Source organism: Schistocerca gregaria, chromosome 7 (genome assembly GCF_023897955.1).
Source record: "Schistocerca gregaria isolate iqSchGreg1 chromosome 7, iqSchGreg1.2, whole genome shotgun sequence".
Taxonomy (NCBI): domain Eukaryota; kingdom Metazoa; phylum Arthropoda; class Insecta; order Orthoptera; family Acrididae; genus Schistocerca; species Schistocerca gregaria.
Genome location: NC_064926.1, coordinates 81,342,801 through 81,486,979, shown reverse-complemented (window position 1 = coordinate 81,486,979; position 144,179 = coordinate 81,342,801).

Sequence of the window (144,179 nt, the reverse complement as noted above, 5' to 3'; positions counted from 1 at the left end):
GCCACAGCTCGTAACACATCTGAAATGTAACGTCCACTGTTCAAAGTCCCGTCAATGCCAACGAGAGGTGACCGAGACTGTAACCAATGGCACCCCATACCATCACGCCGGGTGATACGCCAGTATGGCGATGACGAACACACGCTTCCACTGTGCGTTCACCGCGATGTCGCCAAAGAGGGATGCGTCCATTATGATGCTGTAAACAGAACCTGCATTCATCCATTCGTGCACCCAGGTTCGTCGCTGAGTACACGAACGCAGGCGATCCTGTCTATGATGCAGCGTCAAGGGTAATCGCAGCCACGGTCTCCGAGCTGATAGTCCATGCCGCTGCAAACGTCGTCGATGGTTGTTGTGTTACTAACGTGCCCATCTGTTAACTCAGGGATCGAGACGTGGCTGCACGATCCGTTACAGCCATGCGGTTAAGATGCCTGTCATCTGGACTGCTAGTTTTTTTTCTTTTTTTTGTCCAGATTGTATACCGTTTAGGTTCCTTTCAGATTACGCTGATACAATAGCTCCCTACTTAGCACTCATATACAACCGCTCGCTCACCGATAGATTTGTACCTATAGAGTGGAAAATTGCACAGGTAGCACCAGTGTTTAAGAAGGGTAGTAGGAGTAATCCATCTAACCACAGACCTATATCATTGACGTCGGTTTGCAGTAGGGTTTTGGAGCATATACTGTATTCAAACATTATAAAGCACCTCGAAGGAAACGACCTATTGATACGCCGTCAGCATGGTTTCAGAAAACATCGCTCTTGTGCAACGCAGCTAGCTCTTTATTCGCACGAAGTAATGGCCGTTATCGACAAGGGATCTCAAATTGATTCCGTATTTCTAAATTTCCGGAAAGCTTTTGACAGCGTTCCTCACAAGCGACTTCTAATCAAGCTGCGGGGCTATGGGGTATCTTCTCAGTTGTGCGACTGGATTCGTGATTTCCTGTCGGGAAGGTCGCAGTTCGTAGAGTTTTTTTTTTTACTGACTGGTTTGATGCGGCCCGCCACTAATTCATTTCCTGTGCTAACCTCTTCATCTCAGAGTAGCACTTGCAACCTACGTCCTCAATTATTTGCTTGACGTATTCCAATCTGTCTTCCTCTACAGTTTTTTCCCTCTACAGCTCCCTGTAGTACCATGGAAGTCATTCCCTCATGTCTTAGCAGATGTCCTATCTTCCTGTCCCTTCTCCTTATCAGTGTTTTCCACATATTCCTTTCCTCTCCGATTCTGCGTAGAACCTCCTCATTCCTTACCTTATCAGTACACCCAATTTTCAACATTCGTCTATAGCACCACATCGCAAATGCTTCGATTCTCTTCTGTTCCGATTTTCCCACAGTCCATGTTTTACTACCTCCTCAGAAATTTCTTCCTCAAATTAAGGCCGGTGTTTGATATTACTAGACTTCTCTTGGCCAGAAATGCCTTTTTGCCATAGTGAGTCTGCTTTTGATGTCCTCCTTGCTCCGTCCGTCATTGGTTATTTTACTGCCTAGGTAGCAGAATTCCTTAACTTCATTGACTTCGTGACCATCAATCCTGATGTTAAGTTTCTCGCTGTTCTTATTTCTACTACTTCTCATTACCTTCGTCTCCGATTTACTCTCAAACCATACTGTGTACTCATTAGACTGTTCATTCCGTTCAGCAGATCATTTAATTCTTCTTCACTTTCACTCAGGATAGCAATGTCATCAGCGAATCGTATCATCGATATCCTTTCACCTTGTATTTTAATTCCACTCCTGAACCTTTCTTTTATTTCCATCATTGCTTCCTCGATGTACAGATTGAAGAGTAGGGGCGAAACGCGACAGCCTTCTCTTACACCCTTCTTAATACGAGCACTTCGTTCTTGATCGTCCACTCTTATTATTCCTTCTTGGTTGTTGTACATATTGAATATGACCCGTCTCTCCCTGTAGCTTATCCTTACTTTTTTCAGAATCTTGAACAGCTTGCACCATTTTATATTGTCGAACGCTTTTTCCAGGTCGACAAATCCTATGAACGTGTCTTGATTTTTCTTTAGCCTTGCTTCCATTATTAGCCGTAACGTCAGAATTGCCTCTCTTGTGCCTTTACTTTTCCTAAAGCCAAACTAGTCATCACCTAGCGCATTCTCAGTTTTCTTTTCCATTCTTCTGTCTATTATTCTTGTAAGCAGCTTCAATGCATGCGATGTTAAGCTGATTGTGCGATAAATATCGCACTTGTCAGCTCTTGCCCTCTTCGGAATTGTGTGGATGATGCTTTTCCGAAAGTCAGATGGTATGTCGCCAGACTCATATATTCTACACACCAACGTGAACAGTCGTTTTGTTAACACTTCCCCTAATGATTTTAGAATTTCTGATGGAATGTTATCTATCCCTTTTGCCTTATTTGACCGTAAGTCCTCCAAAGCTCTTTTAAATTCCGATTCCAATACTGGATCTTCTATCTCTTCTAAATCGACTCCTGTTTCTTCTTCTATCACATCAGACAAATCTTCACTCTCATAGAGGCTTTCAATGTATTCTTTCCACCTATCTGCTCTCTCCTCTGCATTTAACAGTGGAATTCCCGTTGCACTCTTAATGTTACCACCGTTGCTTTTAATGTGACCAAAGGTTGTTTTGACTTTCCTGTATACTGAATCTGTCCTTCTGACAATCATATCTTTTTCGATGTCTTCACATTTTTCCTGCAACCATTTCGCCTTAGCTTCCCTGCACTTCCTATTTATTTCATTCCTCAGCGACTTGTATTTCTGTATTCCTGATTTTCCCGGAACATGTTTGTACTTCCTCCTTTCATCAATGAACTGAAGTATTTCTTCTGTTACCCATGGTTTCTTCGCAGCTACCTTCTTTGTACCTATGTTTTCCTTCCCAACTTCTGTGATGGACCTTTTTAGAAACGTCCATTCCTCTTCAACTGTGTTGCCTACTGCGCTATTCCTTATTGCTGTATCTATAGTGCTAGAGAACTTCAAACGTATCTCGTCACTCCTTAGAACTTCCGTATCCCACTTCTTAGCGTATTGATTCTTCCTGACCAATGTCTTGAACTTCAGCCTACTCTTCATCACTACTATATTGTGATCTGAGTCTATATCTGATCCTGGGTACGCCTTACAGTCCAGTATCTGATTTCGGAATCTCTGTCTGACCATGATGTTATCTAATTGAAATCTTCCCGTGTCTCCCGACCTTTTCCAAGTATACCTCCTCCACTTGTGATTCTTGAACAGGGTATTCGCTATTACTAGCTGAAACTTGTCACAGAACTCAATTAGTCTTTCTCCTCTTTCATTCCTTGTCACAAGCCCATATTCTCCTGTAATCTTTTCTTCTGCTCCTTCCCTACAACTGCATTCCAGTCGCCCATGACTATTAGATTTTCGTCCCCCTTTCAATATCCTCATACACTTTCTCTATCTGTTCATCTTCAGCTTGCGACGTCCTCATGTATACCTGAACTGTCGTTGTCGGTGATGGTCTGCTGTCGATTCTGATTAGAACAACCCGGTCACTGAACTGTTCACAGTAACACACCCTCTGCCCTACCTTCCTATTCATAACGAATCCTACACCTGTTATACCATTTTCTGCTGCTGTTGATACTACCCGATACTCATCTGACCAGAAATCCTTGTCTGCCTTCCACTTCACTTCACTGAGCCCTACTATATCTAGATTGAGAATTTGCATTTCTCTTTTCAGGTTTTCTAGTTTCCCTACCACGTTCCAGCTTCTGACATTCCACGCCCCGACTCGTAGAACATTATCCTTTCGTTGATTATTCAATCTTATCTGCTAGTTATACGAGGCCATTGGGATCCAGCAAGGCGTTCCGCAGTACCCTACTGAACCCACCGATTCCAAATTCTGCTAACAGTCATTGGATCTTGACCAACGCGAGCAGCAATGTGACGATACGATGAACCGCAATCGTGATAGGCTACAATCTGACCTTTATCAAAGTCGGAAACGTGATGATACGCATTTCTCCTCCTTACACGAGGCTTAGCAACAACGTTTCACCAGGCGACTCCGGTCAACTGCTGTTTGTGTATGAGAAATCGGTTGGAAACTATCCTCATGACAGCACGTTGTAGAGGTCGCCACCGTCGCCAATCTTGTGTGAATGCTCTGAAAAGCTAATCAATTGCATATCACAGCATCTTTTTCCTGTCGGTTAAATTTCGCGTCTGTAGCACGTCATCTTCGTGGTGTAGCAAATTTAATGGCCAGTAGCGTAGAATCAGGAAAGAGAAACCTAAGTTTATAGCGGTTGTAGACTTAGCGAAAGCTTATGACCATGTTGAACGGAACACCTTTCAAATTGTACAGGTGACAGCAGTAAAATACAGGGAGAAAAAGTCTATTTACAATTTGTACAGAAACCAGATGTCAGTTGTAAGAACTGAGAGGCAAGAAAGGGATGCAGTAGTTGCGAAGGAAGTGAGACAGGGTTGTTGCGTGTCCCTGATGTTATTCAGTCTGGATATTGAACAAGCAGTAAAGAAAACAAAACAAAAATTGTAAGAAATAGAGTCCAGGGAGTCGAAACAAAATCTTTGAGGTTTGCCAATGACACTAATTCTGTCAGAGACAGCAAAGGACTTGGAAGAGCAGTTGAACGGAATAACCAGTGTCTTGAAAGCAGGATATAAGATGGAATAAGATGGATATAAGATGGAATGTAGTCGAATTAGATGATGCTGAGGGAACTGTGTTAGGAAATGAGAGAGCTAAAGTAGTAAATGAGTTCTGCTATTTGAGAAGCAAAGTAGCTGATGATGGTCGAAGTAGGGAAGATATAAAATTTAGACTGACAATGGAAAGAAAAGTATTTATGAAGAAGAGAAAGTTATTAACATCGAGTATAGATTTAAGTGTCAGGAAGTCCTTGGTAAAAGTATATGTATGGAATCTAGCCACGTATGGAAGTGAAACATGGACGATAAACGGTTTAGACGAGAAGCGAATAGAAGATTTTTAAATGTAGTGCTACAGAATAATGCTGAAGATTAGCTGGGTGGATTACGTAATTAATGAGGAGGTACTGAATAGAATGGTGGCGAATAGAAATTTGTGGTACAGCCTGAGTAAAAGAAGAGATCGATTGGTAGGACACATTCTGAGGCATCAAGGGATCACCAATTTAGTACTGCTGGTTAGAGGGGCGGGGGGGGGGGGGGATAAATTGTAGGCGAAGACCAAGAGATGAATACACCAAGCAGCGCCCTCATCCACGTACTGCTTCCCGCGGAGTGCATCCTTCTTTGCATCAAACAGATGAAGGTAGGAAGGTGCGAAATCCGGGCTCTAGGGTGGATGAGGAAGAACAGTCCAATAAATATTGGAGAGCTCCTATCGGGTACCAGACTTGTTTGAGTCCTTTTGGTGCAATTCAGATCGACGCTTAAACGTAGTTACATTTTTTAACAATTGTCGTTAGTAGTCTTCATTTTTCAATCATTAGCAAGTTACAATTGCAAGTGGTTAGCAAAAACAGTTAAACTTTAAATTCGCGTTTTATTAACAGACGCACATGGAAACTCAAAACGTTAACAGTTAAAATGACAGGTGTAACAAAGCAGAACTTCCTTACTGAATCTTTGACAATACAAAATAGTGGTTGAGGTTCAAGGTGCTACTTGACACTCAAGCAGCTCCTCAGTTGTCACTAGGCTGACTGGACCCCGTTGCCGTCCACCCATCAAGGAAAACTCCCTGGCAGTACAGGGAACCGCTCTCACGTCCTCCGCATATAATCAGGTGCTCTCATCACTCAACTACTTAGCCGTACCAATTCCGTCATTTATATACTGCTGCTGATTAGAATAAATTATGTAGATCATTCACTTCGATCATACGGTCGTACTCTATCTTATACTGCCCACAAAAATTCGTGTGTGTGTGTGTTTAGTATCTTCCTTGAACAGCTTTGCAAACTGAGATTTTAAATTCCCTTACAGACTTATTACTTGCTGCAGTTTGGCGTTGTTAATGTCAGTTTGTGCACCTGTCGATGACGTCATCCAGCTTCATTCCCGTAAGTTTTTGGAGATTGTATAGACCGGTAGAAAGTAGTTTCTGACTTTTTTTTTACTTCTACGTGGAAGGAATGCATGGTTGCTTGCGGAGTGTGGATAAACTCTGCTGCAGTAGAACAGGACTGCAGTGGGCTTTGTCCTTTTTCTTGACGTTCCCTGATCGAATAACTGTTTCGACGTTTGCGAAAGTTGTGCATCATATTAATTCTCTTGCCGCCAGTATTGTCAAACAACGTTCTGGCCTAGCTCACGTTCATGAAAGCATTTTATAACACCCATCTACTGTTAGACTTTATTTCCAAGTAATTGTTTCTGCTTCATTTAATGATTGCATGAAAAATTCAAAAATTTCGGCTTTTCTTGCGATTGGTTGAACGGTGCTTTATAGTCACTGTCTGACAGGTTTACATTCTGTAACTGCATGGCATATGGTGAACTTTGAACTTTCCCGTGACTCGTTGTCTAATACTGAATCTCGACGTTCTGTGATAAAGCTCATCGCGAAAGCTTCTCATGGTGCAGCCATGTCCGTGCAATGGAAAGGTTTAAAATTTTCATCCACTCTCAAGTGTTAGTCAGTTCAAAAACAGCCGGTTCAAGAGAACAAATAAAATCAGTCACTACCTACTGATGCTGCAGAGGTTAGGAGAGAGTCATGTTGTGCGTTGACTGGAGCACCTTAGCGTTGATAGTGTTTCGGTTACTCCATCCGCGGACAAGGGCAACGTCATAGTTGTTCTGGGCAAGCAGGATTACATTCAAAAGTGTAGCGTATCGCAGAATCGGTGCTGACTCCACGCAAGTGTTGAGAGAAAGACTGAAAAAAAAGGTTCTTTTCGCGGGAGGCAACCAAAAGCCTTAATTCTTATTGTGCTGTTTCCCATAGGCCTCTCGAAGAACCACAAGTAAAGAGTCCCTCTTAGGATGATTACGAGTAACGCGCACTGTGATGCTTCATAAAGCAAAACGTCTTGCTGCTCTGTAGTAGCCACTCCTCAGTGTGAGCATTACATTAAGAACTCGATGGATCTCTTACGTCGATCAGAGCCAACGCGTTCCAAAGATGTTATAGTAAGTTTCGATGTGGTCTCTCTCTCCATTGGCGTTCCCCTTCTGTTTCGTTTCGATTAATTGAAGATAGGTTTAGCATTGAATTAATGAACCTATTTCTACATGTTTTCTTACTGTTTATTCAGTGAACAGAACTTCAAGATAGCAGATGGAGCTGCGATGCGAAACACGTTGTCAACTATTATTGCCAGTTTGTTCATGGAAGACTTCGAAGAAGGCTGACCCGTGGTAAAAATTGCTGTTTTGAAGAGCGCGCCGCAGAGCGTAGTGTGAAGCAGTCGCCCTCCGTTACTGGCGGGGGCGCCGCTGTGGCAATCGCAGCTTTGGTGTCTCCCTCTGCTCGGAAAGGTGAAAGGTTGCCCGTTCACGTGCATTTAAGGCAGAGTGCGATTTGCAAGGGGGGAGATTCCCTCCCCCTCCCCCCCTCCTCTGCATCAGTCCATCCTCTCCTCTGGTTTTAGTTTATGCATCCCAATCTGGGATGTTTATTTCCCACGCACTGGAGTAAAACTTAACAAATAATTTAAATTTGTGGACCAGAACACTGAAAGTTGTTAATACAGTCTTACTATTAATACTATTAATATGTTTGCTTATTAATTTTGAAAACGTGTTATGTCGTAGGTAAGCATTTCAAAACATTTAGAACTGAACGACAAGACGTCGCACACCACATTTCCGTAGCATGCCACAATGTTGCAAGACGTCCCCCCCCCCCATCCCCCCCCTCTCCCCCACCAGCGTAAACGAGGCTTTAGAGCCAGGTCTGTATTGTATGGTGGATGTGATCTGTTGCGTACGAAACTAAAACCTGCAATCAGATCCAAGCGTCGTGCATAGCTGTGAAGAGGTGTCATCCTGCAGCAAGATAACGCTCACCCACATTCCGCCAAACGGACAGCCGACGCAATAAAGGAGTTCAGATTCGAGGTGCTGGAACATCCACCATACAGTCCAGACCTGGCTCCAAGCGATTTTCACATGTTTGCACCCTTAACGGAAGCAGTACAGTGAAGAAGATTTGAAAGTGATGATGACGTCATTACTGCGGTGCAAAATTGCTTACAGATGCAACCAATAAACGTATTTTCTGATGAAATAAAAGAAACTCGTAAAACTTCGGGAAAACTGCACTTAAGTCCAGGGAGGTTACGCAGAAAAAAAACCATGTTTCAGTTTTCTATCATCAGATTAAGTACAGCTTTTCAGAAATGTGCCTTTACTGTTTGAATTCCCCTCGTATACCTGTATGTAGATGATTTTGTAAATAAGCTTTACCTATAATGTACTTTTAAAGATATAACAAGGGGTGGCTTTCCTGATAGTGCTTACGCATGAATAGTGAGTTTCGGCATTAACATATATTTGTAAATAAATGTTTAACCATGGGTAACGCCACGGTCCAAGGTAGTAACATATATAATTATACTAACCCCCTAAGACATCCCCTCTCCCCCCCCCCCCCCCCTGGTAAAATCACAAATCGAACACTGATTTAAAGGGCGCTATGAGCTCGCCACTCGGTCAGTCTGCGTCTGTTTCTCTTCTGCATTTCTTAGGCATTTAATGCCTGTCTGTCGTTCGGAGTGCTAGTATGTCTGTCGTTCGGATCAACCTTTAAAGCCGGCAAAATTAGAGTCAAGAGAACTTAGCGAGTCGTCGGCCGGTCGGGGCTTAATTCCTATATTTGAGTCTGCTCGAGTTTGCTCAGCCAGTGGTCATTGGCGGTTGGATCGATCGGTTGGTCGGTCGCGCACTGAGACACAAGATGACTTGTCCGTCTTGAGCGTCGGCGCATGTGAGGTCGCCATGTGAGTCCAGTGGGCCGCGCCGTATAGTGAGGGGTAGTGACTTCGCGGTCGACACGAGAGCAACAGGAGTCAACCACGACATCAGTCCGGCCGGTGCGAGCTGTGACGCCATGAGACTGGAGATGGGCGCGCCTTCCTGTGTCCGTTGAAGCGGCTGGCAGCGGACGGTTCGGGAGAGAGATTTGGGGGTGCTGCGCCAGGTCTTCTCGAGAAAACGCAGTTTATTAGAAAAGTGATTGGTTCAAAAATGGCTCGGAGCACTATGGGACTTAACATCTATGGTCATCAGTCCTCTGTAACTTAGAACTACTTAAACCCAACTAACCTAAGGACAGCACAAAACACCCAGTCATCACGAGGCAGAGAAAATCCCTGACCCCGCCGGGAATCGAATCCGGGAAACCGGGCGCGGGAAGCGAGAACGCTACCGCGCGACCACGAGCTGCAGACAAAAGTGATTGGTGATATATTGTTTGATTTACTCTTGTTAAATTCTACTTGCAGTCTTGGTGAGGTCACCGGCCGCTTTGTTTTGGGGTCGTCCCACCATTCTTCTCCGTTTGCCCATCCGCGGGAACGCAGTTGTTTATAAATTCGGTGGTCCGTATTTCCCTTGTGGAGTAGAGGCGGGTTAGAGCAACCTGCGGGTTGTTCGGTAATCTCCCTATCAATCTACCGTACGTTAGTAGCTGCCTCTGTCACGTTTGTCGGAATTGGTGTGTTAACGAATTTATTGCTTGGAGTGTAACGGCCTAATAACTGAAATATGTTTTGATCTTCGGAAACTTTGCTATTATTGCCTATGATCTTGAGAGGCGGTATATGTGTAGTGTTGAGCATCTTAACTATTGGTTGGCCCACCTTGTAGAATTTTATACAAGATTGCATTTCATGGGCTTTAATTTAAATTATCATTTTAGTATATAACGTTGCCACACTTTCACCATAAGGCTTTTCTTAGTAGTTAAAATCAAGTTGCAGCTTTGGTGGTAAGGTTAATATTTTAATTGAAAACTAGCATGATTGTCTTAATGGGATTTCCGCGATCGTTTTTTAAATAAAAAATATGGCATTTAAAAAAAAAAGTGATCGAAGACTGAAATGCCATATTTTTAATATTATACCATTTCCATCCCCCCTTCGGGGGTGCATAGTTTGTGTGCTTGTGTAAATTGTTAAAACTCTTCTTTTGAAGTTATCTGGTGTGTTCCAAATTTGCACCAGTGTTATCTTTCAAAGGCTGTTGTGAGAGGTTGTAACTACGACATTGTCAGAAGGGAGCGGCAAGGTTCTCTTCCCGAAAGCACATACAGTCAAAACTTGTTTCTTTTTGCCTCTGAATAATTTGTAACTTTGATATTTAGAGGGTGCTTTCTGATTATAATTTTAAATCTGTTTCTTTTTAAAAAAAAGCTTTTAGGCCCTATTAAAGTGAATAAAATTCCCATCTGTGTAATGGAATTTGATTTCATCAGTTAACCCCTGGCAACTCCTTCCATGCTTACATAGTGTGATTAAATGTGTTAATGTTCTTGATGAATCGCTAGTAAATAAAATAAATTCTTAAGAATATTCTTTGAGAATAAATCACGGTTCAAAGGGGCCTTGGAGTCGGTGGGTTTCCTACGCCTTTCTTTCAAGTATTTAGACAGTAATAATGTTGTCTGGCCACACGTCATTTAGAATTTGAACGATTCTTTAGAACACATGAATTCAATCGACCCCAATATTCGTTTCACGATGGAGGTGGAAAAGGATGGCTGTCTTACCTTCCTTGGTGTATGATCAGGGGCAAGGTTGTTGGTACGTTGGCATGTCCCGCTTATATGAAGCCTACTCATACGGATTCGTATCTACAGGCTGATAGGTGTCAACATCTAGCTTGTCGTCAAGGGGTACTTCCTACCTTGGTTCACAGGGCTCATGTCATCTCAGACTCTGGGAGTTCGTCTGCTGAGTTAGTTCATCATCAGGTCAACTCTCGTGAAAGAAAATGGTTCAAATGGCTCTGAGCACTATGGGACTTCTCATCTGAGGTCATCAAACTCTTGAACTTCGAACTGTTTAAACCTAACTAACCTAAGGACATCACACACATCTATTCCCGAGGCAGGATTCGAACCTGCGACCGTCACAGTCGCGCGGTTCCAGACTGTAGCGTCTAGAGCTGCTCGGACACACCGGCCGGCGTGAAAGAAAGATCAGACGTGTGTTGCGCTTTTGACTAATCTTGTGCAGGAAACATTTCCGGCAGGATTGATCGTAGTTTGCGGATATGTGATGCGTCTTTTTTCTATCACCATCCTAGATTATGATCCTTTTACGTTGCGTAGAGGACGATGATGGTTTGCGTAAGGTGGGTGTCTATCGCGACGGCAACTTCAGTATCCTGATGGACCTCTTCTCTTCCCACTGACACTGTCTTGAATCGTGCTGTTAGACTACTTTCGAAGCTATCGTTGGTCATTTCATCTTCAAGGTTCTGCATGTGTACTGTCTTTTGGCGTCTTCACAACTATTTCCCTTGGGATGTCGGTTACAATCACTAAAGCCCTCTCAGGATGACTACATTATCCGCCCACTTCATAAGGAGTTTCTTTGGTGTGGTTTATTAAGATCGTTGGTTATTGTTCCACTGCTTTTTCCTCTTAATTTTCACTACTGGCCATTAAAATTGCTGCACCACAAAGATGACGTGCTACAGACACTAAACGTGACCTACAGGAAGAAGATGCTGTGATGCGCAAATGATTAGCTTTTCAGAGCATTCACACAAGGTTGAGACCGGGGACGGCACCTACAACGTGCTGACATGAGGAAAGTTTGCAACCGATTTCTCATACACAAACAACAGTTGACCGGCGTTGGCTGGTGAAACGTTGTTGTGATGCCTCGTGTAACGAGGAGAAATGCGTACCATCACGTTTCCGGTCGGATTTTAGCCTATGGTGATTGCGGTTTATAGTATCACGACATTGCTGCTCGCCTTGGTCGAGACCCAAAGACTGTTAGCAGAATATGGAATCGGTGGGTTGATGGAGGTAATACGGAACGCCGTGCTGAATCCCAACGGCCTCGTAACACTAGCAGTCCAGATGACAGGCATCTTCTCCGCATGGCTGCAACGGATCGTGCAGCCATGTCTTGATCCCTGAGTCAACTGATGGGGACGTTTGCAACATAAAAACCATCTGCACGAACAGTTCGACGACGTTTGGAACGGCATGGACTATCAGCTCGGAGACCGTGGCTGCTGATACCCTTGACGATGCATGACAGACAGGAGCGCCTGCGATGGTGTACTCAACGACGAGTGCACGAATGGCAAAACGTCAATTTTTCGGATGAATCCAGGTTCTGTTTACAGCATCATGATGGTCGCATCCGTGTCTGGCGACATCGCGGTGAACGCACATTGGAAGCGTGTATTCGTCATCGCCATACTGGCGTATCACCAGGCGTGATGGTATGGGGTGCCATTGCTTACATGTCTCTGTCACATCTTGTTCGTATTGACAGTGGACGTTACATTTCAGATGTGTTACGACCCGTGGGTCTACCCTTCATTCGATCCCTGCGAAACCCTACATTTCAGCAGGATAATGCACGCCGCATGTTGCAAGTCCCGTACGGGCCTTTCTGGATACAGAAAATGATGGACTGCTGCCCTGGCCAGCACACTCTCCAGATCTCTCACCAATTGAAAACGTCTGGTTAGTGGTGGCTGAGCAATTGGCTCGTCACAACACGCCAGTCACTACTCTTGATGAACTGTGGTATTGTGTTGAAGCTGCATGGGCAGCTGTACCTGTACACGCCATCCATGCTCTGACTTCGTGCCCAGGCGTATGAAGGCCGTTATTACGGCCAGAGGTGGTTGTTATAGGTACTGATTTCTCAGGATCTATGCACGAAAATTGCGCGAAAATGTAATCACGTGTCAGTCCTAGTATAATATATTTATCCAATGAGTAGCCGTTTCTCATCTGCATTTGTTCTTGGTGCAGCAATTTTAATGGGCAGCAGTGTAGTCTTGACTTTATGAACAGAGTATTAGCAGTGCTGCAATTTTAGCATCAGGACCTGTTTTCTGTTGTGGCTGCATCTGTACTAGGTGGCACCGTTACCACTGCACTTGTTTATGTTTTCTTTGAGTGTTCTTAATTTTCTCTGAACCTGTCTTCTTTTTGTTGTTGTTCGGACGTGCCACATAATAACTCCTGCTCTGTCACCCATTGTGACATTCTCTCCTGTATTTCCAACCCTAATTTACTTACCCTTGCTCGTGTCAGCTTTTGCCCTGAAAAATCATTCTCAGTACATGCAATAAAGACTTGCGTAGCACTGTTGTATGTTCACCGTTACTCTAATTGCTGCTGTTTTCTCTCTCGTATTATCATTTGAATCAGCCGTAACCTTTCCGGGTAGCCATGCTGACTACATCTGTTCGCCCACCTGATGCAGAACACGCTGCAGTGCCACACCTGTCCACGGGCGCCGCTGACTCAGTCGCTCTCCGCCGAGTCGCCAGATGCACTGCAGTGTGTGGCTCGCCTCGAGCCGGCCGGCGAGTCTCATGCGCAGCTGACGTAGTGCTGACGTGCGCTCTGCATCGGTGGGAGAGTGACGATCTCTCCATGCTGGTGAAGAATCGATCGCATTTAAAAATTTAAATACTCGCCCTGCCTTATACAGGGTGTTACAAAAAGGTACGCCCAACTTTCAGGAAATATTCCTCACACAAAAATAAAGAAAAGATGTCATGTGGACATCTGTCCGGAAACGCTTACTTTACATGTTATTTTATTACTACTCTTCAAATCACATTAATCATGGAATGGAAACACACAGCAACAGAACGTACCAGCGTGACTTCAAACAATTTGTTACAGGTAATGTTCAAAATGTCCTCCGTTAGAGAGGATACATGCATCCACCCTCCGTCGCATGGAATCCCTGATGCGCTGATGCAGCCCTGGAGAATGGCGTATTGTGTCACAGCCGTCCACAGTACGACCACGAAGAGTCTTTACATTTGGTACCGGGGTTGCGTAGACAAGAGCTTTCAAATGCCCCCATAAATGAAAGTCAAGACCGTTGAGGTCAGGAGAGCGTGGAGGCCATGGAATTGGTCCGCCTCTACCAATCCATCGGTCACCGAATCTGTTGTTGAGAAGCGTACGAACACTTCGACTGAAATGTGCAGCAGCTCCATCGTGCATGAACCACATGTGTCGTACTTGTAGATGCACATGTTCTAGCAGCACAATTAGAGTATTCCGTATGAAATCATGATAACGTGCTCCATTGAGCGTAGGTGGAAGAACGAAACTAAAATGATCTCTAACATGGAAATTAAGCGTGTCCGGACACATATCCACATAATATCTTTATTTGTGTGTGAGGAATGTTTCCTAAAAGTTTGGACGTACCTTTCTGTTACACCCTGTATATGGCGCTCTAAAGACTGTTCTGAGTCCTTCCATTGCACCGTTAATTGATTCTTTAATATTTATCGTCATGCTGCGTACGATTCTGTTAGGATTCCCCTCTGGCGGCGTGTCTGGTTTTATCGATCTTCGAGTCGTTGCTTCCTATTAGCCTTGTGTAAGGGAATAAGATCTTTGGGGGGATGGCCGGTTGGATGTCTAGCGGTGACGAGTCGGTCGGTCGGTCGGTTTTTAAAATCGGGAAAGAGAGAATGTCGTGGCATGAGACTGCGGCGTGGAGTGGTGGTGGAGAGTTGGCTGTTGTTCCGAGAAGCCGCGTCGTCTATCCTGGCGGTGCGAGATGAATGGGACAAGTTGACGGGACAAGGCTGTAAGCTCTTGCTGTGAGCACCCGGGGGCCACGGCTGTTGTTCCGAGTCACTACATGGTGGGAGCGGCAATGATGGACTAGTAACTCGCCTAACCTGAGGAGTGGGATTTCGCCGCCGTGGGTGCAGAGAAGACGAGGGCTCCAGTGACAAGCGCGTGGTTGCGGGTTGTACCCAGTTGAGTACGCATCGGAGTTCACCTGCTGTTTCTCTAATAAACTGCAAGTTAAACTGGTTAAAGGTTTAGATGTTAAGTTTGGTTTGTACTACCAGCGTCTTTTCTGCCTTGTGGCCTCCTGCGTTCGGGTTTCCTGTCACTGTCGCCGGTTTATTTATAGACAGTGATCTTTTGACTTCTTTTTAGTACTGCCCGGTAGGAAGAGTGTTTTTGGGCAGTGGTTATTGTTCTAGATTGCATTTTTTTCTGCCCTGTGGTCTCCTGCGTTCGGATTTCCTGTCCCTGTCGCCGGTGTAATTATAGACTGTGATCTTTTGACTTCTTATTAGTACTGCCTAGTAGGAAATGTATTTTTTGGGCAGCGATTATGGTTCCTGATTTGATTCTTCTTCCTTCCCTGGCCTCGCGTGAGATCGATGTGATTGCTGAATGTGAGGCGTTGTGGGTCTGTTAGTCTGCTTCTAGCCTGAGCATCCTTCTGGAGACAATTGTGGCCGCCCTTACACCTGGTCGGTTAATTATTTCTATCCCAGTACATTTTGGTGACAGGACATGGTATTAAAGTTGTTAATTATTGTAAAATGTTAAATGGTTCTATTTTACTCTGTTTTTGGCCACTGTTTAAAAAGGTTAAGTTTGCCTGTCATTGGTAGGTTTTTAAAATTACGTTGTTTTAAAAATGTTAGTTACTGTTAAAGGTGAATGACTGTATCTTTACTTTGATTGTTTCAATCTACTTGGCAACCTTTGAAAATGCTAGTTCTGCCTCCCTGTTAGCGAGCCCTTGTAATTTAATATCTTGTTGTGCCGGAGTTTAAAAGAAGTTGGCTCTCTACATGTTCGGTAGCGAAATTATATGCAAATTAGTGGTTTTTGTTTCATTACTTGGAAAGTTTTAATTTTGTTATTAAATGCTTTATCAAAGTCTGTTTGAAGTAAAATGGCTTGGTTATTAACGGTAAGGTAAAGTTTTTAATTTCATTACTTGGAAAATTTTGATTTGTTATCTAATGTTTTATCAAAGTCGGTTTTAAGTAAAATGGCTTGGCCGTTAACTGTAAAGTAAATTGTTTGGAAAAGGCACTCATGCCTACTAGCTTTTTGGGATCTGTTCCTGGTCAAGCGATAAAGAAATGACTTTTAATGGTTGAAGTAATCAATACAGAAACTGAAAATTGCAAGTCGACAGTAGCCAACTAATTTTGGCCCCGTTTCCCAACTGGGGGTTGTCCTTGATTAACCGTAACACCCTTCTTAGAGCCGAAGCACTACCGAACGGAAGCCAGCGAAACTTAAACAATCCAAGGTGGGTGCTGATCACAAAATAGCGCTGTGCCTGTTCGTCGAGCGGCATCTGAAACTAGGCGTCCCACAAGTCATCGTGGAAAAGAATTTTCCCGCACCAAGCTTGTCACAAATGCCTCCAGGACACGGTAAGGAAAACGTAGCTGCCACTGTCTGGGTATTTGTAGTAGACTTAAAGTCAGCACAAATACGGAGACGACCGTTTGGTTTCTTCACACACACTATAGGCGAAGCCCATGGCGATGCAGAAACAGGTTCATTGACACCACTGTCTTACAAATGCGTAAGTTCAGCAGCCTCGGCTTCGCGCAGTGTGTGCGGTACCGGACGTGCGCGACAGAAAATAAGCATGGCTTGTCTTTAACATACATTATGTGCTGCAAAGTCTGTGGCACAACAAAGGCCATCAGAAAAGAGTTTAGCAAAATCATCGCATAGTGCTGCAACACTGTCTGCATGGTCTCTAGTGTTAATGCAGAGTACATTGTCCCTAATTGCGTGGCCAAAATGTTCAAATGCGTTCGTTTCAAAAATGTTCATAGCGTCACTAGATCGCAGCACATGGAAAGGCACTGCACGGGTCGTTGTACCATACGTGGCTTGCAAACTACACACGCCGAGCACTGAGATTTCCTGTCCAGTAAACGCAGTCAGTGTGGAATGTGAACGACGAAGATGGGGCGATCCAAGCAAGTCATGCACTGATTTGTTCAATAAAGAAACTGACGAATCAGTGTCCAGCTGCAGGCGAAAGGAACGTCCACAAATGTTCAAAGTAACAAAAAGTTTCCTCGCATCGCTCTGAATGCGAGAGGAAGTGTCTGGCAAAACTTGATTCACACGGCAAGCTATAGAACCACGTCAAACAGAACGCTTTGAATAAATGGTATTAACGTCCATAGTCTGATGTGAATCATGATCATGGCGGCTGCCGTTGTGGTCACGCGTGAGTCACGCGAATGGGAGACAAAGGTCTCTGTTGGATTCCTTTCATGTTAATTTCTTAAATATGTTGCCATTTACGGCATAAATTCCTCTTCTAAATTTACTGTGGTGTTTCTGACTATCTGGAAGGGGACTGAGCAGTGGAACGTGTTACTTTTACACATAAACAGGAAGGATGTGTCATACTACTACACTTTAAAACACAGTTTATATGTAATTCATGTCACACAGTCTCATACAGAACCTACATCCGCTTTCTTTTATATACTGTTTATGATAAGATACTGTCATCCCCCTTCCCTTCTGTGTGAAAGGATGAATGAGCCAGTGTATTTCTAGTTGCATGATTGATGGTAGCAGACAAGCTTTTCGGAACAGGTAGCTACTCTTTCTAAAAGCAAAGAGGTTACTATTCTTGGTATGGTCCTGTCTGCCCCTTGTCATGTTGCTTTAGGAAGCTGCCTCTCTGGTCACTTCTGTTTGTATCTGTGAAGCACCCTCGGTAGGGGCCCAGGGCACTCGGTCTGCAGCGAGCGTCTGAAGTGGTAAGATCTCTGGCTAAGCGCGTCTCTACTGAGTCTGTAGCACAATAGATTTCTTAAGTTCAACCTTTATTTCTGGTTTAGATCAAAAATGTCTTATGTGATCTTAAACTGCAACGCAGTGTAATTCGAGTTTGAAGTTCAGAATATCTTCCAGTAGTTGCTTAGTCACTACTTTGTGAGCGAAGTGGAACCACATGTTGACGATCCGTAACTCTAACTAAGATCATCAATCTTAAATGCGAATGTGCGCGCGATTATTATAACGTCTCGTTTTGCAATATTTTTCAATATAGCAACTGTTATTTATTTTCAACCCACGTGGGGTGTACTTTGTGAGACCAGTACCACCTGCTTTTACAATTGTGTGACCCATCAGGTGAATAGTAAGACGATAGTAACCAGTTCGACGTTTTTCTTTTGTAAATTGCGTTTCGATGTAATTTATTTTAATTATCAAGATTATTGTGGAGTTACACACTTTGTGTAAATCAAGTTGACCACGTGAAGCATGTGGTGTAATCATCAAAGTAGTCCTCAGCTATTCTTTTTGGGAAGATTTCACAGAGAGTTAGTATGAATTTAGTATACCAATGTGTGGTAATTTGATGACGGACAGGATTGCGCTACGAACGTAATTTCTTTGGGTGAAAATTGAATGGGTTGGTTGTGGTTAATTTCCTCTTGCATATGTTTCAACGTTATTCGTGTGTTATTGTTATGAATGCGGTGTTGTATGCAGTCTCCCAATCTTGGCTCCATATTTGAAGTGTTCCGTAAGATTACAAACTCACATTTTCACACTCCTAAATAAGGCACCAGTTTAGTTATGAATCAAGTTTAATTTGCTGAAATTTTAACGGGACAGTGATCAATGTTAAAATAAATGTACAAATATAAACTGATTTACTTCTTTTTATTAAAATTTTATTTTTCTATACAGGATGAGTCACCTAACGTTACCGCTGGATATATTTCGTAAACCACATCAAATACTGACGAATCGATTGCACAGACCGAACGTGAGGAGAGGGGCTAGTGTAATTGGTTAACACAAACCAAAAAAAATGCACGGAAGTACGTTTTTTAACACAAACCTACGTTTTTTTTACATAGAACCCCGTTAGTTTTGTTAGCACATTTGAACATATAAACAAATACGTACTCAGTGCCTTTTGTTGCATTGTAAAATGTTAATTACATCCGGAGATATTGTAACCTAAAGTTGACGCTTGAATACCACTCTTCCGCTGTTCGATCGTGTGTATATGAGAGCATCGAATTACGTAGGGATCCAAAGGGAACGGTGATGGACCTTAGGTACAGAAGAGACTGGAACAGCACATTACGTCCACATGCTAACAATTTTTTATTGGTCTTTTTCACTGACGCACATGTACATTACCATGAGGGGTGAGGTCACGTACACACGTGGTTTCCGTTTTCAATTACGGAGTGGAATAGAGTGTGTCCCGACATGTCAGGCCAATAGACGTTCAATGTGGTGGCCATGATTTGCTGCACACAGTTGCAATCTCTGGCGTAATGAATGTCGTACACGCCGCAGTTCATCTGGTGTAATGTCGCCGCAGGCTGCCACAATACGTTGTTTCATATCCTTTGGGGTTGTAGGCACATCACGGTACACCTTCTCCTTTAACGTACCCCACAGAAAGAAGTCCAGAGGTGTAAGATCAGGAGAACGGGCTGGCCAATTTATGCGTCCTCCACGTCCTATGAAACGCCCGTCGAACGTGTTCCTCACCCCTCATAGTAATGTACATGTGCGTCAGTGAAAAAGACCAATAAAAAGGTGTTAGCATGTGGACGTAATGTGCTGCTCCAGTCTCTTCTGTACCTAAGGTCCATCACCGTTCCCTTTGGATCCCTACGTAATTCGGTGCTCTCTGATACACACGATCGAGCAGCGGAGGAGTGGTACTCAAGCGTCAACTTTAGGTTACAATATCTCCGGATGTAATTAACATTTTACAATGCAACAAACGGCACTGATTACGTATTTGTTTATATGCTCAGATGTGCTAACAAAACTAAGGGGGTTTTTATGGTTTGCATTAACCAATTACACTAGCTCCTCTCCTCACGTTCGTCTGTGGAATCTATTTGTCAGTATTTGATGTGGTTTACGAAATACACCCAGCGGTAATAGGTGACTCACCCTGTATATACATTCCTGGAAATGGAAAAAAGAACACATTGACACCGGTGTGTCAGACCCACCATACTTGCTCCGGACACTGCGAGAGGGTTGTACAAGCAATGATCACACGCACGGCACAGCGGACACACCAGGAACCGCGGTGTTGGCCGTCGAATGGCGCTAGCTGCGCAGGATTTGTGCACCGCCGCCGTCAGTGTCAGCCAGTTTGCCGTGGCATACGGAGCTCCATCGCAGTCTTTAACACTGGTAGCATGCCGCGACAGCGTGGACGTGAACCGTATGTGCAGTTGACGGACTTTGAGCGAGGGCGTATAGTGGGCATGCGGGAGGCCGGGTGGACGTACCGCCGAATTGCTCAACACGTGGGGCGTGAGGTCTCCACAGTACATCGATGTTGTCGCCAGTGGTCGGCTGAAGGTGCACGTGCCCGTCGACCTGGGACCGGACCGCAACGACGCACGGATGCACGCCAAGACCGTAGGATCCTACGCAGTGCCGTAGGGGACCGCACCGCCACTTCCCAGCAAATTAGGGACACTGTTGCTCCTGGGGTATCGGCGAGGACCATTCGCAACCGTCTCCATGAAGCTGGGCTCCGATCCCGCACACCGTTAGACCGTCTTCCGCTCACGCCCCAACATCGTGCAGCCCGCCTCCAGTGGTGTCGCGACAGGCGTGAATGGAGGGACGAATGGAGACGTGTCGTCTTCAGCGATGAGAGTCACTTCTGCTTTGGTGCCAATGATGGTCGTATGCGTGTTTGGCGCCGTGCAGGTGAACGCCACAATCAGGACTGCATACGACCGAGGCACACAGGGCCAACACCCGGCATCATGGTGTGGGGAGCGATCTCCTATACTGGCCGTACACCTCTGGCGATCGTCGAGGGGACACTGAGTAGTGCACAGTACATCCAAACCGTCATCGAACCCATCGTTCTATCATTCCGAGACCGGCAAGGGAACTTGCTGTTCCAACAGGACAATGCACGTCCGCATGCATCCCGTGCCACCCAACGTGCTCTAGAAGGTGTAAGTCAACTACCCTGGCCAGCAAGATCTCCGGATCTGTCCCCCATTGAGTATGTTTGGAACTGGATTAAGCGTCGTCTCACGCGGTCTGCACGTCCAGCACGAACGCTGGTCAAACTGAGGCGCCAGGTGGAAATGGCATGGCAAGCCGTTCCACAGGACTACATCCAGCATCTCTACGATCGTCTCCATGGGAGAATAGCAGCTTGCATTGCTGCGAAAGGTGGATATACACTGTACTAGTGCCGACATTGTACTAGTTCTGTTGCCTGTGTCTATGTGCCTGTGGTTCTGTCAGTGTGATCATATGATGTATCTGACCCCAGGAATGTGTCAATAAAGTTTCTCCTTCCTTGGACAATGAATTCACGGTGTTCTTATTTCAATTTCCAGGAGTGTATAACCGGTTGTCGTAAGATGACTGTTAAAAGATTATAATGAATGTTAGTCTGGTTGGGAATCTGGTAAGCTAGACAGGATACCTGATGAAACAGTTGCTCAGTAATGCAAGGTTAACTTCCCCAGATATCTCACAGCTTTTAACCCTCTTTTATTGTCTTTAATGTCAGCACCGCTTCCAGAACAACTTAATGCATCAACATTACAACTGTGCTTCACGGGATGGGGAACTGTCCCGTGGGTGGGCACGAAAGCCGTTCGGACATATTTCAGTGTCTGAGTAGGTGCCTGGCGTGAAAGCTGTGCGTGCGAGCATCGCGGCATGGCTGGCTGTGCTAGCGGGCGGGAGGACACGTGTTGTGCCGCAGTAGCAGTACACACACCCGGGGTCACGTCGAACGTGGAAGCAGCCATGTCTTGAGTATCTTGTCTGTCTAGCAAGTCCGCTACTTCTCGCAAAGACGGGTCCTTAAATTTGAGGATTTGCTCGCGGATGCGGGGATGCGCCACATTCTGCGCTATAGCGTCTCTTTTCATTATATCCATTATGAACGTCCACATGAGCAATTAAAATCACATTCAGAAGTTAGTCCCTGAAGGTCCGCTAACCAAGATTTATTGGACTGAGTAGGGCTGCGCCCGAGGCAAAAGAATTTGTAGCGTGCAGCTACGACATTTACACTGTCACGGAAAAGGAAGTTCAATCAATCACTTCGCCGTAAGTTTTAGTTTCTGGTCGGGTGGTGGGAAACAACTTGACGGGCACACGCTGTAACACCACGCGAGCGTTGGCAATGAATAAGGCAGGCCGCTCTGTGGCAAGTACCTTGTATGCTGCGAAGTGTGCCTCGAGCTGGGCGATGTGTTCTGGCCAGCGTTCAATGTCAGGATTGAAGGAACGAAATGGCGGCGCCATCGGCGACGTCGTCGGTACAAGCGGTGGTGTCGGAGGTGCTTCTTCAATTGCCTGTGCACTGCCTTTGCGACGAGGATATCGTCGCCATTGGCGACCCAGTGCTCCTTTGTATAAGTCATTGAGAGCAATAGATATCGACTTGGCTGGATAATTCAATAAGAAACAGCTTATGGGTGGACTGAATGTTTTTCATGGACTACGAATGTAGTTCACGTGTGACGTCGAAGCTGTGTTTGGAGGCAGTACATGGCTGACCTTGGCTGCAGTGTGGGGGAACCATGCAGACTATGGTGGCCTTGAAGCATTCCCCGATGCAAACATCTTGGCTTGGAAGACATGTAGCCGAGAGTACAGGACTGCTTGCTAAGGTTCCTTATGGTACTCTGGTGCCACACAAGCCGTTTGATTTGTCTACAAGAAGAAAGAAGAAGCTGTATTCCGAAGAGTATCTCTTTATATGAGCGAAAGTAGGGAATAACAATTGTGAAATTGTAGGGAATTACAAGATGATCTACAGAGAATTTCTGTATGGTGCGAAAAGTGGCAATTGGCACTTAACAAAGAAAAGTTCGAGGTCATCCACATTGCTTCCGAAAGAAATCTGATAAATTTTGGGTATACGATAAATCGCACAAATTTAAGGGCTCTCAATTCGACTGAATACCTAGGAATTACAATTACAAGCAACTTAAATTGGGAAAACCACATGGATAAAATTGTGGGGAAGGCGAAACAAAGACTACGCTTTGTTGGCAGGACGCTTAGAACATGCGACAAACCCACTAAAGAGACAGCCTACATTACACTAGTCCGTCCTCTGCTGGACTATTGCTGCACAGTGTGGGATACTCACCAGGTAGGAATGACGGAGGACATCGAAAAAGTGCAAAGAAGGACAGCTCGTTTCGTGTTATCGCGCAATAGGGGTGAGAGTGTCACTGATATGATGAGCGAGTTGGAGTGGCAGTCTCTGAAACAAAGGCGGCTTTCTTTACGGCGAGATTTATTTCCGAAAGTTCAATAACCAACTTTCTCTTCCAAATGCGAAAATATTTTGTTGACACCCACGTGCGTAGCGACAAATGATCATCATAATAAAATAAGAGAAATCAGAGCTCGAACGGAAAGATTTAGGAGTTCCTTTTTCACACGCTCTATTCAAGAGTGGAATGACAGAAGTAGTATGAAAATGGTTCGATGAACCCTCTGCTAGGCACTTAAGAGTGAATTGAAGAGTAATCATGTAGGTGTAGATGCATAAATATCTTCATTTTAATGTAGTGCATGTTCAAGGCTCTTCTTCATTTATATTACCTGCGATTTCAGAGTGACAGAAACGTTCGGTTATAATCAGTAATCTTGAAATCTACTGGTAAAAAAATTGATTTATTCACGACATCAGCATATGAAATCTTACATGTAGCAACTCCACACATGATTTTATAAAAGCAATGTAATATATGTACTCATGAAATATTAAGAAACAGCAAAAGGTAAAATAATCACAATGTGTTGCGTGCGGATTAGAGGATGAAAATAGGAATCAGAGTGTGTGCACATTTGAATCTGCCATATAATAACGCATCATTCGAATCTAGCTGGCTAAATGACTGCCAAGACCTGCAGTACGCTGGAGAATGCCAGATGCCTAAGTACACTCAACGATCACCAACACATTCAAAAGCACAAAACATAAAAATCATTAAATGACAAAAATGTTCCACAGACATACATAACCATCTTATTTACTCTGGAATAAATCTAACAGACTGTTTGTATGGTATCTCAGTACTTTCTGTGTTTACAACACGTGGTTGGCTGAAACTGTTAAATAACTGTTAAATAAATAGAAAATACACACATATGGGTATACTGCTTCGACTCAGAAAATTGATGTATCACATAAGCGTAGCCCAGGGTGATGATCTCGAACTGAGAAGCCTGTGGTTGCCTGCCGGACAGAATTCAGTCATCTTTCATATATTCACCATCTTCAAAATAATAAGAAAAGCACACTAGTGGGGGTACTCAGTAGACTCAGAAGGTGGTCGAGCACCTAAAATATTGTTTTGCAACTGTGGGCAACATAAAACTTATTTGAATTTACTCCTCGCTAGCAAAAAATCTGTGCTTGTGGCTGTTCGTTTAAAAGTGTAGTATGTATATAAGTACCCTATGGAGAAGCAGCCACGAGTAGGGGCATATACGTATATTGATATGCATGTATACAGTGAAAGGGCTAAAAGGTTTCTGTGCATGTACGAGGATTGTTCGGAAAGTAAGATAGAGTCGATCGCGGAATGGATACTACAGTGAACACCCGATGAGGTTTCGCACCGATGTGTTGCGCAGTGTGTCTGGTACGCCCGTCGATTGCGTGACTTCGCTGTTTACAGTTCTGAGCGGACGTCAGCAAATGAAGGTGCCTAGAAAACAGTGTCTCCCTTCAAGTCCAAGTGCCTGTGAAAAATTTCGCCTGATTCGTTTGACGAACAGGTTTCGGGCGTTATCTGTGGCTGACGATGTCTCTGAGCCGGATGCAGTCGTCCACCCTGTTCCAGAGGAAGCTTCTCGGCCTGCAAGGTCTGAGCATTCACAGAGAGTGGGTTTGCTGGTAGTTGCGAGCGGGTAATGGGCCCCTTAGGAACATGGCTGCCAAGGGGGGGGGGGGGGGGGAAGGAAGCCAGTGTGCATTCCGGGGGGAGTCATTCCGGATGTGGAAAGGGTGCTTCCGGATTCCATGAAGAGTACAGGGTGCAGCCAACTGCAGGTGGTGGCTTATATCGGTACCAATGACGTGTGTCGCTTTGGATCGGAGTAGATTCTGTCTGGTTTCGGGCGGCCAGCGGAAATGGTAAAGACTGCTTGTCTTGCTTCCGAGATTAAGGCGGAGCTCACCATTTGTAGCATCGCCGATAGAACCGACTGTGGTCTTTTGGTGCAGAGCCGAGTGGAGGGTCTGAATCAGACTCAGGTGGTTCTGTGACCGAGAAGGCTGCAGATTCCTTAACTTGCGACATCGCATGGGGGGGGGGGGGGGTTTCCGAGTTCCGCTTAATAGGTTAGGAGTCCACTACACACACACAGGAGGCGGCAGCACGGGTAGCGGGAGCTGTGTGGAAGAGTCTGGGAAGTTTTTTGGGTTAGAGGGTCTCAGTGGACCACAGAAGGGAGGGGGGGGGGGGGTCCGTCTATAAGTGGGCAGGTAAAACACAGTAAGGTAGTTGTAGATACGATTGGTATTGTAGTTATAAATTGTCGAAGCTGTGTTGGCAAAGAACCAGAGTTCCAAGCCCTAATAGAAAGCAGCGAAGCTCAAATATTTGTGAGTACAGAGAGCTGGCTAAAGTCGTAATTTTTTCAAACGTTGTAATAGTGTTCAGAAAGGATAAATACAAAGGGTTGTGGATTATTCATTGCTGTCAGAGGTACTTTGCCTTGTATCGAAATTGAAGTAGACAGTTCATGTGAAATAGTATGCGTAGAGGTTATACCTGATAATCGGACTACACTATTAATTGCATCGTTTTACCTACCCCCGACTCAGAAGATGTGGTTGCTGAACAGTTCAAAGAAAAATTGAGTCTCGTTTCAAACCTACCCCACTCATACAATTATAGTCGGTTTTGACTTCAATACCCTCCTTATGCTGGAAAAATTATATGTTTTAAGCTGGCGGCAGGTATAAAATGTCATCCGAAATTGTACTGAATACTTTCTAAGAAAATTATTTTGAATAATTGCAAAAGTTCGTGGTCTCCTGACCTTCATTTCTTACGTATTCCGCCCTCACAATCATATTCCGCACATCAAGGCGCTTCATTCGAACCCAAAATCGATAAAATAAAGTCAATGTTGTATGAATTAATGTAAACGATATGCAAATAACTAATACATCGCAAGGCCGCACCGTGGTTGAAATACTCGAGGCTGGCGTACACACACACACATTCAAGACATGACGGTCACAAAAGATTTTAGTTCGGCAGAGCAACCACACACCAGGAGGCCGGTCCCAACCTATCTACATTGGCCGGTGACGACCCGTAGAGCAGACAGCGTGTGCCCAAGTGAAAGAGGGAACAACACCGTGTTCGGCTTAAAAGCAAATTTCTCTACATTGTGTGGGAGGGCCCAACCTCTTCATTCTTTACAAATATAGTACCCGGTTTCAGAGATTATCACAGGGTGACAGCAAAGGCCAAACGCCGATGCTACATATTTCTAGATTGGTCACCTTAAATGAAACGTCATTCTCCCGTTTCAGAAGAGCAATGCTGATTGGCAGACGATATTTCTGACACCTTGAGCTGAAGGAGTAATGGAAGAGACCGAATGATATACCCCTTCACGTCTGGCGTGCAGAGGGGCCGTTCCGTTGTCGCTCTTGGAGCGAGAACACGTAATGAGAGTGTGCGCCCTCATACGTGTACTGAAAGAGCAAGTAACAAGTCTCTCCTCAGTACTTCACTGGGAGAGCACCTCTGTCGAGAGCGAATCGGAGTGCGACTCTATACTGAGTATTTGCGATTAAGCATTGTTCACTGTGTTGGCCGCCACACTTAGTGTGGCCTGCAAGCGAATTTTCAAGTGGCATCGTGGTGGACTTGTTATCTGACCCGTGTACCACGCCAATAGACTAGGGGCGAATAGGAATCCTTGACTTCATCAAGGCATAGGGAGAGTTTGATTGGCGAAGGTCAATCCAGATAGAATGAGAGTTATCTTATTTATCAACAGTGAGCGGCACAGACAGCAGTCATCGAAGTTTACGGTATTGTGCGCTACAGCTCTTGGGGGCCCCATATTTCCTTCTCAACAATACACATCACTGCTTTTCACATGCGACAGCCTCGACCTTACCTAGCAACATTCTAATGGATAATTATTCAAGTTGAGTCGGCATGGCTCTCAGCCATTCTGCCAAGTTAATAACAGTCTTAAACTTTTACAGAAATTTCATTAGCGAATCATATCCTTGAGAGGTAACTTCACATTCCGAAAAGAACGCTGGATATAATGTATTCAGTTCATAACTAAAAGTGCCATTGTGATTTATCAGAATTTTTGCAAAATAAATAAAAATTTTCGTTAGTTTCATGTTTTTCTTACACTAACTAGCACTACTCCAGTACCCAAGTATCCAACTAATTATGTAAGAAATTTTGTGAATTTTTGTGAATTTTTGTGTCATTTCCTGACAGCGGACGACTCCAAAAGATATTTATTGCTGAAAGTTTTTCAGGCATTTCTCTTTAGAACGTTAGGAGCGTCTGTCTGACTTCTGTAGTAGTGTGGGGGTGGAAATTGCATCTTGCAGGAGCCACAAGATAAAGGATACATCTGAGATTAATCCGTTGCACAGAATGATAGAACAGCAAACCCACGCTCTCAGAAAATGGCGATCCTCCCAGGATAGGGAAAATAGGTAAGCTACCAAGATAGGTAAGTGTCAGGATAGTTAGGTACAGAACGTCGCAGCAGTAGCACTTTGAAGAACTTTCTTTCATGTATTAAACAGCTATTTTTGAAGATTGAGATCAGAATAAATACAGGTAGTGAAGAATTGTAGGGAAAAGGGCTAGTGTTACTTTGATGGAATTTTTTTTTGCGATTTTTGTGTAGCTTTTAGGGCATAGGCTTTTCAGGTGATAGGCACAGATGCAGAGTGACGCTGAGACGCAGCATCAATAAGTTAGGTTTAATAAATAACATTTTTCTCATTTTGCAAGCGCACAGGTGGAGATTAGAGACTGTAGCAGAGCAGACAGAACATAAGCGAGAAGTCGCGACCTTGTTGTTGTTGTTGTTGTTGGTTCAACCAACTGGTAAGTGGTCGTGCAGTTTTGTAGATAGGCTTGTGGTGTGTTGAAAGAATTTCCATGTTAACGAGAACAGAAGCCAAAAGGTTACGTGAGAGGCAGCAAGTAGACAAGATTGAGGAGAATCAACCAGATAGACAGCAAGTAATCGAGCTTATTGAGAATAGGACAGAAGGTGAACCTAAAAGTAGGACACACGGTGAATCAGAGAATAGGACAGTCGGGAAGCTGCAGAATCAGTAGGCTCAGTTATACTGGGATAAAATTGAGACAGATCAGATAGATGGGAATCGAAGGGACGAGAACATCGAATTTCCAGAATATGAAATTCCAGGTAGAGCACGTTCTGAGCCAGAAATAGACAGCCCACGTAGGAAATGGCAAAGATTAGAAGCGAAACGAGCACAGGAAACGCGTTTTTTTGCCGCATATTCATGGACAGAATACGTGTCAATACAGTCAATGAACCGGCAGTTAGCTAACGTTCAAAGGCAAGTAGCCAGTGAGGAAGAGGGGGAACATTTAGAATACGTCGAACCTATCGTACACATTCTACATATGCCCAAACAACAGACAAAGAATTTTGCCGAGTTACGAGCGCCACGAAGAGGTTCCGTAACAGACGCAGCTGTACCCTCAAACACAAGATATACACTACAGAAAGGGCAGAATCCGGAGTTGTTTGTGCCACGTAATGGTTCAATGACAAACGCAATTAGTCCTAAACACAGAAAGTATGGGTTATTGCAGTTGTCAAACTTAAAAACGCCACAGCGTATCCCAGTAAACAACGTAACTGACCTAGTAGAAAACAATAGATCGAGAATACATAGTTCAGCAGAAGGTAGTGTTACAGGACAGGAAGCGATCATGGAGATGTTGCAGAAAATGAACGCTAGTTTGACGAAACAGAATCAGGAATTGAAACAGTATAATCAGAACTTGAGACAAGAGATTAAGACACAGATCCAACAGGTTAAAATCCAGATGGAAGAAGGGATCGCCAGAAGTGATAGTCAGATCACACAGCGAAACAAAGACGCGAAAGAATCTAGAGAAAAGATTCAGGTACTAAAACAAGGTCAGCAGCAATTACGCACTGATGTGGACAAGGTCCAATTGGACACCGTAAACGTTGACTAAAAGGTGGAACGTTTTACGAAAGAAGCCACTCGAACAGCAATACAAATTTCGGAAGAATAAGCAATTCAAAGCAAGGTCACAAAAATTGCACTGAAAAAAAAAAGATCAGCTGATCAATAAAATAGAACTTAAAAACAAAGATCAGTTTGAAAAGCTTCGAACAGAATTGATACAAACTATCGAAGAAAAGATCGAGACCGATTACACCTGTAGCGAAACAACTGACACGTCAAGTACTAATTCAGTACACGAACACGCGCTGTCTAAGGAAGTTCAAGTAGAACCAAGGCTAGACGTAGCACTCGCGCAGAAATCAAAACAGAAAACCCCGATTAAAGTAATACATGACATGCCACAGGACGAGGGATAGTATCTAGAAAAAACGCAACACATACATTCAGCCGATACCAATCGAAAGACAGGCAACTGAACCAGTAAATCCAATGACACAACATAATAGCAGCACAGGTACTATTCCACGAACGACTAGAGTAGAAACACACGAACAACACTTTTGCTCACCAATGATACGATATGACGCGGATATGACTCAGGAAATTGATAATAGGCAGACAGGCAGTAGATTACCAGAGAATAAAAACACGACGACATAAGCAGTGGCAGATTATTTGTGTCCATGACTCAGCCACAAACCGGATTTATGAGTAGATGTGATACAGACCACTTCTTCACAGTTAGAAAATTTTAACATTGCATGCACGCACATTCATCGATCAGTTTCAAGTAGGCTTACCGTACCACTGGAGAGTAGCTCACAAACTTGACTTCATTTGTGCACACATCTCAGGGACAGTAGCAGAGGTGATGCAAAAGATCGCGGCTACCTGTACGTCTTACCTACAGTTCAGAAAAGCATTTCTCGAAAGATATTGGTCTAAGGAGGCGCAAAACAAAATTAAATACGTGTTACCTCAGATGACACCATATGAAAACTCAGGAGAAAAAAAGCGTGGTAAAATTCTTTGATACAATGGACAAAAAGAATCAATGCCTAGACAAACCATACAGTAATGGAGAGCTGATACGTCTGTTTAGAATGATATTACCGGTAAAGTATCAACAGGCGACAGTGGGAAAAAATGAAAATACCAAAGAATTCAAAGAGGTTTTAAGGGAACTTGAATTTATGTTTAAAGAAGATGAGGTGAAAGAAAGAAGAAAGGAAAGGGAACAACAAAAGGAGAGGACTAGGAACGAATATTCCAATAATAATAATCGTAATCCAAACACCAATAATTTCAGGCAATATAACAGACAAGGACAGTGGCACATTGGAGACAATTGGCATAGAAACGATAACCAGAACAATTGGTACCGAAATAGGAACGGTAATGGACACTCATACAGTTGCGGATATGGGTTTAGGAATCAAAATTCCAGCGGTCATGGATACTTTGAAAGAGGTCACGAAGTTAGAAATAGCAACTGGCGAGACCAGGGCGCGAATAATTACCGAGGAAATTATGGTCCACAGAGACAAGAACAACACAGCAAAGAGAAACCAGATGTAGAAATTAGGCCACCAAATACTGCAAAACGTAAGAATTGAATTGGAAAAAGCGGAAGATGTTAGGCAAACTAACGTCCACCCTATATTATACTAACCACTAAATCAAAAAATAAATTAAGAATCAACAAAATAACACAATTAAAAGAAAAAGAGACAACAGACACTAACAATCTCTTGTAGTATCAAGTACAGTACAACATGCACACAAACAATAAATGGTACACAACAATTAAAAGAATGAAGAAGTGGTAGGACATAATTAGAATAAAGAAAAGAAATCATATATACACGATAATTTTTGCCACTATCAGAAAATTTATGCATTATATAAAACCAGAGTTTTTTTAAATAAATAGATGTAAAACAAAAATTGTTAATATTTCTACGCATCAGAGGGACATCGCCGCCAACGCCAATCACCAGCTCCCTTAACACCAGATGCTTCGAGATAGCGACGGAGAGGGTACAAACATGTTGAGAAAGCACTTACGGCAATAACAACAACATGAAGACCAACACCACACTGGAAATGCAGGTTGCAACCAGGCTGGACTTCAGGAGGACAATGCACAGCACGGACATTTCATATGTCACGACACTGCTACACAATGGAAGAGCGTGGGGAGAATCATAATACAATGAGACGACAAAGAAAGTACAAAAAAAATTAATAAGATCTACAAGCTCATCAAGTAACATATGGAAAGGCAGTCAGATCCTACAAATCCTATATCACTCCTATACTAAAATTCACATATTCCTAGCCCAAGAAGAACATAAGAATGCAAGAAAGAAGAGAAGAACAGAAGTTGCAATATGAAGAAGGGCAGAAGACAGCAAGATCCTTCCTCTCCTATCCTATAAAACAAATTGCTACAAACGTCTTTCCATGAACTTTAAGGCATGGCAACTACTACAACCACCTCAAAAAATAAACCTTGAATTGTCAAACAAATACAAGCAAACGGAAAATGGAATATTTACTACCAACCAACATTATCTTGAAACAGATTCAGCAAAATGAACAGTATTCTCCCTACCACATCGTCAAATTGCCATACCTAACCATGTGTGAAGTACCAAGACAATATTGGGGTGACGGACTTCGGTAGCCAACTACAAGCATCGAACTGCCATACCGTCCCAGGTGTGACAGCAAAGGAGTACCAAGATATCACTGTTTATGCAGTGAACCACAGTCATCATCATCGATTAAAAGTACCACTCCATGATGATAATGTCAACAAGTAAGACATGACATCGCATGCTAGAGTGCTTCTCTCATGATTTATGACACTCAAACAAATGAGTTGACGCCTTCCAGTATTTCAGTAAGGATCGTCGATCACGGAAACTGACGCAGCACAAAACGAAAAAACAGATAAAAATACAAATGTAGAGTTAAGAAAATGATATGTTTGTAAAAATATTTTTCCTTTTTTGTAAAAGTAATTATTTTATCATATATGTAAAGCCCATAATGTGATAGATGGTTCAAATGGCTCTGAGCACTATGGGAACTGCTGTGGTCATCAGTCCCCTAGAACTTAGAACTACTTAAACCTAGCTAACCTAAGGACATCACACACATCCATGCCCTAGGCAGGATTCGAACCTGCGACCATAGCAGTCGCACGGTTCCGGACCACGCGCCTAGAACCGCGAGACCACCGCGGCCGGCAATGTGATAGAGACCTTAAAATACTATGTAAAAGAAATTAATTAGTATAAGTAGATTATCTCAAAAATTCCTGTAAAGTTAGTTTTTTATATAAAAAGGTTTTGATTGATAATAGGTTCAAAGAGGATAGAATAAAGAAAAAACATTTCTTCACTCTTAAAACACTGACACAAGTAATTCTTAAATAAATAAAACAAAGTCACACAACAGAGCTTTTGCGAACATTCACGTGAAGCTTATCTAAAAAAAAATATAACCACACTAAAACATGATACACTGTACACTAACGAGTTTAGAAAAATTAATATTGTAAAAACAAATTTTGGAAATGAAAACGAAAAACAGAGACACATACTGGCAACGACAAAGAATAACAACCTTTGTAAAGTCTATATTTCCCTAACAACAAAACAAAATTTGTAGAATTAAAAAATAGAAACAATAGCTATAAGAAATCATTAGAATATTTTTTAAGAATAGCTGAGGAAAGTTTATTGGGAAATCAAAAAGAATAATTTTTGCCTGACTTTGTCAGTGTTTTCCTCGGCATTGACAAACGCCAGACAAAAATATTGTCAGAAGGAGGGAGGTAAGTAAGACCCCATCGTCTCCTGACCTTCATTGCTTACATATTCAGCCCTCACAATCATATTCCACACATCTAGACGCATCATTTGAACCCAAACTCGATAAGGTAAAGTCAATGTTGTATGAATTCATGTAAGCGGTATGCAAATAACTAATAAATCGCAAGTGCACACCGTGGTTGAAATACTCAAGGCTGGCGTACACACACACACACACACACACACACACACACACACACACATTCAATACATGATGGTCACAAAAGCTTTAAGTTCTGGAGAGCAACTGCACGCCAGGAGGCCGGACCCAACCAATCTACGTCGGCCGGTGACCACCTGTAGAGCAGACAGCATGTGCCCGAGTGAAAACGGGAACGACCCCGTGTTCAGCTTAAAAGCAAATACCGGTACATTGTGTGGGAGCGCCCAACCTACGCATTCTTTACAAATATAGTACCCAGTTTCAGAGAATATCACAGGGTGACAGCAAATGCCAAACGCCAATGCTACATATTTCCGGATTGGTCACCTTAAATGAAACGTCATTCTCCCATTTTAGAAGAGCAGTGCTGATTGGCAGACAATATTTCTGACTCCTTGAGCTGAAGGAGTAATGGAAGAGGCCGAATGATATACCCCTTCACGTCTGGCGCGGAGAGGGGCCGTTTCGTTGTCGCTCTTGGAGCGAGAACACGTAACAAGAACGAGTGCTCTCGTATGTGTACTCCAAGAGCGAGGAACAAGTCTCTCCTCAGTACTTCACTGGGAGAGCACCTCTGCCAAGAGCGAATCGAAGTGCGACTCTATACTGAGTACTTGCGATTAAGTGTTGTTCACTGTGTTGGCCACCACACTTAATTGTGCGGTGTGAACGGATAGAGTAATAGTTAAACGCCAGGATGCGAATTTTTTAGTGGCATCGCGGTGGAGTTGTTATCTGACCGGTGTACCACGCCAATAGTTAGACTAGGGGCGAATAGGAGTCCTTGACTTCATCAAGGCATAGGGAGAGTGCCTGGCGAAGGTCAATCCAGATTGAATGAGAATTGTCTATTTGTCAACTGCGAGTGGCGCAGACAGCAGTCATCGCAGCTTACGGTATTGTGCGCTACAGCTCTTGCGAGCCCCATATTTCCTCCACAACAGTACACTTCACTGCTTTTCGCATGCGACAGCCTCGACCGTATCTAGCAACATTCTAACGGATAATTATTCAAGTTGAGTAGGTGCGGCTCTCAGGCATTCTGCCAAGTCAATAACAATCTTAAACTTTGTACAGAAAGTTCATTAGCGAATCATATCCTTGAGAGGTAACTTCATATTCCGAAACGAACCCTGGATATAACGTATTCAGTTCATAACTAAAAGTGCCATTGTGATTTATCAGAATTTTTTCAAAATAAATAATAATTTTCATTAGTTTCATGATTTTCTTACACTAACTAGCACTACTCCAGTACCCAAGTATCCCACTGGTTACGTAAGAAATTTTGTGAACTTTTGTGTCATTTCCTTACAGCGGACGACTCCAAAAGGTATTTATTGCTGAGAGTTTTTCAGGCATTTCTCTTTAGAACGTTAGGAGCGTCTGTCTGACATCTGCAGATGTGTGGGGGTGGAAATTGCATCTTGCAGGAGCCACGGGGTAAAGAGTACATCCGAGATTAATCCGTTGCGCAGAATGACAGTGTTGCAACCCCGCGCTCACACAATTAGTTCATGAGCCTACCCGAAGCGTAAATGGTTGCGAAAGCATACTCCACCTTTCAGCAACAAATAATAGGGGACCAATAGTGAGTGTTGTGAAAAATACAGGGATTAGCGACCACGAGGCAGTTGCTGCTAGGCTGAATACCGTAACACCTACAACCATCAAAAAGAAACGTAAAGCATATCTACTTAAAAAATGCTGATAAGTTGCTCTTAACGCCTTTTTAAGGGACAGTCTTCACTCCTTCCTATCTGATCATGTAACTGTAGAAAAGTTGGAGTGTTTTCAAAGAGATAGTATCGACGTCAACTGAGAGATATATACCACATAAATTAATAAGTGATGGTACTGATTCCCCATGGTACACAGAACGGGCTAGATCGTTGTTGCAGAAGCAACGAAAAAGCATGTCAAATTTAAATGCAAAATCCCCCAGATTGCCAAAGTTTTACAGAAGTTCGGAATATAGCACATACTTCAAAGCGAGATGATTTTAACAATTTCGACAGCGAAATGCTGTCTCGAAATCTGGCGGGAAACCCAAAGAGATTCTGGTCATACGTAAAGCACACCAATGAGAGACGCAATCAATGCCTTCACTGCGCAATAACAACGGTGAAGTCACTGATGACAGTGCCACTGAAGCAGAGTTATTAAACACGGTTTACCGAAGCTCCTTCACCAAAGAAGATAAAGTAAATTTCCTGAATTCCAAACACGAACAACTGCCAAATTTAATATAGAAGTAGATATCCTCAGTGTAACAAATCAGCTTTAATCACTTAATAAAGGCAAGGCGTCAGGTCCAGATTGTATATCAGACAGGTTGCTCTCCGAGTATGCTGATAAAATAGCTCCATATTTAACAGTTATACAGGGTGTTACAAAAAGGAACGGCCAAACTTTCAGGAAACATTCCTCACACACAAAGAAAGATAATACGTTATGTGGACACGTCTCCGGAAACGTTTACTTTCCATGTTAGAGCTCATTTTATTACTTCTCTTCAAATCACATTAATCATGGAACGGAAACACACAGCAACAGAAGGTACCAGCGTGACTTCAAACACTTTGTTACAGGAAATGTTCAAAATGTCCTCCGTTAGCGAGGATACAAGCATCCACCCTCCGTCGCATGGAATCGCTGATGCGTTGATGCAGCCCTGGAGAATGGCGTATTGTATCATAGCAGTCCACAGTACGAGCACGAAGAGTCTCTACATTTGGTATCGGGGTTGCTTAGACAAGAGCTTTCAAATGCCCCCATAAATGAAAGTCAAGAGGGTTGAGGTCAGGAGAGCGTGTATGTCATGGAATTGGTCCGCCTCTACCAATCCACCGGTCACCGAATCTGTTGTTGAGAAGCGTACGAACCCTTCGACTGAAATGTGCAGGAGCTCCATCGTGCATGAACCATACGTTGTGTCGTACTTGTAAAGGCACATATTCTAGCAGCACAGGTAGAGTATCCCATATGAAATCATGGCGGTGAATCGAGGAAGTACAGTACATACTGACGAAACTAAAATGACCTCTAACATGGAAATTAAGTGCTTCCGGACACATGTCAACATCTTTTCTTTATTTGTGTGTGAGGAATAAGTTTGGCCGTACCTTTTTGTAACACCCTGTATACAACCACTAGCTCACAGAAAGATCCGTACCTAAAGATTGGAAAATTGCTCAAGCCACACCAATACCCAAAAACGGAAGTAGGATTAATCCGCTGAATTACAGAGCTAAGTCACTAACGTCGATTTGCAGTAGGGTTTTGGAACATATACTGTATTTGAGCAGTACGAAATACCTCGAAGAAAAAGCTTTATATACACACAGCACGGATTCAGAAAAATCGTTCTTGTGAAACACAACTAGCTCTTTATAGTCATGAAGTAATGAATGGTATCGACAGGGGAAGTCAAATTGATTCCATATTTTTAGATTTCCAGAAGGCTTTCGACACCGTTACTCACAAGCATGTTCTAACCAAACTACCTGCCTACAGAGTATCGCCTCAGTTGTGGGACTGGATTCGTGATTTCCTGTCAGAAAGGCCACAGATCGTAGTAACAGACGGAAAGTCATCGAGTAAAACAGAAGTAATATCCAGCGTTCCCCAAGGAAGTGTTATAGGTCCTCTATTGTTCCTCATCTATATTAACGACATAGGAGACAATCTGAGTAACCGTCTTAAATTGTCTGCAGATAATGCTGTCATTTATCGTCTTGTAAAGTCATCAGATGATCAAAACGACTTGCAAAATGATTTAGATAATGTAATTGACCCTGAATAAAGGAAAGTGTGAAGTTATTCACATGAGTACTAAAAGAAATCAGCTAAATTTCGATTACGCGATAAGTCACAAATCTGAAGGCTGTAAATTCAGCTACATACTTAGTGATTACAATTACAAATAAACTAAATTGGAACGATCACGTAGATAATATTGTGGGTAGAGCAAACCAAAGATTACGATTCATTGGCAGAACACTTAGAAGGTGCAATAAGTCTACTAAAGAGACTGCTTACACTACGCTTGTTCACCCTGTTCTAGAGTATTGCTGTGCGGTGTGGGGTCTGCATCAGGTGAGACTGGCGGATGACATCGAAAAAGTACAAAGAACAGCAGTTCGTTTTGTATTATCGCGAAATAGGGGAGATAGTGTCACAGACATGATACGTGCATTGGAGTGGCAATCATGAAAAACAAAGGCGTTTTTTGTTGCGACGGCATCTTCTCATGAAATTTCAATCACCAGTTTTCTTCTCCGATTGCGAAAACATTCTGTTGGCACCCACCTACATAGGGAGGAATGATCATCCCGATAAATAAGAGAAATCAGGGCTCGCACAGAAAACTTTAAGTACTTGTTTTTCCCGCGTGCCGTTCGAGAGTGGAACGGTAGAGAGACAGCTTGAAGGTGGTACATTGAATCTTCTCCCAAGCACTTTATTATGAATAGCAGAGTAATCACGTAAATGTAGATGTAGATTTAGAGCATCCCACACAATGTAACTGTCATGCATTCCCTTGTTCACGAGAATTTTCGTCCGCACACTGCAAGTGCAATGATGACACTTCAGCAGCGTTTACGTTGCGAAGTTTTGATCACCCATCGTCCAGCCTGGACTTGGCTTCTTCTGATTCTCGTTTCTCTTCCCATGAATCCCTGGCTATCAAGACAACGCTTTCGCACAGACAACAAACTGAAGGTCAGAGTAGAGAACTGGCAGACAGCACAGGCTGCCTTCTATGTGGACGGTATTGGGAAGTTTGTGCATTGGTACGACAAATCTCAGTCGTAGCCGGAATATGTAGATCAATCTTGCAAATAAAAACTTTTATTTTCACTTTGGATTGCACTGAACGTCATTTGTTGGCAAGTAAAAGGAATTGTTATGTGTTAAGTGAATAATTTCAATAATACATGGGTGGTAGTTTTGATCTGATTATAATATAAAAGCACTGTCTTCAGACCACAAGTGACCCATCGGGACCATCCGACCGCCGTGTCATCCTCAGATGAGGATGCGGATAGGACGGGCGTGTGATCAGCACACCTCACTCCCGATCGTTACGATGGTTTTCTTTGACCGGAACCGCTACTATTCAGGTCGAGTAGCTCCTCAGTTGGCAACGGCGCATGGCGGCTCGGATGGTCATCCATCCAAGTGCCGGCCACGCCCGACAGTGCTGAACTTCGGTGATCTGACAGGTACCGGTGTACCCACTGCAGAAAGGCCGTTGCACATTTTAATATAGCCAGCACAATAATTAGTGGATTCTTGTAAGGAACGATAAAGTGTGAAAATGTACATAGTCGTCATTAAAACATGAAATATTATTCTAGATAATATGGACGTAGAAACGGCTGTCGTAAAACACGAATTACGGCTACATACGATTTATATTCATAAATTAGCATCAAAGATAAATTAGCTGCCCTGGAGGTACGTGAGGATAGCTGTTTCAGCGTGAGTGACAAAGATATCGCCGGGATTCAGTCGGGGTGGTGACAGACGACGTGCTTTGATGTTTTCCCACCCCACCAGTAACAGCAGCACTATGATATCTGTTTGGGCATGTAGCCTCACGTTCAAGAGTTATGAACGTAGCTCTGAGCCTCGAGTCAGAACACTATTTTCCATTTTAACATGAGAATAATTTCCTCAGAGGCCACTTTGAGGTATCTTCAATTACTTTACCTCACGCAATAGAAACCACGATATCGAGTGGCCAAAACTATTTTAGCTAGGTGAATAAATTTGTTTAAACGGATTTTCTAAATAAATTTTAATAGCAATACCTTAAGCAATATAACCACAGTGCAAAATAAAATATTTTATTGTCGCTCTAAGTAAAATTTCCGTTGTGAACTCTCAGATAACAGTCACACAACGGAGAACGACCACGGTCGGCGAAATTACAACATTGCGCACTATGTTCCGGTATGTTAGTAATAGTACTGTGTGGTTCCATAGAAACTGACTTTCTATGTATCCCTCAAAATGTTTCACCATAGCTGTAACGTCGCAGCAAATCTCGGTAAACGGTAAAAATAAGTTGAACGACAATATTATTTCCAAGATGGCGTGTTGTATAGGGCATAACAAGTCACCCTCATTTTGCCAACGATGTTGTGAGAGAGGGCGGAGGAGCTGACAGAGGTTCAAGACACTTGTCCTTGGGGTGGGAAACTACCCCTAAAGGCGGAAGAATGAGCAATGATCAAAGACATGAGGATGTAGAAGTCAATGGAAACCACTGCATTAAAGACATATAACGTGTGTCCACAGGACATGTGGCCAGTAATAGAAAAAGTGTCATGATAATCTTTCCATTGACATAAGATTCCGGAATAGTCCCCGACTCGGACGTCCGAGGGGGGGGGGGGGGACTGCCAAGGTGGACCAACGAAAGGATAACGTTCTACTACGAATCGATGCGTGGAATGTCAGAAAATGGCATATCGGGAATAGGATTTATCAAGAACAGGAACGTAGGTCAGAGAGTGTGTTACTGTGGACAGTTCAGTTATAGGGCTGTTCTTATCAGAATCTCCAGTAAGCCAACACTGACAACGACCTTTCAAGTATACATCCCGACGTCTCAAGTTGAACAGATAGAGAAAGTGTATGAGGATACCGGTAAGGTAATACAGTACGTAAAGGGAGATGAAAATCTAATAGTCATGGGAGACTGGTATGCAGCTGTAAGGTAAGAGATAGAGGAAAAGATTACAGGAGAATATGGGTTTAGGAGAAGGAATGAGAGATGAAGACTAATTGAATTCTGTAATAAATTGCAGCTCGTAATTGCGAATACTCTGTTCAAGAATAACAAGAGGAGAAGGTATACTTCGAAAAGGCTAGGTGATACGGGAACATCATGGTGAGACAGATTTCGAAACCAGATATTGGATTAAAGGCGTATCCAGGTGTAGATCACAACGTAGTAATGCAGAGTAGGCTGAAGATTAAGAGATTAGTCAGAAAATCAATACACAAAGAAGTAAATAGGGAAGTACTAAGGAATCACGACATGCGCTTGAAGTTCTCTAAAGCTATAGATACAGCAATAAGGAACAGTTCAGTAGACAGTACAGTTGAAGAGGAATCAGTAACTCTAAGAAGGGCAATTGCAAAAGTTGGAAACCTGAACATAGACACAAACAAGGTAATTACGAAGGAATCGTGGGTAATAGAAGAATTTCTTTAGTTGATCGATGAAAGTAGGAAGTCAAAAGTGCTTAAGGAAATTCAGGAATACAGAAATACAAGTCGCTGAGGAACGAAATAAATAGGAAGTGCAGGGAAGCTAACACGAAATGGCTGCATGAAAAATGTGAAGAAATCGAGAAAGAAATGATTGTCGGAAGGACGGATTCAGCTTACAGGAGTCAAAACAACCTTCGGCGACGTAAGTGTGGTAACATTAAGCATGCAACGGGAATTCCACTGTTAAATGCAGAGGAGAGAGCAGATAGGTGGAAAGAATACATTGAAAGCCTCTATGAGGGTGAAGGTTTGTCTGATGTGATAGAAGAAGAAACAAGAGTCGATTTAGAAGAAGTAGAAAATCCAGAAAAGAAAAAAAGCATCAGAATGTAAGAGAGCTTTGAAGGACATAATAAGGCAGAAGGGATAGGTAACATTCCATCAGAATTTCTAAAATCATAGGGGACGTGACAAAAAATATGATATTCACTTTGGTGTAGAGAATGTATGAGTCTGGAGCCATACACCCCGACTTTCGGGGAAATATCATCCACACAATTTCGAAGACAGTAAGAGCTGACAAGTGCGAGAGTTGTCGGACAATCAGCTTAACAGTTCTTGCATTCAGGTTGCTGACTATGATAATATACAGAAGAATGGAAAAAAATTGAGGATCAGTTTGGCTTTAGGAAAGGTGAAGGCTCTAGAGATGCAGGTCTGACGTTGCGAATGATAATGGAAGCAAGACTAAAGAAAACTCAAGACACGTTGACAGGATTTCTCGGCCTGGAAAAAGCGTTCAACAATGTAAAATATTGCAACATGTTCGAAATACTGAGAAAAAAAGGGGTAAGCTATGGGGAGAGACGGGCAATATACGATATGTACCAGAAGGGAATAGTGAGAGTGGACGAGCAAGACAGAAGCGCTCGAGTTAAAAAGGGTATAAGACAGGGATATAGTATTTCCTCCTACTGTTCAATCTGTACATCGAAGAAGCAATGATGGAAATAGGTTCAGGAGTAGAATTAAAATTCAAGGTGAAAGGATATCAATGATACGATTCGCTGATGGCTTTGCTATCCCGTGTGAAAGGAAAGAAGAATTACATGATCTTTTGAACGGCATGAACAGTCGAATGAGTATAGAATATAGATTGAGAATAAGTCGAAGAAGGACGAGAAGTGATGAGAAGTACACTGTCTGATCAAAAGTATCCGGACACCTGGCTGAAAATGACTTACATGTTCGTGACGTCCTCCATCGGTAATGCTGGAATTCGATATGGTGTTGGGCAATCCTTAATACTTGATGAGAGCTTCCACTCTCGCAGGCATATGTTCAGTGAGGTGCTAGAAGGTTTCTTGGGGAATGGCAACCCTTTTTTCACGTAGTGTTGCACTGAGGAGAGGTATCGATGTGGTCGGTGAGGCCAGGCATGAATACGGCGTTCCAAAACATCCCAAACATGTTCTAGGATTCATGTCAGGACTCTGTACAGGCCAGTCCATTACAGGGATGTTATTCTCGTGTAAACACCCCTGCACAGGATGTGCATTATGAACCGGTGCTCGATCGTGTTGAACGATGCAATCGCCATCCCCGAATTGCTCTTCAACTGTGGGAAGCAAGAAGGTACTTAAAACATAAATATAGACCTGTGCTGTGATAGAGCCACGCAAAACAAGGGGTGTAAGCCTCCTTCATGAAAATCACTACCACACAGTAACATAACCGCTTCCGAATTTTATTGTTACTCTACACAAGCTGGCAGATGACATTTACCGGGCATACGCCATAACCATAGCCATAGGATCGCCACATTGTGTGCCGTGATTCGTCACTCCAGACACCGTTTTTCAATTGTCCAGTGTTTACGATCCTAACAACAAGCAATGCGTCTTTTGGCATTTACCGGCGTGATGTGTGGCTAATGAGCAGCAGCTCGACCATGAAATATAAGTTTTCTCACCTCCTAAATGTCATAGTACTTGCAGTGGAACCTGATGCAGTTTGCAATTCTTGTGTGATGGTATGGATAGATTTCAGCCTACTAAACGTTACGACCCCCTTCAACTGTCGGTGGTCTCTGTCAGTCAACAGACGGGGTCGGCCTGTACGCTATTGTGCTGTACGTGTCCTTTCACGTTTCCAATTCACTAGGACATCGGAAACAGTGCACCTTGGGATGTATGACACAAGTGATATCCAATCACGTGACCACGTTCGAAATCCGTGAGTTCCGTAGAGCGCCCCAAAATGGCTCTGAGCACTACGGGACTTAACATCTGATGTTATGAGACCCCTAGAACGTACACCTACTTGAACCTAACTAACCTAAGGACATCTCACACATCCATGCCCGAGGCAGGATTCGAACCTGCGAGCGTAGCAGTCACGCGGTTGAGGGCTGTAGCACCTAGAACCGCTTGGCCGCCACGGTCTAATGACTACTGACGTCGCTGATATGGAGTATCTGGCAGTATATGGCACCACAATGCACCTAATAAGAAAAACGTATGTTTCTAGGGGTGGACGGATACTTTTGATCACATGGTGTAGCAAAAATGAGAACAGCGAGAAACTTAACCTCAAGATTAATGGTAATGAAGTAGAGGATGTTAAGGGATTCTGCTACCTAGGCAGCGAAATAACCAACGACGGACGGGGCAAGGAGGACATTGAAAGCAGACTAGCACCGACAAAAAGGGCATTCCCTAGAATGTTAGTTTGCATCGCAGTACTGTATCATAGTGAAACATTGACTGTGGTCAAACGGTACAGAAGAGAATCAAAGGATGTGAGATGTAGTGCTAAGATACGGAATGAAGAGTTTGTGTATATAATCGGAGAGGAAAGGAATACGTGGGAAACGCTCACAAGAAGAAGGGACAGGGTAGTAGGACATCTATTAAGACATCAGCGAATAATTTCCATTGTACTAGAGGGAGCTGTAGAGTGTAAAACTGTAGAGGAAGACAGAGATTAGAATACATCCAGCAAATAATTGAGGGCTTTGGTTGCAAGTTTCTACTATAAGATGAGTTTCGCAGGACAGGACAGGAATTTGTGGCGGGCCGCATCAAACCAGTCAGAAGACTGATGACTCAAAAAGAAAAAAAGAAAAAGGTGATCCTCTTACGCACGGAGTAGACTAAAAGACGTAGCATAGAGACTTAAACGATATGACGCTAAATTGTCTTTAAAGCATCATTTGTTATAAATTATGTATAGAGCATTATAGAGCCCACCAACGTCCTCGGCGAGGACTGGCGTCAGACCGCTTTCGCAACCATATTTGCATGCATGCATGCATATTCGGGCTAACGATCTTGTCCAAGTACCTGCCTCTCGCTCACAAAATTACACGCTGTCACACACTGGCTGACAGACGACCATACTCACACATCAGCCGCTATCTGGCGAGTTGCACCTCAGTGCCGACACATTTTCGAGCTCGCTTCCTACGCCACAGTTGACGCTGAGCCAACTCGTGCGAGGTTAACGATCTCTAACCGCAGGCTAATCTTGCTGTGGTTCATTTTACGGTGAGGGTTTTACCTCTGAAACAAAAACGGCTGTTTCCTTGGTATACTTTTGTGGTGTGCGTACTGTAAGACCTTCGGTACACACGCCATCACATTATTTGACTTGTCGCTCTAACGAACTAGGCGAGTGTCTGCAATATGTCTCGTGGTCTTATCGTGGCGTGTTTATCTTCTGCCGTTAGGTCAGACGATAGAAATGCCACTTGCACGCTTAGAGTAGCAGATTGACGGTGACCAACTTTAAACAGACTTGATTAATTTTCAAACACATATTTATTAAAATAATAACAAGCATAAACATTACGTAACTTGATTCTGGATGCTATTTACACTTGACAATCTGTTCCTTTGGTCGTGGTACGTTAATCTTATTCTCACATACCTCTGATACTTCAAAATGGTTCAAATGGCTCTGAGCACTATGGGACTCAACTGCTATGGTCATCAGTCCCCTAGAACTTAGAACTACTTAAACCTAACTAACCTAAGGACATCACACAAATACATGCCCGAGGCAGGATTCGAACCTGCGACCGTAGCAATCGCACGGTTCCGGACTGCGCGCCTAGAACCGTGAGACCACCGCGGCCGGCCCTCTGATATTTGACAAAGTGTCTATACGTTAATCTTCATGGCTATGTACAGGAATATGATAATCTTCTTAGGTGCAGACTGGTGCAGACAAATGCAGACAACTGCAGACTGGTGCAGACAAATGCAGACTGACTAATCGGAGGTCTGTACTCTCGTTATAAAACCTCGCACGTTCAGGTATCACTGCGCGAGTGTGATCCGCGAGGAGAAAAGGTTCTACATTAGCAGCAATCTCATTGGCTGCGTGACATTAATACACGGATCGGCGCAAGCAGAATTTGGTCCGTCTCAGACAGCGCCATCTCGTAGAGCGAAGACGGACGGCGCTGCGCCTGCGCTGTTGTGCTTAGCGGGGCGCGCTCTAGTGGGAAGTTGTGTACACGCTGACTACGCGGAACTATGTACACAACCATTTTTTTAAATAGCCGAAAACTTTTTCATCTGTAATGACGGTACTGTCCACCGGGCGGCGAGAACAGCGCAACATACACTCCTGGAAATGGAAAAAAGAACACATTGACACCGGTGTGTCAGACCCACCATACTTGCTCCGGACACTGCGAGCAGGCTGTACAAGCAATGATCACACGCACAGCACAGCGGACACACCAGGAACCGCGGTGTTGGCCGTCGAATGGCGCTAGCTGCGCAGCATTTGTGCACCGCCGCCGTCAGTGTCAGCCAGTTTGCTGTGGCATACGGAGCTCCATCGCAGTCTTTAACGCTGGTAGCATGCCGCGACAGCGTGGACGTGAACCGTATGTGCAGTTGACCGACTTTGAGCGCGACGTATAGTGGGCATGCGGGAGGCCGGGTGGACGTACCGCCGAATTGCTCAACACGTGGGGCGTGAGGTCTCCACAGTACATCGATGTTGTCGCCAGTGGTCGGCGGAAGGTGCACGTGCCCGTCCACCTGGGACAGGACCGTAGCGACGCACGGATGCACGCCAAGACCGTAGGATCCTACGCAGTGCCGTAGGGGACCGCACCGCCACTTCCCAGCAAATTAGGGACACTGTTGCTCCTGGGGTATCGGCGAGGACCATTCGCAACCGTCTCCATGAAGCTGGGCTACGATCCCGCACACGGTTAGGCCGTCTTCCGCTCACGCCCCAACATCGTGCAGCCCGCCTCCAGTGGTGTCGCGACAGGCGTGAATGGAGGGACGAATGGAGACGTGTCCTCTTCAGCGATGAGAGTCGCTTCTGCGTTGGTGCCAATGATGGTCGTATGCGTGTTTGGCGCCGTGCAGGTGAGCGCCACATTCAGGACTGCATACGACCGAGGCTCACAGGGCCAACACCCGGCATCATGGTGTGGAGAGCGATCTCCTACACTGGCCGTACACCTCTGGTGATCGTCGAGGGGACACTGAGTAGTGCACGGTACATCCAAACCGTCATCGAACCCATCGTTCTACCATTCCTAGACCGGCAAGGGAACTTGCTGTTCCAACAGGACAATTCACGTCCGCATGTATCCCGTGCCACCCAACGTGCTCTAGAAGGTGTAAGTCAACTACCCTGGCCAGCGAGATCTCCGGATCTGTCCCCCATTGAGCATGTTTGGGACTGGATGAAGCGTCGTCTCACGCGGTCTGCACGTCCAGCACGAACGCTGGTCCAACTGAGGAGCCAGGTGGAAATGGCATGGCAGGCCGTTCCACAGGACTACATGCAGCATCTGTACGATCGTCTCCATGGGAGAATAGCAGCCTGCATTGCTGCGAAAGGTGGATATACACTGTACTAGTGCCGACATTGTGCATGCTCTGTTGCCTGTGTCTATGTGCCTGTGGTTCTGTCAGTGTGATCATGTGATGTATCTGACCCCAGGAATGTGTCAATAAAGTTTCCCCTTCCTGGGACAATGAATTCAGGGTGTTCTTATTTCAATTTCCAGGAGTGTATGTACCAATCATGAAAAACAAAATAAAAAATAACAGACAAGTGCAAGCACGGCTCGTGCTCTTAGGGATATGTACACAATTACATGTTGACAATAGGTCAACCATCCAGAGAACAGAGAATCTCGACGATTTTTCCCTTGTATCGATATCGATACTGCCAAGATATCTGTCCGGACCATTCCTGGATTCCTGCAATGTATTAATTTTGAGTTCTAAATTTAAATCTTTTGTGTGGTTTTACCTCCGCTATTATAACTTTTCATTTATTTTATTGATTTTGTATTTGTTTTAACATGCTTTGCTACTTGTCAGTTGCAAATGCTTTGACTTAGTCTGCTCTCGTCCCTTTTGCGATTGCTGGTAGGATTTGAGGGTAGTCGCCAGGGAAGAAAACGGTACAGCCGGCAGTAGAGCTAGTGTTACTAAGCAAACGCCGAATTGTTGTGTCGAACACATCAACGGGTGTTTTATGGGATACTGGAACCATATTCAAAACAATGGAATTACAATCGTGTTTCTCTTGAAATGTTACAGATGTTTTACTTGTCGTAACCATACACTGACGCCGGCTGTTGTGGCCGAGCGGTTTAAGGCGCTTCAGTGCGTACCCGCGCGACCGTTGCGCTCGCAGGTTCGAATCCTGCATCGGGCATGGATGTGCGTGATGTCCTTAGGTTAGTTAGGTTTATGTAGTTCTAAGTTCTGATGACTATGGATGTTAAGTCCCATAGTGCTCAGAGCCATTTTTTGTTAAAATTACGAACAACTTCAGTTGGAAAGACCACATAGATAATATTGTGGGGAAGGCCAACCAAAGGTTGCCTTTCATTGGCAGGACACTTAGAAGGGGCAACAAGTCCACTAAAGAGGCAGCTTACACTACACTCGTTCGGTGTGCGATCCTTAGCAGGTGGGATTGACGAGGGACATCGAAAGGGTGCAAAAAAAAGGCAGCTCGTTTTGTATTATCACGTAATAGGGGAGAGAGTATGGCAGATATGATACGCGACTTGGGATGGAAGTCATTAAAACAAAGACGTTTTTCTTTGCTGCGAGATCTATTTACGAAATTTCAGTCACCAACTTTCTCTTCCGAATGCGAAAATATTTTGTTGAGTCCAACCTACGTAGGTAGGAATGATCATCGAAATAAAATAAGAGAAATCAGAGCCCGAACAGAAAGGTTTAGGTGTTCGTTTTTCCCGCGCAGTGTTCGGGAGTGGGATGGTAGAGAGATAATATGATTGTGGTTCGATGAACCCTCTACCAAGCACTTAAGTGTGAATTGCAGAGTAATCATGGAGATGTAGATGTAGATACAAACTCACAATTTACTGTGAAACCTAGCTTCTTTGCGTATTTCGTTATTATAGGTCAACGGGAAGTACTCTATAGTTTTTTTATGGGTGAGTTTGCGAGTATCAAAAAATGCCGTATCATTTTATTGCATTGACGTAGAGGATTAAATATACTCCACCGCCAAGGGACCTGTAGACCTTAGTATGAGACAAAATTTCAGCTTGAAGCCTCCGACAGTTCCTGTAAAAAATCGATCTTAGCCGTCGGACAAACAAACAGGCAGACGGACGGATGGCTCCTTTTTACCGACTGTGGTACGGAAACGTAAAAACTGTAATTTTGTGGTGGAATCTGCTACGCGAATAGAACACATGTTTTTCAGATTCTTTTTAATTTTTGTTTTTATTTTTATTGTTTGCCACTTGTTCCCGGCGCCCAGTGGACAGTAATCCCTGTCAAGTTCTAAGCACTTATGCTGCCACTGTATGAGCTTCTCAGTTCCACGTGCAAAGAATTCTTGAGTGCGTGTGCGTAATCAGCAATTCACTGCTACCTGAACGTCATCATTATCAGCGAAGCACCTGGAGAAAGCTATGGCCTAAACTGGTCAAAGAAGCCGAGATAGAAGGCGATGCAAATGATCGATGTGAAATTGTACGAGTGATACATTCTGTATCCATTAATGAACTGAGGGCGTTTCCGGCAGAAGTTGACGAATGGATCCACACTGACAAATCTAGCTATCCAAGAAAGGCTGACTGACTGTGTAATATTGCTAAGGGTTTTCAACCTACCCGTAAAACCAGAAACCGAAACCGAGAAACCGAAACGCCCACAGCTTACACATTTTGGGTTGAGGCTTTATAAGCCTTAAACATTTTTGTAAAATTCGCTAAGAGCAACCAACAACACAACGCATCCGAAATTATGAATTTCAGCATCACAAAAAATATTTTTCTGTTGTATCTGTGAGGATCCACGGCCTCTAAATACTTTATACATGAAATTGTGGCCCGTTGTAGGTTGTAACTTAAACATTCGTTATTTAAATAAACAGCATTTCCATTAAAGCCTAAACCCACCAAGGTAGCCGAGAGCTCTAATGCGCTACTTCATGGACTAGGATATGCGCGCCGGCCCCAGATCGAATCTGTCAGGCAGATTAACGATGAGGGCCGGTATGCTGGCCAGCCTGGATGTGGGTTTTAGGCCGTTTTCCACATCCCGCTAGGTGAATACCGTGCTAGTCCCCACGTCAGTTACACAGCTCGCATATATTTGGAAAAAGTTCGCACTATTTCTTGGCTTACACTGGTTGGAGAGAGCTGGGGTACATTAAATCCGTCAGCGTGGGTGGGGGGAGGGGGGTGGGGGGGTTGGGGGGGAGGGGTTGAAATGGCAGCAGGAAGGGCATCCGGCCTCCCTCTGCAGCTAACACAGCCAAATCAATAGTAACACGGCCGATCCCGCGTCGAAGCGGGACAAAGATCCTAAGAAAGAAAAATTTTCATTAAAGCCTAAAACAAGCAATGCTTTCTTTTATAAAATAATTTTTCTCCAAAGGACTCCAGCACGAAAAATAATTTAGCATTTCAGCAATGACACAGAGGGCTAAGAAGAAAAGTTTCAGCTAAACTACCAGTGGTAGATACCAGTTCGAATATTTCTCACCGTCTGTGCAATTTCTAAGGACACTGATTCCAATTAAACTTCACAAAATTCTTGCTAATAATTTTTAGTTAGTTTGCTCTTGATCTTTCGAGATCAGTAATGCTTATTTTATTTATTAATTAGCCCACAAATAATTATTCATGTATGTCGAATTTTCCTAATACTTTGAACCTCAAACTGATTTTGTACAGCAGTACATATCCGACTTTTAATTCAATTTTATTTTTACAAAACGTAATAGAGACTTATTTTATATATATTAATCTTCCCTGTTATGTTTAACAACTAACAAATACCTGTTTCTGTACGTTACAAGTGTAGGTTTCGCTTACGTCCCCTTCTCTAAACTATATCACTAATAATGTCCTTGATAGTCCGGTATGTTTGATAATTCAGAATTGACAGATCCCAAGCATGACAGATTGTCAAGGTCTTACAGTACTACATCAACTGTTTCGCTCTCTGTAGGCACAAACACTACAGTCCGTTTAAAATTACACGATAGCTGACGTCTGTCACTTGCTGCTACGATATTGCCACATTCGCCGCAGCCAACCACTTGATTGTAGGTAACACAGAAACAAAGCATCTCACTTCACAAATGCTGTCACGTGTAACTCGGATCAACGTTGACATTAGCCGCCGCAAGGTACGACGGAAATGCGAAATCGTCTGTGGACAGCCGATTTTAAGTAACCAATTACTAAACTGTGATAGACGACGCGTTTTGCAGTCCTGAATGTAAACTCATGTACTAAGTTAACCACAGCGTCGTGATCTTTAAGGTATCCCAAAAAGCGGTGGTCAACAGTCTGCGCCAGAATGGAAATCACGATCGCCTTCTTCACGGCTATCAAAGCTAATCTCTACGAGCAAACTCAGGATAAAAAGTTCAGTTTCAGAGGTGAAAGCTAACTAATTTCCTACTGTCAGTGGTAACCTGAAACTAACCTGTCCCTGGCTACGCCAACTGCAGCGTTGCCAACCAATGAGCATTCCCCGTTGGAATTAGGTTGCTGATTTTAGGCGGCACGAAAAAATAACAGCGAATAAAAAAGTGAATACGTCGATTAATATGATGTGGAAAAGAATTAGAAATTACATTTAAACCAATTAACTGAATAAAAATTAAACTCTTGATTAGATTTAGAAATAAATAGCAGTGGTGGTAGACGAGAATCGAACCTACGGCCTACACCATAGAAGCTCAATACGCTACGTACCGCACTGATGTGTGGCTTGGAATTAGTCAACTCTTACAGATGGATATGTGAAATGGAAGGATCGCTGAGCCTCAGTTTTAAGTAAATCAGGTTTATTAGTAGAATTTTGTGGAAATGTAAAAAGTCTGTAAAGAAAGTTGCTCACGAAACACACATCTTACAACGCTGTTCACGCTTGTACGATACATACTAAATAAGATTAACAAAGAATACTGAAAGTACACGAAAAAGTACAGCATCAATGTCAGATGTTTATTTGACTTCCAGGAAAGCGTGGCGGAAATTCTGAAGAAACTGAAACTGCACAGGCGGCCGGAGTGGCCGTGCGGTTCTAGGCGCTAGAGTCTGAAGCCGAGCGACCGCTACGGTCACAGGTTCGAATCCTGCCTCGGGCATGGATGTGTGTGATGTCCTTAGGTTAGTTAGGTTTAATTAGTTCTAAATTCTAGGCGACTGATGACCTCAGAAGTTAAGTCGCATAGTGCTCAGAGCCAGCCACAGATCTAAGAAATTGCTCTGAGCACTAAGGGACTTAACATCTGCGGTCATCAGTCCCCTAAAACGTAGAACTACTTAAGCCTAACTAACCTAAGGACATCACACATATCCATGCCCGAGGCAGGATTCGAACCTGCGACCGTAGCAGCAGCTCGGTTACGGACTGAAGCGCCCAAAACCCCTCGGCCACAGCGGCCGGCCACACCTGCTTTCAACCGACCGATAATCAGCTCCTTTGCAATTCCGGAAAGACAGTAAGGTAGTGTAACGTAGCCAGGATAGTGTGCCACGTAAATACATGGGAATTGTGCCTTTTCTGCTTTGAAAGGCAGGAGGCACAGCAACAGTATGCTTTTTTCTGACTCGTTGGAAAAAGAAAACGAAAATTAGTGTACCTCAGATAGATTCCTGAAAAGTATGGGTGCTTGTATGCTTATTCACTACAATATGTGTGTTAAAAACGATATTAATTCGCGTTACTCATCAATCTTAAATAGCTACATATATCTGTGAAAACATTCCAATTACGCATTTCCTGAATTGAGCAACTAATGAAACTTACTGGAAGATTATTTTTGAAATTTATCTACTGTATTTGGTCGTAGCGGACGTCACATGAGAACTGTCGAAGTTCGTTGTTGATCCCTGCACTCAGTTTTTTTTATTACAGAGACCAGTCAGGTCTCTGACCGAACACGCTGAACTACCGTGCTGGCAAGGTAACGAAACTATATTCAAACTCAGGACATGTGCCTTTCGCGGGCAAGTGCTCTAGCACCTCAGCTACTCAAGCACGACTCACGCCCCGTCCTCATCACTTTACTTCCGCCAGTACCTCGTCTCCTACCTACTCGGTCGGGCACATAGTTATATCCGCTGCAGAGTGAAAATTTCATTCTGGAAGCATCCCCAAGGCTGCGGCTAAGCAAGGTCTCCGCAATGTCCTTTCTTCCGGGAGTGCTAGTTCTTCAAGTTTCGCAAGAGATCTTCTGTGAGGTTTGGAAGGTATGGCGGAAGTGAAGCTGTGTGGACGGGTTCCAAGTCGTGTTTCGGTAATTCAGGTTGTTACGGGTCCCGTAACTCAGCGCGTCCGGTCCAAGGCTTGTCCTCTGTAATAAAAAAATCTGAGTGCGTGGATCAAAAATAAACTTGAAAGGGTTTCATGGGAGTCCGCCCCCCCCCTCCACATACAACGAGCAGTAAGGAAGATATTGAGATTTTATTAAAAAGAAAAGAAAAAAAGCTGGTAGAGCACTTGCACGCCAAAGGAAAAGGTCCTGAGTTCGAGTCTCAGGTCGGCACAGAGTTTTAATCTGCCAGGAAGTTTCATATCAGCTCACACTCCACTGCAGAGTGAAAATTTCATTCTATGAGCAATTACTGTTAGTTACAAAAAGGAAAATATAGCTGTGGTAAGATAGCTTTATTTTTTTAACAAATCTACTTATCTTCATAAATTAATATTTGGGGAATGCTTCACAGACATAAAAATAAAGAAGAAACATTTCAGTTAATATAATATCGATTATTAGGATACAGTTGTTCAATATGACTAATCGATTATTTAAATAGGCCAATAGGTTTATTATGACTCTTACAAGCACCCATAACTGTCAATTCCCTAGCCAAACTCTGCGATATTATTCTCCACATAGCGCTGGAGATGGTTCAAATGGCTCTGAGCACTATGGGACTTAACTGCTGTGGTCATCAGTCCCCAAGAACTTAGAACTACTTAAACCTAACTAACCTAAGGACATCACACAACACCATGTCATCACGAAGCAGAGAAAAGCCCTGACCCCGCCGGGAATCGAACACGGGAACCCGGGCGCGGGAAGCGAGAACGCTAACGCACGACCACGAGCTGCGGACTGCTAAGGGTTAAAATAGATGTTAGAAATGTTGACCATGCGTCTGAATGCACCACTGAACTCGTCTCTGAAATCAGTTGCGAATTCTCTCAGGCAGCCCCGTGGAATTCTGTAAATGCTGGTAGGTTACTTCAATCCGCAGGCGTAATTCCTAAAGAGGGTTGACAAGACCCCTGCCAGGTACTCCATATCAGCGATATCACTAGTCATTGGATATCGTGAGACAGCAGAATGGGGCGCTTCGCAGAACTCATGGACTTCGAACGTGGGCAGGTGATTGGGTGTCACTTGCGTCATCCGTCTGTACGCGAGATTTCCATACTCCTTAACACCCCTTGGTCTACTGTTAGTGAAGTGGAAACGTGAAGGAAGACGTACAGCACAAAAGCGTACAGGTCGATCTCGTTTGTTGACTGACAGAGACGGCCGACAGTGGAAGAGGGTCGCAATGTGTAATAGGTAGACATCTATCCAGACCATCACACAGGAATTCCAAACTGCATCAGGATCCACTTCAAGTACTATGACAGTTAGGCGGGAGGTGAGTAAACTTGGATTTCATGGTCGAGCGGCTGCTCATAAGCCACACATCACGCTAGTAATTGCCAAAAGACGCCTCGCTTGTTGTAAGTAACGTAGTAAACATTGGAGGATTGAACAGCGGAAAAACGTTGTGTGGAGTAACGAACCACGGTACACAATGTGCCGATCTGATGGCAGAATGTGGGTATGGCGAATGCCAGGTGATTGTCATCTGCCAGCGTGTGTAGTGCGAACAGTAAGATTCGGAGGTGGTGGTGTTACGGAGTAATCGTGTTTTTCATGGAGGGGGCCTGCACACGTTGTTGGTTTGTGTGGCACTGTCAGATCACGGGCCTACTTTGATGTTTTAAGTAGCTCCTTGCTTCCCAGTGTTGAAGAACAATTCGCGAATGGGGATTGCATCGTTCAGCACGGTCGAGCACCGGTTCATAATGCACGCCCTGTGCCGGAATTGTTACACGACAATAACATTCTTGTAATGGACTGGCCTGTACAGAGTCCTGACCCGAATCCTATAGAACACCTCTGGGATGTTTTGGAACGCCGAATTCGTACCAGGCCTCACCGACCGACATCGATACCCCTCCTCAGTGCAACACTCTGTGAAGAATGGGCTGCCATTCCCCAAGAAATCTTCTAGCACCTGGTTAAACGTATGCTTGCAAGAGTGGAAGCTGTCATCAAGGCTAAGGGAGGGTGTCTCGAAGTAAACCACTGTCAGCCAGGTGTCCGGATACTTTAGTGTACATACAAAGCGCCTTGTTCCATTTCTTCAAGCTTCTTAATTATACTTCTGGATATTAATCGAGGAGCCAAGTCCGGTACGGTTTTACTGAAAAGGTTTTCTTATGGATTCTGCCCTATAAAAATCGATTAGCGCATAGAACTGTTTAGACAATATTGTTTGTCAGGTCATTCTTTCTGGCTGCCTGGTAACTATTGTCCGGTGACCCGGGTTTAAATGAGTTGTAAGTTCGGCAGTCGTTGCAAAATTTATGCTTGTCTCCAAAATAATGGAGGAGGAAACTTATTTCGTCTAAGACACGAATCACAGTTACTTTGATAAATTTCTATAAAATTAGTAACGAAACAGATGACAAACAATGTCAACAATAAAATAAGAAGGCCTTGGCAATCTGAAGTAGGAATCAGAAGAAAATATAGTAATAATTTCACAGGTCAATCAATTGCAATCGCAAAATGCCCAGTGATTGTCGTGATGTTAGTTGGAAACAGATAGTACCACAGAACTGCAATCACACCAGTGATTGCAATTGAAAACAAACTGTTTATTGTTTAGAAATTCAAGTCTTTCAAATTGAAGCTTGAAGTGATCGAAATTTTTTAAAATGAATTTATTTTCTCTATTTATTGCCTCATGCTTGTGGCTCAATCTCAGCACAGTGTTGTAAGTGGAAATTGAAGTCGCTGTAAAATCAGTCATTGGAGGCACCAACAACGTCACCAACGGCAAAGTGGAAATCGGCTCGAAGTCTCTCGAGTGCCTCAGTACATGAGCTCTGGAGGGAGGCCCAGGTGAAGTTGACGATCAAGAAGAAGATGTGATTTCTGATCGAACCTTGTACTGCCGCATTTACTCGTTTATTACTGAATTCAGATTATCTGGGCTCCAGATATTCCAAGAGACGATCGATAAAATTTTCGATAAAACAAGCTAGCTTCCTTATCTCTCTCTCCTCAGTTTGATTAGTCTATAACGTTCGACATACGATCTTACACAGGAATCAGTCTCTTGACCCCCCCCCCTCTCTCTTTCTCTTTCACTTCTCTCTCTCTCTCTCTCTCTCTCTCACTCTCTCTCTCTCTCTCTCTCTCCCTCTCTGCCTCTCTCTCTCTCCCCCCCCCCCCCTCTCTCTCTCTCTCTGCCGCGTGGGATTAGCCGAACGGTCTCGGGCGGTGCAGTCATGGACTGTGCGGCTGGTGCAGGCGGACGTTCGAGTCCTCCCTCGGGCATGGGTGTATGTGTTTGTCCTTAGGATGTGTGTTTGTTCTTAGGATAACTTAGGTTTTCTCTCTCTGCACACAGTACTGCGCGCGCGTTCGTGTGTGTGTGTGTGTGTGTGTGTGAGTGTGTGATCAAGGATGTGATCTTTGTCATGACACCTGAACTTCTCTGTCTAAAATGTAGTTTATTTAAGTGAGAAAAACCCTGCAATTCTTGTATCAAGTAAACATTTATTTTTGTGGACAAGACTTGTAGCGGTGTCTTACGCCTTCAAAGGCCCAAAGCTATGGGCTGGAATTCAATTATCAAGATGTTTATATGTGGCGTCCGGTGATGTTAAGGGAAACTGGTGCTTTCTGTTAAAACATTTCTCTCTTTCTGGGTTTTAAAATGTTGATAGTGGGATCTCTCGTTAAAGAGGTTCTATCCATGTATATACGCAGCTTTAGACATCCCAAAACAGTGTCACAAAGAACTGCCTGGGCGTGCGCCATGCCATGACTCTCACATCGCCCTCAGAAGGCCTTCTGCTAAATGGCTTTAAGGTTAGTGTCGAATTTTACTGTTCTTGCACAGTCCAGAGTGCTTTCAATGTTCTATCAGTCCTACAGGACATACAAATCCGAAACAAGAAATAAAGAGAAAGATTACATTAGTCAGTTGGCGACAGTCACTGGTATACTGTCTATCGAATTTGACACCGAGAAATTTTTAAATATTACGATCAAATGGGTCTCTTATTTTGAATTTGCATGTTTTACGCGACTTTTTCAGAACAAACGGGCACGTAACACCACCTTAATTGAGACACTGTTGGGGACATGAATATTACCAACATAACATGTTTAATATTTTATAATTTCAATCCTACTTAACCCCTCATACCATCCATCATTAATCCATAACTTTCGGGTGAACTGAACTTATACTTCACATTATTTCACCAGTTACTACTCATTCATGGTTCAAAGATGGCTCTGAGCACTATAGGAGGTCACCAGTCCCCTAGAACTACTTAAACCAACCTAACCTAAGGACATCACACACATCCATGCCTGAGGCAGGATTCGAACCTGCGACCGTAGAGGTAACACGGTTCCAGACTGAAGCGCCTAGAACCGCTCGGCCACACCGGCCGGCCTACTCATTCCTGCTTTTTCAAAATGTGTGTTAGAACTGGTCCTCGGTTAACCCAAATTCATATCAAAAGATTTTATAAACCGTATGACTCATGTTGTCTCCTCATTCACACATCGATGGATTGAAACACAAACTGATTGATTCGATACAATTAAACATTTACACTTCAAACAGTATGATATTTACTTCGTTCGTACTACCACGAAAAATATAATATCTGATACTATGATGGATAATGGAATATAGTCGAATTAAATCGGGTGATGCTGCGGGAATTAGAAGCTTAAACTAGTAAATGAGTTTTGCTGTTTGATGAGCAATATAACTATTGAGTTTTGCTGCTTGATGAGCAAAATAACTATTGATGGTGGAAGTAGAAAGGGTATAAAATGTAGACGGGCAATGGCAAGGAAAGCGTTTCTGAAAAAGAGAAATTTGTTATCACCGATTACAGATTTAAGAGTCAGGAAGACGTTTCTGTAAGAATATGTATGGAGTGTAGCCATGCATGGAAGTGAAACGTGGACGATAAATAGTTTGGACAAGAAGAGAATAGAAGCTTTCGAAATGTGGTGCTACAAAGAATGTTGAAGATTAGATGGGTAGATCGCATAACTAGTGAGGAGGTATTGAATAGCATTGGGGAGGAGTTTGTGGCACAACTTGACTAGAAGAAGGGATTGGTTGGTGGGGCATATTCTGAGGCATGAAGGGATCACCAATTTAGTATTGGAGGACAGCGTGGAGGGTAAAAAACGTAGAGGGAGACCAAGAGACGAATACACTAAGCAAATTCAGAAGGATGTAGGCTGCAGTAGGTACTGGGAAATGAAGAAGCCTCCACAGGATAGAGTAGCTTGGAGAGCTGCATCAAACCAGTCTCCGGACTGAAGACCACAACAACAACCATGATGGCCCTTAACACTTTATCACATAGCATAAGATAACATGTAGACAAGATAAGACTGGCGGTTCAAAGTTTCTAAAGCTTTAAGCATAAATCATCACAAAAAATGATTATGTTAAACAGGCAAATGAGAGAATATTTAAACACAGTAAAATCTCCATAGAACAGGAATGTCGTGAAAAATAATGTCTGTTCACCATAACAGTCAAATCGTGACTGTAAATGCAGAAACCTTATGTCACTGAGAATGAATTAATGCACAAATCTGTAAATAAGATTTCATTCCGTATTTATATATTTCTCTTATTGTTTGATTGAGGTAAACATACCTATGAAGCAGTTATTTAAAGAAAAATCGTAACTATCAACAAAAAAATTATAACACAAAAAATCATTACTGATATTGGTTTGTAAGACCTACAAGTCAGTCTGCTCCAACTAAATTCTATATGACATCTTCAAAATAAGAGCTTCATCCCTGGAAAATCGTCACACCAAAAGGAAAAACTAACTCTAATTCGTGGCATAATTAGCCTGACATATCAGAAGCATAATGTTGCAGTATGGCTACGAAAGATACACGCTTAAGGTCAGTGATCCCTGTTCATTGCAAGTCTATTCACTTTATTTTTGCATTTGTCTGTTTGAAATAAGGCAATCTGGTTTCGGTACATGATAATCCACAGTGTAACGTTTTTCCTTAGTTTGTTATTAGTCGAAATTAATTACTCATTGTGTTTGTGATCTTCATTTGGTTACGTAAGTTGAAGTCTATGGTCAGATCACAGCTGGATGCATTGAATTTTGCAGTTGCAGGCGCAAAGTGAATTAGATAAAGTCTTTTAATTTTGGAGGACTGCATTGACGTTACGGGCTGTGACCAGAGCTCATACAAAAAAGCGGTCAGCCATGGGCTCTCACGCAGCAGCAGTTTATGAGTTCACTGGTGTGACATTATAAAGAGCTGTATAGTTCTTCACCGTGAAATATAGACGCCCGCTAAACCCGGAGCTCAGAACAGGTGATTAGGATTGTGAAAAGGGCCAAATAAGGTCTGGGTCACGTTCACTCAGAATTGTAATTTATTATAGTTTAATAGCACCTTCAAACCAAAACGGCACATAGCCAAACATTTAGAGCTACGAGTTTCAAAAGGCAATTATTTCACGGCTGAGGGCCTCCAAAAAGAAATCTTAAAAGTCAACAAAATAAAAATGCAGTTAAAATAGCAATAAAGTAATATACTCCTGGAAATTGAAATAAGAACACCGTGAATTCATTGTCCCAGGAAGGGGAAACTTTATTGACACATTCCTGGGGTCAGATACATCACATGACACACTGACAGAACCACAGCCACATAGACACAGGCAACAGAGCATGCACAATGTCGGCACTAGTACAGTGTATATCCATCTTTCGCAGCAATGCAGGCTGCTATTCTCCCATGGAGACGATCGTAGAGATGCTGGATGTAGTCCTGTGGAACGGCATGCCATGCCATTTCCACCTGGCGCCTCAGTTGGACCAGCGTTCCTGCTGGACGTGCAGACCGCGTGAGACGACGCTTCATCCAGTCCCAAACATGCTCAATGGGGGACAGATCCGGAGATCTTGCTGGCCAGGGTAGTTGACTTACACCTTCTAGAGCACGTTGGGTGGGACGGGATACATGCGGACGTGCATTGGAACAGCAAGTTCCCTTGCCGGTCTAGGAATGATAGAACGATGGATTCGATGACGGTTTGGATGTACCGTGCACTATTCAGTGTGCCCTCAACGATCACCAGAGGTGTACGGCCAGTGTAGGAGATCGATCCCCACACCATGATGCCAGGTGTTGGCCCTGTGTGCCTCGGTCGTATGCAGTCCTGATTGTGGCGTTCACCTGCACGGCGACAAACACGCATACGACCATCATTGGCACCAAGGCGGAAGCCACTCTCATCGCTGAAGACGACACGTCTCCATTCGACCCTCCATTCACGCCTGTCGCGACACCACTGGAGGCGGGCTGCACGATGTTGGGGCGTGAGCGGAAGACGGCCTAACGGTGTGCGGGACCGTAGCCCAGCTTCATGGAGACGGTTGCGAATGGTCCTCGCCGATACCCCAGGAGCAACAGTGTCCTTAATTTGCTGGGAAGGGGCGGTGCAGTCCCCTACGGCACTGCGTAGGATCCTACGGTCTTGGCGTGCATCCGTGCGACGCTGCGGTCCGGTCCCAGGTCGACGGGCACGTGCACCTTCCGCCGACCACTGGCGACAACATCGATGTACTGTGGAGACCTGACGCCCCACGTGTTGAGCAATTCGGCGGTACGTCCACCCGGCGTCCCGCATGCTCACTACACGCCCTCGCTCAAAGTCCATCAACTGCACATACGGTTCACGTCCACGCTGTCGCGGCATGCTACCAGTGTTAAAGACTGCGATGGAGCTCCGTATGCCACAGCAAACTGGCTGACACTGACGGCGGCGGTGCATAAATGCTGCGCAGCTAGCGCCATTCGACGACCAACACTGCGGTTCCTGGTGTGTCCGCTGTGCCGTGCGTGTGATCATTGCTTGTACAGCCCTCTCGCTGTGTTCGGAGCAAGTATGGTGGGTCTGACACACCAGTGTCAATGTGTTCTTTTTTCCAGTGTATATATATATATATATATATATATATATATATATATATATATATATATATATATATATATATATGCTGTCAAGCTAGGCTGGAAAGCCTCAAGGCAAATGTAGATAGAATAAACATATACAAGGTGCAATACAAGCGACTGAGGGCCACAAAAAAATTTTAAAATTTTAAAATATATTACCTTAATCATTTAAGGCAGAAGGCCGCAATGTTTTTGGTTAATGGGTAATTTCAAGAATAAGGTTTTAAGCGACTTAAGGCCCACAATTGATTTTCCAAAATTCAAAAATACATAAAATCCAGTAATAAAATTAATTTTTGAATCATTGGGTATGATAAATTACACTCCTGGAAATGGAAAAAAGAACACATTGACACCGGTGTGTCAGACCCACCATACTTGCTCCGGACATTGCGAGAGGGCTGTCCAAGCAGTGATCACACGCACGGCACAGCGGACACACCAGGAACCGCGGTGTTGGCCGTTGAATGGCGCTAGCTGCGCAGCATTTGTGCACCGCCGCCGTCAGTGTCAGCCAGTTTGCCGTGGCATACGGAGCTTCATCGCAGTCTTTAACACTGGTAGCATGCCGCGACAGCATGGACGTGAACCGTATGTGCAGTTGACGGACTTTGAGCGAGGGCATATAGTGGGCATGCGGGAGGCCGGGTGGACGTACCGCTGAATTGCTCAACACGTGGGGCGTGAGGTCTCCACAGTACATCGATGTTGTCGCCAGTGGTCGGCGGAAGGTGCACGTGCTAGTCGACCTGGGACCGGACCGCAGCGACGCACGGATGCACGCCAAGACCGTAGGATCCTACGCAGTGCCGTAGGGGACCGCACCGCCACTTCCCAGCAAATTAGGGACACTGTTGCTCCTGGGGTATCGGCGAGGATCATTCGCAACCGTCTCCATGAAGCTGGGCTACGGTCCCGCACACCGTTAGGCCGTCTTCCGCTCACGCCCCAACATCGTGCAGCCCGCCTCCAGTGGTGTCGCGACAGGCGTGAATGGAGGGACGAATGGAGACATGTCGTCTTCAGCGATGAGAGTCGCTTCTGCCTTGGTGCCAATGATGGTCGTATGTGTGTTTGGCGCCGTTCAGGTGAGCGCCACAATCAGGACTGCATACGACCGAGGCACACAGGGCCAACACCTGGCATCATGGTGTAGGGAGCGATCTCCTACACTGGCTGTACACCTCTGGTGATCGTCGAGGGGACACTGAATAGTGCACGGTACATCCAAACCGTCATCAAACCCATCGTTCTACCATTCCTAGACCGGCAAGGGAACTTGCTGTTCCAACAGGACAATGCACGTCCGCATGTATCCCGTGCCACCCAACGTGCTCTAGAAGGTGTAAGTCAACTACTCTGGCCAGCAAGATCTCCGGATCTGTCCCCCATTGAGCATGTTTGGGACTGGATGAAGCGTCGTCTCACGCGGTCTGCACGTCCAGCACGAACGCTGGTCCAACTGAGGCACCAGGTGGAAATGGCATGGCAAGCCGTTCCACAGGACTACATCCAGCATCTCTACGATCGTCTCCATGGGAGAATAGCAGCCTGCATTGCTGCGAAAGGTGGATATACACTGTACTAGTGCCGACATTGTGCATGCTCTGTTGCCTGTGTCTATGTGCCTGTGGTTCTGTCAGTGTGATCATGTGATGTATCTGACCCCAGGAATGTGTCAATAAAGTTTCCCCTTCCTGGAACAATGAATTCACGGTGTTCTTATTTCAATTTCCAGGAGTGTATAAACAGACACTTAAACATTGGTCAGAAGAGCTATAAAGAAAAAGGCACTCAGCGGCTTCCAGTGAGATCGGTCTGCGCTCGTTCACTTAGATGGTGAGCCCATCTACACTTGATCCGTCGGAACACAACCAGGGACAGCCACAGACCGCTCGACAAACGACTTGATTGCCACCAATCGGTACATGAGAAATCAAACACAAAAAGTACTAACGTGATTAACCACAATGAAATATGTATTAGCTGTCAAAACTACACACCATGTTGGATGGCGACAACAGGTGAGCAAAGGACGCTGCCTGAAATTACGTTAGGGCAGGTAACCAGAACACTATTTGCCACAAGGCAGAAAATTCCGCTGGTGGACTTGAATTATAGTCAACCAGTATAGTTAATTGCACCGCATGCCGGCTAAATTTTAGCGATAGAAACACTCGGTGTTGCTCACAGGAGAACCTCTCCAACAGCGAACCACCGAAACGAACCATGCAACATGAATGGACGAGGCTTGGGTAGTTGAAACCACTACACAACTTTGATGACCTGGTTCGGTGAACCACCAAGCTCGTAGGGATCGGACAGCTCCACAAACGCTCCGACACTGCGCACGGACCGCCAGCGGACCCAGCCGACTGCACCGTGCGGAGATAACTTGCCTGGTCCGCAGCAACCGACGGACTGCCCTCAGAATGCCGACAACATCTAAAATAGTCGTGAGTGGAAAAAACGCCAACTACACGCACAACCTGACAAACACTTGCACGAAGACCTGAACGATACCCAACAGTAACTAAACACGCACGAAGGTAAATCGGGAATCGATGAAGACGCACACAGCCGACTCATGAACGATCGGCGAGCCAAAACGCGTCGTCCGGTAGGACGACCGACCGACGATCCACCAAGACCAGCTCAAGTGATGCGTGGCGGTAATGGTCGGGCGAGCGATGTGGTTCAGATCTCACTGCTCCATCCTGACTGCACTAGTGCCACATTGCAACTCTCCGACTGACAGGTCCGGACTGCACTCCAGACACGTTCCAACTGACTGGCAGCCCAAACTCGAACCCTAAACTGCCTTACGACAGACAACGACCGGGAAGTAAAAGCAGTCGAGCAAAGATTCTACGAGAGGGGATATATCGATACGCGCTGCTAGCGCCGGTCACAGTCAGGCAAAGCAGCAACTCAGTGACAGTAGTAATTTAAATTAACGTAGTGAGGTGGAAGTACGTCAAAAACAGGGTGTAGAATACATGATGTAGGGAACACGAGCCACGCAAGGCTGAACTTAGCCTGGGCAGCATTCAGTAGGTGGTTAACAGGCTACCTTAAGTGTCCCTTGGCATTGCAAAAAGTGCGTCTGTGAATGACACTACCGTAGCTACTAGCCAGCTCGTCTGTGTGGAGGCGAAGCCGCAAGGCTCCCGACGTCACCGACAGCAGGTGAGGGGCTCCTCCAGGCGACTCGCACCAGCCCAGCGGTCAGCATCCCAAGCCTCTCCATCCACCGTACTCGACCTGATCAATTGGCACACAGGTCTCCCTTGGGTAGCGGGTCCGAGTGACAAACTGCAGCCGCATGCCACATGCGTGCGGCATACTGACCCAGTTTTGGTGTGAGCTGCACGCGCCTGCTGCCGGTTCAACTCCCATCCAGTAATCTGTGCCATCGCCTGTCTGTGTTTCTTCTCGTACCTCTGGCTCTCGTGCGGTTTGAGAAATCATAGAACAACTTTACAAGGCAATCATCGTTGACACAGTTTGCATAGATACATATACATATAGATATACAATTCTCTCTCATGAACATTCACAATTAATATCAGCGTGATCAGATTGTTAATTTACCTTTTCCTCAGGTTACATTAAGAACCAATCATAATTACTCAAACTGCTACTCTCTTTTTTCTTCACATACGTTTAGATTAAATCACATTTATTCAAACTATTACTCTTGTGTCAAGATTGTTTCCAATGAAATGAAGGTAACTAATTATTCAATTAAAATTCAATTACATAACATCACATAATTATTTGTTCAGGTTCTTTCATTACTTAGTTCTTCCGAATAACAACTTTATTTTGAGTTTTTCTTTATATCTTGTTTACAGTATATCATAGGCCGGCCGGAGTGGCCGTGCGGTTCTAGGCGCTACAGTCTGGAACCCAGCGATCGCTACGGTCACAGGTTCGAATCCTGCCTCGTGCATGGATGTGTGTGATGTCCTTAGGTTAGTTACGTTTAATTAGTTCTAAGTTTTAGGCGACAGATGACCTCAAAAGTTAAGTCGCTTAGAGCCCAGAGACATTTGAACCAATATATCATGGTTTTCATAAAAGTTTTCAAACACAGTGTAGGATTCAGTTGGTTGGGAACTCGGAGAAGGTCATGTTAATGCTTCAGTTCTTCATGCAGTTATCTTTTGCTTTCGCACATTACGTTATAAAAGGGAAATCCACGAATATTTAACAGTTCGCTCCCAATTATCTGCTTTTATTCTTCAACTCTAAACAACTGTGGCCACAAAATGCTTTTACCTGACTTTACCCATTTCGGTCGACTCAGTCTTTCATTTCTCATTTCGTCTATAAAATTCAGATCGTTGCATCGTACTCTCATTATCTGATAGAATATTCATCTAAATCATTGTACAGAACTTACATACATTTACATACCTCATTTATGGTACATAAAATCTCCCGCAGATGACAGCGTCGCTCTGCCTCTACGAAAACTCTCTCTGACTGTGCAACGTCCCATGGCGTGTGTCGAAACCTAACTGCGCAACGTCTCTTCGCGTCTGCTGACAACTCATCAACTGCCACGGCTTCTGCTCACCGGTGTGGGATCCGTACCAGATAGTGTAGATAGAAGAGATAGAGAAAATCCAACGGAGAGCAGCGCGCTTCTTTACAGGATCATTTAGTAATCGCGAAAGCGTTACGGAGATGATAGATAAACTCCAACGGAAGACTCTGCAAGAGAGACGCTTAGTAGCTCGGTACGGGCTTTTGTTGATGTTTAGAGAACATACATTCACCGAGGAGTCAAGCATTATATTGTTCCCTGTTACGTATATCTCGCGAAGAGACCATGAGGACAATATCAGAGAGATCAGAACCCACACAGAGGCATACCGACAATCTTTCTTTCCACGATTAATACGAGATTGGAATAGAAGGGAGAACCTATACAGGTACTCAATGTACCCTCCACCACACACTGTCTGGTGGCTTGCGGAGTATGTATGTAGATGTAGATGTAGAAATTAAGCTTCAATACCCTTCTTTGCATCAGGACAACTATGGTCAACGATCTGTCCAGTGTACCTCTTCTTTGTATCTTCTCCACCATCTTCTTGATCCTTTCTGTCAGCAGTCTTTCTTATGCCATATAAAACTTCTCCTTCAACTGTATGTTTACTTTGCTTCATAGCATTATCTCACGTTAAAACTATGGCTTCTTAGTTATAACTGACTGGAGACTAAATATTACGTCTCGGTTCTATTTTCTGTTACTTTTTATTCGTTAAACATTTTAATGTGCAAAATATGATATTTTCCTATTGTTTTATGACTCTGTAATATCCTAGTTCCCCGATGTTATAGTGGACAATCTTTTGTACTCGGTAAGATCTGCAAATTGTATAGAATAATTTCCTATTCAAATACTAGGTCATCTCTGATCTTTTCCTGCAACTCAGTAGACCTTTATCTAAACGTCATATGGCACGATGATTTTCTCTTTTCTGTGTAACGACGGAACATTGTTCTTCTCTTACATTACAGGAAATCTTAATTAGCGCGACCGTGCTACACTCACCATGTTCCTGATTTTCCCAACGCACATCCTTCCTTTAGTTCTTCTTTCATAAGCTATGTTTTTTCTTGTCTTTGTTCTGCACTAGCGAGAGCACAAAAGCTACTTGATGTATGATTCAGACTGGGTGACAATGAGTGCCATGCTGTGGAAAAAAGTTTTATTCTATCGTACTAGAGGAAAAAGCGTAACACATTTTTCTATTCAAGAAAACGATTTCATAAAGATGTTCAAAGCGACGAAATGAAAATACAGACCAACTTATGCAAGCTGTTTATTGATGTTTCTATGAAAGAGAGGATAGCTGACTCGGATTTAACGTCCTGTCTAAGACGAGATAAGAAGAGACGCGGCATAAGCTCGAACTGGTGAAGGAAATCGGCGGTGTCCTTTCCAAAGGAAACATTCCGCCATCTGTGTTACTTATCTTCGATGGAGAGCCATCGTTACATTTACAAGTAAATTCAGCGAGAAACAGGGAAGACTGTTGGGGCATTTATTTTTCGTGTTGTATATTAATTTCATGCCAGACAATTTTATTAGCAGACTCAGACCAAGGGGACATTTATCTATAATCATCCACAATATGAAAAAAATCTGCATAAATATCCGGTGAGGCATTGAGAGTAGATGAAAGCAGTGTAATTACTGACAACTTCCAAAAAGATTTAGAAATATGAACTTCTGCACTTCACAAGAGGCAAATAGTAGTAGCCTATGAGTATCACACCGATAAGTAACAACTGGAATTACTCAACGAAAACCAATGGCTATGTGTAACAAGCTGTGAGGATATGAAATAGAACGCTCGTACGAACTCAGTCGCATTTACAGTATCAGAAAATTGCAGCCAAACTACACTCCTGGAAATGGAAAAAAGAACACATTGACACCGGTGTGTCAGACACGCCATACTTGCTCCAGACACTGCGAGAGGGCTGTACAAGCAATGATCACACGCACGGCACAGCGGACACACCAGGAACCGCGGTGTTGGCCGTCGAATGGCGCTAGCTGCGCAGCATTCGTGCACCGCCGCCGTCAGTGTCAGCCAGTTTGCCGTGGCATACGGAGCTCCATCGCAGTCTTTAACACTGGTAGCATGCCGCGACAGCGTGGACGTGAACCGTATGTGCAGCTGACGGACTTTGAGCGAGGCCGTATAGTGGGCATGCGGGAGGCCGGGTGGACGTACCGCCGAATTGCTCAACACGTGGGGCGTCAGGTCTCCACAGTACATCGATGTTGTCGCCAGTGGTCGGCGGAAGGTGCACGTGCCCGTCGACCTGGGACCGGACCGCAGCGACGCACGGATGCACGCCAAGACCGTAGGATCCTACGCAGTGCCGTAGGGGACCGCACCGCCACTTCCCAGCAAATTAGGGACACTGTTGCTCCTGGGGTATCGGCGAGGACCATTCTCAACCATCTCCATGAATCTGGGCTACGGTCCCGCACACCGTTAGGCCGTCTTCCACTCACGCCCCCAACATCGTGCAGCCCGCCTCCAGTGGTGTCGCGACAGGCGTGAATGGAGGGACGAATGGAGACGTGTCGTCTTCAGCGATGAGAGTCGCTTCTGCCTTGGTGCCAATGATGGTCGTATGCGTGTTTGGCGCCGTGCAGGTGAGCGCCACAATCAGGACTGCATACGACCGAGGCACACAGGGCCAACACCCGGCATCATGGTGTGGGGAGCGATCTCCTACACTGGCCATACACCTCTGGTGATCGTTGAGGGCACACTGAATAGTGCACGATACATCCAAACCGTCATCGAACCCATCGTTCTACCATTCCTAGACCGGCAAGGGAACTTGCTGTTCCAACAGGACAATGCACGTCCGTATGTATCCCGTGCCACCCAACGTGCTCTAGAAGGTGTAAGTCAACTACCCTGGCCAGCAAGATCTCCGGATCTGTCCCCCATTGAGCATGTTTGGGACTGGATGAAGCGTCGTCTCACGCGGTCTACACGTCCAGCAGGAACGCTGGTCCAACTGAGGCGCCAGGTGGAAATGGCATGGCAAGCCGTTCGACAGAACTACATCCAGCATCTCTACGATCGTCTCCATGGGAGAATAGCAGCCTGCATTGCATCGAAAGGTGGATATACACTGTACTAGTGCCGACATTGTGCATTCTCTGTTGCCTGTGTCTATGTGCCTGTGGTTCTATCAGTGTGATCATGTGATGTATCTGACCCCAGGAATGTGTCAATAAAGTTTCCCCTTATTGGGACAATGAATTTACGGTGTTCTTATTTCAATTTCCAGGAGTGTAGAAAGGAGATTACTTACAAACCACCATAGATCCTATAACAATGCTCGAATGTGCGGGATCCGCACCAAAAAGGACTAACTGGGAATACTGAATGTATACAAAGTAGGTCGTCACGACTGTTCACAGGTTTATTTCAGTCGCGGGAGAGTGCCACAAAAATGCTGAAAAACCAGAATGGGTGGACACTTGAAAATGAACATTAAATATCCCGCGAAAGCGGACTTAGATCGTTTGAGTAGCGAGTGTTGAGGGCGAAATCGTGGAATGTACTGGGTGATCAAAAAGTCAGCATAAATTTGAAAATCTAATAAACCTCGGAATAATGTAGATAGAGAGGTAAAAATTGACACACGTGCTTGGAATGACATGGAGTTTTATTAGGACGGGGCTCCACCCCATATTACTGGACGCGTGAAAGATCTCTTGCACGCGTCGTTTGGTGATGATCGTGTGCTCAGCCGATACTTTCGTCATGCTTGACCTCCCAGGCTCCCAGACCTCAGTCCGTGCGATTATTGGCTTTGGGGTTACCTGAAGTCGCAAGTGTACCGTGATCGACCGACATCTCTAGGGATGCTGAAAAACGGCTTCCGACGCCAATGCCTCACCATAACTCTGGACATGATATACAGTGCTGTTCACAACATTATTCCTCGACTACAGCTATGGCTGAGGAATGATGGTGGACATATTGAGCATTTCCTGTAAAGAACAACATCTTTGCTTTGTCTTACTTTGTAATGCTAATTATTGCTATTTAGATCAGATGATGCGCCATCTGTCGGGCATTCTTTGCACTTTTGTATTTTTTTGGTTCTAATAAAACCCCATGTCATTCCAAGAATATGTGTCAATTTGTACCTCTCTATCTACATTATTCCGTGATTTATTCAGTTTTCAAATTTATACTGACTTTTTGATCACTCGGCACTACAACTCCAGTAGGGTCTGGAGGTACTACGTCAGACGAATTACTAGTTTTTAGAGGTGTCTGAAAATTTGACCCCTTCAGTGGTCTGATCTTCTAGACTCGAACAACCTAAGGTTTAAATTTTCTCTCTATTATGACACTTTAAGATGGATCAACATCATACTCCGCAAGTCAACTAACGGAGCGTGGCGGATAGTACTTCTGGCCCACTAAATCATACCTCCTTTCCTGTTCCACCCGCGAATCGCGCGTTGGAGGAATGACTGTCGGTAAGTCTCTGTATTAGTTGTAATATCTCGAATTTTCTTGTGGTGGTCATTTTGCGAGATGTATTTGGGAAGAAGTAATACGTTGTCCGACGCTTTCTGGGAAGTGCTCGCTCGAAATTTCAGTGGTACGCCAATCCCTTATGCACAGCTCTGGCGATTTGGTTACTCGTTCGGGTCCCTTTTCCCTCTGTGAATCTGTTTTCCTACGTTGTTTTTAATGGATATTTTGATTCAGTTTTAGATGTTATGTAAAGCTGAATGGGTCTAGCTCTAGCCTATGAATTAATTTTCTGGTAGTGCCTCAGATACTGCTCGTGGTACCAATTTGTGCCATTTCGCAGGTCCGATGTTCCGAACCTACTGTGGCTATCTGTTCATATCTTGAATAGTATCCGCTTGGCTGCTCTTGTAAGAAATTTGTTTAACGACCGGTTTCGTAGCTGAAAATCCACATCAACATGTTAGGTACATTAAAACATGAGACATGGACGGGACAGAACATTCCTTGTCTATGAACGAATGATGCAACTACCTATTCGTCAGAGTAATTGTCATTTGTTAATATACAAAGAATATTCACCCCTTTCAGGTAGGGGCTTTATTGGTTCAGGCGAGACATTTACTGAAGTGCTTGTAGACGCTTTATATTTTAAGGCATTTTAATCCCTAGTCACAAATGTTGAAATCAGGCTTGACGAACTTCTAAATTGGCAGAAGAACAAATACGAAAAATTTAAACATTGGAAAGCAAATTGAACCTCGTGAGACTCATGAAATACAGAACATATGCAGATCATCAACCAGTGTCAAAAAATAAATACATAAAGAAAACACTTAAATTGCACACTGGCTTTGTTCGGGTGTACTTTTGCCCTTACTTAAAAAGAATGGATCAAGTGCTCCAACTACTTTCATCGTTTACCTCCTTTTTCCTTCAGTGTGGAGAGTCTAGATCAAAGCTATCCCTAAGTATTTCACTGAGTTATTCCATCTTGCGCATTATTGGTCTCCTCCTTGAGTAATTTCATTGTTATTTAGTTTTCCGACTAATTACATTGCACACAGAGGCATTTCGGCTGTATTCCTCCATCGATCCGTTCGCGGATGGTACTGTAAGAACACTAATATGTAATATATCACCCTGGGGCGGTAGCTCAGCGTATTTGGTGTTCGGTCGAAGGGTTGGCTGCCCCCTGTAGTTAAAAAAAAATAGAAACCTGAGTGAATGGATCAAAGATGAACTCGGACGGGTGTCATGGGACTTCCTCCCCGAACAATAATGAGCAAAATGAGATTCCAAAAAGTTACTAATACATGTTTGTGCAGTGGCGTTCGACCTGGGGTAAGCCGGTTCGAATCCTGGTTGTGCACAAAATTGTCACCACCGGTGTTTGGTCGGCAAGGAAAGGAGAGGTGGTGGCATGAAGTTTCTGGTCAGCAGACTTCGCGCCAGTGTCCGGGTCTAAATACCAAACCTCTCTGCAGTGGCTCACGTTATGTAAGGGCACGTCACACTATTGATGGTGACCCTTGCGTCAGGTGGGGACGTTAAGCCTGGCGGCCCCCTTCGCAGTATTCGCGTGCAGCAGGCCGAGTGTTGGCACCGGGTTTCAGCCTCTCCCTTCTCTCGTCATCATCATTATCACGATCAGCATCGACATCACCATACAACACAAACCCTACACTACATTCCACACACAGAGACACAGTACATAATTTAATATTACAAATACTGTAATGGAGCATGTTATAAATAAATAAACAAAAAATGTGTAGTACAACGAGAAGTGTCGTTGACACACGCATCACAGTGGATTGCTGATGGATGTAGAGGGAAACCACAGGAAAAGTAAATCAGGATGGCCAGATGGGCAATTGAACCTCACCCCCTGTCCACACCCACCATCCTCCTCTGAATGCGATCTGGGGCCCTATTCTGTATCGTTCATACCGATCGGTGTAGTAGGTTAGTCTCGGTAGTGACGTCATTGTCGGTTCTTTATCGAAATATCCTATCCAGTAAGCTTCTGAGACTTGTTACCGAACGGTCCTTCCACCGATTATTCAATAATTGTAACGATAGGTTTTGGATTTCTGCCTGGCCCTGTCGATCGGTGAGCAGTGGTTTATGTACACCTGTTATTTGTTATTTTGAACATATTTAGCGGTTTTAGCTTTGGATTTAGTATTTGTGTTTCTAAAGAATCACCAGAGGACGCATCCGGTTGGAAAGTGAGTTCATAATAGACTATTTTGCTTTGTTAGAAATATGGTTAGGTTAGGTTGTTACTGTGAATGATGACATAAAAAAAGACTTTTCGGTCAATATTCTCTCAAAATACGTGTTATCTTTATGCAAATAATAGTTTACAGATCATTAAATATCAAGACATCAGCTCTGCTTACGTATATTACACGAGTGTGACCTGACGTTCTTAGTGACTTTGTCTACTTTTTCCACAAATAGGTTAGTTAGTAATTATCGAAAAGTGTTTAGAACTTCAAGTAACAATAGGAAGCAGTTATGTGAAGCCTGATTTTGGAAACCTTCCAAACTATCACACATTTATGACCTTCGCCGCACCGTTTGGCAACCAAGTCAGCCTACGTTCCTCTATACAATAACTGAGTGAACGGACCAACAAAGCACCTGAATGGATGTCATCGGACGTCCGCCCCGAATAGTTAAAGGAACAATATGGAACAAAATGAGATTTTTAAGAAAAAAGGGCAAGGGTTCGCGCATGGGTGGAAGGAATTTTTTTTTTCCATTTCATATATGCAACACGTTCTGAGACATTGTTATTCGTGTAAGTTAAGATTTTTCTGCAATATTCGTTATTACTTACATGTAAGAGCGCACTTCCTCAGTAATGATTTCGTGATTTCTGCGTGTTTAAAGTATGAAATATGAAATTGTTGGAGACGAAATTGCTGCGAGTGAAACAACCGACAGTGATTTTTATATTTTTTCCGAATATGTAGCGATTTCCGAGCATGCGTTTACACAGGAATCTGAGAACACAAATTAAATTACTGGGAATGTAACTATCAGCAGTCGTCTTCATAATCTTGCTTGTCACAAGTTTCTATCTGCGATCGAATCCTCAGCCATAGTAGACAGAGATGAAAGATATCTGCCCTAACACTTTTAGACTGTAGCACCGTATAGGAAACATTTTCGTTCATGAGATGTATGTTATAAACAGGACCTCTCGCAAATGTGTTTATTTTTTTCAAATTTTGTTTTTAAGATCCAAATCGTTGACGTGTCATGTAGGGAAGTGGGCTACTTAATCATTTGGATCTCTAGGAGCGAGTTATAATCACATTCTGTTTACCTTCTAATTCTTTCAAACTCTCACAATCAATTTTTCGAGTGTTTTTATAGATGTATTAGTACAATGTTGTACTATACACTATTCCTAACTAATTTTCCGAAACGTAAAATCCAAAACACGATTTCAGTGTGAACGAGAATGACATAATGCTGCATTTACGACAATCTGCTGAATACAGTCAAATACGCTATCGTTATTATGCTTGCATGGAAACATGTGGTCAAAAAATGGTTCAAATGGCTCTGAGCACTATGGGACTTAACATCTGAGGTCATCAGTCCCCTAGAACTTAGAACTACTTAAACCTAACTAAGCTAAGGACATCACACACATCCATGCCCGAGGCAGGATTCGAACTTGCGACCGTAGCAGTCGCGCGGTTCCGGACTGAGCGCCTAGAACCGCGAGACCACCGCGGCCGGCAAACATGTGGTCAGAGGAACTGTAATAATTCTTATGCATTTCAGCTGAGAATCATGGAAATGGATATACAGCGACTGATACTGCTAAGGAGGAGGCAAGGGCGATGATGGCGGGCACGTCGGCTCGATGGAATGCGGCGTCATGCGTTATGGCAACGTAAACTCAATTTTCGGTAGCGCCCCTGTGTCGCCTGCTAGCCACTTTGTGTTGGTGGCACTGTGCGCGCTGCAGAGCGCATGCGCGGATCTACAGCCGCTTGCTTCTGATTGGCTTGCGCGACACGAACCGACAAATGCTCTTCGGTTCTGTGCACCCGAACGGTATCGCTACCGAAATGCATATTGAATAACGCAGGGACTCTAATTCGAGTACTAGACCGTGCGGTGCTCCTGAGTAGCGAAACGATCGGCGCAAAGGCGGAAAGATACAGAATAGGCCCCATGAGCTCTGCGTCACCTCGCTCCATGTTTGAATGCCAAGCACGCGCTAACGCCGATCCCAGCAGACTTGCGAAGAGACGCAGATAAGCTGGTCAGCGGCCACTGGGCGGGCGACGGGGTGCCGGGGACTTTTCGCCACCCGGCCGGCACCTGGTAACTGCTCGTGCGACACGGCGGCCAGCAGCACAATGCGTGCGTGAGCGACGTGCTGCGATTCCAGGGACACCGGTCCACTGGGCGCTGCCAAAGCGGCTAACGGTGCCCGCCAAGAACAATACGGCTCCTGGAAGATGGGCGCCGCCCACACAATGAGTGCGCCGTTCGGAATGTGATGTGACAACAGTCCCCCGTCTCGCGATCTCAGCGCGTGGCTAGCGCCGTCTGACGGCGTGAGAACGGCGGGCGAGGTCCATGCGCTTCCCCTCTGTTCCCCTGCGTCCCGCCGTACAGTAGAGAAATCTCACGTTTGAAACACCTCAGTGTGATGCCTCGATGAGTCGGTACTTGAGTTATCCAGACACGACTCAATGACACGCCGCTAAAGCTACACCTCTACCGCTGATTTCTTGATAGTGAGCTCCACTTGGTACGTTATCAGTGAGGTTATACTAAAATGGTAAGGTGCGTGCTATACGACTAAGCTACATAATTTATGTCTCAACTGTGGACTAGAGAAAACATTAATACACCGAAATGGGAGCAAGAGTTCACAGCATAATCTGGAACGATACACACGGCGATTCAATTAGGCTATTCACCTCAGACATTTCCGGACCGTTTAAAATATCGTAATTCTGTTTTCTTCTGGATGAAATGTGAGAAAGTTCTCACTAAACTAAGTATACTCTCTTTGCAATTCAGCGATGTAGATATCAGCTTCTTCAATTGGAACCATAGTAATTTCTGCTGCCAGCGTCCTACTTCTAAAAGAGACGAATTCACGAATTCACTCTTCAGAATCAGATTGAGAAGGATGTAGTATGCAATAGTTATTCGAAAATGAAGAGGGTCATACGGAACAGAGTAACATGGAGAGCTGCATCAAACCAGTTCGGACTGAAGATAACAACAGACAATGCACTCGTGTTACAGTTTCACGTTGAACTATTCGTACATAAAACGGGCGCTGAAAACACGATTTACATTTTAAGGTCGATACATACAGAACTGCCGCCAAAGAGCTCTCTCAAAAACGGACTTAAATTTCTTACAAAACGTTAATACTCAAGACTGAAATGTAAATGTTTTACGGTGTGCAAAATTAATAAAAGGAATTCATTCCTTTTACTGTCAGGTGATTGGGTAAATACTGGAGTTACTGAATAAAATGAAGCAAAGATCCAAAGATCTGTGGTTCGATCTCTGGTCAGGTTTAGGGTTTTTATCTGCTGTTAGTTAATTTTTTCATGTCTGTCAATGTAATGTTGATAATGCGAAATATAGAGGCCTGCACCGTGTTTTGGGGTCCACGTTGAAAGATAGGTCCCCATGTAATTGGTTGGTTAATTTAGTTTAAAGAGTGGAGGGAGGCAAAGGGGGTATAGCTTCCAATAGGAACCTACATAGTAAACCACCTAAGCTAATGTGGCTTTTAAATCAGTTCTCTTTTAGTGACAACGCTACCTTTCTGGTGTGTCATCTTACCACTTGCACTTATGTTAATCTGGCCTACACTATGTCTTTGAAGGTGCTGTATTTGACTCGAAATACATCCTCATTACTCTAAAATGCGGAAAGAAATATTGTCGTATGTGTAGTTGAAGGCACTGGGAATGTAGAAAATGGGCGGAAATCACGCTATTAAATACTTAACATTTATTATATGAGCTTTGAAAGTAGTATGGCGTGACGCAAAATGAGCCGCAGTGGCCACAACAAAAACGAAACAACCCAAGTAGTTATAGAGCAGTTTTCCAAAAAGCCACCACATATGATTTTTCAGAAACAGGAGCCAAATAAGAGACAATCATAATATGTGAAGTCCTGTTCGTGTGTTGCATTATCAAGTACATTCAGCTGCGTATTGCGAGGTGTCAGGCGTTGGCTAGAGTCCTAATTATCTGTTGAGCTGGATACAGAGAGTTGTTAGGCGTCGAGAAGAGCTTCTGTCGACCCCAGGACTGTTCCTTGCTGCATGTTGCAGCACAGCAATCGAGACACACAAGGTTGCAATGGTCGCCAAGATATAGTGTCATTCCTTTCTGGAGCCGTCGAGGTAGATTTATTACTGGAAGAAATGTACTTCGAATTGCGAATACTATTAGACTGCTGCTGCACAGTTTATTAGTGAAAAATGAAAATTTGTGACCAAGCGGAACTCGAACCCGGATACCCTACTTTTCGCGAGCGGTCGCCTTAGCAGATGCCGCTATCCGAGTACCCCTCCAGGGCCGACCCCGATCTCCAAATGTCGCTGAGTGTCTACGTCCCGCACTCACAAAGTTACTGTCATATCCTCACAGGGAGACACTTCATTACCACTGTCGTGGCCTCTTTAGGCACGTAATACTAGGGTAAAGTTGCGGTAATCATACCACAGCCTAAGTTGTACTTCAGTAATATCTGGTCCAACATTTATAAAATGCGACATCTTGCGGAGTAAAATTGATCTCAATAGTCGTGCCAGTAAGCAAAACAAGTGAACCGAGCGCTGGCTGTCGTGACAGAAAAGTAAGTTCGGTTGACTGTTTGTTATTACACTCATTTGTAATGAATTTGAGAGAAGAATGTTATGATAAAGTAATTAGTTTGTATCATGTCCTTTTTCTTGGAACAGTCATTTAAGCATAATCAAACGGTAGAAAATGTTGAGGTTATGCCTGCAGATCTGGTTGGAAACGGTAGAGATCTCAGTGCCCAGGTCGTACGTGTAGGAAAGTCATCAACCGTACAGATACAACTTGGGCGGTTACGGAAATTACATATCAACTAAACATTTTTAGAATGAGATTTTCACTGCGCAGCGGAGTGTGCGCTGATATGAAACTTCCTGGCAGATTAAAACTGTGTGTTGGACCGAGACTCGAACTCGGGACCTTTTCTTTCGCGGGCAAGTGCTCTACCAACTGAGCTACCCAAGCACCACTCGCGCTCGCTCCTCACAGCTTTTTATCTGCCAGTACCTCGTCTCCTACCTTCCAAACTTTACAGAAGCTCTCCTGCAAACCTTGTTTCAGCTGATCATTACAACGGAGTGAGTTAAGAATAAGTGGAAGGACGATATGGACGAAGCTTTATTGAAACATCGGGATGGTGAAACTGGAATTAATGAAGCTTGAAGATACAATATACCAAACCCGACACTGCGTGGTCATTTGAAGGGTTCAAATAAAACTTCAGAATTTGAAAGACCAAATTAAATGACAGCGGAGATGGAAGACGAATTAGCACAGCATATCATTAATTTAGAGTCTAGTTTTTTCAGCGTAACTATTACTGAATTACGGAAACCTGCCTACCAACTAGCTGAGAAATATCACGTGCCGCATCGCTTCAATCAAGAAAGATATCCGATAAAAATGATATTACAGGTTTCTTGACAGATCATTTGACTTGGTCCTTGTGAGTTCCCGAAGCAGAATCGATAGCACGAAGGAACGGTTTTAATGAAGAGCGTGTTAATGAGGTTTTTTTTTTACTTGAGGAAATACTAGATAAATGTAAGTTAACATGGATGAAATGGCATTATCCACAGTTCAAAAACCATCTAAAATAATTGCCCAACAAGGCTAACAGTAAGTGAAGCAATAAAGGAGAAAGGAGTCTTACAATGACGTGTGCATGTGCAATGAATGCAGCTACCGAATTCATACTTCAGATGTTAATATTTAAGCGCAGCAGAATGAATGGTCTTAACAAGAGGAGCCCCACCAAACATAGCTTTTGGATGCTAGATTAATGCATGGATAACATCAGAACTATTTGTCCGATGACTAGAACATTTCATACAAAAGTAGAAGGGGAGGCCAAAAACCAAGTTTGCTTTTACTGGATGGACGTAGCACAAACACCAATCATTTAGAGGCAATTCAGCGGACTCATGATTATGGTACAATCACGATATCATTTCCTGCTCACTCGACTCATCTACTGCAGCCATTGGATAAATCATTCTTCAAACGCTAAGACACAGCTACAGTGAAGTGGAATCTTGTGGCTACATTCAAATCAAGGTAGGTCATAAAAAATCTAACACTGCAGAGCTGAATAATGCATACACAAGATCCTTTTGTATGGACGTAGCACTAAATGGTTTGTAGCCTCCCAACAGATAAAATTCCGAAACCTCCCTACAGCAAAAATATAGTTATTTATATCATTAACATTCAGCGTAACCTCCTAATAAATAAATTCCGTAACCTACCAATAATACAATATGACTAACCGCCTAATAAAAAAATCTGACTCATATACAACCTTTCAATTATTGACTGACTGTGAATCTAATCTGATAAATTTTAACGTCAGCAGTGCTGCGTCATCGCCCTGAAAGATCATACTGAATAAATTGAAAATTCTTACTTCAATTAAGTCGCCGGATAACGCATATATATCCTCTCCTGCATGAAAGTAAACTTTTCTGGCACAGCCCTGTGCAAAGCTGGCCGATAGATTTGTCATGTACTCGTATAAAAAGAAGCAACTGATTTTTCTTTACAATAATCAGGATAACCATGGATTGGAGAAATTAGTAAGTTCTTTAAATTGAGAAGAATAATTGTCAAAAGACATTTTTTGTGAGTAAGATTATTATTAAGAGATTTTTTTAAACATTTTACATGGGACCTGATATAACAATAGTACATATGCTGCTTTTACCTTCTACTATAACGCTCAGACTCCGCCATCGCTCCCCACGAGCGGCCCAGCCAACTCCAAACACACGACTGCTCGCCACTAATACTCCTACTACTACAGACACTGCTCTTACTATATGAAAAACTGCTCTCTGGTCTGAGATTATCCTACAGCTTACTTATCGCAGGCAGCGCATGAGCACTCCAGCGGAATTACATCTGATCGAGTGCGCTAGCAACAAATTCCTTAATCATGGACCTCTTACATAACCCTACACTGGGGGGGTTTAAAACTTAGCAGTGATGGTGAGTCAATTGGACTTCCATAAGCAACAAATTTTTCTATAATCTATTTAGTTTATTAAGTCTACAGTCAGAGAATATATGTATATAACATTACTGATAAATAATATAAGTACAGAACATATTAAGAAATGAAATAGAGTGCACATGCTCTAAGTACAAAATATATTAACAAATTACATAAAGTGCACATGCACTGTATAAGTCTTTACTATTTTACAAGAATTTAAACATATTGAGAAATGAAATAAAGTGCACATGCACTGGAAAATTCTATCAAATTTTACAAGAATTTAAACGCACTGTCTAAGTCTTTACCATTTTACAAGAACTAGGAAAGGAATGGGAAGGATAGTATCATGGTTGTAGCACAGTGAGTTGCACGTAGCTGTGCTGAAAGTCCATATCTTTCTACAGAAGCACAACACCAAGTGAGACAACCGGAATTTCTCTTCCCTGAAGTGTTTAATAGCGTAGCCAAGACACTGAAATATTTTATTAATACTGTAGTATCATTTTCATAGACAATTACGTACACTAAACGGTAGGACCATTATTATATCTCCATCGTTCAAGTTGGTGGACAGCTTGATATATCAATACCACATTCTTGTAGAATTTATACTCTTACATCAACGTAGAATTAGTGCAAAAAACAAATATAGTGCTCCATGACAATGAGGATGGACAGGAGATACAGATATTGCAGTAATTGCTGGTAGTTAGGTCAGAAAGTGAAGGACATTAAGTCTCATGTTAGTCATCATTCAGAATTACACTAGTGTATCAACCGATTTGAATAATTATTGGCACTCATTGGCCATTGGAGTATTACAGAACATTATTCATAAGTCATCTTATTACAGTATTTATAGGCATCGCATTGATGCATAACTCATCTCATTACAGTTATCATTGGTATAGCATTTCTGTATAAGTCATCTCATTACAGTAATTATTGGCAAAGCATTTACACATAAGTCATCTCATTACAGTAGTTATTGGTATAACATTTATGCATAAGTCATCTCATTATAATAATCATTAGCATACCATTTATGCAAGATTACAAAACATCATTCATAACTCATCTCATTACAGTAATTATTGGCATCATGTTATCTCATTACAGTAATCATTGGCATTCAGTTATGCATAAGTTATCTCATTACATCAGTATTATTGAGAAGTCATCATTCAAAACATGAGTTATTGGGTGTAGCATCAAGCTGCTAGTGTTTATATATGCTATCATGGAAGTGACATAAGACATAATTAAAATGTAACACATTGTAACTGTTACTCAAGGTCTGTAGTCCCATAATATATAGACATAAGGGAATCAATACATCTGATAAATTTTCATTATACTTAGGACACGAAATATATCTTAAACTGGTAGTATTATTTAGTTGTATACCGGTAATAGTTGGGACTGATAATAAAAAAAAAGTGCTAGCAATGCATTGCGTTGGGGTCGATAATTAAAGGCTGGGGCATGAAAATATTTGCTTTTGACTTATTGCAGGAACTAAGGATTAATAACATCATTCGGCATGAGTCAGCTGTAGCAAGGCTATGAAACAAGGACAGTATATGTGATCACATTCATAAATGATACACACAACTGGGTAAAAAAATGCAAGTATTAGAACAGTTTTCATAATTAGTTGCTTTTAGCATAATAATACCATGAAAAGCTTCTCCTTGAAAAAATACAAAATAGATTATTGACCTGAAACAAGAAATGTATATTGTGCTGAAAAGTAGTAAACTTCGAATTAACAGGTAATGAAACGTATACTTAATATTTATGTACTCTAGCTGTTTTTCCCAAAACATTCAGTCATTATACAATGTGACATACAGTCAAAAAGAACTGCAACAAAAATGTATATAACTACATAGCATTTCTTAACTAACAGAAAATATATAAACTTCATCTCTGCAAAGAAAAACGATATTATTAATATTACCACATTCTTCATATGACTATTCATCACCACTTATTATCATCTGCAAAGAAAAACTTCATTATTCATATTACCATACTCTTCATATAACTATTCATCATCATTTATTATCATCTGCAAAAAAACAGACACTTCATTATTCATATTCATATTACTATTTACTTCATACTACTAGTCATTATCATTCATTATTTCATATAGTATAGAGTTTCTTACTTCTAGCATATTTCAACACTAAAATTAACATGTGTAGTTCTGTCTGACAGCCTGCAATAATTGCCTCGTATTCTGAAAGAAAAATAATTAGTCAAGACTGCTATCATAGGATGTGTATAGGATATTCTTGTTAATGCTTGTTAATTCTGATCCATTTACTCGTCATGACAAGTTATTGCATTTTCTTTCGTTCATTCCGAAGGTGAAATTCCCATTTCATAGTAAACCACTGTGGTTTGTTTAATTTATTTCTTTCACATGGTATTGCTTTCTGAAAACGCTGAATATGGTTTGATACCTTGCATTTAAATCACATACCCATTAAATGAAAACTTGTTTCTAGTGATATAACTAAGCGTACAGTATAGTATGACAGAAAACGTATTAGGTCAAAAACATTGACAATTTCCAAGTGCATAATGTACACACAGTATCATAATGTAGTAGCAAAAAATGTAGAATAGTCAAGATATTGAAGTATCATAAGGAAAAAAGTCAAAGTTAACTGGTGTTTGTTATATCTTAAAGATTTCATAGTGCATACAGACAAAATTCTACTTTCGTTAGGAAAACAATCATACATACCAAAAAATGGAAAATGTGCACGGTCTGATGTATAACGACAAGAAAAGCGACCTACTAACCTTACCTCACAGGGCACTTGCCAACAAAAAATATGTTCATCATCAGTAAGTGGTCATATCAATATCTGGAAATGGCATTACAGTGTGATAAATCATGAAGTATGTTCATTCAATAAATGGTTTAATATTGGAAATATGGTGAGTGCCCTTGCTTTTTCTTGTTCTCAAAGTTTCGACGTGTACCACATTGGGGTGAGGAATGCTGCGAATTCTATATGGACCTGCGTAGAGAAGCTCAAATTTACTGCTTCTACTGTGTTGGATAAATAATGTGTGCCTACTAATATCTTCTGTCCAATGTGAAAGTCACGGCGTGTACAAACCTGCTTTTGCTGTCTTCTGCGGCGCTCTGCGGCACGTTTGATGCTGTTGAGCGCAATGTCAATTATTTCATGATGGCGTAGTCAACGAGATGTAGGAAAAGATACTAATTCTTTAATTTTGTTGGGTGGTTCAACATTTTTCAATACGATAGTTGGAGACAGCATAGTAGATTCATTTGGTATGGAGTTAATAACAACCTGGAATGAGAGTATGTGTGTATCCCAATCAATATGTTTTTTATGACAGTATATTCTACATAGTTTACCGATTTCTTTCATTAGTCGTTCACAAGGGTTCGAAGAAGTGTGATACTTGGATATATAAATCGGAGAAATGTTTCTAGCTCGTAACATACGTGTCCATATTACAGATCGAAATTGTGGTCCATTGTCGGAAATTACTTTCAATACATGTCTTACATGAAATAAAAAATGTTTTACAAATGCATTCGAAATAGATTAAGCAGTAGCTTTGCGTAGCGGAGTGAAGGTAACAAATTTCGAAGTGAGTTCAACAGCGACAAAGATGCAACAAAAACCTCTATTAGTTCTGGGAATTGGACCAAAAATATCTACAGCGGCCATGTGTCTCAATTTAACGGGTACAATGGGATGTAACGGAGGAATATGTGAAGTCGTGTCTGATTTAGCTTTCTGGCAGATTTTACATGACGCTGAAACTCGTCGAATATGTTTCTCCACGTTGGCAAAATAACAGTTCTATCTCAGTACAAGAAAACATTTTCTGGCTCCATGATCTGCGTAACTTAAATGAGTATACCAAATTAATTTGTTAACAAGTTCGTCTGGAATACAAAACAGCCAACTGTTGCTGTCAGGGTGAGAGCGGCGAAACAGAATGTTCTTGTGTACAGTATAATAGTTTCTAACGGTAACGTTATTCCTATCTTGCCAAAGGCGTTTAATTTCTTTACATACGTTGTATTTGCTCTGCTCTTGTGTCGTGTCTCGTAATGACAACGAAATGAAATTTTCAAATGCAACTTGTTGAATATCCATGACGCTAGAATTTGCTTGGCAGAGATTGGTTGCGATGTCTTCCTGATTGTTGCGTCTGCTACAATATTTTGTGTACGGATATTCGGAATAGGATAATGTTTAGCTTTAAATGTGTCGTGATGTTTAAGTTGAAATTCATACACAAAACCGGCCATAGTTCCAGGGATGTTGTCAAATAATGGAGCTTGCTGTAAAAGAATTTTGCGTTGTTGCGTACGTTCGTCGCCTCTATTTGCACTGCTTCGTTTTACTTTAACAGAAATCATTTGCATAACGTCATAGTCGGCTTTGTCTGGTGTATTATAGTTGCGTACGTACGTATCTGTGAACAATGTGGAATTACAGTCCGTGTTACGCGATGTAGAATAGACCTCTGTTCGATTAATGGCCTGTTCATCTGCAGATAAAGAGTGCTGAAATTCTAATTCCAGTTGTACATTTTCATCCTTTAACATTAAATAGGAAATTTGAAAGTCAATAATTGAGTCGTGTTGTACCAAAAAATTCGTACCTAAAATAACGTCTGTTGTCAATAAGGGAACACCCAAAAATTTGAGTGGAACGTCTGACCTGCAATACAAAATGATAAGGGTGTCTGTAATTTTACATCTACGCCTTTACCAGATACAGCTCCTTTTACTTCAGTTTTGTCTAATGGTAACGTAGGATAGGTGTTCTCTTTGTTACATTCGTTGAAAGTTTCTTCATGTATAACTGACGCAGGTAATCCAGAATCGATTACTGCTGTAAATGTGGATGCTCTAATCTTTGCTTCAATTACACGGTGGGAAAAGGTTTTTTCGTATAATTGGTTTTTCATCCTAAAGCGTGTCACGGATGTCGTCAAAAGTAATAGCATTTTCGTGAACAAGATATTGTGTGTCAAAAGTATTGCTTACGTTGCTGGAAAATGCAACCTGTACTGTATCTAGTCAAATTCTTTCTGACGTACTGTTATTTGCGGGAGGATGCTGTGGCATTTCGACTATTTGTACTGTTTATTTATTTATTTATTGCTCCGTGGGAGCAAATGGTCATGGAACGAGTCAATAAATGAAATTATAACACGATATTAGAAACAGATAAAATGAAATATAAAATAACATATCCAGGTGTCGAAGTGTCACTTATTTCAGATACTGTTCTAATGGTAAATAAACAACATTTAGTTTCTGAACAAGATCCTAAACATGGGATTTCCACAACAGCTTACTATCTATCCGAACGCCTAGGAACTTGAACTGTTCCATCTCGCTTATAATATGCCCATTCTGTTTGATTAAAATATCAGTTCTTGTTGAATTGTGAGTTAGAAACTGTAAAAACTGAGTCTTACTGTAATTTAGCATCAAAATATTTTCCATGAGCCACAAACTTATTTCATGAACTACATTATTTGATAATGTTTCAGTATTACACACAAGATCCTTCACTATTCCACGAAATGCACATTCGTGTTGCCAGTCTGAGAGGATACCTTTCCCAGATCACGATCTATGTCATGCTCCCCATCCCTATCAATACTATTACCAGCCCCACCCACAATCACCATCTGATCCTCTTAAGTAAAATCCCTACATAACCCCCCTATGTTAACAGTCTCCTGAGCCAATCCTGCATTAGGCTTCACAATGCTAGTGACCTGGTACTCACTCCCCAACACTTCCTGCAACTGCTGGCCTACACCTCTGCCATGAGAACTACGTAACAGCAGAACCTTCTTCTTCCCCTTCGACTCTGCAACTGTTCTAGCCACCGTAACTACTGAGATCTGCTGCATATTTCCTACATCTACAGCTACTAGAGATTCCTCCCCACTAGACTCTGACAGTTGGTCATATCTATTGTAAACACAAATAGTAAAACTATCTGAAAATCTTCTTCTCCTAGCAGATCTCTTGCCAAAAGCCAGCTGCCATTCCCTAACCCCCTGCTCCTTCCTCATCCTATCTAGCTCCTCCTGTGCGTTTTTCAACTGCACCTGAAGGGCACAGACCTTACGCTCCTGCTCCTCTATCAACTTACTCTTGCTACATAACCTGCAATTCCAGGAGAGGATCTCACCAGAATGCCCAATGGCTTCCCCAGTGCATTGCCCCCAGTGAAAATACTTCGAACAAGTCTCAAACTGCAATCCACTACTCACGAAACTACGGCAAAGCACACGCTTCTCACTCATGGTAAAATTTTGCTTTTATTAAGTTCTGCTACTACACTGAGAAGATGTTAAAAACCTGACTACAATAATCACAAACTTACTCTACAAGGGAAATAACTACTATTATTAACAGTATTAATAAACAATAAATGTGAATATAAGAAAAGACTAATACAGACAGAGAATCAAACGTCTAATGGTACAGTAACGAAGCTTAAAACAGTTCCTAAAAGGTTCTTCTGAAATTATGTCACCACAAAACACAAAAAACTCCGGTTGACGACTGATAAAGTTCCTAAATAAACCACTATACACAAACAATTAATTAGTACTTAGCTTTCGATGCGGCGCTACAGCTGCAACTGGTCAGCGCGGAATGTAACCACAGGTAAGAGGTTACGTTGCTCGATACGAAACACTCACAAATATCAGGTCACAACACAAGAAAGGCAGAGGTGTATGACGAAACCACTAATAAGTCACTTATATAGTAAATATTATCACAAAAACCGTTAAAATATGTATCTGAAACCTAAAAATATATAAAAACATGGAAAGCGATCTCACACGCAGTCACTCGCTTATGACGTCACACCAAAGACACCATGATAATCTGTTGTGGTTGACTCTGCTGCTTGTAAGACCTACTGTTATTAAACGTACACTGAAAAGTGTGCTCTTTACTTTTACGTCTGTCATAATAATCGTTGCTATACGGCGCATTGCGATAGGAGTTCAAATGATGTGTCTTCTGTACGTAGTAATTTCCTTGTGGCGGTGCGTTACTGTTTGGTGGAGCCGACGCTATACGTGAAGGCGGCGAAACATTACAGCTTGGTTGACCTTGCAGACTACATTCTTGGTTAGGTATGCTAACCGACCGGTTTTATTGCTGATGTGGGGAAAAACCTCTATTGTTACCAAAATGAGTTTGTGATTGCTGAATATTTTGTACAAACAGATGATTAAAATTTTGTCTGTTATTAAAGTTCTGGTGGTTGTCATTTCTGGAGCGTATGATGAAAGCTTTCACTTTCGGTAAAACTTGTCATATCAGGTTTTCTTTACTCATTTCTAATCCTAGGTAGGTCGACAGTTGAAGAGTTGTTTTGATAGATGTAAAGGATAGTAAAAGAGTAGACAGCAGTGCAGAAAACTAAAGATGAAATAGCACTCTACGGCTCGGGGCCCTGTGCACGCTACGGAACGCTACGCGCTGCAAATAAATTTTAGTTTCTGCATTACAGGCCAAGCCGGTAGAAATGCGAAAACCAATTGTTGTATCCATTCCAAAGGGTGAATCTGTGTTCAGTCATTATTAAGTACCTTTAATTTCCTAACGGATAGAAAGTGCTTATAATCAAAATTACCGCCTCTGAATGTCTGAACTGGTTCAGGATTGTATGATAATCAGTTTGTCTGTGTCTGTTCGGAATCTAAGTCACGTACTCTCTGTAAATTACCTAAATTATACTGGCTGTGTGAGTGTGAGACATGTTCGGAATGTGGCGTATGCTGTGTCGTGTTAGAGGCTGAAACATTTTTCATCTCCGTCACTTCGTGCTGTAAAGATGACAATTTTCTACGTAATATATTATTGGACTAACCTATCTCACTAATTGTCTGCTGTAAATTTTGGAATTCGGTGTTTGATTAAACGAAACTGCTGACGCATCGTCTGATTTGGTGTCATTGTTATTTTCGATAACGTCAATACGACTGGCCAATTCATCATATTTTCCAGTCAGTGCTTTTACCTGATCGTCAGTTTTAGCGTCACAAGCATTAATTTGTTTTTGCATTTTACGCGTGGTTTTGTTTAATTTCTTCACGTCTGCTTTAATGACATCAGGATCTAGTATTAAATCTAATTGTTCAAGTCTGTTGGTCATTGTTTGAGAGTCTACTGTGTGTGTGTCTGTTTTTTTTATTATTTTTAAGATCGGAGATTTCATCATGCATTTCGGTATTAAACTGTTTGATCTCGTCTGGTATCGTAGCAATGTTGTTGTCTACGTATGTTTTTGCTTTCATAAACGATTTACTCTTATCTTCCTGTCTCTGTGCAGTAATTGTTTCCATGATTTGTTTCTTTACTTTGTTTTGTTCCTGTATGAATTTATGGTAACATGTTTCACTGTTTTGTAGGTGGTGATTAAAACGTTCCTCAATTTGGCAGTTCTGTTCGTCAAATTTCTTGTCTACTTTCGCATCCAGTGTGCGTGAAAGTTCAGCTGACGACATTAATTTAAACTCCCTGCATAACTGTGTTGCTTTTTCTGAACATTGTTTAGCAACTGCACTAATTTCATCTCTAAGTAATTTTGTTGTAGCTGCATGTGTATTACATATTTCTTGTGCAACGGATCTAATTTCTTCACTACTATTCCTAGCACTAGCCTTAATTTCCTCACGTAACTGGTTTTCAGTTTCGTTACATTGCTCGGCAATGGCTGTAATCTGGTCAATAAGTTGTTCAGTACAGGTGTCCAGTTTTTCATTAATCTGTTTGAGATTTTCATTAAGTTGTCTATAATCGTTGTCTTGTATTTCATTAAGTTATTTGAAATTGTTGTCTCGTTTTTCATTTGACTTTTGAGACTTGCATTAAGTTGTTGTTTGAGATTTTCATTAAGTTGTAGCAAAAATGCCATAACTTCATCCACGCCAAAATTAGCTGCTGTATCCTCTGTGCTGTGTGATGGTGTCTTTACGTTTGGCACGTTCTATGTAACCATTTGGTCATTCTTTGATTCTTGAAAAGGTTTGCCAGTTGGATATGCACTGTTGGTCACTACACCGAAATCAACTAAAACTGAAGCAATTTGCTACATTGTTCACCTTCGTTAGAAACATTTATCTGTTCGCTATATAAATTATGCAAATCAGGCATGTCAAACTGGACAGTGTTCACTGACGAAACGTGCCGCCTCATCAATTGTTAAATTTACTGTAGACATAATTGAATTTGTTTCTCATCATTTAGATTAGAATCATTACTGGTGGTCGGTACGCACTGATTATCTGTAATTGGAGAGAGTCGTTAGTATTATCTGTCAAATTATTGAATTCCTCTTTTTCACTCACTGTGCACCGCGATGTACTGTTAGCAGTTTTTCCAGGAATTTTTACAAGTCGAAGGTAAGCACAAAATCAAACAAAGACAGACCAAAAATTTAACAAATACAATAACAACAAAGAGAAACAAATTGCTGCTGATCTGTGAAAGAAAGAGTGACAAATTAGTAAATGTGTTGCGCCAGATGCAAACTGCACTTAACAATAGTGTAAATAAGAGCAGATATATGACTACTTCTCAGAAATTCACAATAATACGATCCTGGCCGGTTGTCGACAAGTGTAACCTCCCAACAGATAAAATTCCGAAACCTCCCTACACTATAAATATAATTATTTATATCATTCACATTCAGCGTAACCTCCCAATAAATAAATTCGTAACCTACCAATAATACAATGTGACTAACACCCTAATAAAAAAAATCTTACTTATATACAACCTTTCAATTATTGACTGACTGTGAGTCTAAACTGGTAAATTTTAACGTCAGCAGTGCTGCGTCATGGCCCTGAAAGATCATGCTGAATAAATTCTTACTTCAATTAAGTCGCCGGATAGCGCATATATATCCTCTCATGTATGAAACTAAACTTTTCTGGCACAGCCCTGTGCAATGCTGGCCGATAGATTTGTCCTGTATAAAAAGAAACAACTGATTTTTCTTTACAATAACCAGGATAACCATGGATTGGAGAAATTAGTAAATTCTTTTAATTGAGATGAATAATTGTCAAAAGTTAATTTTTTATGATAAAGATTATTATTAAGAGTTTCTTAAAACATTTTACATGGGACCTGATATAGCAATAGCACATATGCGTGAGGCTGCCTTTACCTTATACTACAATGCTCAGGCTCCACCATCGCTCCCCACGAGCTTCCCAGCCAACTCCAAACACACGACTGCTAGCCACTACTACTCCTACTACTGCAGATACTGCTTTTTCTACATACAACACTGCTCTCTGGTCTGAGATTCTGTTATAGCTTACTTATCGCAGGCAGCGCGTGAGCAATGCGTCGAAATTACATCTGCTCGAGAACGCTAGCAACAAATTCTTTAATCATGGACCTCTTACACGTTTTAATGCAACAGGCTCCTGCCCATGGTATAGAAATGCCCCAAAGAAGAGGGCATTGTAGCTACTAGTGAACATTTTATAGATTAATAAAATCAAAAAAACGGCAGATGGATCTATAGTAACAACGAGAAAACGTGGAAGGTCGCCTAACGTTCTAACAGCATTCAATGATCAGTCTGGTCAGTCTATAATGTGTCAAGGACGCGAACCCGAAAACAATATTGATTCCGTTGCCGATATTGACAGTCAACAAATAAAGTCTTACTTGAACGCTTTATATATCCTGTGTTTAATAAGAGTTACAAGGGAAATACAAATCGACCTAAGTAACATCACTTCCTTACAGAAAGGAAATGGAAGCCAAGCATAAAACAAATAAAAAGCATGCGCACAAGCCTATGAAAAAGAGAAAGACAGGCCAAAACTTCAAATAAGAACAAAAAACGAATTGATGAAGTTAACCTGTTAGTTAACTGTGTAAGGAAGATCGAAAAGGAGAGATGATTCAGTGTATGGAATGTAAATGTTAAGTACATGACCTTTGCTGTGGTGTGGCAAAAGTAAACTTAAGAAATACTTCTATGATATCTGTGTTCAAACCAACTGAGTTTCAATTTTCCAATTTAAGCAACTCAGTTCATTTAAATAACTATGGAAATAACGTTACGTTTATAGTTTGTAACTTTTTGTTAGGATGTTTCATTATTAGATGGATTCATTATGTCGTCGTTAGTTTCTTTCCTAAGTACGACTATAGGCGATACGGCTTAGGAAACCATGCGCCTTAATCATACTGAGGGTGCAGATTTGAAAAAGGATAAAAATTCAATCTGAAGAACGATTTTTGTATTTGTGTTGAAGCTAGTCGATAGCTTAACAAAAAAACAAAAAGAAACTCTGCGTATGCAAAACAAAAAAATGCAGTCTTTCTCCAATAAGGGATAAGAACTGAGCAACCTTACCCAATTTGCAATGTGTGTATTTAACTATGTACATTGCACAGCACTTCGTTAAACACAGAAACTTCAAATAGTTTATGAGAAATTAAATTAAGAGTGTGAGCGGTGTTGTTCAGCATAAACCCTTGAGTTCATGTTGAAATTAAAGAATTTAGACTCTTTCGCCTGGTCAAGGTATTCAAGCCCGAGAAACACTATATTAGATCTAGAGGTCACAACAAAGTTGGAATACAGTGCGGAACCTTGTCTCACCCTCTCAGTTACCAGAATGTGGGTAAAAAGCTGTATAAAAGAGCGTGAGGAGGTTTACCTCCGAATGCAAGTTCATTTGAAATTAAACAGCATTTCACACACAAATACAACGGAGAGCCAAAGAAACTGGTACACCTGGCTAGTATCGTGTTTGACCCCCTCTCGAGCACGAACTGCGCAACACGGCGTGGCATGGAGTCGGCTAATGTCTGACGTAGAGCTGGAGGTATCTGACTAAATGAATCTTGCAGGATTGTCCATAAATCCGTAAGAGTACAAGGGAGTGGAGATCCCCTTTGAACAGCACGTTGCTCTATAATTTGTCCGGCGTGTTTGGTAGCCAGCGGAAATGTTTAGTCTCAGAATAGTGTTCCTGGAGTCACTCTGTAGCAGTTCTGAACATGTGGGGTGTCGCATTGTCCTGCTGGAATTTCCCAAGTCCGTCGGAATGGACATGAATGGATTCAGGTGGTCAGGCAGAATGCTTAGGCGCGTGTCACTTGTCAGAGTCGTATCTAGACGTATCAGGGGTCACACATCACTGCAACAGTATACGCACCCCACCATTACAGAGTCTCCTCCATGATTACATGCAGGTTCCATGGATTCATGAGGTTTTCTCCACACCCCTACACGTCCATCCGCTCAATACAGTGTGAAACAAGACTCGTCCGACCATACAACATGTTTCCAGTCATGAAAAGTCCAATATCAGTGACGACGGGCCCAGGCGAGGCGTAAAGTTTTGTGTCGTGCAGTCATCAAGAGTACACGAGTTGGCCTTCGGCTCCGAAAGCCCATATCGATGATGTTTCATTGAATGGTTTGCACGCTGACATTTGTTGATGGCCCAGCACTGAAATCTGGAACAATTTGTGGATGGGTTGCACTTCTGTCACGCTGAATGATTCTCTTCAGTCGTCGTTGGTCCTGTTCTTGCAGGATCTTCTTCCAGCCTCAGCGATGTCGGAGATTTGATGTCTTACCGGATTCTGATATTCAGGGTACATTCGTGAAATGGTCGTACGGGAAAATCCCCGCTTCAGCACTGCCTCGGAGATCCTGTGTCCCATCGGTAGTGCACCGACTGTAACACTACGTTCAAACTCACATAACCTGTCATTGTAGCAGCAGTAAGCGATGTAACAACTAAGCCAGACACTTGTTGTCCTATATAGTAGTCGCGGACCGCAGTGACTTATTCTGCCTGTTTACGTATCTCTGTGTTTCAATACGCATGCCTACACTAGCATCTTTGCGCTTCAGTGTATTTTATTCCTAACACGTTCCTAGAACACTTTTACTGAAGAGAAGCTAAAGATTTTTACTGTATTAAGCCAGGCATGGAAAGAAAGCAATTTGTGTCTTACTACGAATACCGAGTGAGGTGGTGCAGTGGTTAGCACATTGGACTCGCATTCGGGAAGACTATGGTTCAATCCCGCGTCCGGCCATCCTGATTTTGGTTTTCCGTGGTTTCTCTGAATCGCACCAGGCAAAAGCGAGATGGTTCTTTGAAAGGGCACGGCCAACTTACTTCCCCTTCCTCCCCTAATCCGATAAGACCGGTGACCTAACTGTTTGATATCTTCCCCCAAATAACCCAACCCACTTCCAACCACTATTACTACGAATAAAAACCTTCGCAGTATTTAGAAAAAATAAAAAGTAAACTGAATTTCTCTCGTCATAGTAGGTGAAACAGCATAAAAATATTATTTATTAGGTACATTTAATCACACAGTATATACTTCAGCAGAACTGTCAGGTCACCGAATGGAATGCCTCTTAAGTGTACTGTTTTAGGGAAAGACGAGTCCAGCACTTTCTCTCAATTCTACCTCAAAACCGTCTGGATACCATCGTGGGGCAATGAGAAATCATTATTTCAATTTAACCATCACATTGGCTTGCATTTGTTGTACTAAGTTTTTGATTATTTATAGTTTCACATTTAACACTGGTTATTTTATCTTTCATACTAACACCCTGCCTGTCAAGAAAAGTGAAGAATTCAGAAGACTTAGCCGGATTTCAATGTAACTTCGTTCACGTGCACACTATTGGCAGCTACCGTTAACACCACAGCACAAACTGCTGCTTTTGGACATGCGTGGTGACCGGCAAGCATGGACTGCTTCAACCGTAAAATTACTACAGCTTCACCAAAGGTCATTAATCTCAAGCAATACACAAAATGTAAAGTGGAAGTAGGTGCCAAGGAATAACTGATGAAGTTACACATGGTGCAAGACTTTATGATATTTTTTAAAAAAAGACAAACAGTCTAACAAATAAGTCACAATTTACGATAGGAAAAGACTTTAAAATTATTAAATTATTATAAAGAATTTCACGCCAGTAAAAGGCAAGTACAGACAAGCAATTAACGTATATAACGCGAAGCTCTATAATATTTCAAGCTCAGCTAAAATACAGGTGAATTTCACTCCATTCATTAAATGGCGCAGAATCTAACTTGTCTGCAACATATAAAGGCAATTCTGTTTACAAAAGTTCTCAAAACAGAAAAACCAAAACGCATGAGTCATGCACACGGGGGACATTCACAGTTAATAACATTAACATTTCCAAAATATATTTAAAAAATGTTACAAATTTCTTCCATTGAACTTACGGCAGACACTCACGCTCGCCAGGTAGGACTTGCGAACTTTTACAATATTCTCCTTTCAAGGCAAAAATTTCTACCCATAATGAAATGGCAAAGTTTTGCATGGCAAGGAAACACACTGATAACCACCTACATGTATAAAACACATAAGCACAGTCAGTAAAAGCCTTAAAAGGTATTGAATTGGGAAACACACAACAGTTTTTTGGCGACTAGAAACAATATTTAAAAAATCCACTATGGCGTACAATAACAACCTTGCTTATTATAGCAAAATATACATAAACACAAATTTACGTAAGTTACCGCTTCCAGATGAGCAGGAATTCGTTATGCAATTGACTAGTTCTTACCACGAAGCAAAAGGAATTTTTCTTCTTTCTTAGAGTACCTTTTACACGTGAATCTAGTAATACTAGTTATGGAAGGCGAGAGAATGGATCAGGTCTTGGTGCCTTGCATTTTAAACAGTACAGTCATTGGCGCCTTATACTTTCACAGACATGGCAGAGGCTAACAGTCGAATAAACCCGTAGGTTAGCTGGGAGGGGAAAGAAGCAATCCGAACCACAGATTTACTGATTTCCCCCCCCCCCCCCCTATCGTCCTCAAAAGGGGACAAACGGACCACCCTTTCTAATATTACCACCTTTCCGCGGGTGCGCACAGGAGAATGAATGGTGGGAAACCACCAAAAAATACGGCTGGTATAATTAACAAGTAAACTTAATTCAATTTAACTTCATAAAATCTGTTAACAATCAATTTTCAACTTCTGGTGCGTTACGACTCCCAGGACTGAACCAGCCCAGCACCTCCATATGCTCTGCCGAGCCGCCCGCTGCCAGCCGTTTCAACGGACGCAGGAAGACGCGCCGATTTTCAGAACCTCCTCGCCGGTCGACAGCATACGTCCGAACTGAAAATTAGGCCCCTCGCTAACCCACGCTCAGGGAGACTCCTTTCGTGACGAGCAGTTAATGCCCCACACCACGGAGCCGCTGCTCGCGTCGCTTACGCTGATGCCGCGGTCTGCGTGCTGTCCCTCCAGCACCGGCAGTGAAGTAGCTTCTTGGTGCCCCGACTGCCCCCTCTCCAAGAGAGCCCATGCAGCCACTTCTTAAACCCACGCGAACAGCCCACTTTTTCCCTTTCAGGCTAGAGGGAGACACCGGAGCCTTCAATTGCGACAACGGCACCACCGCCAGAAAACGGAGGGCGACTGCTTCACGCGCTGGGCGCATTTTTCAAAGCTAACTTTACTACCGCTCATTTGCAGATGACAGGCGCTGCACCACCGCGGGTGACCATCACCGTCAGGTACGGCGGTCACCTGGGAAGAGGTGTCACTCTCCAAACTTTCTGGAGAGGCACAGCGGTGTTACTCCTCCCACCACGGTATTGGGTACCGTCAGGTGTGACTTCCGGTCACGGCTGGCAGTGATAGAGGCAACTCCGATAGTACAGATGTACACAAAAGACGTCCCGCGTCCTCATGTGTTTCCTACTATACAACACCATCGTGGTGCTATTTTTCAACTCGATTGCTTGCTCTATGTTGAGATTCTTCTGTGGCCAGGAGGATCCCCAGATCTGTCCTCAGTAGAGCTTGTGTGATCATCTCTGACGTCAGTTCCGTCCCAGTGTCAGTACCGAAGCTGTCAACGTCCAGTTACGGCAAATGTTGGACAGCTTGCTTCGAGAGACAAATCAACGGTTTTATGACACCCTTCCAGCAGAAGCAGTGGGCAGAGGGGATGAAATATCAAACTCACAAGTGAGCTCATATTGCCAAGTTATTTGTAAATTTTACTAGATATTGAAATCACTGTATTAATATTAAATGCCTTCTCAAACCACCAAGTTTCATTTTGCTGCCCCATATCCTTCTAAGTGCTTGATTCCTTTCTTAGGTATTGCGATATGTTAATTCTTTGTCAAAATAACTCTATCTATAGCATTTGGCGTCGGAGAAAGTCTTGTATGCACGAAGAACATCAGTTTCTAATGAAATATAATTAATGTAAGTAACTTTGTCTAAACGATGACGATTTCGTGGGTGGGTGGTTAAGCAGTATGAACTCGGTATGAAACGCTCAAACCACTTATCTTTCATAAAATAAAGTCCAATGTTCTACGACAAATCACCATAAATGGAAGAATGAAATGTATATTTCTGTAAATGTACCTTCCAGTAAGATATTTAATAAAATTTCTGTCTCTGCACTAGGTTTTCCGATACTTCCACAAATTTTATAAGTTCAAAAATACGTGACAGTCATAAATCCAATAATTACGCCTAATTTGGCACCCAAAATAGAATAAGACAATCGACACAAAATAACGAACAGGAAATACAAAGTGAAAATTGAAACTTTCATAGAGTACAGATCGCTCCACGAAATTTCGGGAGAACTGACGGATAGTTGCAACTTCCTGCCACTGTATTTCGGCAGAGAGTCTTCTGGCCATCTTCAGGTAACTATTGTCGAAAATGCTCTGAGCTCTCGCATTTAAGACCCCGTCGGCAAATGCAGTGTTTATTCAGCTGGCGTTGCGCATACGCTGCTTGCGCGCATTCGTTTCTGCTGCATGTCTGTGCGCTGCGCCATACATCCTCCGTGGAGGAAGCTAGCAGCATCGACATCAATTCCCAGAACAATGCTGGCTACCGCAGAGAACTAAGATTTCCCAATCCATTATTACATGGTTTACAGGACGTGAGTCGTAGAGTTGCACAAGGCAGGTATTTATAGGATTCCGTGAGAGTACGCCAAATATTATATACAGCAAAGACCTGCGCTATACAGAATCGCACTGTAGAACAGCAAAGGGCATACTCGCCTCGTACAAGCTAATTAGTCCGATATCGCCGAACATTGTATTTACACTGATTATTTGATGAAATATAATGAAAAAATATTATGGATTGTGCTAAAGCTTTTGGAGCTCCACCATCAATGGGGCAATGGAATTACGACTGATTGAGTCCCTTATTAATCGAGACTGCCGTCTCCAGTTAAATTTTCCTTGGAATCCTGTCCTAGAACTAATTCGTGATCTTCGTAGCCGGCGACGTTCTACGGTTTTATCGTGCGAAGACAGTCGAACTGATATCGAAGCAGCTAGCTTTCACCACCGAGGGCGTGCGACGCGGCTCACAAACTCGTAGAACGCCAGCTGTCTACTCAACGCATGTGCCGCTGGGTCGCTGGGTCGCTGATCTCAGAGCATTTACGTCAGTACTCATCTGAACATAGCGGGAAGTTGTGGACATCTGACAGTTCTCCTGAAATATTACGGAACACGACATTACGCAATTAGGAATGCGTTTTTAAATAATGCCGCTACAGGATATGCGATTAATAGCTTGAGTTTTTATTTTTACGTTTGTGCGTCTGTTTCAGGTAGGGGAAAGCCTCGTCTATTATATCACATTTACTTTTACAGATAAATCATGATCGATCACACAAAACCATTGACCACAACCGTTCTGCCCCATGTATTAAAAAAACCGCAATTACATAACATGACAGACACCAACTTTATCCCATCCACAACCAGGGAAAAAGTGAATAATTTAAGCCTCTTCCTCTACATATAATTACCGAGCGAGGTGGCGCAGTGGTTAGCACACTGGACTCGCATTCGGGAGGACGACGGTTCAATCCCGTCTCCGGCCTTCCTGATTTAGGTTTTCCGTGATTTCCCTAAATCGTTTCAGGCAAATGCCGGGATGGTTCCTTTGAAAGGGCACGGCCGATTTCCTTCCCTAACCCGAGCTTGCGCGCCGTCTCTAATGACCTCGTTGTCGACGGGACGTTAAACACTAACCATCACCACCACCTCTACATATAATTATATAAATAATTCTATAACTGACTTCTAAATATAGTTGTAGGTGTCAGCTTTCAAAACAATATGCATCAGATACATTCTAGATGTATTATTTTTTGTATTTTATGGAAATAACAAATTTTAACTGTGCTCGCCTTTCTTATAGCATAATTCCATCTAGTGATTAATGTCGCATTGTGGTTCATTCATCCTGTCTGTTTTAGGAGTCTCTCTCTCGTCACTTACAAAAAATCATAAGCTAATGATGCCATTTATTTTCTCATAAAAAGAAAGACTATAGTACTGTGAACATAGTAAGCAAATGTGTTAATACTGTCTTATTAACAACTGCGTGCGTCCTAAAAATGTCATAATAGTGCAGAAAGATGTTAATATGTATTCATTCGAATGCATTCACCTAAACTCGAAAAACAAAGATGTGAATATTTAATGGATCATAAAAAATAAATACATACTGCAATGAAAATGTTTAAGAAAATGATAAAAATATTACCAAGCTACGGGGAAAAAGTCCGCTTATATACCAGGCTGGTTCATTACAATCGCTTAAGTGAAACACGTTAGATAGGTGTGCAGTAACTTCATTACTTCTGAACATTAGGCAAGTGTTGCTGTTTTAAGCTAAAAATAAAATTAAAAATACGCGGAAGGCAATAACAATAATTATTGCCGTTAATTAAATTAATTGAATTACCCGTCAATGGTTGTCAAGACATGACACAAATATTAATTAGGAAACATTTTTCTAATCTTCTGGTAAATGTTGTTTATTTGGTCAAGAAATAGTTTTCGGTTTCTAAAGTTATCGTCATGTGTTACTATCCTCCTACAGTACTTGGGCACAAAATGCCACTCATTGGGACAGATAGTGCGTGCCTTTCTTCCACTAATTGCTGTCGTAAGATATGTGGTTCACTTACAGGTTACATCCATTAACAACATCACGATTTTTATAATTGATTATATGGCAGCTTAATAATTTTAAGCCAAAGTCTATTAATTCAATGAAAAAATACATGCAATCTGATGTTAGTATATGACCTACTAAGTAGTAAATGAATGGCAGGACTTGTTAATTCCACTGATTACGGAATAGATCAAGTGCACCTAATGCAGCGAATACTCATGTACTTCGTCTTATAACTTGTACTGGGACACCAGTTTCTAACATAACCTTCTTTTATAGAACTTGCCAAAACCAGGATTAATATCGAACCTGGTATAGGTGAACATTCTCGGCTGTTTCACTGAGAATTTCATTTGATTTTTACATCTATTAAATTTCAGACTAAAATGTATAAAAAGATATTAACATTTTACACTGTGAATGTGCGGTTAAAATTATTCTTCTTTTAAAAATATTTGAAATTAAGGAATATCTGTCATACTTGAAATTTATATTATTAATTGCACAATATAAAGCAAATTATTAAATTTACTTCTGGATTCTTTTATAAAAGAATGTTGATTCTTGGTGATGATTCTTCTTTTCTCAAGGAAGACTGTAAAGTTGTTCGCTTTGTAAGCTCTCTGGAATGCAGCTAGTACCGCAGAAAGAAGAGTGTAGTGGGCTTGTCTGTGATGGAAACACAAGTGTTTTTTAACTTTGTCTACAACAGTGCATTTGATGGTTCTATGAATACGAAGATTGTGAAGTCAATGTGATATAGAAGAATGGAAAGCAAGTTGTAGCAACAGAAATAAATTCATCAGTTATTCAGTTCAATCGGAACCCACAACGTTATAAAAATTACAGCCTCAATAATGTACCCTTAGACGCAAGAACTGCAGCCAACAACAACGAGATAATGAAGATTAATAAAAAGTTTTTCTTTTGTATATCTTACGCCTTTCGGAGCGTTCAAAACTTGTGCAGAGACAGAGAACTTTAATATTGATGTGAAGCAGGATAAGATTAAAAACTCAAATAACTGTTTGCACCACATATATTTAATTGTACACTCAAACTTCTCCTCTTCTTGAAGATACATCAAACGTAATAACGAATACTGGGACGATGCCTAACAGCGATCAATATACCGTCAAATATTATTTGATTATTGCCCCAGTCAGCCTGGCGTTAAATTATATCTTGGTATACTGTATTATCTTTCCCAATTACTATTAGGACTTTTTGCAGATATTCTCTTCAGAATAAAGAAAATTTCCCGGAACTTTATACGACACCAATCGGTGGGAGAAGGCACGTACTATCTGTCCTAATGAGTAACATTATACGCAGGAGAATTTTAGGAGGATAGTTACAAATGTTGGGGACGTTAGAAGTCAAAAGCTAGTTCTTTCTGTATCTGGCTGCAACATTTTGATTATTAATGATAACTCTCGTAGCCAAACACTGGGAGTATTTTGTATAATCGTTGACCTTCGTCGTTTCCCTATGGAAAAGTGATTTGCTGTAAACTTGCTCTTCTATAAAGTGAGGGGCAAGATTTGGTGGGTGGAGAAGGGGGGGGGGGGGGGTAGCCATCGTCAGATTACTCGTATTTAATCCTGGATATAAGAAACAGACCTAACGGAGGAAAGGGCAGAGACCTTAATTAGGAAGTATTTGAGATAGTTATAGATACGTTAGCTGATAAGTAGATATTTCATAATAATTAGGTAATTAACTACAGGCATATTTATCTGAAAATAGTTATTGAGTAAAATTAGAGAATAATATTTATTATAAATAAATGAGAAGCTATGCCTGTTTTAGTTTACTGGTAAGAGTCCTATATGTATACCAGCAGTAAATAAATAGCTAAAAGTCGGATGGTAAAGATGGAACAAATTCTGACTTACTCATAGTATGTAACATGGTATAAGTTGGATGGGCATCCAAGATATGAGAGCTGTTTCTAATTGTTGTTCCCTGCATAATCAATCCATAGTTTCCCAACGGCGTGCTCAAGACTCAACGAACATCATGATGGAATCGGGGTAGGAAAGTATTATGTTAATACATGAGGCAGACACTTTATGGCTGCCGCATGCGACAATCTGGCTTCAGGTGCGTTTCCAGTAATTATCGGTTCCATGAGAAAAAGGAACCTGGGATGTGAAATTGCGTGATCGTACAGAATACATTTTTTAGTTTATCGTTGTAATAGTAATTCTTACTGCGTTGTAAACTCAATTGTAAAAGGGGTATACAAACGTTCTGAATAGAGATAACCAATCCTAATTGATTACAGTAATAAACTAAACGTGAACATTCCGTAGACAAGTGTTATAACACCATAAACAGCAAAAGATAAACAAAATCTTAAACCTTGGAATTGGAAACATCAAAGCCGTGTAATAGTATGATCTTCAGAATACGTTATAAATCGTAGGATAGCTCAGATATTAAGAATGCCTGCAGAAGTGGTCGCTTGGGCTATAAATTTAATTTCAAATACCGTCACGTTTCTGCTATTCGAAGGCAAAACAACCTTTGATGAGTATCATTTTACTACGGACGGCGACGGGTTTAGTTAAATAACGACCGTTGGATTATCGTTTGAATAATCAGAATTTAATTTCGAAGCGGCGCTTTGAGCGTCGACGTCCACATTTTCTTCTGGGAATTTCACTAAAACATAATGATCCTTGCTGTCGGACGGGTGGCTATTGAGCGCTAACTTACGCTAGTACTTAAAGTTGGAAGTGCTCATCATATATTTAATTATTTTATTCGTTTTAAACATCCAGCCGTCTTTAGATTACTTTCAAACTGTGTTTCTGGTTTGCACTAGTATTTTAGTCTCTATAATCCTGAAGTGTCCCACGCGTTCAGCAACGTGCAAGGCATACTATAATCATTCTCTTCACCTACAGTTTTTTGGTCCTCATTTACTATCGTCATTGCCAGTGAATTTAAAATAAAATGTTCTGTCTAACTTAGCATAAATCCTTTGTCTACCACATCACCATTCGTTACATTAATTTTCAATTTATCTTACTTTCAATTAAATATGTAAGGTCACTCGAAGATTAGCCTCGGCACCAGTCGCAATGAGTTTCTATTCGTGGAACAACTAGCAACGGTACATCGGGAACAAGAAACTGTAGAATATTCCACATACAGATTCGCATCTGTCGAATTCATCTTCTGTTCGGTCATTGTACATTTCGTCTTCTTCTTCCCAGATGTTAACTCTTTTGTTCGCTGCACTTGATTCCGCCATTTGCTTGTGTTATCTATGATCTTATCTTGCTCTGACATAACACTCGATTCTCGACACATCTTGACTATCATATCTAGAAGTCAGTACCATCTTATGAGGAAAACTCCTTTACAAGTTTAAAAGAGAACATTTTAACGAAAACGTAACGAATAACATCGATGCTTACATTGATTCAACAAAAGCGCTCTCTCTCTAGCTTCACACTTTCAGTGATTCTACAACACTTTTGGATGGGCAGTTCCTTTGTTCCTCAAAACCATCAATAGGTTAATGCACTCCATGTAACTTTCCGACGGCTTTAATTTTTTTTTCCAATTTGATTGGTACCAAACTATCTATGAATGATGATAAATCAGAACTAAATCTTGCTGCCTTTCTATCTAACGAAGGTGGAACCAACAGTTGTTCAGCAGCCATTCAGTTCTGTGTATGGAGACCTGTTGTACCTTGAGCCCAGCGTACCTAGGAACAAATGACGATATTTTGTGGTTGGTGTTTTAATTTAGTAACCGCGATAAGTACTGCTCGGATTTTCTGACGTTTTTGTTGATGTGAGACATGAGCTGTCGTTTTGCTCTGCGTTTGTACACATTTTGAGTTGCACACATTTAACTGCTGCGTAGTATACAAAAGTTATCCGGCAGATAGTTTTAATTCAGTAGTTACAGAACTCCATGGTTGGTAACATTCTGTATACTTGTAAAACTACTTGTTGTACAGCTACATCTACATTTATACTCCACAAGCCACCGAACGGTGTGTGGCGGAGGGCACTTTACGTGCCACTGTCATTACCTCCCTTTCCTGTTCCAGTGGGGAACGGTTCGTGGGAAGAACGACTGCCGGAAAGCCTCCGTGCGCGGTCGAATCTAATTTTACATTCGTGATCTCCTAGGGAGGTATAAGTAGGAGGAAGCAATATATTCGATACCTCATCCAGAAACGCACCCTTTCGAAACCTGGACAGCAAGCTACACCGCCATGCAGAGCGTCTCTCTTGCAGAGTCTGCCACTTGAGTTTGCTAAACATCTCCGTAACGCTATCACGCTTACCAATTAACTCTGTGACGAAACGCGCCGCTCTTCCTCGGATCTTGTTTATCACCTCTGTCAACCCGACCTGGTACGGATCCCACACTGATGAGCAATACTCAAGTATAGGTCGAACGAGTTTTTTGTAAGCCACCTCCTTCGATGATGGACTACATTTTCTAAGGACTCTCCTAATGAATCTCAACAAGGCACCCTCCTTACCAACAGTTAATGTTATATGATTATTCCACTTCAAATCGTTCCGTACGCATACTCCCAGATATTTTACAGAAGTAACTGCTACCAGTGTATGTTCCTATATCATATAATCATACAATAAAGGATCCTTCTTTCTATGTACTCGCAATACATTACATTTGTCTATGTTAAGGGTTGGTTGCCACTCCCTGCACCAAGTGCCTATCCGCTGCAGATCTTCCTGCATTTCGCTGCAATTTTCTAATGCTGCAACTTCTCTGTATACTACAGCAACATCTGCGAAAAGTCGCGTGGAACATCCGACACTATCAATTAGATCATTTATATTTACTGTCAAATGCAATGGTCTTATAACACTCCCTTGTGACACGCCAGATGTTACTTTAACGTCTGTAGAAGTCTCTCCATTAAGAACAACATGCTGTGTTCTGTTTGCTAAAAACTCGTCAGTCCAGCCACACAGCTGGTCTGATGTTCCGTAGGCTCTTACTTTGTTTATTAGGCGACAGTGCGGAACTGTATCGAACGCCTTCCGGAAATCAAAGAAATGGCGTCTACCTGGGAGCCTGTATCCAATATTTTCTGGGTCTCATGAACAAATAAAGCGAGTTGGCTCTGATACGATCGCTGTTTCCGGCGTCCATGTTGATTCCTACAGAGTACATTCTGGGTTACCGGAAATGACATGATACGCAACCAAATAACGTGTTCTGAAATTCTACAACAGATGGTTGTCAGAGATATAGGCGTATAGTTTTGCGCGTCTGATCGACGACCCTTATTGAAGACTGGGACTACCTGTGCTCTTTTCCAGTCATTTGGAATCTTCCGTTCCTCTATAGTCTTGCGGAACACGGCTGTTAGGAGGGGGGAGGGGGGGGGGGGGAGAAAGTTCTTTCGCGTACTCTGTGTAGAATCGAATTGGTATCCGGTCACGTCCAGTGGACTTTCCTCTGTTGAGTGATTTCAGTTGCTTTTCTATTCCTTGGACACTTATTTCGATGTCCGCCATTTTTTCGTTCGTTCGAGGATTTAGAGAAGAAACCGCAGTGCGGTCGACCTCTGTGAAACAGCTTTGGAAAAAGGTATTTAGGATTTCAGATTTACGCTTGTCGTGCTCTGTTTCAATGCCATTCTCATCCCAAAGTGTCTGGATATGGTATCCTCTTACTGATTTAACGTAAAACCAGAACTTCCTAGGATTTTCTGTCAAGTCGGTACATAGAATTTTACTTTCGAAGTCACTGAACGCTTCACGCATAGCCCTCCTTCCGCTAACTTTGACATCGTTTAGCTTCTGTTTGTCTGAGAGGTTTTGGCTGCTTTTAAACTTGCGGTGAAGCTCTCTTTGTTTTCGCAGTAGTTTCCTAACTTTGTTGTTGAACCACGGTGGGTTTTTCCGGTCCCTCACAGTTTTACTCGGCACGTACCTGTCTAAACCTCATTTTACGATTGCCTTGAACTTTTTCCATAAACACTCGACATTGTCAGTGTCGGAACAGAAATTTTCATTTTGATCTGTTAGGTAGTCACACCTCGTCGACCGTGGATCCTTTCGTAGCTTGAAACGGCGATATTTGCAAATCGACTGAGTTCTTACAAAGCCTTAACAGGTTTACTTGTTTTTCGAAAAGGAAATTTGTGTTAGTTTCCAACAGTATGCATCTCAAAACATATTTAAATTATAAATTGTTTTGTATAATTTTTACTTTACATAGACTTCATTTTCTGGGTATTTTTGGTATCACGGTAATAATTCAAGAGATGGGCAATAGAATATTGTATTGTAAGATTTTCACAACAGCTACACTTCTAAATTTCAGTAGAGTGTTTGTTCCTAGGTACATGACCATACTCGTATAGGAACTCGGAACTTTTTTCACATTTGGAAAATCCTTATTATTCCCTTTATTATTTCAGAAAAAAACTGCAGCAAACAGTGAGCGTTCTCATTTAAAAACTGAACAACGACACACACTAAGTTTCTGTTACAGGGCTGACTAGAGGAAAAAGTGTTTCACACTCTCATGCCATAATAGTGAAAAGCCTGCCGGTGTGGCAGTGTAGTTCTAGGCGCTTATGTCTGGAACCGCGTGACCATTACGGTCGCAGATTCGAATCCTGCCTCGGGCATGGATGTGTGTGATGTCCTTAGGTTAGTTAGGTTTAAGTAGTTCTAAGTTCTATGGGACTGATGACCACAGATGTTAAGTCCCATAGTGCTCAGAGCCATTTGAACCATTTTATAGTGAAAACTTCATAAGCGCAAAGTATGAATTTGATATTACATTAAAAGGTACTGTATTTCTTTTTGACTGCTACGACAAAAATTATGCGGAAATTGAAGTCAGAAGTGGTGCCGATTTACCTTTTGAGACAAGACGTTGTCCGCTTTTAATGTTTCCGTGATAAACATCACTTTTCCAAGTTTCGGAGAGTATAATACCGAAAGGTGAGGTTTCCCACAGTCGCAGTTGGCTGAATTCCAGTGTTTTGACGCATTTTGTATACCACTCCATAACATGTTCACGTAATGAGTATTATCTGATCACATGTGACAGTTTAAATTATGGGTCAGACTGTAATACGCAACTGGTCCATCATATGGAATGCACAGCTCCGCGAGGGCTCCTCGAGCCACAAGGCTCCATTTCGCAGGGAACTGCGATAGCAAAGACTGCGTTGTGGAATGATGTTACATTTGCTGATGGGAGGAAACTCAAGTTGCTTTCAACAAAAGGAGGCACTGTAGTGTTTTGATAGTCAAATATAGGCTTAACATCTACAGCTTACTGTACTTAGATTTATTTATAGCATTATATAGCATTATTGGCAGGGAGACCCAGTATGGCACTAACCAATTGTAAAATACGGATGATGTATAGTTCTGGTGTTGGACCGTTTTGCTTCACCTGGCGTGCGAGAGATTACTTTCATTGACAGCTCATTAAAAAAGGAGGGAGCGTTCAGCAACTAAATTTGCATGAGAGTACTTCACAACTTCACAATTATATCTACATTCAAACATTTTCAAGATAAGAACTCAACGTACACATGATACTGTGTAAAAAGTATGGATTCTTTACAACTGTCCGAAGACATTCGTATACCACCAATCTCCAGAGGCAAATTCCACGTAATAGTTTGGAAACCACCATGATAAGAGAGATAATAGAAGCACAGTCAACTCGAAAGAATAGCTGAAATGAAGTTGGAGGAGCAATGGGAAGTTACTAGATCTTAGTAAACCGTAATAACCTTTGCTGACATGTAAGAGCGATGAAAGCACTGAGATCACGTGAATTATTGAGTTTCAACAGATATACTGTGTTAAGGTAAACTAACACATTGAGCAATATTAAATACTATAGTGTTAACCAGTGAAATACTATTGAACCAAGTATTTCTTTATTCTGTTACTTAAGAAAGTATATGCATTTTTCATTTCTTACCATTTTATTTGTAAGTTTGATATTTTTATGAAAATAAAAAATGAATTACTAGAGATAGTGAACTAATCGATTATCAACGTCAGCAACTGTAGAGTTTCATTTTGTTAGCTTTCTGCATTTTGCCAGAAGACCTAAATGTCATAAAAGTTACTTGTTACTGCCAATGTTACTTGTGTGTTCCTATGAGAGACTTTTTTAAGGAGAAAACGCTCATGTTCTCATTGATAATTGATTACGTTGTTGTTATGGTCGTCGGTCCGAGTAACTATTGGATGAATCTCTCCGTCCTAGCGTGTCATGTACATCCCTCTTAATCTCTGCATAGCTACCTCCATCTCACATCCATTTGAAACTGTAACTGATGTGAAACCATAGGCACCGTCTACAGTCATCGCCCCCCCCCCCCTCCCAAATTTCCCTCTTTGAGGGTGCAGTATTCATTCAGGCAATTAATATATTTCGCATATTATATTAATCAGTTCGAACAAATACATTGTAAAAATACTAATACATAATGCCATATACTTGAATGACGTCCGCTGGAAACAGTTTGTGGAGGTGGAGGAGACGTTGCACCTGCATAATAATATTCACTATTCCTTGGTACCTCCAAGCAGTCCCTTCTTTTAGTCTAATTCTGATATAAATTTATTTTTTTTCCCGATGTAATTCAGTGCTTCCTCAATGACTAACCTTTCTACCCTTCTAACCTTCAGCATTCTCCTGCAACAGCACCATCAAAAAGCTTTAACTCTCTTCTTGTCTCAACTGTTATCTGTTATTCTGTGATCTGGGGTATCGAATAATTCAGTTGATTGGAGTATAATGGTACAATGCATTTCAATCAAAACATAAGTCATAAAATGTAAATCTTTGCACAGGTTATCAATACCTTGAGCTCGTTATTCAGGGGTCAAAATATCTAAGAGTTCGGCTAAAGTGGTAATTATGTAAACCAACATGTACCTAAATATTAATAAGTAGCAACATCTCAAGAATTGTTACCAACATGCCAGAATTGCACCTCGTAGCTTACTAGCGTCCACATCAGGCACTACTGTGTAGGGAAACAAAAATTAGAAACAAAGATCCTCTCCACAACACTGATTGTTAGGTTATGACATCAGGTTAGGTAAGACATTTCAAATCGAGCGCTCATCACTCACACTATGAACGAAACTTGCTAAATTATGAGTTGAGTTCACGAGATGAATTTCATCAAACACAGCAAACAGAGAAACTGGACAGTGTTACAGATGAAATAGCAAACTTTATAAACACAACAAAGTAAAGTATAATAACAATTCTATTGTGGTGATAAATGTAGTCTTTAGGACTGACGTCAGTGAGTGTGTGAGTGGCTGACTGAATCATTTGAAGCTTAAGAGTTGGGATGTGCTCAGGTTCATGCAGAACCAGGTACATGTTTTACTCTAAATACATCTTTACCTCACCCGCCTGTAATTGGCTAATTTCTTTTTTCCTTTGTCGGTTATCTGTAGCACATATCTGTTGACTTTATATCTATCATCCTCCTTCAGCAGTGGTCAGATTCATTTCAACAATATGTTAACATACATTTCCATACAGCCTTTAGTATCACAGTTATACAATTTGTATATTTTAAACTGAAGGCCAAAGACACTGGTACACTTGCCTAGTACCGTGTAGGGCCACACGAGCTGGCAGAAGTGCCCCAACACGTGGCATGGTATCAACTAACGTCTGAAGTAGTGCTGGAGGGAAGTGACACCATGAATTCTGTTGGGCTATTCATAAATCTGAAAGAGTACGAGGTGTGGAGATCTCTTCTGAAACAGCGCGTTGCAAGGCATCCCAGATATGCTCAACAGTGTTTGGTGGCCAGCGGAAGTGTTTTAGCTCGCAACATTAGTCCTGGAGGTACCTTTATAGATTCTTGACGTGTGGGATGGCGCTTTGTCCTGATGGAATTGCCCAAGTCCGTCGGAATGGACAATGAACGTGAATGGGTGCAGGTGATCAGACAGGATGCTTACGTACGTGTCACCTGTCAGAGTCGTATCTAGACGCATCAGGGCCCGGTACCACTCCAACTGCACACTACTCACACCATTACAGAGCCTCCACCAGCTTGAACAGTCCCCTGCTGACATGCAGGGTCCATGGATCTATGAGGTTCTCTCCAGACTCGTGCATATCCATCTGCTCGATGCAATTTGGAAAGAGACTCCTCCAACCATGCAACCTGTTTCCAGTCATCAACAATCCAGTGTCGGTGTTGACGGGCCCAGGCGAAGCCCAAAGATTCGTGTCGTGCTGTTATGAAGAGGCAGTCGGCTTGGAAAGCCCATATCGGTTTCTTTGAATGGTTCGCACGCTGACACTTGTTGATGGCCGAGCATTGAAATCTGCAGGAATTTGCGCAAGGGTTGCACTTCTGTCACACTAACGATTCTCTTCAGTCGTCGTTGGTCACATTCATGCAGCATCTTTTTCCGGCCGCAGCGATGTCGTAGATTTGATGTTTTAACGGATTCCCGATATTCACGATACGCTCGGACATGATCCTACTGGAAATTCCCCACTTCATCACTACCTCGGAGATGCTTTGTCCCATTGCTCGGGCGCCGACTATAACACCATGTTCAATCTCACTAAAATCTTGAAAACGTGCAATTGTAGCAGCAGCAACCGATTTAACAACTGCGGCAGACACTTTCTGTCTTATATAGACGTTGCCGACCGGAGCTTCGTATTCTACCTGTTTACATATCTATGTATTTGAGTACGCATGCCTATACCAGTTTCATTGGCGCTTCAGTGTAAAATGTGTAACCCTTATGTACAGTATTTGAAGCTAACCGCCTTGTAAATTGAGATATAAACCGCCACCACTTACCAACACGGTGTGAAGATAGTCAGTAACTGACCGAAACCCGTAACCACAAAAATAAAAAGTTTCTTGTGATCGAGACTGTTTATGTTCATTTTAAATAAATAAGACAAATCGCTGTTCTCCACGAAAACTGTTTTCAAAATTTATTTGTGATACAACATGTTTAGTGCATGACACTAGTAATGAGCGCTCTATTTAACATTTCTGAATGTCATGACCAAATATTCTGTGTGTGTTAATACCTGTTTTTTTAATACTTGGTTTCCTACATTACAATCATAGTTGAACGCTAGTTAGCCTTTTTCCAAAACGAGAAATTGGTTCTAAATAATAAAATATTAGTCCAAAAAGCATTGCTGGTTGTTTTTCAACCATAATGAAGTGGAAATATTAGCTCGGAGAAAAATTGTTCAGCTTAAGCGCGTAAGCATGTAAGAGTAAGCACGTAACTACAACTGTAAGAATAATCGACTTCGGTTTACTGGAGAATTCTAGGAAGTGTAGCTCATCTGCAAAGGATACTATGTACAGCTCGAATGCTTGTCATCCATTCGAAATCGAAATGAAGGAAGGCACTGAAGCACTTCACAGGCGTCCCGCAGGATTTGTTATCATAGTTTCGATCAACATGAGAGTATGACGTGAAGTGAAATGGGAATCCCTCGAAGGAAGATGAATCTTTTCGCGGAACGCTATTGCGAAAATATAAAGAACTGGCATTTTTGATTGTCTGCAGAATTATGCTACTGCCACCAACGAACATTTCGTCTAAGAACTGCTAAGACAAAATATGAAAAACTGATACTCTCAAGGAGAAGTACAGGCAAATGTTTTTTCCTTGCGCCAATCGCGAGTGTGGGAGAAAAAGGTAGATTTGTAACGATGCCCTTCACCAGGCACCTCGCGGAGTGTTTATGCAGATGTGGATATAGTGCCTGTAGCCGTGATGTGTTTAATTACCCCCCCCCCCCCCCCCCCCCCGCTCTTGGCAGGCGTCACTTTTAGCTCCTCAACGATAGAGCGCATCAGACGCACGGATTCAGCGCTGCTCTGGCCCTGTGATCGAACCGTTACACAGGGTGAGTCACTAACTATTGACACCAAGAATAACTCCGGAAGTATGATACGAGCTGAAACGTTTGCGGGACACAAGTAGTATAGGAGAACGGGGGCCATAATATGACGTTGGTTTTTTGGTGCTAGGTGGGGTCACGTAAGAGATATGAAGGTCCACTTTTTTATTTCCTGATAGCGGCTATCGAGACGAATCCAATGATGTGTAACAGTAAGGTCTTTGAAGGTCAACGAAGTTCACAAAGGTGGCATGAATGTCCAACAGTTCATTCACAGATGTCGTTCGAAGTGATGACCATTGGTATCAATGCAGTGCTGCAATCTTCTTATCATGGATTGAGTGGTAATCCTTATTCACTTAGGTGAAGCACATACTCTGACAATTCTCTCTCGCATATCTTCAGATGTACGTGGAACGTCTTTATAAACAATGTCTTTTACGAATCCCCACAAGAATAAATCCAGAGGCGTCAAGCCTGGCGAACGAACCGGCCACGACACATCTCCTCTGCGTCCAATCCAGCGATTTGGGTATTGTCTCTGCAACTCAATTCCAGCCAGCATCGAAAAATATGCCGGATACCCATCTTGTTGATACCACATTCTGCTCCTAGCTTCTAAAGATATTTCTTCCAATAACAGACCTAATGTTTCTTGCAGGAATGTCGTGTACTTCCTACTATTAACATTTCCTTCGATGAAATAGGAGCCTATAATTCTGTCCTCCAGAATCCCACACCATACACTCACCGATCACAGTTTTTTGTGTGCAACTTGCCGTATCCAACATGGATTTTCAGTTGCTCAATAGTGCATGTTATGCAAATTAATATTCCCATGATTCGTGAATGTAGCCTCGTCAGTAAACAAAATCAAATTAATAAATGTGTCATCCCTCTGAATCTGAAGTTGAGCCAATCGCCAGAATTCAATCGGACGCATACAATTCGTACCAGTTAATTCTTCGTCGAGACTGATATGGTAAGCATGATATTTATGGCGATGCAGAAAACGAACAACACTACTCTTGCTCCTGCCAGATTCCCTTGTGATTTGACGCGAACTAACCCAAGGATCTCTAACCACAGTGACAAGAGTACAAATTTCCATTTCCTCGTCAGTGACTCTCCTTTGGCTCATATGTTTCAGATGCATTAAAGATCCAGTTGTTCTCAATGTATCGTACACATATTTAAATGCACGACGTGTAGGGTGAGTACATTGAGGATAACTTTCAGCGTATAAGTCTCTAGCTCTCACTAAATTTCGTTGTCATTCTCCGTAAATGAGAAGCATATCGACTTCTTCTTCGAAGGAATACGTCACTCACATTCGCTTGATTCGACGATGGTAGTCTTACCGTTCCTATTAGTGTTGTGTTCGGAAACCGTGGAATGGTATTTACATGTCAATGGCACGTTAGATGGATACACCGTATTCGGCGAATACTTACTGTATGTACGATATACGAGAGATAATTGTCAGAGCATGAGCTTCGATAGGTGCCGAAGTGATTAGGAATACCACTCAATCGATGACAAGACGATTGCACCACTGCATTGATACCTTTCTCTTCAGAGAACTTCACTCTTCCAAGGACTTCGAATGGGTGGGGCTTTACAATAGCCATAACTGATTTTATACTATTCCTTAGTGACCAGTCAATCGTCTGAACACTGGCAAAAGTTCATATTCCACACCTACAATTCCTCTGTAAATTTACATCTCTGGCCGACACTACAGGTAAAAATTCAGGTACCTTTCTCTACAGACAACTGTACTCCTCCATAGGCTTTGAATGGGTCCGACTTTACAACAGCTGTAATTAATTTTTATAATACTCTTTAGTGACGAGTCAGTCACGTCAATATTGGAAAGACTTCATATTCCGCACCTACGATTTCTCTGTAAAATTACATCTCTGCTAAATACCAATTTCATAGGATATATATCGTATAGTCCCTTACGACAGAAGTCTTTATTTCAGCAATAAAAAAGGCTGACGTCATTGTTAGATAACACTTTGGTTTTTTTAAGTATCATTGTTTTGGTCATGTCTGTGCTTCTCTTTGCTCTACGGAAAACTTTGATTATTTTCATTTTCGAGAAACGAAGATATGTTCATTCATTTTTCTTTCAAGAGTGCCTTTTCTTTCGATTATAGTGAGTTCGAAAATTTACATTATTTTAATTATTCCCTTTTACAGAAATTTTCTTTTTCGATATGACTTTGGCATTGCATATCTTTGTCGACTTATTTTATACATGGTACGAGGAATACTCAATGATAATGCAACACGTTGTTTTTCTGGAAGCAGGTTGCTTTTATTCAGTATTCCAGTTCAGCGTGTTATTCCCCACTCTTAATGGTCTACTGCTGTCGGTGACGAAACCAGATTGCACACGTCTTCAAGTACCTGAAATGGTGGACGTGTTTGTCACCACTATGAACATAAACATGCACCTGAGCGACGATCTATTTGATTGTGATCCGTCGATAACGTCTAATGAGAGTGTCCACACGTTCCAACATTGCAAACGTCACAGCTGTGTGCGGCCGTCCGGCACGCGGGAGATTTGACAGGTTTGCGAGACTTTTTTAATGATGATGAAAGGGGCCTCGCACAACGACTCGCCGTGCTTTTTTTCACTGCCAGTTCTCCGTAGACACTCTGAAGCGCCTATGAATATCTGCGATGCTCTGATTTTTCCCCAAAAGAAGCTCAATGACAACTCCCTGCTTTGAACGCACCACCGCTACAGATGCTATTTTGAAGGCTACGTGTAGCGCCGACACATATGGTGGGACCATCACATAAAATAATTCTACATAAGTTTCAGGAACAAATATCCAACTACAGCTTCGTGGGGAGAAAAGAATGAGCCAGAGATGTGCTCTGTTACTTAAAACGTCTTTACTCAATTATCTTATAATCCTGCGGCTTAGGGAAGGACAGCCCATAAGATAATTTCTTTGTGACAGGAGTTGTTCTTTTGCTGCTGCTCATGAGTGCTGCACACGCAAACGCAGGGCATTCATGTCTCTCACCACCTGCAATTTTATCCCTAATTGCATGGATTACACAGTTTTGTTAAGCGGCCGAAACACACCGTTTATTTCATAGCAAACGCCACCATGTGGTCTATCACCCCGTGACAGTATTCCAGTTCGCATGCAAAAGTCTCTTCTTGGTACACATGATGTGTATTTAAGGACTGCAGTAGTTCTTTCTTAGGTACATCAGTGCAGAGGTTTCTTCTGCATCGAAGTCGCTGCTCACACGTAAGATCAGATCAAAGACTTTTCGTCCAGGTCCTCTCTACAAGTCTTGCATGACGTCCACAGAGTGGCAGCAGCACATAGGTGTTTGTGTGTGGTTAGATTACCTAATGGTTTTTACATATCCATCAGACCACATCGCATCCTCAGAATGTAGCTCCTTTAGAATTCCATCCCGAATCTCACATGACTGTCCAATAATATCATCAAGAAATAACTTTTATCAAGCTAATAATCATTTTTTATCTAGATCAGGTCTTTCTTTTAAGCATCTGTGCTCTAGTGCGGAACTGAAAAGGCCCTTAGTCTGTTTTCAATATGCCAACAGCCAACGACTTATTACGAAGTAGAAATTTTGCTGTTAGTTCGTTAATCCTGAACTTTCCACTAAACTCACTGGAGCCGAACGTAACACGAAATTAATGTTCAGCAGCAAGAACTGACAAAGAAACGAATTTACTCCACAGTGAAACTCACAATAAAACCCTGTAACTCCCTTTTTCATAGAGCCCCAAGAATCACTCAAAGTGATTCTTACTATTGAACTGCTTACAAAGGGAAATAATTACTTGTTTGCTTTAATGAGAGCCAGTTCCCTTTCGTTCTGTAACTATTACCTTAAACCTTTCCTCAAATAGAAATATATATACCATATGTATGCCCACGATCTGTGCTCCTACAACATCAATAGATCCATTTAATGCATTACTAGAAAATATTACATCTTACAGTAAAAATCAAAAGGGTTGTATGTTATCTACTAATATGTAGTCTCAATTTTGCATAGTTCATGCTTGGTATTGCCTGTGCCCGTGTGCACATATTTATTTCCTATTCCATATTTTCTTAGTCACTTTTCCTTCCTTCTTCCATTAAGTGTTCCATATACCAAGTGTAGAAGAGTGGCATAAAAGGAACTACGTCTAGATGCTAAACTCCACTCACCAGAAAATAATTACTTGATACTGTACTTAAATAACTATCCGCTTTTCAAAATATGTACATTTCTCTACATGCTCCTATGTGCTAGTGATGAGTGTACGTCTCCATACGTAAAAGTCATTGTTTCATACATGGTATATACAGAATATCTTTATCACGGACACTTACTTTAGTTCTGGTAACGTTTTTTTAAGTATTGATGTTGGTAAAGCCCCTCAGTTTTATGTGTTCTAGAGTATACCAGTAAGTGTGATCCAGAATGGAGTAAATTGGATATTTCAAATGCATCTAAAAACAATATGTTAAGATTAGGTAAGTTTGCCCGTATGACGACAGGTCTATTATTTACACTCTCCAGATCACTGCATTGTAGAATGGTTAGGTATGCAGATTCTGCTGCTTTATGGATGATCTGTTCCTTAATGTCGGTTACAGAAATTACTGCATGTAGCTGCCTCTCTACATAATCCATTTTGCTACTTATTATATGAATCCTTACGCCCCGGCGATATTTACAGTGGTTTTCGGTAGCCTTTTGTAATTTTACCTCTACCTTTATGCCATCAATATTCAAGCAGCACAGTCCAACTGAAAGGTCGATAATTGCATCCCTTTCATGAAGAAACTCCATCCCCAATATAGAGTCAGTTACCAAAAACTCCACTACGAAGAACGCACATAATATCGCTACGTTTTTTAGTCGAAGCTGTACCCAGACCTGCCATTTGATGCTATGAGATCTCGTGCGTTTCTCTCCCAGAATCTTGTAGTTATTAACAGGTATAGGTGGTACATTCTTTCCTTCACAGATTCGCTTATACACGTTCGTGGATCTAACATTCTTGGCAGCACCCGTGTTCAGCATACACATAATGACTGGCGATTGTGACACAGTATTGTACTGACTGTCGCATTTTGCACCATTCAAATAAGGTTCATTCTTGATGTCATCTATAATCAGCTGAACTAATTGGTTTTCGCCCCTACCCCATCCGTCACCGTCGTTTCGGAGACGTGTGTCGTTGCCGAACCACAAGTAGATGGACGATTACCGTCATCTTCCATTTCTCATATTTGAGATGAGTTGTGCCATTTCGGCTTGTTTCGTTTGAACTGTGGCAGTTGCTACCACTCGTTGTGGTTACTGTAGCTTGTATAAACTGGATTGTACCGGTTATCATGGTTTCTCCGCTCCCTGTTGTTAAAGTTACTGCCTTGGTTTTGCTCATAATTTGCATTTACAGTGGGCCCGTTGAAACCTTCCCGTCTAATATTGGATGAACGTTTGCTTGCTGACTGAACGCTGCGTCTCTTAAAATCTTTTAACTGCTGCTCTGTCAAGACTACCTGCTGATTATTACGACGAAACATAAAATGTGTTGTCGCCGTGGCCCTCAGTCGTTACCTGAAATTATTAAGACTGATTCTTACCTTTAATTATTTATACTGGATCGCCATCTGACTGCTACAGCAAACTGTGGAATGAATATACTTACTTCTCTTTAACATAATTATAAGCTGCTGGTGGAGTTTCATAATACTTTGTGACTGGAATTCTTTAAGTTGAAGTTAATTTAGATTTGATAAAAGCTGAAGCTCAGTTTAGACTTTTCTTTTAAGATAACAATAAATTCCGTAAAGCATTTACGTGAATGATTTTGGGATAGAAAATTCTTAATGCATTTAATCTGGTAGAAGTTAACTATATTCTGAGAACGGTCTTGACAAACAATTACAAGGGGTATAGTTCTTTACAAAAATTCTTAAAAAGTAGCGTTGCGCTACATACCTAATTTTCCATCAAAATTACATAACTATATTCTGAGAACGATCTTGACAAACAATTACAAGGGGCATAGTTCTTTACAAAAATTCTTAAAAAACTAGCATTGCGCTACATATAGCGAGTGGCTGGCGAGCACACCGCTTCTTTCAAAGTGTTAATTCATAGTTAACTTCTACCAGATTAAATGCATTAAGAATTTTCTATCCCAAAATCATTCACGTGAATGCTTTACGGAATTTATTGTTATCTTAAAAGAAAAGTCTAAACTGAGCTTCAGCTTTTATCAAATCTAAATTAACTTCAACTTAAAGAATTCCAGTCACAAAGTATTATGAAACTCCACCAGCAGCTTATAATTATGTTAAAGAGAAGTAAGTATATTCATTCCACAGTTTGCTGTAGCAGTCAGATGGCGATCCAGTATAAATAATTAAAGGTAAGAATCAGTCTTAATAATTTCAGGTAACGACTGAGGGCCACGGCGACAACACATTTTATGTTTCGTCGTAATAATCAGCAGGTAGTCTTGACAGAGCAGCAGTTAAAAGATTTTAAGAGACGCAGCGTTCAGTCAGCAAGCAAACGTTCATCCAATATTAGACGGGAAGGTTTCACCGTCACATGGGAACATTATGTATTCCAGTGTAGTGAGCTGTGCAGTCATCAAAACTTAAAGTATTTTTTTCCATTTTCGTTTCTGCCGAATCGTCCATTGTTGTACGTCGCTTTCGCGTCTTCTCGTATAAGATCGATTGAATGCTGAAGCGACAAGGACTCTTTTAAATTCGTATCAGGGGTTGTAACTAATTTTTCTCGTATATGTACTTACAATGTAACATTCAGTATTCCAAATACTTTCTCTGTAAGGTATGGGATTATGGCAGTACCTTGTTTTAGTGATATATTTTTCAAAAAATTTTCACAAGCTCCTCTGGCACACTCTGTACATAGCCACTCACGGATCCTACTTTTTGACCGTTCAATTGAGATTGCTGAATGGTTCCATGAAGTGGACGAATGAACACAATGGATTAAACAGATATCTCTTCTGGCAAAAATATATGAAATTGGCTATGGTTGATTACATTTCTTTCCAGTAACATCTTAGCATACAGCGATGTTGCTCCAATATTGTACACAGAATCATATAATGATGCATTCTCCTGCTCGAGTGGCATTTGTTGTGGTTTATATAGCATTGGTTCAGATATAGCATTACTTTCTGAACCACGCACATTGAACTGATCATCCATTCTGGTGTTTTCTGTTTCTTCGATTTCCTTCTTTACATCTTCAGCTGCTCTTTGACAGTATCTTTTCATATGGGCAGATCCTGACGTAATCTTTCTGTTACGCTCCATAGCTCACAGCCTACGGATCGTCGGATCTATTATATTCCTCTTTAATTTGGCATGAAATTTTTTCCGTGGGCCTTTGCACCCTTGTATTTATCAGCTGTTCTGTTTGAATGTCCTTTGAGGCCGTGAGTAGTTGGGCAAAATATTTGCCCTGCATTTCACACTGATCGTTCAAAAATTGTTCTTGTTGTTTATCGAAATTATTTCTTGCTGCTTGTCAAAATTATTCATCCCACTAGAACCCAGTTACACGTTTTGGTAGAATGGAGAAAGCGATTGTTTGATGTCATTAACCCCACCCCATTTAAGTCTGTACCTTCCCTGGAATACCTTCATGGACGCTGTTTACTCCCAATATCTCGCAGTTCATTCTTTCGCAATTTTAGTTCGTCTTTCGGGGAGTGCAATAAGAGTAGACACAAGATCGTTCCCATTTCTTCCCAATCTGTGCAGTCTTCACTATCTTCATATCCATAGCGTATTGCTTTTTACAATCTTCTGAGATCTGGTTTGCCATGACGTCTTGTTTTTGAGAATTTGTGAAACCTCGGTCGCCGTAAACACCTGATTTTTTTCCTTGTGTTGTTCTGCTTGTTTGCTTTTTCTGTCATTTCTGAAAACATCGATTCTAATCTCTTCAGTAATTCAATAAATGGAAAAGCCGGTCATAATTCGTGCGTACCGTACTCATCTCTCCTGCTTCCAGTTTCGACGTGACATCACACTCATGTTCATGATCCATTGTCATTTATCTCTAAATCTATGCCATAACCAGATTTATTTAAAATTAAATGATACTATCTATTGTATCAAGGTATATATTGCGGCAACCTTCTGCCCAGTTCTTGTGTAGGAGTGCTAGTTACGTGACAGTCGGTTAACAAGCAAAAACTATCCAACGATGCTCTTGTCTATTGTTGGTTTAGAAGATGGTTTCGCTCACAAATTATTACACTCAGTTATGAAGTATCACAAGGAAACTCCTGTATTGCGTACTTGAACACTCAACTTTAAGCTGTTCTAAGGCCTCCGAACCTGATGCAAGAAGGTTAATGAACTAGACATGAAAATTTTCAACTTCCTTTCTTGCTGTTTCACCAAAGATCATTTCTTCGTCAGTCGGTGTAGCACAGTATTTTGTGTTGGTTGTATTCTACATCGCTTCTCTGTTCGGAAGTACATGAAAGATAAGAAATAGACAGAAACTGATTATAAATTTACATTAACATTTGTGAAATTTCCTTAATAACTGTCCTGTAATTGTGATTAAATAATTAATGGAATCGTTATATTCTCGCTTGCGAATGAACTATTGCTTTCGCTCGCCGTATCTGGTGGCACACGGCCAGTCAGGAATATAATTTTCACAACAAAAATCAATCTTTGGAATAAATGGATAAGGCAGCAGGTTCTTTGTTGGCCGTAATTGATACGAGCATTAAATTCTCGTCTGCTTTAAGTGCTATCCCGATAAGGTTTCATTCGATAGCGTCGTATTATTTCTGAATTTATTCTGAACTCTCATTGATGGCCATGACTTCCTGTAATTTTTCATATTCCCTGAACTGTGAGGAATGTAACGGGAATGTGGTACACGATTTCCCATTTAAACACATAATCGCTTTAATTACTGTGGAAAACGCAGATTACTTTTTCTTAAGACGACTCTACTCCTGCAAAACTACGAATTTGTGCGGTTTTAAAATGGCCATGATTTATTTGATGTTATTCTTTAGTGAACAGCAAATCATGTCGGCACTGGGAAGGATTCATATTCCTCACCTACGATTTCTATGTATAGTTACGTAATCTCTGGCCAGCGAATTTCATAACATTTCGTGAGTTATACGAGGTTTGTCCGGAAAATACGTATAAAAGTTGAATAATAACTTTCTTTGACAATTATTCAGGTATTACAATATGGTCTCCTTCAAAGTACTCGCCCTGAGACGCGATACACTTCTGCCAACGCCGTTTCCACTGTTGACAACATTGCAGAAAGTCTTCAGTTGTGATGTTGTCCACTTGCCCTGTCGTTTCCGCCTTGATGGCTTCCGCATCTCCCAAGTGCCGCCCCCGAAGCACCGTTTTGCATTCCGGGAACATGAAGAAGTCACACTGGGCTAAGTCGTGTGAATAGGGTGGGTGGTTCGTCACGGTGATTGAGCTTCGGGCCAAAAACTCGCGCACAATTAGCGACGTGTGATCGGGCGCATTGCCTTGATGAAGGATCCACCTGCCCCGTTTTGCCAACTCCGGTCGAACTCGGGCCACACGAGCTCTGAGACGTGTCAGAATTTCAACGTAAAAATTTCCGTTCACTCTCTGGCCGGGAGGGACAAATTCCTTGTGAACAATGCCCCTAGAATCAAGGAAAACTATCAACATTGTCTTCACATTGGACCTTAATTTTTGCGACGTTTTTGTTCTTGGTTCTCCTGCTAGTGTCCATTCCTTGCTTTGAGATTTGAGCTCCACATCGAATTCGTAAAACCAGGACTCGTCTCCAGTGATGACTCGGCTGAGAAAGTCCCCTCGTTCCTCTGCTTCCAACCAATCCACACAGCACTCAACCCTCTTTGATTTCTGTTCTGGCGTCAAGAACTTCGGTACGATTTTCGCACACACGTTCTTCATTTCAAGTTTTTGTGTCAGGGTTTCGTGAACGATGGTTTTGGGGATTGACAGCTCGTCAGCAATCATTCTGACTGTCAATCTACGGTCTTTAAGAACACCAGCCCGAATTCGTTCAACATTTGCATCGAAACTCGATGTCGACCGGCGTCCTGGGCGAGGGTCATCGTTCATTTCTTCTCGGCCATCCCGGAACCTTTTTAACCACTTGTTCACTGTTGGCTCCTTCAGAGAATTGTCTCCGTAAACCTCTTTCAAACACTCAAAAATCTCACGGCCATTCTTGCCTAGCTTTGCAAGAAACTTGATGTTGACGAGCTGTTCCTCAATCAGAGAGAGCTCCATGCCGACGGCAGGTGAAAAAGGATAGTTGTCAACAAGCTGTCGCAGACTCCCACCTTCACGCAGAGTGCTCTGACTCGAACTGAGCGTTGATCGGATTGATTACAGCAGTAGTCCCACCTGGCGGTGACTGCAACTTGTAACATAAAGACATTATTCAACTTTTATATGTATTTTCCGGACAATCCTCGTACGTTACATAGCCCGTTTCGAAGGAAGTGCCGGGTGGGTTCGTTTTGCGCAGAGGGAGGCAGCTTCGTGCATCGGTGCTGTCTGCTGGCTTTCCTTGTTTCTGGCCTTCACGGCCTTCTCCTATTCGTTTTGTGAGCGGACGCAGCCTTCCTATTTACAACCTCGTGACACACGTCTCCCCCCCCCCCCCCCCCTCTTTCGTTTACTACCTGTCAGTGCGTGTGGAATTCTGCAGTCTCGCGGCTTTTCTGAGAAAGCCATGCGTCTGTGCACATTTATGAGCATTGCGCCTTCTTAGTCACGTTTCTCCAGGGGGATCGCCCTACGATATTTGCAGAGAAAGGAAATAGCTTTAGACTGACGGCCATTTTATACGAGTTGCTGTAACTAGCCTTCTGTGCCGCTAAAGCCTTTCCGTATCAGTAGCCGAACTCTTATTATACCACACCTCGACTGTTCTCACTATTTTTACCATTTTCTCTATGTTGAAGGGCATGGTGCAATGCCTAATACAATCAATATGCCCTCACAGAGATCCGTGTTTCATAGCCTGATCTACTGAATGACTTTTTAGATTCTACATGTCGTTTTACTGCTTTTGAGACTTCTCTTGCACAGTCGCAATTTTACGAATAATACGAGAGGTATTCCGCCTTCTGCAAGTGCATAAAATCTTAGCTCCACCAGACGTTTTTCACTCTGTTTGAAACATCTTTGATGGTCACTGTGACCACTACAGATTTCTTTATAGATATTTTTAACTAGAAGAAGGGATAGGTTGGTAGGACATGTTCTGAGGCATCAAGGGATCACCAATTCAGTATTGGAGGGCAGCGCGGAGGGTAAAAACAGTAGAGGGAGACCAAGAGATGAATACACTATGCAGATTCAGAAAGATGTAGGCTGCAGTACGTACTGGGAGATGAAGAAGCTTGCACAGGATAGAGTAGTATGGAGAGCTGCATCAAACCAGTCTCAGGACTGAGGACCACAACAACATTTTTAACGAGGTTACAAACTGTTGTTATATTTAAAATTTCTTTTCTGCTACCACGTTTTAAGGATCTTACATTACTTTCATGCGTTCTGCACGGGATGGTCAGAAACAAACCGAAAAACTTATAAGGGTATTACAGGGTAGGTTCTAAAAATTTGGAAATTTGTGGTAAGGACTGTGGTACCACATTGCGGAGGTCATCGGTCCCTAGGCTTACATACTTCTTAATGTAACTTAAACTAACTTACGCTAAGGACAACACACACACCCATGCCCGAGGGAGGACTCGAACAACCGACGGGGGAAGCAACGAGGGTAGGTTTGGATAAGAAATAACTATGAAGTACAAAATTCGATACAGTGCTCTGTGTCCGAGTTAATTAACAATGGAGTTAGTCAACAATGCCGTTTCGCGTGCAAATTCAAGTGGGACGCGAGATACAATTGTTCTCGTAGCGTATATTATATAGTACGAGACTGCTCGGTTTCGTTTTTCAACACCGTGCCATGTCTTATTTTCGTAGCGTTCTTCTTTTCGGTTTTAAGAAATCAAATGAAAATTCCGTTTGGCGACACTGTCTCTTGCGGGTCGCTTGAATTAGCGGGGGCAACGGCCGACTGGATAACTTCAGTGGTAATTAACTTGGGCACGGCGCTATGCCTGGAATTTTTTTCCTAACAATTAATTTCCAGAACAACACACCGCGTAACACTTTCGCTAGATTTACCGGTCCGTTTCTGATAACCCTGCATATAGGGGTCGAAGTCTTGTTTAAAGAAGAACTCATAGAAATAAACTAACACCTCTATAAAGAGAAATGCTTGGAAATGACGATGGACCCAAAATACGTGACTAATAGAAAAAGTAATTTTAAACATGGAAACTGATTGTCGTCTCGTTTTAGCGATTTCTGAAAAATGAAACAATCTTTAGACTGACCACTGAAGATTCTTTAAATACAACGAATCTTGTCTGGCAAAAGTAAAACTTCTCAAAAGTGAGAATAACTCCCATATTACTTGTGACTATAGGTTATCTGCAGTTTTCCTGTAACTTAGACCGATTTATAAATTGGTTACTCACAAGAAACTTCATAACAACAAGATAACCCAATTACAATGTCGTACCCTAAATGTATGGCGTACGAATTTTTTCTGTTCGGACCTTATGCTGACTGCTATATATCAAAATGATTTTCCTTTCCAAGTACAGCGCATGTTGCTCCTCTGCTGTAGGTTGATGTGTAGGTGAGCGCTTGAAACGCTCCAAATCTAATCTAAAAATATGAGTGTTCCTGGAAACGAAAATAATTCTAACAAATTTTAAAAAAAATGCTTAACCATTTTCCGTGTTCAAACAGGGTACACCATCCTGCAGCAGACATAAAAACAAAGCCCGTTATCTAATGAATTTATAATGATTCTTTCCCATTAGTTCGATAATACTATCAATAAAATACTTCGTGTCTTAAGGAATGAAGCCATGTTTCTAACAGACGCTCTACGACGAAATACAGTCGACCTGAGACAACGACTATTCAGCAGAAGACAAATTACTCCACTGATTCCTGTTTCTATCAGTCAAAGCTTAACTGGTGTGACAATGGAAACACAATCAAAATCTCTAACACAGTCTAATAATACAGTAACGACACTCCGTTGCGAAAGTTTTACAGTTTGACAGCTGCGACACTAGCGCTCCAAGCGGTGAAAAGTATTCACATGTTTCCTAAGGTTGATGTTTGTTATCAAGCAAAACAGAAGAAAGCTGACACCTAGCAGCTATTAGTATAAACTAGACTACGTATTCGAGCCGAGCTTAGGCGCAGCGATCTATAATTTGGACAAAATAATACTTTGTAATACGTGTATTCTATTTGAAACACCCTGTATATATGTTATGCATTAGAATCATATACACTCCTGGAAATGGAAAAAAGAACACATTGACACCGGTGTGTCAGACCCACCATACTTGCTCCGGACACTGCGAGAGGGCTGTACAAGCAATGATCACACGCACGGCACAGCGGACACACCACGAACCGCGGTGTTGGCCGTCGAATGGCGCTAGCTGCGCAGCATTTGTGCACCGCCGCCGTCAGTGTCAGCCAGTTTGCCGTGGCATACGGAGCTCCATCGCAGACTTTAACACTGGTAGCATGCCGCGACAGCGTGGACGTGAACCGTATGTGCAGTTGACGGACTTTGAGCGAGGGCGTATAGTGGGCATGCGGGAGGCCTGGTGGACGTACCGCCGAATTGCTCAACACGTGGAGCGTGAGGCCTCCACAGTACATCGATGTTGTCGCCAGTGGTCGGCGGAAGGTGCACGTGCCCGTCGACCTGGGACCGGACCGCAGCGACGCACGGATGCACGCCAAGGCCGTAGGATCCTACGCAGTGCCGTAGGGGAACGCACCGCCACTTCCCAGCAAATTAGGGACACTGTTGCTCCTGGGGTATCGGCGAGGACCATTCGCAACCGTCTCCATGAAGCTGGGCTACGATCCCGCACACCGTTAGGCCGCCTTCCGCTCACGCCCCAACATCGTGCAGTCCGCCTCCAGTGGTGTCGCGACAGGCGTGAATGGAGGGACGAATGGAGACGTGTCGTCTTCAGCGATGAGAGTCGCTTCTGCCTTGGTGCCAATGATGGTGGTATGCGTGTTTGGCGCCGTGCAGCTGAGCGCCACAATCAGGACTGCATACGATCGAGGCACACTGGGCCAACACCCGGCATCATGGTGTGGGGAGCGATCTCCTACACTGGCCGTACACCTCTGGTGATCGTCGAGGGGACACTGAATAGTGCACGGTACATCCAAACCGTCATCGAACCCATCGTTCTACCATTCCTAGACCGGCAAGGGAACTTGCTGTTCCAACAGGGCAATGCACGTCCGCATGTATCCCGTGCCACCCAACGTGCTCTAGAAGGTGTAAGTCAACTACCTGGCCAGCAAGATCTCAGGATCTGTCCCCCATTGAGCATGTTTGGGACTGGATGAAGCGCCGTCTCACGCGGTCTGCACGTCCAGCACGAACGCTGGTCCAACTGAGGCGCCAGGTGGAAATGGCGTGGCAAGCCGTTCCACAGGACTACATCCAGCATCTTTACGATCGTCTCCATGGGAGAATAGCAGCCTGCATTGCTGCGAAAGGTGGATATACACTGTACTATTGCCGACATTGTGCATGGTCTGTTGCCTGTGTCTATGTGCCTGTGGTTCTGTCAGTGTGATCATGTGATGTATCTGACCCCAGGAATGTGTCAATAAAGTTTCCTCTTCCTGGGACAATGAATTCACGGTGTTCTTATTTCAATTTCCTGGAGTTGCGCTACATACCTAATTTTCCATCAAAATTACATAACTATATTCTGAGAACGATCTTGACAAACAATTACAAGGGGCATAGTTCTTTACAAAAATTCTTAAAAAACTAGCATTGCGCTACATATAGCGAGTGGCTGGCGAGCACACCGCTTCTTTCAAAGTGTTAATTCATAGTTAACTTCTACCAGATTAAATGCATTAAGAATTTTCTATCCCAAAATCATTCACGTGAATGCTTTACGGAATTTATTGTTATCTTAAAAGAAAAGTCTAAACTGAGCTTCAGCTTTTATCAAATCTAAATTAACTTCAACTTAAAGAATTCCAGTCACAAAGTATTATGAAACTCCACCAGCAGCTTATAATTATGTTAAAGAGAAGTAAGTATATTCATTCCACAGTTTGCTGTAGCAGTCAGATGGCGATCCAGTATAAATAATTAAAGGTAAGAATCAGTCTTAATAATTTCAGGTAACGACTGAGGGCCACGGCGACAACACATTTTATGTTTCGTCGTAATAATCAGCAGGTAGTCTTGACAGAGCAGCAGTTAAAAGATTTTAAGAGACGCAGCGTTCAGTCAGCAAGCAAACGTTCATCCAATATTAGACGGGAAGGTTTCACCGTCACATGGGAACATTATGTATTCCAGTGTAGTGAGCTGTGCAGTCATCAAAACTTAAAGTATTTTTTTCCATTTTCGTTTCTGCCGAATCGTCCATTGTTGTACGTCGCTTTCGCGTCTTCTCGTATAAGATCGATTGAATGCTGAAGCGACAAGGACTCTTTTAAATTCGTATCAGGGGTTGTAACTAATTTTTCTCGTATATGTACTTACAATGTAACATTCAGTATTCCAAATACTTTCTCTGTAAGGTATGGGATTATGGCAGTACCTTGTTTTAGTGATATATTTTTCAAAAAATTTTCACAAGCTCCTCTGGCACACTCTGTACATAGCCACTCACGGATCCTACTTTTTGACCGTTCAATTGAGATTGCTGAATGGTTCCATGAAGTGGACGAATGAACACAATGGATTAAACAGATATCTCTTCTGGCAAAAATATATGAAATTGGCTATGGTTGATTACATTTCTTTCCAGTAACATCTTAGCATACAGCGATGTTGCTCCAATATTGTACACAGAATCATATAATGATGCATTCTCCTGCTCGAGTGGCATTTGTTGTGGTTTATATAGCATTGGTTCAGATATAGCATTACTTTCTGAACCACGCACATTGAACTGATCATCCATTCTGGTGTTTTCTGTTTCTTCGATTTCCTTCTTTACATCTTCAGCTGCTCTTTGACAGTATCTTTTCATATGGGCAGATCCTGACGTAATCTTTCTGTTACGCTCCATAGCTCACAGCCTACGGATCGTCGGATCTATTATATTCCTCTTTAATTTGGCATGAAATTTTTTCCGTGGGCCTTTGCACCCTTGTATTTATCAGCTGTTCTGTTTGAATGTCCTTTGAGGCCGTGAGTAGTTGGGCAAAATATTTGCCCTGCATTTCACACTGATCGTTCAAAAATTGTTCTTGTTGTTTATCGAAATTATTTCTTGCTGCTTGTCAAAATTATTCATCCCACTAGAACCCAGTTACACGTTTTGGTAGAATGGAGAAAGCGATTGTTTGATGTCATTAACCCCACCCCATTTAAGTCTGTACCTTCCCTGGAATACCTTCATGGACGCTGTTTACTCCCAATATCTCGCAGTTCATTCTTTCGCAATTTTAGTTCGTCTTTCGGGGAGTGCAATAAGAGTAGACACAAGATCGTTCCCATTTCTTCCCAATCTGTGCAGTCTTCACTATCTTCATATCCATAGCGTATTGCTTTTTACAATCTTCTGAGATCTGGTTTGCCATGACGTCTTGTTTTTGAGAATTTGTGAAACCTCGGTCGCCGTAAACACCTGATTTTTTTCCTTGTGTTGTTCTGCTTGTTTGCTTTTTCTGTCATTTCTGAAAACATCGATTCTAATCTCTTCAGTAATTCAATAAATGGAAAAGCCGGTCATAATTCGTGCGTACCGTACTCATCTCTCCTGCTTCCAGTTTCGACGTGACATCACACTCATGTTCATGATCCATTGTCATTTATCTCTAAATCTATGCCATAACCAGATTTATTTAAAATTAAATGATACTATCTATTGTATCAAGGTATATATTGCGGCAACCTTCTGCCCAGTTCTTGTGTAGGAGTGCTAGTTACGTGACAGTCGGTTAACAAGCAAAAACTATCCAACGATGCTCTTGTCTATTGTTGGTTTAGAAGATGGTTTCGCTCACAAATTATTACACTCAGTTATGAAGTATCACAAGGAAACTCCTGTATTGCGTACTTGAACACTCAACTTTAAGCTGTTCTAAGGCCTCCGAACCTGATGCAAGAAGGTTAATGAACTAGACATGAAAATTTTCAACTTCCTTTCTTGCTGTTTCACCAAAGATCATTTCTTCGTCAGTCGGTGTAGCACAGTATTTTGTGTTGGTTGTATTCTACATCGCTTCTCTGTTCGGAAGTACATGAAAGATAAGAAATAGACAGAAACTGATTATAAATTTACATTAACATTTGTGAAATTTCCTTAATAACTGTCCTGTAATTGTGATTAAATAATTAATGGAATCGTTATATTCTCGCTTGCGAATGAACTATTGCTTTCGCTCGCCGTATCTGGTGGCACACGGCCAGTCAGGAATATAATTTTCACAACAAAAATCAATCTTTGGAATAAATGGATAAGGCAGCAGGTTCTTTGTTGGCCGTAATTGATACGAGCATTAAATTCTCGTCTGCTTTAAGTGCTATCCCGATAAGGTTTCATTCGATAGCGTCGTATTATTTCTGAATTTATTCTGAACTCTCATTGATGGCCATGACTTCCTGTAATTTTTCATATTCCCTGAACTGTGAGGAATGTAACGGGAATGTGGTACACGATTTCCCATTTAAACACATAATCGCTTTAATTACTGTGGAAAACGCAGATTACTTTTTCTTAAGACGACTCTACTCCTGCAAAACTACGAATTTGTGCGGTTTTAAAATGGCCATGATTTATTTGATGTTATTCTTTAGTGAACAGCAAATCATGTCGGCACTGGGAAGGATTCATATTCCTCACCTACGATTTCTATGTATAGTTACGTAATCTCTGGCCAGCGAATTTCATAACATTTCGTGAGTTATACGAGGTTTGTCCGGAAAATACGTATAAAAGTTGAATAATAACTTTCTTTGACAATTATTCAGGTATTACAATATGGTCTCCTTCAAAGTACTCGCCCTGAGACGCGATACACTTCTGCCAACGCCGTTTCCACTGTTGACAACATTGCAGAAAGTCTTCAGTTGTGATGTTGTCCACTTGCCCTGTCGTTTCCGCCTTGATGGCTTCCGCATCTCCCAAGTGCCGCCCCCGAAGCACCGTTTTGCATTCCGGGAACATGAAGAAGTCACACTGGGCTAAGTCGTGTGAATAGGGTGGGTGGTTCGTCACGGTGATTGAGCTTCGGGCCAAAAACTCGCGCACAATTAGCGACGTGTGATCGGGCGCATTGCCTTGATGAAGGATCCACCTGCCCCGTTTTGCCAACTCCGGTCGAACTCGGGCCACACGAGCTCTGAGACGTGTCAGAATTTCAACGTAAAAATTTCCGTTCACTCTCTGGCCGGGAGGGACAAATTCCTTGTGAACAATGCCCCTAGAATCAAGGAAAACTATCAACATTGTCTTCACATTGGACCTTAATTTTTGCGACGTTTTTGTTCTTGGTTCTCCTGCTAGTGTCCATTCCTTGCTTTGAGATTTGAGCTCCACATCGAATTCGTAAAACCAGGACTCGTCTCCAGTGATGACTCGGCTGAGAAAGTCCCCTCGTTCCTCTGCTTCCAACCAATCCACACAGCACTCAACCCTCTTTGATTTCTGTTCTGGCGTCAAGAACTTCGGTACGATTTTCGCACACACGTTCTTCATTTCAAGTTTTTGTGTCAGGGTTTCGTGAACGATGGTTTTGGGGATTGACAGCTCGTCAGCAATCATTCTGACTGTCAATCTACGGTCTTTAAGAACACCAGCCCGAATTCGTTCAACATTTGCATCGAAACTCGATGTCGACCGGCGTCCTGGGCGAGGGTCATCGTTCATTTCTTCTCGGCCATCCCGGAACCTTTTTAACCACTTGTTCACTGTTGGCTCCTTCAGAGAATTGTCTCCGTAAACCTCTTTCAAACACTCAAAAATCTCACGGCCATTCTTGCCTAGCTTTGCAAGAAACTTGATGTTGACGAGCTGTTCCTCAATCAGAGAGAGCTCCATGCCGACGGCAGGTGAAAAAGGATAGTTGTCAACAAGCTGTCGCAGACTCCCACCTTCACGCAGAGTGCTCTGACTCGAACTGAGCGTTGATCGGATTGATTACAGCAGTAGTCCCACCTGGCGGTGACTGCAACTTGTAACATAAAGACATTATTCAACTTTTATATGTATTTTCCGGACAATCCTCGTACGTTACATAGCCCGTTTCGAAGGAAGTGCCGGGTGGGTTCGTTTTGCGCAGAGGGAGGCAGCTTCGTGCATCGGTGCTGTCTGCTGGCTTTCCTTGTTTCTGGCCTTCACGGCCTTCTCCTATTCGTTTTGTGAGCGGACGCAGCCTTCCTATTTACAACCTCGTGACACACGTCTCCCCCCCCCCCCCCCCCTCTTTCGTTTACTACCTGTCAGTGCGTGTGGAATTCTGCAGTCTCGCGGCTTTTCTGAGAAAGCCATGCGTCTGTGCACATTTATGAGCATTGCGCCTTCTTAGTCACGTTTCTCCAGGGGGATCGCCCTACGATATTTGCAGAGAAAGGAAATAGCTTTAGACTGACGGCCATTTTATACGAGTTGCTGTAACTAGCCTTCTGTGCCGCTAAAGCCTTTCCGTATCAGTAGCCGAACTCTTATTATACCACACCTCGACTGTTCTCACTATTTTTACCATTTTCTCTATGTTGAAGGGCATGGTGCAATGCCTAATACAATCAATATGCCCTCACAGAGATCCGTGTTTCATAGCCTGATCTACTGAATGACTTTTTAGATTCTACATGTCGTTTTACTGCTTTTGAGACTTCTCTTGCACAGTCGCAATTTTACGAATAATACGAGAGGTATTCCGCCTTCTGCAAGTGCATAAAATCTTAGCTCCACCAGACGTTTTTCACTCTGTTTGAAACATCTTTGATGGTCACTGTGACCACTACAGATTTCTTTATAGATATTTTTAACTAGAAGAAGGGATAGGTTGGTAGGACATGTTCTGAGGCATCAAGGGATCACCAATTCAGTATTGGAGGGCAGCGCGGAGGGTAAAAACAGTAGAGGGAGACCAAGAGATGAATACACTATGCAGATTCAGAAAGATGTAGGCTGCAGTACGTACTGGGAGATGAAGAAGCTTGCACAGGATAGAGTAGTATGGAGAGCTGCATCAAACCAGTCTCAGGACTGAGGACCACAACAACATTTTTAACGAGGTTACAAACTGTTGTTATATTTAAAATTTCTTTTCTGCTACCACGTTTTAAGGATCTTACATTACTTTCATGCGTTCTGCACGGGATGGTCAGAAACAAACCGAAAAACTTATAAGGGTATTACAGGGTAGGTTCTAAAAATTTGGAAATTTGTGGTAAGGACTGTGGTACCACATTGGGGAGGTCATCGGTCCCTAGGCTTACATACTTCTTAATGTAACTTAAACTAACTTACGCTAAGGACAACACACACACCCATGCCCGAGGGAGGACTCGAACAACCGACGGGGGAAGCAACGAGGGTAGGTTTGGATAAGAAATAACTATGAAGTACAAAATTCGATACAGTGCTCTGTGTCCGAGTTAATTAACAATGGAGTTAGTCAACAATGCCGTTTCGCGTGCAAATTCAAGTGGGACGCGAGATACAATTGTTCTCGTAGCGTATATTATATAGTACGAGACTGCTCGGTTTCGTTTTTCAACACCGTGCCATGTCTTATTTTCGTAGCGTTCTTCTTTTCGGTTTTAAGAAATCAAATGAAAATTCCGTTTGGCGACACTGTCTCTTGCGGGTCGCTTGAATTAGCGGGGGCAACGGCCGACTGGATAACTTCAGTGGTAATTAACTTGGGCACGGCGCTATGCCTGGAATTTTTTTCCTAACAATTAATTTCCAGAACAACACACCGCGTAACACTTTCGCTAGATTTACCGGTCCGTTTCTGATAACCCTGCATATAGGGGTCGAAGTCTTGTTTAAAGAAGAACTCATAGAAATAAACTAACACCTCTATAAAGAGAAATGCTTGGAAATGACGATGGACCCAAAATACGTGACTAATAGAAAAAGTAATTTTAAACATGGAAACTGATTGTCGTCTCGTTTTAGCGATTTCTGAAAAATGAAACAATCTTTAGACTGACCACTGAAGATTCTTTAAATACAACGAATCTTGTCTGGCAAAAGTAAAACTTCTCAAAAGTGAGAATAACTCCCATATTACTTGTGACTATAGGTTATCTGCAGTTTTCCTGTAACTTAGACCGATTTATAAATTGGTTACTCACAAGAAACTTCATAACAACAAGATAACCCAATTACAATGTCGTACCCTAAATGTATGGCGTACGAATTTTTTCTGTTCGGACCTTATGCTGACTGCTATATATCAAAATGATTTTCCTTTCCAAGTACAGCGCATGTTGCTCCTCTGCTGTAGGTTGATGTGTAGGTGAGCGCTTGAAACGCTCCAAATCTAATCTAAAAATATGAGTGTTCCTGGAAACGAAAATAATTCTAACAAATTTTAAAAAAAATGCTTAACCATTTTCCGTGTTCAAACAGGGTACACCATCCTGCAGCAGACATAAAAACAAAGCCCGTTATCTAATGAATTTATAATGATTCTTTCCCATTAGTTCGATAATACTATCAATAAAATACTTCGTGTCTTAAGGAATGAAGCCATGTTTCTAACAGACGCTCTACGACGAAATACAGTCGACCTGAGACAACGACTATTCAGCAGAAGACAAATTACTCCACTGATTCCTGTTTCTATCAGTCAAAGCTTAACTGGTGTGACAATGGAAACACAATCAAAATCTCTAACACAGTCTAATAATACAGTAACGACACTCCGTTGCGAAAGTTTTACAGTTTGACAGCTGCGACACTAGCGCTCCAAGCGGTGAAAAGTATTCACATGTTTCCTAAGGTTGATGTTTGTTATCAAGCAAAACAGAAGAAAGCTGACACCTAGCAGCTATTAGTATAAACTAGACTACGTATTCGAGCCGAGCTTAGGCGCAGCGATCTATAATTTGGACAAAATAATACTTTGTAATACGTGTATTCTATTTGAAACACCCTGTATATATGTTATGCATTAGAATCATATACACTCCTGGAAATGGAAAAAAGAACACATTGACACCGGTGTGTCAGACCCACCATACTTGCTCCGGACACTGCGAGAGGGCTGTACAAGCAATGATCACACGCACGGCACAGCGGACACACCACGAACCGCGGTGTTGGCCGTCGAATGGCGCTAGCTGCGCAGCATTTGTGCACCGCCGCCGTCAGTGTCAGCCAGTTTGCCGTGGCATACGGAGCTCCATCGCAGACTTTAACACTGGTAGCATGCCGCGACAGCGTGGACGTGAACCGTATGTGCAGTTGACGGACTTTGAGCGAGGGCGTATAGTGGGCATGCGGGAGGCCTGGTGGACGTACCGCCGAATTGCTCAACACGTGGAGCGTGAGGCCTCCACAGTACATCGATGTTGTCGCCAGTGGTCGGCGGAAGGTGCACGTGCCCGTCGACCTGGGACCGGACCGCAGCGACGCACGGATGCACGCCAAGGCCGTAGGATCCTACGCAGTGCCGTAGGGGAACGCACCGCCACTTCCCAGCAAATTAGGGACACTGTTGCTCCTGGGGTATCGGCGAGGACCATTCGCAACCGTCTCCATGAAGCTGGGCTACGATCCCGCACACCGTTAGGCCGCCTTCCGCTCACGCCCCAACATCGTGCAGTCCGCCTCCAGTGGTGTCGCGACAGGCGTGAATGGAGGGACGAATGGAGACGTGTCGTCTTCAGCGATGAGAGTCGCTTCTGCCTTGGTGCCAATGATGGTGGTATGCGTGTTTGGCGCCGTGCAGCTGAGCGCCACAATCAGGACTGCATACGACCGAGGCTCACAGGGCCAACACCCGGCATCATGGTGTGGGGAGCGATCTCCTACACTGGCCGTACACCTCTGGTGATCGTCGAGGGGACACTGAATAGTGCACGGTACATCCAAACCGTCATCGAACCCATCGTTCTACCATTCCTAGACCGGCAAGGGAACTTGCTGTTCCAACAGGGCAATGCACGTCCGCATGTATCCCGTGCCACCCAACGTGCTCTAGAAGGTGTAAGTCAACTACCTGGCCAGCAAGATCTCAGGATCTGTCCCCCATTGAGCATGTTTGGGACTGGATGAAGCGCCGTCTCACGCGGTCTGCACGTCCAGCACGAACGCTGGTCCAACTGAGGCGCCAGGTGGAAATGGCGTGGCAAGCCGTTCCACAGGACTACATCCAGCATCTTTACGATCGTCTCCATGGGAGAATAGCAGCCTGCATTGCTGCGAAAGGTGGATATACACTGTACTATTGCCGACATTGTGCATGGTCTGTTGCCTGTGTCTATGTACCTGTGGTTCTGTCAGTGTGATCATGTGATGTATCTGACCCCAGGAATGTGTCAATAAAGTTTCCTCTTCCTGGGACAATGAATTCACGGTGTTCTTATTTCAATTTCCCGGAGTCTATTTGTGTTATTGTTATCATAGGAACTTACCAATTTTGTAAAATTGGAAAGACTGCGAATTCAGAAAACATTTGTAATAACCCTTTTACTCATTTAACATACAGATCATAAGCCGGGCGTTACCGATGAGTTGCAGTAATTGAACGAAGTGTCCAGAAAAAATATAAAGCAATCTATTTTACTTATAACCTTGTATTAATCGTTGTTATTTCTTGTTTGTATGTGTCAAGGTATATAAATGTGTCGAAGTATAGAAATAAACTGCCAAAACTTTGGCGACTTACAGAATTCTTTTTATATTAGCAGCTATGCCAGGGATAATAAGGGCAACGGCTGACAAATGCTCCTGCCAGGGCACAAAAAAAGGCGAATATACTCCTCTTTAAAAGACTGTGACAGAAAAGTGGGGAACCCGCTGCCTCACTCCTCTTCCCTCCAATCTCTCCAACAATTGCGGCATGCGAACATTTTCGCGCTTTTTTGTGCTGAAAGACAGAGCAGAGAGATGTGAAAAAGAGAGATGAGACTGTGCGATCGGGAGTGAAAGAGAAAGGAAACATTGACGATAGGAGAGAGAAAATGGCAATGAAAGAGAAAGAAATATGTACGATGACAATAGCAGTGGGAGTCATAGAGAGCAGAGATATGATTGTCAGTGTGAGACAATGACAGTAAAAGAGAAATGGAAACGAATGAAAATAGAATGGGAGAGGAGACATTGGAAGATGATAGATGATTGGAGATCATATGCAGATTTCGGGGGTTGGGGAAGGGGAGGGGGGCGTTTATGTTGTACCCTCCCAGGCGGACGAACTTTAACACGTAGTTACAGGGGAGTGCTCATTTCTAACTAAAGTGTAGACACGTCGCTATAAGGAAAAAATGAGTCTGCCTCCAGAATTTTTGAACTGCCGAGATGTGGTGGAGACGATGGCATTGATAAAGAAAGACAAAAGGAAGCAGTGTAGGTTGGCTAGGAGACAGTGTCGGTGTGATTCGATGTAAATCAATGGGAAAATTAGGAGACAGTTGGAGAGAGACAGACAAATAGTGGCAGTGGGGGGCAAACGCTGAAAATGATGGCTTAACTGCAAAGGAAGGTTGAGTAAAAAGATTTAAAATGTTCTGTGTGAAAAGAGTGCGAATATGCTCCACGTCAAAATTTTCGGTGAGAAAGACGGAACGACTGGTTCCCCACTTTTCCGTCAAAGTCTTTTGAAGTAGGGCATAGTCACCTTTTTGTGGCCACCCTCACTTTATATCAGCTGTTATCTTCACCAGTAGCATACACGATACGCGTAACGACCTTTAATGATGTTAACACTAAATATCATCATTAACGTTCATTTAATGAAAAATAGTCAAATAATTACCAGCCGTTTCCATCCACGACAATTCTTGTTAATCATATTGTCATGCAAATATGGGTAACCTATTCTGACGGAAAGCTGTGGTCCATTGTAAGGTTACTGTATATTTACTATTCCTGAGGTCTAAACCACTGATTATTCGACCAAATCACATAAGTGTTACTTAAATTTTATGTGAAAGACCGTCTTCATTCTTGCTAACCAGCAAAGGGAGAGCGGACATTGTGTAGCTTTATTCCCTGTATGAGATCAACATTGGCGGCCAAAGACTTCGGGCATAAGAAATCACCCTTATCCTGCCAATGGTCTTGCCAAAGACGGTGGCGAAGCGGATGGACATTCGGAACAATCTCTTGCCTTGGGTGGGAAACTAACAGCGGAATAATCAACAACCATCAAAGGCATGACGATGCAGAAGGCAATGGAAACCACTGAATTAAAAACAGATAATGTGCATCCAGAGAGTACCATGAGAGGAAGACTGAATAACCGACGAAAGGATAACGTTCTTCAGGTCGGGGCATGGAATGTCAAAGTTTGAATGTGACAGGGAAGAGATACAGTGGGGGTCAGTGAAGTGAAACGGAAAGAAGACAAGGATTTCTTGTCAGATGAGTATGGAGTAATATCAGCAGCAAATGGCATAACAATAATAGAATTCGTTATGGATAGGAAAGTTAGGCCAGAGAGTGAATTACTGTGAACAATTCGGCGATGGAGTTGTTCTCCTCAGAATCGACAGCAAACCAAGACCAGATACGATAGTCCAGGAATACAGGCAGACGTCGGAAGCCGAAGATGATGAGATAGAAAAAGTACGTCAGGATACTGAACGGGTAATTGAGCACGTAGAGAGAATTGAAAATCCTGTAGTCTTAGGGAAATGGAATGAGATTGTAGGGGAAGGAGTAAAAGAAATATTTACTGGGAAGTATGAGCTTGACACTAGGAATGAGACAGGAGGAAGATTACTTGAGTTCTGCAACAAATTTCCGCTAGTAATATTCTGCTGAAGAATCAAGAGATGAGATATACTTGGAAAAGCTTGGGAGATACGGGAAGGTTTCAGTTTGATACATCATGGTCAGGAAGAGATTTCGAAATCAGATACGCGGATCATAAGCCGTTCCCAGGAACAGGTACAGACTCGGATCGCAATTTAGTAGTGATGACGAGTATGCTGAAGAGACTAGGCAGGAAGAACTAATGCGCAAAGAATAGAAGCACGGAAGTACTAAGGAATAGAAAGATACGCTTGAAGTTCTCCAAGGCTTTAGATACTGCCATAACGAAATTTCAGTAGGTACTACCGTTGAGGAGGAATGGACATCTCCAAAAAGGGCAATCGCGGAAATTGGAAAGAAAAAAGAGGTACAAAGAAGGTAACTGAAGAATCCAGAGGTAACAAAAGAAGAGATACTGCTGTTGATCGACGAAAGACGGATGTGAAAAACCGTCAGGAAAATCCAGGAATAAAGAGGTGCAAGTCAGTCAGGAATGACACGAATAGGAAATGCAGGGAATCTAAGGTGAAATAGCTACTTGGAAAACGTGAAGAAATTTAAAAAGAAATGATTGTCTGAAGGATTGCCTCAAATTAGAAACAAACTTCGCTGAAATTGAAAGCAAGGATGGTAACATTAAAAGTGCAATGGGAACTACGCTATTAAATGCATAGGATATGGGTGAAAAGAATACACGGAAGTCCGCTATGAGAGAGAATACTTACCTGACGTGATAGATAAAGAGACTTTAGCGTTACAGAAGAACGAGGGAATCTAGTAGTTAAATCAAAATTGAAAAGTGCTTTGAAAGATTTGAGATCAGATTAGGTAGAAGGGATAGAAAATATTCCATTAGAATTTCTGTAATCGTTGGGGAATGTGGTAAGAAAACGAATTTTCACGTTAGTGTGTAGAATGTATGAGGCTGGTGATATACCATCTTACTTTCGGAAAAACATCATCCACACAATTCCCAAGGTTGCAAGAGCTGACAAGTGCGAGATTTATTGCAAAATCAGCTTAACAGTTCATTTATCTAAGTTGCTGAAAAAAATAATATACACGAGAATGGAAACGAAAATTGGGGATGTGTTAAATGACGATCAGTTTAGGTTAAGGGCACCAGAGAGGCAGTTCTAACGTTGCAGTTAAGACACATTCATAGGATTTATCGACCTGGAAAAAGCATTCGACAGTGTCAAATGGTGCAAGATGTTCTAAATCTTGAGCAAAATAGGTGTAAGCTTTGAGTAAAGAAGGGTAATATACGACACGTACAAGAGCCAAGAAAGAACACCTAAAGTGGAATCCCCAGAACGAAGTGCTCGGATCAAAAAAGATGTGTAAGACAGGGATGTAGCCTTTCGACGCTTCTGTTCAATCCACACATAGACGAAGCATGACGGGTATAAAAAGAAGGTTCAAGAGTGGAATTAAAATTGAGGATCAAAGAATGTCAATGATAAAATTCGCTGAAGACATTGCTGTCCTTCGTGAAAGTGAACAAGAGTTACAGGACCTGCTGAACTGAATGAACAGTCAGTACAGAGTATGGACTGACAGTAAATCGAAGAAAGATGAAAGTAATGAGAATAGAGAGAATCTTAACGTCAGGATTGGTGATCACGAAGTAGAAGAAGTCAATGAATTCTGATACCTAGGGTAGCAAAGTAATCCCTGACGGACGGAGCAAGGAGGACATCAGAAGCAGACTAGCGTTGACAAAAAGGGCATTCCTGGCCAAGAGAAATCTGCTAGTATGAAACATAGGCCTTAAGATGAGGAAGAAATTTCCGACAGTGTACGTTTGCGACATGAACTGTAGGAAAACCAGAAGAGAAAAGAATCGAAGCATTTCAGATGTGGTACTATCGAAGAATGCTGAAAATTAGATGAACTGATCGAAGAAAGGAACGAGGCGGTTCATCGCGCAAAGTCGGCGAGGAAAGTACTACGGAGAAAACATTGACAGGAAGAAGGGACATCACAGAAATAACTTCCATGGTACTAAACGGAGCAGTAGGAGGTAAAAATTCAAAAATTGTAGAAGACAGAGAATGGAATAAAGCCGGCAAATAATTGAGGACATAGGTTGTAACTGCTACTCTGAGATGAAGAGGTTGACACAGGACTTAAACCGGCGCTGTCTGAAGAAATACAGCTTAAATTTTCTACCGAATTCGTAGCTTGTAGCGCGTCCCACTATTTATAGCATGTATTCGCCATATTGACTAACGGGAAAATTGTTTCTGGTTGGAAACTGTTTCTATAGTTGCTGTCGTGATGAAACAAATAAGGACAGATAAATGATTACGTCGTTTCAATGTACGAGGCAATAGTTAGCCGACAGTAAAGAAAGAGAATTCAATTTCTTGGAATCTAATAAATGTGCATACTTTACCTAATGAGTATTACCAGTATACAGTAAATAGTGCAGTCATGAAATGTACAGTTTGTTTTTGACCAAGCATCTGTCTCGAGGCAATGACACAGTCGTCCTTTCGATAAGGCGAGTATGATTTCATTGGAAACAGTTTCACAGTTGCGAAAGTTCTACCCCAGATTAATGTACCAGTACCTTCACGAACTTTTACATTGGGAGTGGGGTGGGGGCCGCCTAAATTCCGCAACTCGACCTGTCCCAGCCGCATTCGGTATCTTACAATTCCACGAGCATTCGTTGTAGAAGCCACTTAATTGGATGATAGTATGGCCCGAGACTTACTGCGCATGTTGTCAGCCGTACAAACCGGTGGGACTCGTCCAGAACTGCAGGATCACTTGTACGCCCAGAACTGCAGGATCAGTTGTAGCTTTCGCCAACGACTTTACGTGAACAGCGTCGGATTTCTCCAGAAAGAGCAACCAAGAGAAGTACATTTAGTTGTATCATTATATTGCACTCTGTAAACGAGTAATAATCAGGATGACAGTAAATATCTCGGAAATAATGATGGCAAACAATAACGGAGAGAGCCACTATCACGTTGCGATACGATTCTATTGAAATAGCTGATCGTTTCTTAAATTTGAGATCAATTGCGACCACTCGATCTATTCCATATCCATTGCTTAAGACGAAAACTATTTTGTAAACTTTAACCTGTTATTCTACACAATGAAAATGAAACCTAACAGTTACTTTCAGCCACTACTTACAATTGCCTGAAATTAAATTTCTTTGCCTGACCGACTTCCATACGTGTATTTACTGTATTTCCTTTCTTCGTGAGGTACAAGTTTCCGAATTGGGTTTCTCTTTTAAAATACATGCCCAGCTTAACTGACATGTGTTGAACGTCAGAGCCACGTCTTAGCTGTAGTGACGTAATACGTTTTGTAAAGTGACAGCTTCTGTAAAGTAATCCTGTAAAGGCTTACATGAAAGCACAGATCATCTTCATTTTGGAACTTTTTTTAGAAAATTCGTTTGAAGTAATTGATGTATTTCAGTCGACGCACATCACTTTTGGAACTTTTTTAGAAAATTCTTTTGAAGTAATTGATGTATTTCAGTCGAAGCACGTCACTTCAGTGAACTAGTTTTCCGTAAAATATTATGTTTTAATTACTGTTAATCAATCAAATCATCGATAAGGATAGACCGATAACTATCATAATAACTCTTTGCCTGGATAAAACTACTAATTATGGAATCGTTTGATATACAACTTATTAACATGTTCTTCGAATTTTATTTTGGGATTTTCCTAACGATTTTTGTTTTTGTATCTTTCTATCGCATCCACCCGTTTCAACCCGGTACAATCAAAGTGTTACAAACACGGTTCACATACCTTCGATACCGGCTGTTTGTGATGGACTCCTAATGTCATTTACATGCACTGAATTGTCTCTGTCAGGGGTTTTCAGAATTTGTCACTTTGCATACTACTTGACATTTTTAGAAATTCGGACATATAAATATATTTTGTTCACTTTTGGACCAACCCTGAACAGGGGGAGGAGGAAGTGCAGGAGGTTGACATTGTGGCGAACGGTAAGTGTTGTGGTTGGCAGGAGAGCCAACACCGTGTTACTAGAGGAGGCCGAAAGGCTCATGCAGGCTGGCGTGAGGTCTGGAACAGGACAAGGAAGTTAGAATTTAGAAACAACGGACGTAGCTGGTGGAATACTTAACTTTAATCCATTAATGACGAACGTCGGTATTGACGGTACATGATTCACAATATCAATAGTAACTGATAATGGCGCCTTGCTAGGTTGTAGCAAATAACGTAGCTGAAGGCTATGCTAACTAGCGTCTCGGCAAATGAGAGCGTATTTAGTCAGTGAACCATCGCTAGCAAAGTCGGCTGTACAACTGGGGCGAGTGCTAGGAAGTCTCTCTAGACCTGCCGTGTGGCGGCGCTCGGTCTACAATCACTGATAGTGGCGACACGCGGGTCCGACGTATACTAACGGACCGCGGCCGATTTAAAGGCTACCACCTAGCAAGTGTGGAGTCTGGCAGTGACACCACAGTAAGGGGAGAAAAATTTTCGCTATCTTGGTCATTGCCGACAACGAACGTACAGTTTTTCGTCTTTCTGATAAATTACTATCTATGGCAGAGATGTGACACACACAAGTTATAAGATTTCGTGGAAGTATTTCTTTACAGGATCGTTCATGTTCACCTGTGGAACTTGTTCATAGCAAATAATACAAAATTAAATTGAGCCGGGTCTTATACAAATACTCAATGAGTAAGAGAGAACTGAGTTGTGAAAGGGAATAATAAACTGAACACGTAATATATTAAACCTAAAAAAATCAGAATCAAGGCAGGTTTTTACGGTAAATCAGACTTCAGTATCAGTAATTAATTAGTTTTCAAATTTACGTTCTGATGAAGGAACATCCATGTATTTCATCTGGAAGCATTTTGCTGTTCATTTCTCATAAGAGCTTCAAAGTGTAGTTCGATTCAGCTCAACTTACCTCTCAAGCCCTCTTTAACAAAAGCCCGTTTCTGTACTTTTGTTTAGTGTACGACAACTGAGCAGACACTCTGTCACACATGTAAGTAGTAACAAATGACAGCTGAAAACCGGATTGCTTGAAAGGAGAAGAATGTTCTGTTTTTGTTCACATCCAAAAAGAAAGCAGTGTAATGAGGCGAGCAGTGGGAAAGGTACAGTCCTACAACACTGTGCGGTGCCTGCAGTCCGAAACAAACACTCGGCGGTAAATCCATTTTCTTTAACACTATACACATGCTTTCGTTTCAGTTTGAAAATTAAGCAATGAAAAAGAATAATTTTACTTGCATCAGTACGTTGTTTATTTATGTGTATGCTTGTCACCTAAAGTGTCCTTGTCAGTGGTTCTGTTAACACTGTCCGGAAACTTCTCATCTCTATAACTGACCTGTAGCGTAGCTTAAAATTACGCTAAACTTAAGTCAAAGACGTTTCATAATTGTGAGACATGTCTTGTTTGATGCCATGGGATTGACGTTACAATCTGCTAGAATAGTGTAACTGTTTCGTTTATTTGACTCAGTGTAGTTTGTATTGGTAACAGTGAGGAAAGGAAAGACTCGTGTAACATCAACGGTGGTGCCGAGCTGAAGGTGATCTCGAGGACGAATGGCATTCCCGTATTCTCATTTATCTTCACACCATGACGCACTGGTTAGAGATTTGGGGTCAAACCAGGACATTAATTTTTATGTAGTGTAATAAAGTGCTGCACACCATCGCCTCGCTTTTCGTTGCATGTCAAATGGAAGTAGAAAACATTTCGTCCTCCACCTAGATTTGAACCAGGTACCTCCGATTCCTGCTGCAACGCATTCCTCTCGGTTAGTGACCTTGCTTACTGACACAAATACTCAAACAAAACTGTGTTAGTTCGTAACTTAATTCGTGCCTATGTTGTGAGGCCACCATGTGATACTCGGTTCATGTACTCGTATTGCAGAGTAACAGGCTTAATATGAGCAATTACTTTGAAATCTTTACAAGCAATTATATGTTTCAAATAATTAGAAGGATAATTTAAAATAAAGTATCAAACTCGTACTGCGAGAACATGAAATGTACTTGGTTTCGTAGGATTCACGCTAACATGTTTACCTGTTTTGTCAACCGTCTCATTATTACATGCCTTGCTTGTTCACGTTACTTACGGTGGTAACTGCCTGGTGTTCGGACCTCACAGAGCTCGTACTCGCAGTCTTGTGTAGTCACGTCTACTTGAAAGTGATTCTACTGTCGACATTCCCCACTAGTGCTTTCAATAAACATTATTTGTTGCAAATACAGGATATCTCACAAAGAATCGTCTATATTCAGGAATATGACAGGAACGATCGTTCGAAGCAAAAAACTCTGGGGAACATGGGCTCTAAAATGCATACCTTAAAAATTATGTACACTTCTTCAACCTCGCTACAGTGAAACACACCTCTTCCAGTGAACAAGGGCTCATGGCTCTCAAGATACGACATTCAGAGACCATGTTTACAAGACGCTTTTTTCTTGTTTTAGTCCATATTGCCACCTCTCCCGAAATATGCGAAGCAAAGTGTGTTTAGTTGATTAGATTTGTTTCACAGTATTGAAGAAGTGCTCATACCTCTTAACCTTTGCATCTTAGAACCCATGTTTACAAGACTCTATTGTTGCGAATGATCGTTCCTGTCATATCATTGAATATTGACCAATCCTCCTTGGACACCGTGTAGTCTCAGTAGAATAATGTCGTCATTAAAGAAATCTCAAAGGTTGTGAAAATTAACCTTTAAAAAGTTGTTAAATTTCTAACTTCTTTTCCCTTCGCCCAAAAATGTTTCACCATCTACGGAGGCGTATTAAACGGATTGTTAGCTTTAGATTTCCAAAAAGAACAAAGTTTTCTTCTAACTATAACAACATAACTATGTGTAATAACAATGTAGCTGTCACAAGCTTTAAAAACTTGTTTATGAGTGAATTACAATAAGTTAGCGTCCACGTGTGCTCTTGGAACTGTTTTGGAGTATAACATCTGGTTTCTAAATCTCTCTCATATCATTGCGTAATACATCTTGCGATCTTCCGGTGTCTCCAGATGTCTTGCAGGTGTGTTTCATTGTTCTTAAACCAAGTATTGGTGAGGGTTGAATTATGTTCTGTGCCTAATTCTACCAGGCAGCTTCCTTTCTCTTTCTTTTCCCCTAGTTCATGTTCTCCTACTTTTGCTCCTATTTCTTCTCCCTCTGTCGAATTCCAGTACCTCATCACCATTAATTCTCATGCCCCTTAACGATGTGAATAATTTATCGCATCACACATACTTTCAATCTCTTCATCATTCGAGGAGCTAGTAGCCACATAAATTTGCACTGCAGTGGTGGGTACAGGTTTAGTTCCTATTTTGGCTGAAGTATTGCGTTCACTATGCTGTTCATAGAAGCTCACCCGCATTCCTGTTTTCATATTCAATAACAGACCTAATTTTTGCACTATTTAATGAGCGTACAAAGAAAAAAATTATTGGCCTTGGTTACAGTTTTTTACGAAAAATGTCACACATTTCATCTACTTCGAAATACTAAGTGCATCTAAACGTCTGTTGGAAATATTTTCATTTAACATTGTATTGTCAACCTAATGCACACGTTTCATTCATATTATTTGAGTTCCATTATTTCAAACGTGTTTCGCTACCAACTAAAATCAAGAAAACTTAGTTTTTACTCGGTCACAAAAGTTTTAATCTTCTCCTGTATACTCTGTCTTTTTTGACTTGCTTTCCCCTGTCAGTGCCTCGAATGACGAAACAACTCCTGTTGTCATGACAATGAAAAATTCCTCACAGACTGACAAGAACTCTCAAGAAATGCCGAGAAAATGTGGCATATTTTCGATAGTCAGCTGAAACTCTAACCATCTGACTACCACTCCATGTTACACTTTAATCACACAGGAGATGCTGAGTACCCAGTATCTCCCACATTTTGGCTTCAAGCAAGTAACACCAATAACGTGTAGACACAGTTCAAGATATAAAATTCATGTCAAAACAAATAAGTGCTCAGTTGACCAATGTTGTTAACACACGTCCACATGTAAGTGACCCTTGCCCATAATTTGAAAGCCGAAACCTTCCAGTAGTTTTAAGTTTTGAATTGGACACAAAGACCAGATCAGTAGCCACAGAATGCACAAGTAGTTGCAGAGGAGGCAGTTACGACGTGAGTAGTTCACTATGTAGAGACAAACATTATAAAAGCCAGAACACAATGTAACAGTATTATAAAAAGCAATATTCCAGCTCACCAAATAGCGAAGATGCGGAGTCGCTGATGGACACAACAAAATTATTGTCACAAAATGAGATTTCGGCCAACAAGGCCTTTGTCAAAAATAGACAAAACACGGACACACACAC